This window comes from Xenopus tropicalis, chromosome 10 (genome assembly GCF_000004195.4).
Source record: "Xenopus tropicalis strain Nigerian chromosome 10, UCB_Xtro_10.0, whole genome shotgun sequence".
Lineage (NCBI taxonomy): Eukaryota > Metazoa > Chordata > Amphibia > Anura > Pipidae > Xenopus > Xenopus tropicalis.
The window spans coordinates 10,336,576-10,463,682 of NC_030686.2; the positions used below are offsets into that span (position 1 = coordinate 10,336,576).

The 127,107-nt window shown below is 44.7% G+C and overlaps 4 protein-coding genes across 6 annotated transcripts in view; 2 read left to right on the forward strand and 2 right to left on the reverse strand.

Moving 5' to 3' along the window:
- Nucleotides 1–19,117: 19,117 nt before the first annotated feature.
- Nucleotides 19,118–27,318, reverse strand: 42Sp43 (P43 5S RNA-binding protein). 2 transcript variants are annotated; one of them, XM_012971757.3, is made up of 9 exons: nt 27,214–27,318; nt 25,371–25,471; nt 23,427–23,520; nt 22,772–22,860; nt 22,520–22,593; nt 22,361–22,441; nt 22,046–22,275; nt 21,498–21,551; nt 19,118–19,638 (listed from the first exon to the last, which is right to left on the reverse strand). In XM_012971757.3, exons 1-9 carry the CDS (start codon nt 27,241–27,243, stop codon nt 19,390–19,392), a joined length of 1,002 nt encoding a protein of 333 aa, XP_012827211.1. In that variant the 5' UTR covers nt 27,244–27,318; the 3' UTR covers nt 19,118–19,389. The 2 variants fall into 2 exon arrangements, with proteins under 2 accessions (XP_012827211.1, NP_001016094.1); NM_001016094.2 differs by lacking the exon at nt 27,214–27,318 and adding an exon at nt 26,676–26,811 and having other exon boundaries at nt 19,121–19,638.
- A 3,359-nt stretch (nt 27,319–30,677) lies between these two features.
- On the reverse strand, nt 30,678–37,234 carry rpl19 (ribosomal protein L19). Its single transcript, NM_001005122.2, is given in 6 exon segments — nt 30,678–30,876; nt 31,938–32,048; nt 32,714–32,834; nt 33,869–33,991; nt 34,080–34,186; nt 37,206–37,234. Coding segments are annotated over 6 exon segments (594 nt in total). The 5' UTR covers nt 37,211–37,234; the 3' UTR covers nt 30,678–30,749.
- A 9,120-nt stretch (nt 37,235–46,354) lies between these two features.
- On the forward strand, nt 46,355–83,575 carry cacnb1 (calcium channel, voltage-dependent, beta 1 subunit). Its single transcript, NM_001127958.1, is given in 15 exon segments — nt 46,355–46,475; nt 47,571–47,657; nt 67,702–67,821; nt 69,085–69,207; nt 69,454–69,590; nt 70,397–70,470; nt 72,112–72,131; nt 72,682–72,762; nt 73,348–73,406; nt 74,131–74,240; nt 75,329–75,480; nt 76,085–76,180; nt 76,450–76,635; nt 81,023–82,168; nt 82,498–83,575. Coding segments are annotated over 14 exon segments (1,752 nt in total). The 5' UTR covers nt 46,355–46,388; the 3' UTR covers nt 81,443–82,168; nt 82,498–83,575.
- A 35,088-nt stretch (nt 83,576–118,663) lies between these two features.
- arl5c (ADP ribosylation factor like GTPase 5C) overlaps nt 118,664–127,107 on the forward strand; it is a 9,070-nt gene continuing 626 nt past the window's right edge. The window contains 7 exon segments of one of the 2 annotated variants that reach the window (NM_001044444.1): nt 118,728–118,809; nt 121,690–121,750; nt 122,073–122,220; nt 123,202–123,285; nt 123,381–123,532; nt 126,021–126,653; nt 126,766–127,107. The exon segment at nt 126,766–127,107 is cut by the window's right edge and continues 626 nt beyond it. In NM_001044444.1, the coding sequence (NP_001037909.1) occupies nt 118,764–118,809; nt 121,690–121,750; nt 122,073–122,220; nt 123,202–123,285; nt 123,381–123,532; nt 126,021–126,069 (540 nt within the window). In that variant the 5' untranslated portion in view covers nt 118,728–118,763 and the 3' untranslated portion in view covers nt 126,070–126,653; nt 126,766–127,107. 2 annotated transcript variants of the gene reach the window in all.

Genomic DNA, 127,107 nt, shown 5'->3' on the forward strand with positions numbered 1-127,107 from the left:
TATAGTGGATATACCAATAGACTAAGGCTATATGTGTGCGCCTTCACCATTACTTGCCGACATACAGGTTGTTATACAGGTGATCACAGGTATATTTCCAATAATCAGTATAACTGACATATCAGCACCATATCCATCCCATGTACAGCAATGCTTAGCAATTCTCTATATAAGTGTCCATGCCTTAAATGAAACGCCAGCTGTTCCAAACCAACCCTCTGCCAATCATGGCTGTGCCAGGATTCATGCCAGGGCAAGTAGCCCTACCATTCCCTCCTATTATTAAGGGGGAAGTTCACCTTTAAATGTATTTTCTGTGTGAGAGACCATCCTGCTTTGGGTTACTGCTTATGGCGACCAAGCTAAGCAGACTAAAAGTGGCCACACACGTGGCGATCTGACGATCCTTCGTGCGACCATCGCACGAAAGATCGCCAGATCCGCCACTAACCTTCAGGGCTGAAACAATAGGACAGCAGATTTTGGTCAGGCGCTTTCTATGGTGCCCGATCAAAATCTTTTAACTGGCCCGATCTTGCCATACACGCACCAAATATCGTACAAAACGAGGTTTTATACAATATTATCGGTGTGTGTATGGCCAGCTTAAGCTCTGGTTTGGAAAGATTGCAAGATTTTTGTGATGTTAAAGACAGGAAAGAAAATGGGTGAACGTCCCCTTTATGGCTGATGTATGTATGTATGTCTGTGTGTGTGTATTTCCCACTGAACATGTGTATGTGCGCTCATGCATGACCATCAGCCTCAGCGCAGACATGACCTATGCTCACATGCCCGGCTGGCTGTGATTGGTTGGAAGCAGGTGCCGCTGTGTAATGACAGTGATCACTTACAGTTTTCTCCCTTATTGTAGTGAGATCATACTCTGCCCTATGGATGATCTTGTGCATTTCTTATTTATTCCTCATTTATTCTTTATCCCCTCTTCTTTTCAACCCCACTTTCTTCCATGAATTGTCCCCTCCCATCCCTGCCTCTCCCCCCTTTGCATGTTTTACTGCCCCTCATTATTTCCCCTCCTCTCTCCCTCATTCCGCTCTCTGTCCGCTCTGTTGCTCCCATTCATTCCGCTCCATTTCTCAGTTTTCTCCTCAGGGCTCGTTCTGCTTTATAAGGCCACATTTTATCTTGCCACCACTGCACGGTATATAGCAGCAGCGAGTATCTGTAGCTTGGGCCGGCTGTCCTGCTTTCCCATAGCGGCCATGCTTTCCCATATCTTGTATAGAAATGAATCTGTGCCCTGGGGGAGGGAGGGACGCTTCAGGCCTACTCTGTGCTGCTGTGACAGGCTGCATGGCAGTGTTAGATCTAACTTCCGACACAGCCATTATTGTTACCCACACAGCAATAATTACCCCAGTAGGAGCAATATTCTGTTATGTAAACTGATTCAAACATTAAAGTGTTAATTACCCCTCTTGCCTGAGTCTGAGATTTTATCAGGAACATGCTGAAACTGCTCAAAGACATCGCGCTATTCCTTGCCAATAAATGGTTATTAAATAATATGGATAAAAATATCAAAAGGTCTCGGTGGCACAGGCTGCGGGTTCAACAAAAAGTCTGCAACATAGAACCGGTAGCACAGTAAGGGAGTCGATATAAGCAGAGAAAGTACCGGTAGCACAGTAAGGGAGTCGATATAAGCAGAGAAAGTACCGGTGGCACAGTAAGGGAGTCGATATAAGCAGAGAAAGTACCGGTGGCACAGTAAGGGAGGCGATATAAGTAGAGAAAGTACCGGTGGCACAGTAAGGGAGGCGATATAAGTAGAGAAAGTACCGGTAGCACAGTAAGGGAGTCGATATAAGCAGAGAAAGTACCGGTAGCACAGTAAGGGAGTCGATATAAGCAGAGAAAGTACCGGTGGCACAGTAAGGGAGTCGATATAAGCAGAGAAAGTACCGGTGGCACAGTAAGGGAGGCGATATAAGTAGAGAAAGTACCGGTGGCACAGTAAGGGAGGCGATATAAGTAGAGAAAGTACCGGTGGCACAGTAAGGGAGTCGATATAAGCAGAGAAAGTACTGGTGGCACAGTAAGGGAGTCGATATAAGCAGAGAAAGTACTGGTGGCACAGTCGATATAAGTAGAGAAAGTACCGGTGGCACAGTAAGGGAGTCGTTATAAGTAGAGAAAGGACCGGTGGCACAGTAAGGGAGTCGATATAAGCAGAGAAAGTACCGGTGGAACAGTAAGGGAGTCGTTATAAGTAGAGAAAGGACCAGTGGCACAGTAAGGGAGTCGATATAAGTAGAGAAAGGACCGGTGGAACAGTAAGGGAGTCGATATAAGATAAGTAGAGAAAGTACCGAAGGCACAGTAAGGGAGTCGATATAAGATAAGCAGAGAAAGTACCGGTGGCACAGTAAGGGAGTCGTTCTAAGTAGAGAAAGGACCGGTGGCACAGTAAGGGAGTCGATATAAGTAGAGAAAGGACCGGTGGAACAGTAAGGGAGTCGATATAAGATAAGTAGAGAAAGTACCGGTGGCACAGTAAGGGAGTCGTTCTAAGTAGAGAAAGGACCGGTGGCACAGTAAGGGAGTCGATATAAGTAGAGAAAGGACCGGTGGAACAGTAAGGGAGTCGATATAAGATAAGTAGAGAAAGTACCGGTGGCACAGTAAGGGAGTTGATATAAGCAGAGAAAGTACCGGTGGCACAGTAAGGGAGTCAATATAAGCAGAGAAAGTACCGGTGGCACAGTAAGGGAGTCGATATAAGTAGAGCAAGTACCGGTGGCACAGTAAGGGAGTCGATATAAGATAAGTAGAGAAAGTACCGGTGGCACAGTAAGGGAGTCGATATAAGTAGAGAAAGGACCGGTGGCACAGTAAGGGAGTCGATATAAGTAGAGAAAGGACCGGTGGAACAGTAAGGGAGTCGATATAAGATAAGTAGAGAAAGTACCGGTGGCACAGTAAGGGAGTCGTTCTAAGTAGAGAAAGGACCGGTGGCACAGTAAGGGAGTCGATATAAGTGGAGAAAGGACCGGTGGAACAGTAAGGGAGTCGATATAAGATAAGTAGAGAAAGTACCGGTGGCACAGTAAGGGAGTTGATATAAGCAGAGAAAGTACCGGTGGCACAGTAAGGGAGTCAATATAAGCAGAGAAAGTACCGGTGGCACAGTAAGGGAGTCGATATAAGTAGAGCAAGTACCGGTGGCACAGTAAGGGAGTTGATATAAGCAGAAAAAGGACCGGTGGAACAGTAAGGGAGTCGATATAAGATAAGTAGAGAAAGTACCGGTGGCACAGTAAGGGAGTCGATATAAGTAGAGAAAGGACCGGTGGAACAGTAAGGGAGTCGATATAAGATAAGTAGAGAAAGTACCGGTGGCACAGTAAGGGAGTTGATATAAGCAGAGAAAGGACCGGTGGAACAGTAAGGGAGTCGATATAAGCAGAGAAAGTACCGGTGGCACAGTAAGGGAGTCGATATAAGTAGAGCAAGTACCGGTGGCACAGTAAGGGAGTCGATATAAGATAAGTAGAGAAAGTACCGGTGGCACAGTAAGGGAGTCGTTCTAAGTAGAGAAAGGACAGGTGGCACAGTAAGGGAGTCGATATAAGTAGAGAAAGGACCGGTGGAACAGTAAGGGAGTCGATATAAGATAAGTAGAGAAAGTACCGGTGGCACAGTAAGGGAGTCGTTCTAAGTAGAGAAAGGACCGGTGGCACAGTAAGGGAGTCGATATAAGTAGAGAAAGGACCGGTGGAACAGTAAGGGAGTCGATATAAGATAAGTAGAGAAAGTACCGGTGGCACAGTAAGGGAGTTGATATAAGCAGAGAAAGTACCGGTGGCACAGTAAGGGAGTCAATATAAGCAGAGAAAGTACCGGTGGCACAGTAAGGGAGTCGATATAAGTAGAGCAAGTACCGGTGGCACAGTAAGGGAGTCGATATAAGTAGAGAAAGGACCGGTGGAACAGTAAGGGAGTCGATATAAGTAGAGAAAGTACCGGTGGCACAGTAAGGGAGTCGTTCTAAGTAGAGAAAGGACCGGTGGCACAGTAAGGGAGTCGATATAAGTAGAGAAAGGACCGGTGGAACAGTAAGGGAGTCGATATAAGATAAGTAGAGAAAGTACCGGTGGCACAGTAAGGGAGTTGATATAAGCAGAGAAAGTACCGGTGGCACAGTAAGGGAGTCGATATAAGATAAGTAGAGAAAGTACCGGTGGCACAGTAAGGGAGTCGTTCTAAGTAGAGAAAGGACCGGTGGCACAGTAAGGGAGTCGATATAAGTAGAGAAAGGACCGGTGGAACAGTAAGGGAGTCGATATAAGATAAGTAGAGAAAGTACCGGTGGCACAGTAAGGGAGTCGTTCTAAGTAGAGAAAGGACCGGTGGCACAGTAAGGGAGTCGATATAAGTAGAGAAAGGACCGGTGGAACAGTAAGGGAGTCGATATAAGATAAGTAGAGAAAGTACCGGTGGCACAGTAAGGGAGTCGTTCTAAGTAGAGAAAGGACCGGTGGCACAGTAAGGGAGTCGATATAAGTAGAGAAAGGACCGGTGGAACAGTAAGGGAGTCGATATAAGATAAGTAGAGAAAGTACCGGTGGCACAGTAAGGGAGTTGATATAAGCAGAGAAAGTACCGGTGGCACAGTAAGGGAGTCAATATAAGCAGAGAAAGTACCGGTGGCACAGTAAGGGAGTCGATATAAGTAGAGCAAGTACCGGTGGCACAGTAAGGGAGTCGATATAAGATAAGTAGAGAAAGTACCGGTGGCACAGTAAGGGAGTCGATATAAGTAGAGCAAGTACCGGTGGCACAGTAAGGGAGTCGATATAAGTAGAGAAAGGACCGGTGGCACAGGAAGGGAGTCGATATAAGTAGAGAAAGTACCGGTGGCACAGTAAGGGAGTTGATATAAGCAGAGAAAGTACCGGTGGCACAGTAAGGGAGTCGATATAAGCAGAGAAAGTACCGGTGGCACAGTAAGGGAGTCGTTCTAAGTAGAGAAAGGACCGGTGGCACAGGAAGGGAGTCGATATAAGTAGAGAAAGTACCGGTGGCACAGTAAGGGAGTCGATATAAGTAGAGCAAGTACTGGTGGCACAGTAAGGGAGTCGATATAAGTAGAGCAAGTACCGGTGGCACAGTAAGGGAGTCGATATAAGCAGAGAAAGGACCGGTGGCACAGTAAGGGAGTCGATATAAGTAGAGAAAGGACCGGTGGCACAGTAAGGGAGTCGATATAAGCAGAGAAAGGACCGGTGGCACAGTAAGGGAGTCGATATAAGTAGAGAAAGGACCGGTGGCACAGTAAGGGATTCGATATAAGTAGAGAAAGGACCGGTGGCACAGTAAGGAAGTCGATATAAGTAGAGAAAGGACCGGTGGCACAGTAAGGGAGTCGATATAAGTAGAGAAAGGACCGGTGGCACAGTATGGGAGTCGATATAAGTAGAGAAAGGACCGGTGGCACAGTAAGGGAGTCGATATAAGCAGAGAAAGGACCGGTGGCCACAGTAAGGGAGTCGATATAAGTAGAGAAAGGACCGGTGGCACAGTAAGGGAGTCGATATAAGTAGAGAAAGTACCGGTGGCACAGTAAGGGATTCGATATAAGTAGAGAAAGGACCGGTGGCACAGTAGGAAGTATAAGTAGAGAAAGGACCGTGGCACAGTAAGGAGTCGATATAAGTAGAGAAAGGACCGGTGGCACAGTAAGGGAGTCGATATAAGTAGAGAAAGGACCGGTGGCACAGTAGGGAGTCGATATAAGTAGAGAAAGGACCGGTGGCACAGTAAGGGAGTCGATATAAGTAGAGAAAGTACCGGTGGCACAGTAAGGGAGTCGATATAAGTAGAGAAAGGACCGGTGGCACAGTAAGGGAGTCGATATAAGTAGAGAAAGGACCGGTGGCACAGTAAGGGAGTCGATATAAGTAGAGAAAGGACCGGTGGCACAGTAAGGGAGTCGATATAAGTAGAGAAAGGACCGGTGGCACAGTAAGGGAGTCGATATAAGTAGAGAAAGGACCGGTGGCACAGTAAGGGAGTCGATATAAGTAGAGAAAGTACCGGTGGCACAGTAAGGGAGTCGATATAAGTAGAGAAAGTACCGGTGGCACAGTAAGGGAGTCGATATAAGTAGAGAAAGTACCGGTGGCACAGTAAGGGAGTCGATATAAGTAGAGAAAGTACCGGTGGCACAGTAAGGGAGTCGATATAAGTAGAGAAAGTACCGGTGGCACAGTAAGGGAGTCGATATAAGTAGAGAAAGTACCGGTGGCACAGTAAGGGAGTCGATATAAGTAGAGAAAGTACCGGTAGCACAGTAAGGGAGTCGATATAAGTAGAGAAAGTACCGGTGGCACAGTAAGGGAGTCGATATAAGTAGAGAAAGTACCGGTGGCACAGTAAGGGAGTCGATATAAGATAAGCAGAGAAAGTACTGGTGGCACAGTAAGGGAGTCGATATAAGATAAGTAGAGAAAGTACCGGTGGCACAGTAAGGGAGTCGATATAAGATAAGTAGAGAAAGTACTGGTGGCACAGTAAGGGAGTCGATATAAGATAAGTAGAGAAAGTACCAGTGGCACAGTAAGGGAGTCGATATAAGTAGAGAAAGTACCAGTGGCACAGTAAGGGAGTCGATATAAGTAGAGAAAGTACCGGTGGCACAGTAAGGGAGTCGATATAAGATAAGCAGAGAAAGTACTGGTGGCACAGTAAGGGAGTCGATATAAGATAAGTAGAGAAAGTACCAGTGGCACAGTAAGGGAGTCGATATAAGTAGAGAAAGTACCAGTGGCACAGTAAGGGAGTCGATATAAGTAGAGAAAGTACCAGTGGCACAGTAAGGGAGTCGATATAAGATAAGCAGAGAAAGTACCAGTGGCACAGTAAGGGAGTCGATATAAGTAGAGAAAGTACCAGTGGCACAGTAAGGGAGTCGATATAAGTAGAGAAAGTACCGGTGGCACAGTAAGGGAGTCGATATAAGCAGAGAAAGTACCGGTAGCACAGTAAGGGAGTCGATATAAGTAGAGAAAGTACCGGTGGCACAGTAAGGGAGTCAGAGAGACAGTCTGGCTGGTGTATAGTGATGAGACATGGAACAGCAGAGAGATGGCACATAAGAAGAGAGAGGTGGTGAGACAATATAAGGGAGAGTGAGAGTATGAGTATATTTCGGAGGCATAGGAAAGCATTGCTGATATATTCTCATTAAGGAGTGGGAGAGGAGCATAGGCTTAACCAGGCACAATAATGCTGACATCCCCGCAAACTCACCCTGCCAGAGACAGAGGTGGGGAGAGATTCTTCATTACATAACCAGACCTCATCCATTAATCCCCATCATTTCCCTGAGTGCATTTGCCAATCTCAATCAGCTAAATTGGGGCTTTTAAAAGAATGAGAAGAGCGAGACATCCCCCCGCAGCCCTCCCATCCCCATCACCTGGTTATAAACGGCCCCACGAGGTGTGGGCTTTATTCCGAATGCTATAACCAGAGATCAATGTATAATTAGAAAGATTTCATATACGCCCAGTTAGCGCTGATCCTTCCGCTCCATTAACCCCTCTCCTGCTGGGAGAGAGCAGTGGTTGGAAGAGCACAGAGCAATGACCAGCTCAAGTATCATCATTACCTCAATAACCTCTTATTATTATCCATTGTCAGGCTTGACACAGGGGGTCAAGAGCGAAATGCAACCGGCAGCTGCAACAACTGCGGGGAAACTCACTTGTCAGTCATTGCTCTGGTTTTTGATGCCCTGCCATAGTGGGAGATTATCTGGTTTCCCAAACTGGAAAAATGAAGCTTTGCCTTCACAGAGCACTGATTTAAACGGATGTAATTCATCATATATGGGTTAAATCTGGTATCAAGATATTCCTTGCCAACCATCTTATGGTTTATGCTTTATCCCAAAATAACCCAGTGGGGTAAAACTTATAAAATTGGCCTCTGACTGTATCCCAGTGACCATCAGACTAGAGAGCTAAATATTGCTATTGTATATTATTGGGAAAAATTGCCTAAAAAGATTATCCTGCATCATCCTCTCGAGCTGACCATTTCCCCACTCCGATTGCTTGAACCCACTGTGCACAATCTGTATCCTTTCCAAAGGCAAAAGTGCCAACATCTGTGTCTCTATCTACTCCCCATTGGGTCGCGCTTCCCACTCTCCTGAGTGCTCCAGTCTCTGATCATTCTGTGGCCAAACCCCAGTACCACAATCAAGCCATACAGTATGCATTAGCCTTTAAAACAGGGTGCTTGGCATTCCTTAGGGCTGTGACAGACCGGGAGATTACCGTATATGCTCGAGTATAAGCCGATCCGAATATAAGCCGAGGTACCTAATTTTACCTAAGAAAACTGGAAAAACTTATTGACTCGAGTATAAGCCGACTCCCCCAGTTACATGGGAGTAGGAGAAACAATAGGTTACCTCAAAGCAGTTCTAATGTGTAGCACTTGCTCCTTCTGAAAGCTCAGAGCATACTGTGGCATCTCTTAATGGTACAACGATGCGTCGCTTACGATGCCGCGCTCACGCATATAATATATACAGACTGTTATAACTCTACAACATAGCGGGACAGCCCAATACAAAAGAGAAATGAACTACTACTCCCACATCCCCACACTAACAGCAGTCCAAGGGTGCTGGGAGTCACTAGCATATGTATAAGGCCTACCCCCCCTTTAGTTTGTGTATTGCGCCCCCCCTGCCTGTGCTCTACACACTGCCTGCTCTGTCTGCACAGGCAACAGGTCGCTCTCCCACGCTCGTCTTTCTTACAAGGGACTCCCAGGCCAGTGGCCCCTGCCTGCTCCCTCCCCCACTAAGTATAGTCCTACTGAGCCCCGGACATAATTGTACAACTGCAAAAACAGTGCCATGGAGAGGCATTGGCAGCGGGCACCTGTCTCTCTGTATACCCGGGCAACCAGCACACTTACTTTGTCTGTAGCGCAGCTGTGGGAGAGCAGCAGACTTTGCCCCAGGATCCGGTCCACCTAGTTTTGATAGCTACCCATATCTTTGGTGAATGCGAACGGCATTGTAAGTGACGCATCGCTGCTTACGATATCGCGCGCATTCACCGGCACGCACGAGCGAAGCGATTTACCGTATATATGCTAGTATATGCGCGAGTATAAGCCGAGGGTTACTTTTTCAGCTCATTTTTTGGGCTGAAAAACTCGGCTTATACTCGAGTATATACGGTAGTTGACGCGCGACAAATCTTCCTTGTCGCGGGCGACTAATCTCCCTGAAATGCCATCCCACCAGCTAGAATGTAAATCGCCAGTGGGATGGCATACGCAGCGACTAATCTCCCCGTCTGTCACAGCTGCTAAAAGTTTTTTTGTTAATCCTGTTACAAGCAGGTGTTTTGGACAATAAATAAACAATTTACAAAACTTAACCACTCTAGGCAAAAAGGGGAATATTTACATTTGGCAAAATGTGATTGTAAAAGTGGCCATACACGGGCCAGTTTTAGCTGCCGATATCAGTCCCTTAGACCAATTCGGCAGCTAATCGGCCCGTGTAGGGGCACTACTGAAGGGCCTGCCTGAAATCGGCCAGATACCGATCAGGCAGGTTAAAAAATTTAGTCAGATCAGGGACTGCTTCGGCTCGTTAATGCGGCCCCCGAACCAACTTTGCCTATACCCGTCGTTATAATAAAACGCCCGAATTTGCCTGGATTCTCCCGATATCGCCCACCCGTAGGTGGGGGATATCGGGAGAAGAGCCGCTCGCTTGGCAACATTGCCAAGCAAACGGATCCGAAGGTGTATGGCCACCTTTGCAGAAACTTTGCAGAAACTTCTAGATTCCCATCAAGAGAACCACTGAGAAGATATATCACTGATCAAGACAAGCCCTGCTGGTGAGGTAATACTGCAATCTACTTTGTGGTTGCACAGCTATGTCCCAAATCATGACAACAATTTTACATTCCCAAGTATCAAAAGACCCACCAAGAAGATACATCACTGATTAAGATGTCCCATTGGTGCAGTAATACTGAAGTGTTTAAATTCTAGCTTATGGTTGCACAGCCTTGTCCCAAATTATGGCAAAAGTTCTACGTTCCCATCAAGAAGATACATCACTGATTAAGACGCCCCATTAGTGCCGTAATACAGAAATGTTTAAACCCTGGCTTATGGGTGCACAGCCTTGTCTCAAATTACTGTAGGACTTGTAGATTTCCATCAAGAGACCCACCAAGCAGATAAGTCACTGATTAAGACAAGTCCAATTGAAATAATACTAAGGTGTTTAAATCCTGGCTTGCACTTGCATAGCTTGTCCTAAATCATGCCAAAAGTTCTACGTTCCCATCAATAGACCCACCAAGAAGATACATCACTGATTAAGATGCCCCATTAGTGCTGTAATGCAGAAATGTTTAAACCCTGGCTTATGGGTGCACAGCCTTGTCTCAAATTACTGTAGGACTTGTAGATTTCCATCAAGAGACCCACCTAGTAGATAAGTCACTGATTAAGACTAGCGAAATAATACTAAAGTGTTTAAATCCTGGCACTTGCATAGCTTGTCCCAAATCATGGCAAAAGTTCTACATTCGCCTCAAGAGACCCACCAAGTAGATAAGTCACTGATTAAGACAAGTGAAATAATACTAAAGTGTAGCTTGTCCCAAATAATGGCAAAAGTTCTACATTCGCCTCAAGAGACCCACCAAGCAGATAAGTCACTGATTAAGACTAGAGAAATAAAACTAAAGTGTTTAAATCCTGGCACTTTCATAGCTTGTCCCAAATCATGGCAAAAGTTCTACATTCGCCTCAAGAGACCCACCAAGTAGATATGTCACAGATTTAGTCCAGTCCCATTAATGCAGTAACACAGAAATGGTTAAATCCTGGCTTGTGGTTGCACAGCCTTTTCTCAAATCATTACAGAACTTCTATAAAGAGACCCACCAAGCACCTAAGTCACTGATTTAGACCAATCACATTACTGTAGTGATACAGACATGTTTAAATCCTGGCTTGTGGTTGCACAGCCTTTTCTCAAATCATTTCAGGACTTATAAATTCCCATCAATGACCCCACTCAGAGGAGAAGCCACTGATTAAGCCCAGCACACAGTGACACAGAAATCCATTCTACTTTGACACCTCCCATCCCTGTAGGCTAGATCATGTTTGGCATGTCCCATGGAAGCAAATGATTTGCAGGGAAAATATCTTGATTAATGCAGACATTGACAAGTCTCTTTCAACTATTTACCTACCATTGTCTTTGGGCTCCTACATGTGAACTCTTTCCCTTGAGATGCCACCAAGCTAATTGCCAGACAGGAGTAGAAATCAATCAGTGCAGAAGGTCAGCGGGAAGAGAGGAGCACTGCTAAATGAGAACATTTGGTAATTAGTTAGAGCAGACAGGCATTTCTATGACAGATGTTATTAATGAGTGTGATACACAGAACATCTACAGTAAATATTAGTTACTCCACTGGCTGAACCCCCTAAAGTTCCATCTCTGGGCCTCAAAGCAGCTGCTCATTTTGGAATTCCTGACCTGGAGACATGTTTTGGAGGCATAAAGACCAGGTGTCATGTCAAACAGAGCCTCCTGTAGGCTGCCAGTCCATAAAGGGTCTACCAAATAGCCAATCACAGCCCTTATTTGTCACCCTAGGAACTTTTATTATGCTTGTATTGCTCCCCAACTTTTTATATACTTCAATATTGCTCACGGGTAAAAAAGGTTGGGGAGCCCTGCTCCATGGTGTACCCCCTGCCACTGCTCCAGCACAACCACCCCCCCCACACACAGCTTGGGAACCACTGCTCTATACTAAGGGGCACAATCATGAAATCACGAGTTCGAATCCCGAAATCGGATTGGATACGATAATTTCTGAAGATCGCAAATATCACAAAAATGCCTATGAAAAAATCGTATTAGTCATGATAATATCGTATTGACGATCCGAAATTTTCGTACCGAACGATTGTAAACAGCGGGAAAACCTTTCCAACTTTGATCCTTCTGTGCATGATTTTGTAAGTCTCCCATAGGACTCAATGGCACTCTGCAGCTCCAACCCGGCCCAAGGAAAGTCTCCCATAGGGCTCAATGGCACTCTGCAGCTCCAACCCGGCCCAAGGAAAGTCTCCCATAGGGCTCAATGGCACTCTGCAGCTCCAACCCGGCCCAAGGAAAGTCTCCCATAGGGCTCAATGGCACTCTGCAGCTCCAACCCGGCCCAAGGAAAGTCTCCCATAGGGCTCAATGGCACTCTGCAGCTCCAACCCGGCCCAAGGAAAGTCTCCCATAAGGCTCAATGGCACTCTGCAGCTCCAACCTGGCCCAAGGAAAGCCTCCCATAGGGCTCAATGGCACTCTGCAGCTCCAACCCGGCCCAAGGAAAGCCTCCCATAGGGCTCAATGGCACTCTGCAGCTCCAACCCGGCCCAAGGAGAGTCTCCCATAGGGCTCAATGGCACTCTGCAGCTCCAACCCGGCCCAAGGAGAGTCTCCCATAGGGCTCAATGGCACTCTGCAGCTCCAACCCGGCCCAAGGAGAGTCTCCCATAGGGCTCAATGGCACTCTGCAGCTCCAACCCGGCCCAAGGAGAGTCTCCCATAGGGCTCAATGGCACTCTGCAGCTCCAACCCGGCCCAAGGAGAGTCTCCCATAGGGCTCAATGGCACTCTGCAGCTCCAACCCGGCCCAAGGAAAGCCTCCCATAGGGCTCAATGGCACTCTGCAGCTCCAACCCGGCCCAAGGAAAGCCTCCCATAGGGCTCAATGGCACTCTGCAGCTCCAACCCGGCCCAAGGAAAGCCTCCCATAGGGCTCAATGGCACTCTGCAGCTCCAACCCGGCCCAAGGAAAGCCTCCCATAGAGCTCAATGGCACTCTGCAGCTCCAACCCGGCCCAATGAAAGTCTCCCATAGGGCTCAATGGCACTCTGCAGCTCCAACCCGGCCCAAGGAAAGCCTCCCATAGGGCTCAATGGCACTCTGCAGCTCCAACCCGGCCCAAGGAAAGCCTCCCATAGGGCTCAATGGCACTCTGCAGCTCCAACCCGGCCCAAGGAAAGCCTCCCATAGGGCTCAATGGCACTCTGCAGCTCCAACCCGGCCCAAGGAAAGTCTCCCATAGGACTCAATGGCACTCTGCAGCTCCAACCCGGCCCAAGGAAAGTCTCCCATAGGGCTCAATGGCACTCTGCAGCTCCAACCCGGCCCAAGGAAAGTCTCCCATAGGACTCAATGGCACTCTGTAGCTCCAACCCGGCCCAAGGAAAGTCTCCCATAGGACTCAATGGCACTCTGTAGCTCCAACCCGGCCCAAGGAAAGTCTCCCATAGGGCTCAATGGCACTCTGCAGCTCCAACCCGGCCCAAGGAAAGTCTCCCATAGGGCTCAATGGCACTCTGCAGCTCCAACCCGGCCCAAGGAAAGTCTCCCATAGGGCTCAATGGCACTCTGCAGCTCCAACCCGGCCCAAGGAAAGTCTCCCATAGGGCTCAATGGCACTCTGCAGCTCCAACCCGGCCCAAGGAAAGCCTCCCATAGGGCTCAATGGCACTCTGCAGCTCCAACCCGGCCCAAGGAAAGCCTCCCATAGGGCTCAATGGCACTCTGCAGCTCCAACCCGGCCCAAGGAAAGCCTCCCATAGGGCTCAATGGCACTCTGCAGCTCCAACCCGGCCCAAGGAAAGCCTCCCATAGGGCTCAATGGCACCCTGCAGCTCCAACCCGGCCCAAGGAAAGCCTCCCATAGGGCTCAATGGCACTCTGCAGCTCCAACCCGGCCCAAGGAAAGCCTCCCATAGGGCTCAATGGCACTCTGCAGCTCCAACCCGGCCCAAGGAAAGTCTCCCATAGGGCTCAATGGCACTCTGCAGCTCCAACCCGGCCCAAGGAAAGTCTCCCATAGGGCTCAATGGCACTCTGCAGCTCCAACCCGGCCCAAGGAAAGCCTCCCATAGGGCTCAATGGCACTCTGCAGCTCCAACCCGGCCCAAGGAAAGCCTCCCATAGGGCTCAATGGCACTCTGCAGCTCCAACCCGGCCCAAGGAAAGTCACCATACCGAAGCTTGAATGGATCCGAAACTTTGAATGGCACTCTGCAGCTCCAACCCGGCCCAAGGAAAGTCTCCCATAGGGCTCAATGGCACTCTGCAGCTCCAACCCGGCCCAAGGAAAGTCTCCCATAGGGCTCAATGGCACTCTGCAGCTCCAACCCGGCCCAAGGAAAGCCTCCCATAGGGCTCAATGGCACTCTGCAGCTCCAACCCGGCCCAAGGAAAGTCTCCCATAGGACTCAATGGCACTCTGCAGCTCCAACCCGGCCCAAGGAAAGTCTCCCATAGGGCTCAATGGCACTCTGCAGCTCCAACCCGGCCCAAGGAAAGTCTCCCATAGGGCTCAATGGCACTCTGCAGCTCCAACCCGGCCCAAGGAAAGTCTCCCATAGGGCTCAATGGCACTCTGCAGCTCCAACCCGGCCCAAGGAAAGCCTCCCATAGGGCTCAATGGCACTCTGCAGCTCCAACCTGGCCCAAGGAAAGTCTCCCATAGGGCTCAATGGCACTCTGCAGCTCCAACCCGGCCCAAGGAAAGCCTCCCATAGGGCTCAATGGCACTCTGCAGCTCCAACCTGGCCCAAGGAAAGTCACCATACCGAAGCTTGAATGGATCCGAAACTTTCGTACTCGGCGCGACAATACGATTTTGTCGCACAAATTTTGTCGCAATGTACGAAAAAGTTGCAGAAATACGCTCGGAGCATTCTTGTATTAATAAATGTCCCCCTAAGAGTTGTTCATATTGTTTGGTCTACTGTTCCCACCACTGATTCATTGCCTTCTGCCCATTCGACTTTTTGACATTTGAGTAAAAGAGGGTATAACTGGACCTGGTCCTGCCAGTGTAAAGATCAGATTTAACCAACTGACCAATAATCCATATATATATATATATCACTATTTGGTTTTTGCCATGCTAGTGAATTGCTCTATATCAGGATATTTACTTGCTTAGGGCTGAGGTTCCTGTGCTGCTTATGAGAGCTTATTAGCTCCGATCTGAAAACAAAGCAGAGGCTATAAATCCAACAGGGGGTTACAATGACAGGGAGAAGGTCAGGCATTAATGCGGGACTATATGCAGATACTTGCTGATCAGCATAAATCTCATCATATACAGGGAAATGGCATTAGTGCACACACACGGGCCTCATTGCAGCCAAAGCGCAGCCAATGGAAACAGTATCCAAAATGAATATGTTATCTGCATGCAGATATAGAGCAGACGTGCAGCGCACTATAATATGGCCAATAGCGGGGAACATAGAAGACTGTAATTGGGAGCCAAACACTAACCAGCAGGTAACCAGATACCAACCGAGGGCACGTGAGAGGCTGGCACTGGCCATAAAGGAGATGCTGAGAAAAGGCACAGAGGCTCCTAGAAAATATGACAAAATTACCAAGACTTGGGACTGCACAATATTAAAGGGGAACTCCACCCAAACACAAATTAAGCTTTTGAAAAGTAAACATAATTTCAAGCAATTATACAGTATACATCAATTAATAAATACGCAGCCTTTTCATGATGTTTAATGTAATAATCTGGTTTGGAACAGTTCCCTAAGCCCCGCCCCCTGTTCCCTAAGCCCCACCCCCTGTTCCCCTGCTGATCTGGCTGACTACTTTGTGACTCAAATAAACTGTAACAGTAGTCGCCTGTCCCTCAGCCTGCCTTCAGCCTGCCTCCTCCCAATCCCACAATTCCCTGCTGCACACGTGATGTCAATAAGGAAAGGAACATCCCAGTGCAATGCATTGTGGGTTATGTAGTTCCTGCATGCTGTCTGTAAGCTGGGGAGAAGTTTTTACAATTTGTAACATCAATGTTTTAGTCCCTCCTCCCCTGCCAGGATTACAAATGATGCAGAAAGAGAAGAACAGTTTTGCAGCTGGATTTCAGCATATAAAAATGGTATTTATTCCTACTGTTTGAAGGAACAGATTACAGGGATAGGGATATTAGGGGGTTTCTGTGTTGTGTGGGGCTCTTTAACAAATTTTAGCTCAGAAGCCGGAGTGCCTCTTTAACAAGCAAACATGGCGTAGACAAGGGCCCAGAGAGGGGACACAAATACCAAGCTAAGGGGAACCTTAAAGACAGGGGTTAGAGAAACGTTGAACCCTAAGGAAAACGAGCAGCAAAGCCAGACACATGGTATTAGGTGAGTTCCAAACCCAGAAGCGGAGTGTAGAGACAATGGGATAAAAGGAGGTTCCAACACAAAGGGCAGGTAGAACCCCCCGTGCAAATGATAATGAGGCCCAATGGCAGGATACTGACAGTGCCAGGGGCAGTTAGACATCGCTCCTTAAACTCTGCCTCTGCTCAAGCTTGTGCCCAACTCTAGATACTAATCCCTCAGGCAGTGACAGGAGGCAGCACAGCTTGGGCAATTGGCACACAACGGGCATCGTGCTCAGCTGACTCACTCTGACTGCCAGCCAGAGAAACATGGGAAATGCCAGCACAGAGGGTCCATCGTATGACTCTGCTCACATCAGGCAAGCCCACCCTCGGATACACTCACCCCATAGGGGATATACACTGCCCACACTACCCCAGGAGCAAATCCCACAGCGAGCAGCCCTTTCCCTGACACACAGATGTCTCTCTTGTTTTCAGCATGAATGGTCTCATTCTGACGTGTGAAATAAAACAAATTAGGGTCATTGGGGCTTATAACCATACATCAATTATGCTGTAAAGCAGTGTTTTTCAACCTTTTTTGGGCAAAGGCACACTTGTTTCATGAAAAAAATCACGAGGCACACCACCATTAGAAAATGTTAAAAAATTTAACTCTGTGCCCAGCAGCAGTGCCCCCCTAGTACACTGGTGCCCAGCAGCAGTGCCCCCCTAGTACATTGGTGCCAAGAGCAGTGCCCCCCTAGTACACTGGTGCCAAGAGCAGTGCCCCCCTAGTACATTGGTGCCCAGCAGCAGTGCCCCCCTAGTACACTGGTGCCAAGAGCAGTGCCCCCCTAGTACATTGGTGCCCAGCAGCAGTGCCCCCCTAGTACACTGGTGCCCAGCAGCAGTGCCCCCCTAGTACATTGGTGCCAAGAGCAGTGCCCCCCTAGTACACTGGTGCCCAGCAGCAGTGCCCCCCTAGTACATTGGTGCCAAGAGCAGTGCCCCCCTAGTACATTGGTTCCAAGAGCAGTGCCCCCCTAGTACATTGGTTCCAAGAGCAGTGCCCCCCTAGTACATTGGTGCCCAGCAGCAGTGCCCCCCTAGTACATTGGTGCCAAGAGCAGTGCCCCCCTAGTACACTGGTGCCCAGCAGCAGTGCCCCCCTAGTACATTGGTGCCAAGAGCAGTGCCCCCCTAGTACATTGGTGCCCAGCAGCAGTGCCCCCCAGTACATTGGTGCCAAGAACCAGCCCCCCTAGTACATTGGTGCCCAGCAGCAGTGCCCCCATAAGTCAGTGTGCCCCGTGGCCCCCCCTAATACATTGGTGCCCAGCAGCATTTTACTCTTCGGCGGCTTCAGCAGCATCTTCCCCTCACACGCGCCGCCTCTGCACTTCTGCCTACACGCGACCGCACACAGGCCCTTTTATAACGTTGCGCCCCGTGCGTACTGACGTCACCCGTACACACGGGGCGCAACCAATGACAGGGCCCGGATTTTTTTTTAAAGTAAAAATTGCTGCCCTGCCTACGGCACACCAGGCAACATCGGAACAGCGGTTGAAAAACGCTGCTGTAAAGGATGTAAAATCATTTTCTTGCTTTCATTTTCAACGTGTCAGGAAAAAAAGAAGAGGGCTGGTCTGATGTTCTGCTGGTTGGGATATGAGAAAACATATCTGAAGGTTTTGATGTTTTGCCTAAAGGGAACATAAGAACAACCCTCTTCCTTTTATTTAGTGTTACATGGAGCAGAATTCCCCTATGTAGCTTACTTATCCCAAGGCCAACACTAGTATTAATACCCCAGGAGCTCAGCACCAAAACGTTGCATATTATTGATATACTAAAGGGAATAAAGCTTCAGCTAGTTGGGTCTCTCCCTAAATACTGAATCCCACAGGCAGTTATAGCATGGGGATTGTGATTTGAATCATTCAGACCTGATCTGTACTCCTCTAGTTCTCTGTGGTTCTGCTTGCTTTTCTCTTTATGAGCAGTACGGTTTTGGATTCTATTGTAAACTGAACCTCTTTAAGATTACTATGGCACCCAAAGCAAAGCTGAAAGCATCAAATGCAACAGGGCCACAGTGAGTTACAGGCAAAGGTCTAACGCATACAATAACAGAGGGGAGGGGATTCTGGCAAATGCCAGAGGGGCTGCTGTAAGGTGCCATAGGCACTCACTATTTGGCATTCAAGTACCCAGAGGCCCAAACAGCCCCCCCAGCCCAATAAATAGTGAGTCTGTGGCACCTTACAGTCCCCCTGGCATTCCCAGTACCCAGAGGCCCAAACAGCCCCCCCAGCCCAATAAATAGTGACTGTGTGTGGCACCTTACAGCCCCCCTGGCATTCCCAGTACCCAGAGGCACAAACAGCCCCCCCAGCCCAATAAATAGTGACTGTCTGTGGAACCTTACAGCAGCCCCCCTGGCATTTGCCTGAACCCACAGATTGCCAGTCTGGGGACATGAGATAAATATAAGGAGACATGGTTGTATTTTTGCATGGGGTCAGTTAGTCCCTCTTGCACAGATTAGAATGCTGGCATTGATGTTCTGTACCCCCACCAGACAGATTATTCTGCTGTTTTTATGAATTTATACTTGTCGGCTCTCTCTATAGTCTACAGAGACGGAGGCGCAGTCATTTCACATGGGCACCTTGTTTGATCACACAACAAGACATGCTCCAGTTATGTATAGCTTAGCAGAAAAAAGTGCTGGCGCATTATAAATAAGTCATAGCCGCTCATTAAAACCAGCCAGGCTTATTTTTATATTTACACTTTAATCCCTATAGGTGCATTCTGCCCTAAACATTATGTAGCAGCCCCCCCTAGTGGCACATTGTGAGTACAGCAGTCAAACAAGTGCTGATGCTTTTTAATTTATTTCTGAAATCAGGATTTACAGCTTGTAAAACAGGGGCATCATATTCCACTTTATTCAGCGATTGCACCGGGCTGAGCTCCCAGAGCAAAAACATTGCACATCTTTGCCAAATTAGCTCTACTGCTATAAATAAAAGTAAGGCCCCTTTTTAAAAAACAAAAACATTTAAGCTTAAATGTAACCAATAACTTTTTGGTTAAGCCTTCAGCGGTCTAAAAGTGCTTGTGCCTCAGTATTCTATGGCTGGAGGCTTAGGCTGCTTTTTCAGCTCTGGCACGGCCCTGGGGCAGCTGGAACAGGCCGCTAAGGTTGACCTCTGGTTCCGCGGGCTCCCGGAGTTGGCGCTCATTAAACAGACCAGACAGGTTGGTCTCCAGGCGGGTCTTGTAATGGAAGAGAAGTTTCTGGCTAAAGAGGTTGGTCAAATCCTCTTCTACTACAGGCGTAGGGCAACGGGCTCCCCGCCCACGGAATTTTGGGGGGCGACGTCCAAGTTTCAACTAGGAAAGGAGAAAAGGCAAACAGGTGTCATTAAGCAACAACCAATTCCTTGAAAGCATTAAGCCTTGTCTAGCGTTTGCCTTGATTGCCAAATACTGTGATCACCACCCAGTTATGGGGTCTTTTAGGCACAAGCAAGAAAGGGCTGAAATCCTAGTTTGCTCAGCAATAAGTGCACATTGCTCAGCCAACAGCCAATCAGATCACTCATTTATTAGCTAGTCATTAAAGGGGACCTGTCACCCTACCCCAAGAAATAATTTCAAGTCCTTTTTTTTTTATCATGTTAGTTAAGCAAAATACACTATGAATTTCTTTTTTTTTCCTCCCTTCAGGCTTCAGTAAGCTGGCACCATTTTGGGTACACTGTATCACCCCAAAATGCATTTGCCATCAAGGAAGTGCCGAATAGAAAGTTAGAAAGTAATTGTAATTAAAATCTAAGCTGTCAATCATATATTGCCTGCCCTGCCTCCATGCCTACGGTGGGGCAGGCAATATATGATTGACAGCTCAGATTTTTAAATACATTTATTACAGGTATGGATGATTTAAGAATTTGGGTTTCAGGTTTTATTTATTTATTTATTTTTGTAAAGACTTTATTATACAGCTTTTTATGTGTGGGCGACAGGTCCCCTTTAAGAGTCACCAATGTTTAAGGAAACGGGAACAGACCGGGCCGGCAGGAAAAAAAAAAAAAAAAAAAAACCCAAGTTCAGTGGGCCTGGCCGACCCAGACTGAATCCCCACCAGCAATATTGTTGCTCCCCTGCTGCCTTCCCTGCCCTGATGGCAGCAAATTAAAGATAGGAAGGGGGATAGCATCGGGCGAGCAGCAGGGGCCCCTGGGGTAGCAACTCTGGTGGGCCTTGCACACCCCAGTCCGATGCTGAAGGAAATAGGTTGCTATAGTTACCTGCAGGGATGCAAGCTTGCACCTCTATACAGATATGGGACCTGTTATCCAGAATGCTCAGGATAAGGGATCTTTCAGTAATTTAGATCTCCATAACTTAAGGCTGCTAAAAATCATTTAAATATTGAATAAACCCAATAGGGCTGTTCTGCCCCCAATAAGGGGTAATTATATCTTAGTTGGGATCAAGTACAGCTACTGTTTTATTATTACAGAGAAAAGGGAATCATTTAACCATGAAATAAACCCAATAGGACTGTTCTGCCCCCAATAAGGGGTAATTATATCTTAGTTGGGATCAAGTACAGGTACTGTTTTATTATTACAGAGAAAAGGGAATCATTTAACCATGAAATAAACCCAATAGGGCTGTTCTGCCCCCAATAAGGGGTAATTATATCTTAGTTGGGATCAAGTACAGGTACTGTTTTATTATTACAGAGAAAAGGGAATCATTTAACCATGAAATAAACCCAATAGGGCTGTTCTGCCCCAATAAGGAGTAATTATATCTTAGTTGGGATCAAGTACAGGTACTGTTTTATTATTACAGACAAAAGGGAATCATTTAACCATTAAATAAACCCAATAGGACTGTTCTGCCCCAATAAGGGGTAATTATATATTAGTTGGGATCAAGTACAGGTACTGTTTTATAATTACAGAGAAAAGGGAATCATTTTTAAAAATTAGAATTATTTGCTAATAATGGAGTCTATGGGAAATGCAATTAAGAACCTATGGTAGAAAATTGCGCTCTTGTGTTCATAGAAATAGGTGAATATGATCAGTTTATGTCCAATCAGGGGCCAAATTCACAGGAAACAGTCAACAGTGAGCGCTCCGGTAGCCAACTCTGCCCAGTCTCTGTGCTGGTGAAAGTCTAGCATAGAAAGCAAAGATGGTATAAGTTATCTGGTTGCAATAGACAGCCCCTACCTTTAACTTCTTCCTTTCAGGATCATGAACCACAAGATGGCGAAGCAGGCTCTCCTGGAATGAGAAACATTTAAAAGGATAAGTAAACCTTTAAAAAAAAGTGATTCAAAAATTGATTTGAAGCACGTTTGCAATTAACTTTTTAAATTCCAACATAAAGGGTTTAAGTACGGTTACTATAAATGGATTGTTACAACAGCACCACCTGCTGGTGGTTTTCTGAACATGTAGTGTAGGAAGTTGTCAGAAGGAAGAGAGGGCTGGTCTGATGTTCTTCTGGTTAGGAAAGACCCAAGAATTTCTGAGGTTTCTAATATCTTTCCTAACCAGAAGAACATCAGATCAGCCCTCTGATTTACGTATCCTTTACTTTGAATTAGGCACAACAAAACACCTCCTTGGTCTGGAAATAAGACAAAACCTATACAACTGGACCCAAGGCCTACCACTAATTCTGTTTTGCTATTCCAGCTCTATGCCAAGTGTGGCCTGGCCACTGTAGGAGTGCCAGTTCTGCCCAGTTAGCCCAAGTCTCTCCATACAATTACCCTCATGGCAAAGCTGCGGTTGCACCCAGCATGGTAGCACCGGTGGGTCTGTAGGCACAGATGGACCTTGCGCACGTGGTGCGTCAGATTGAACACCGTATTGAAGGTTTTATCACAGTCCTGCCGTGGACACGGTAGCTTGAGTGGCTTCTTATCATGGGTGGCTTTGTGCCTACGCAAGGCACTGGCCTTCTTGAATGGCTTCTTACATGTGGCACACTGGAGCTCCACTGCAGAAGGAATAAAGAGGGTTACCGTTACCCACCAAAGGGGGCAGTGGCAATGCATTGCATACAAATGAATGGCTGAAGTTACATGGGTGCTTCTCAAGGTGCGTCTGGAGGGCAGTCCAAGTCGGGGAAATGGTTTGGCAGCCTTCGTGAGAACAACGGTACCCTAGGATACAAAGAGGCAGAAGCTGAGGCATAACATCAACTGATGAACACACACCGGTTAATAATGCTGGCAACTCACCGCCATGTCGCCTCTGGTGGGCTTTGAGCTCGGTCGCAGACGTCGACTTCCATCCACACCCAGGGAGGTCACAGCTGTCGGGAATAGGAGAAAAAAAAAGGGGCCATTTAGCCTAAAAGGTTCAACATAATATGCTCGATAAGCTTTACTTACATAAAGACCACCACTGTGGTTCATGTGGTATTTTAGCTTATGTTATGGGAATGGATAGCAGCAGGAGAAACTTTGGCCAATACTTGGGCAAATACTTACACAGACAGCGACTCCTTACTGTGCTCCGACAGGTGGATTCTCAGCGCACTTTTCTTCCGGAAGCTTCTTTTGCACCCCGACACCGAGCACTGAATGAGAGAAGCATAGGAGGGGTGGTTGTTGCTGAACTATTATTGCACGGAGGACATATATATTTATTTGAAAGGTCAGGAAGGGGTTTTTGCCTTCCTCTGGATCAACTGGCAGTTAGGCAAGTTATATATAGGCATTATGGTTGAACGTGATGGACGTGTGTTTTTTTTCAACCCAACTTACTATGTTACTATGTATAGCAAAATCTGCCATCTGAGAAACAGCATGATCAGTAAAATCACACACTTTATGCCCATGTTATTAGGGAGGATAGAAACCATTAATCACATGGTATAGGGAGAGAACCAGTATGGGATGATTGGTTTCTAACACTCCTGTGTGTCTGGGAGAGTAATATGGGTCCTACAGTAACTGCTCCAGTTAAAGTTATAGCACTGGAATGTTACTACTCCAGTATTAATATGTGTTGATGAGGCAGATGTTGCTCTATGGGGGTTATCAGTCTGCATGTGGGATGGGACTGAGCCGCCATTTAATTTGCCAGACTGGGCTGTAGGAGTTGCCAAGCCCCATTACACTGCACAACAAGCCGTAAGCTCACCTTAAGGGGCAGGGCATCCCCGTGTTTATACAGAGTGTGGCTCTTCAGGCTTTTCTTGATGTTGAACGCCATCTTGCAGCCAGCAGCGGAACAGCTAGAAGCAAAGGGCATAATGAGGGACAGAACTGGGAGTCAAAATAGGCCCTGGCATTCCCAGTACCCAGAGGCCCAAACAGCCCCCCCCCAGCCCAATAATTAGTGACTGTCTGTGGCACCTTACAGCCCCCCTGGCATTCCCAGTACCCAGAGGCACAAACAGCCCCCCCAGCCCAATAAATAGTGACTGTCTGTGGCACCTTACAGCCCCCCTGGCATTCCCAGTACCCAGAGGCACAAACAGCCCCCCCAGCCCAATAAATAGTGACTGTCTGTGGCACCTTACAGCCCCCCTGGCATTCCCAGCACCCAGAGGCCCAAACAGCACCCCCAGCCCAATAAATAGTGACTGCCTATGGCACCTTACAGCCCCCCTGGCATTCCCAGTACCCAGAGGCACAAACAGCCCCCCCCCAGCCCAATAAATAGTGACTGTCTGTGGCACCTTACAGCCCCCCTGGCATTCCCAGTACCCAGAGGCACAAACAGCCCCCCCCCAGCCCAATAAATAGTGACTGCCTATGGCACCTTACAGCCCCCCCTGGCATTCCCAGTACCCAGAGGCCCAAACAGCCCCCCAGCCCAATAAATAGTGACTGCCTATGGCATCTTACAGCAGCACCTCTGGCGTTTGCCGGAATCCACAGATTGCCAGTCCGAGCCCGATAGAGGTTTCTAAACCTTAGTATTTCCTCTAGTTTTTGTAATGTCATAAGGGTAATGGCTAGAGGAGGTATCTACAGGCCACTTCCCAACATATTCCCCACCATGGCACACACGGCATTTTGACTGCCCTCAGCCCTCTCGGGGAGCCAGAGCAGACAACATGGTCTCTGCAGCTCTTAGCTCTCCCTATTTCAGTAGGCACTCCGGCACTGCAAGGAGGGGATCCACTGGGAGAAGGGATAATTCAGGTACAACATCTACCTGCCACTATTACCAATATGCCCATTGCACCCATTTTAAAACTGCTTACACTATAGCAACCCCGACATCTATCAAGTGCTTAATGCAGTTACCGGCTATGCCAGTATAAAATGTACCCAGTGTACCTGCCACAAGCACTGTGCCCAATGGAGCAAAGTTATTCTTTAAATATACCCCTGCACCAATAGCCAGTCAGTAGGGGTAGATTACCAACACTGATTGGTGTCAATCTCAAGCACCAAGACGTGAGGGAATTTGTAACCTTAAAATCAGGTCCCCCCAATCCTCGTTATTACAGTCCAGTTTTTCTGCCCTATTATAATAAAGTATATTATGTTCAAGATTTTTTTTTCTAAAGCCACTTCTTGGGTCCCCAAGAAAACCCGATTGGACAGCTGCAGGTAAGCACTTACAGGATGAGTAATTTTTTATTTTTTTTGTGAATGTAGAATTAGGGGCTATTCAAAGCACATTTGCAGTTTACCTTTTCCAAATTAAAGGATAATGTACTGTCGATATGAATAAATACAACAGCACCACCTGCTGGTCAGCTCTGAACATGATCTAATCAAGGAAGTGGTCAGGAGAAAGAAAGAGGGCTGATCTGATGATGTTCTGGTTAGGAAAGATGTGAGAAATGTTCTGAAATTTCTAACCAGAAAAACATATCAGGTCCGGACTGGCAATCTGTGGGTTCAGGCAAATGCCAGAGGGGCTACTGTAAGGTGCCATAGGCACTCACTATATTTACTGGGCCTGTTGGAGGCTGTTTGGGCCTCTGTATACTTGAAATGCCAAGGTCTATTTTGAAGCCCACTCCAGATCTGGCCCTCCTCCTTTCTCCCGGCAGAAAACTGACCAGCAGGCGGCGCTGTTGTGACAAACCCAATTGATAGGGCTGGGGTTACAGATCATACACACCTGTATTTCTTCAGTATCAGATGGCACTTTATGTGCTTCTGGATTTGCCTTTTTCGGGCAAACACTTTGCCGCAGTCTTTTTTGCTACATTTCCATGGCTTCTGTATAAGGGATACACGTGCAGGGGTGGGTAAGATATTGTGCTACCTGTACACAGTACTGAACTTTTAATTAAAAAGAATTTTACTCGGGAGTCATTACATCTATAAATGAAATGCAAATTGCCCACCAACCTTACTACTATATCACTCCAATCAACAGACGTACAAGACAAGGAAATGAAGGGGAAGCCCACCTTAAAATGAACACTGTACCAAGTCATTCTGGAACCCTTTATAGTTGCCCCTAGTCAGGGAGGAGTCATAATGGCTTATGTCCATTGGCTTTAAGGTAAACTTCTCCTTAAAAAAAGTCTTAGCAATGCACTAGCCAAAAAGAAGGGCCAGTAGCCATGTATTTAGCTGGTTGATGGTGATGATGGGACATTCATAAAATATAGCTCTAACATGGCTCTCCTGCCTCTTACCAGTGGGGAGGGGGGTCACTGACCCTAACAGCCAAAAACTATCACTCCATGATGAGGCTACAGTTTAATTGTTGCATCTCTTCCCATTCATGTCCCTCTCCCCATTCATTTTCCAGCTTCCCATTCAAACTGCTGCCTGGTTGCCAGGGTAAATGAGACCCTAGTAACCATATAACTACTGAAATGCCAGACCAGAGAGCTGCTAAACAAAAAGCTCAAATTTTAACAATCCACAAAAAGAAGACAAAGGGCAAGTTGTTGGGATATTACAGTCCACATTATACCAAGAGCTAATTTAAAGATGAACCAAACCTTTAACCTATAGGCCCCTTCCCTGGAAACACTACATAACAGGCAGAAACCCCAGAGAAGTCCTACTCAGTGTACAGCATTTATTAAAAGACACAAATAATGACTACCCACATTTTCCCAGAATTCCAATGCGTGGGGGGTTGAGTGTTCCATGTTTTACTGCTACAGTTTAATGGTATTAGTCTCCCCCAACTCAGTAGGAACCACAATACAGGGGTAGGTTTAAGTCCTGAGGAGTAAACCTATTCCAAATACATCTACAGTCATTTAGGGGGAATACTAACCTTGAACAAGTTATTCTAAGCAGCTTTTCAGTTGGTCTCTCTCTAGCCTGCACCTTTGGTTGTGAGGGTCAGTGACCCCCAGCAAGCAGCCTCCCCAATATAAAGTTTTAAAAAAAAAAAAAAGAGTATATCTACCCCCTGGGTCTTATGAAATGGCTGCAAATATAGATTTTCCTCTCTTACCTGTCCACTGTGCCCAGCCATATGGTCCCGGAGCTTCCCCTCCTTTCTGTAGGTGGCCATACACCCCGCCGCTGGGCAGCGGAACGCCTGCAACTTGCCTGGTATAGTTTGCCCAACATTCTTCATCTTCCAAAAACCCCCTACTTACACCCCCAGGGGCCTGGGCCACTGATCCTGGTTATATACCCTCCCCCCTGTAACAGCTGAGCCACATCACTTCCATCAGCCCCATATTGAGTAGTAAATAGGCTTCAGGCCGGAGGCTACAGCATAAATACCTATATTTTACTGACACGTTTCCCATTAAACTTAAGGCAAAAATATTTGCTCTGCCTCCGGGCAGCCAATTAATTGTAACAGAGACTGTAATGTGTTTAATGCAAACGGGCCTACTTACTTCTCAGGGTCACTGTGCGCTCATTAGAGAACCCTAGCATAACGAGGATCAGGCTGTCTGTGCAAATATTACAATAGTATGTGCCACAGAGGGGCTAGATTTCTCCCCTGGGTTCCCTTATCATGCTTTTATAAGCCGCACCTGTTTGTTCCACAAATCCACAGTGTTCATTCAGATGCCTGCCGCAGACTGTACTGGATTCTGTGCAACATGCATCTCAACTAATTGCTGCTTAATCATTCAATATGTGGTTTTAATAGGTAGCCAGTAATGGCACAGCCCTTATCTCTCCATGTGAAGGTTCTTGGCCATCAGCAAATCTGACAGTGATTGGCCTATTCCTGGCAACTTTGCAACTGTTTTTTATTTACTTTTTTTAGTTTTTTAATTATTTGTCTTTTTCCTATGCCTTTTCCCAGCTTTCAAATGGGGGTCACTGACCCTGGCAGCCAAAAACTTCAACTCTGTGAGGCTACAGTTTTATTTTTACTTTGTATTACAGTTATGGGATCTCTTATCCGGAAACCCATTATCCAGAAAGCTCTGAATTATGGAAAGGCCATCTCCCATAGACTCCATTATAAGCAAATAATTCTAATTTTTAAAAATGATGATTTCCTTTTTCTCTGTAATAATAAAACAGTACCTGTACTTGATCCCAACTAAGATATAATTACCCCTTATTGGGGGCAGAACAGCCCTATTGGGTTTATTTCATGGTTAAATGATTCCCTTTTCTCTGTAATAATAAAACAGTACCTGTACTTGATCCCAACTAAGATATAATTACCCCTTATTGGGGCAGAACAGCCCTATTGGGTTTATTTAATGGTTAAATGATTCCCTTTTCTCTGTAATAATAAAACAGTACCTGTACTTGATCCCAACTAAGATATAATTACCCCTTATTGGGGCAGAACAGCTCTATTGGGTTTATTTAATGGTTAAATGATTCCCTTTTCTCTGTAATAATAAAACAGTACCTGTACTTGATCCCAACTAAGATATAATTACCCCTTATTGGGGGCAGAACAGCCCTATTGGGTTTATTTCATGGTTAAATGATTCCCTTTTCTCTGTAATAATAAAACAGTACCTGTACTTGATCCCAACTAAGATATAATTACCCCTTATTGGGGGCAGAACAATCCTATTGGGTTTAATGTTTTATTGATTTTTTTAGTAGACAAGGTATAGAGATCCAAATTACAGAAAGACCCCTTATCCGGAATACCCTTGGTCCCGAGCATTCTGGATAATGGGTCCTATACCTGTACTTTGTATTACTTATCTTTTAAAACAGTCCCTCTCCTGTTCATATTACCATCTATCTTTTAAACCATTTCTCAGTCACTAGGGTAAATAAGACCCTAGCAACCATATAGCTGATGAAATTCCAAACTGGAGAGCATTTGAACAACCAGCTAGATAACTAAAAACCCATAAGAAATAAGTAAAATGAAAACCAGTTGCAAATTGTCAATATCAATGACTGCATCCTCTTTAATTGCAAAGTAGCCAATCAGAACGCTGTAGTTCTATCTCGCCCAACAGTAAATAGGGGTCAGTGTTTCATATAGAGGATGCCACACAGACTAAATCTCAGGGTACACACTACCACCAAGGACAATAATAAAATCTTTTTTTTTGTGATAGGGACCCTACATTGCAAATTCCACTGGTGAAGGAACTGATACATTATGTGAGCAATAAGCCGATGTAATTAAGGAAAATTACACAAATGCCTAGTTTTAAAGGGGGTTGTTCACTTTTAAATTAACTTTTAGTATGACATAGACATCAGCTTTTTGTTCAGCAGCTATCTGGTTGCTAGGGTCTTCTATACCTTAGCAACTAGAAGTTTAAATGAGATTGGGGTTTAAATAGGACTGGGACAGAAAAGGAAGATAATGAACAAAAAGTAACAGTAGCAATAAAATTGTAGCCTTACAGAGCAATCGTTTTTTTTTCCCTTTTGGGGTCAGTGACCTGTTTAAAAACTGAAAAGAACTAAAAATCTATAAAAAAATGAAGACCAATTGCAAAGTTGCCAGAATTAGGACATTGTATAACATACAGTTCTTAATGAACTACCCCTTTAAAGTGTCCCACTACATAGCTTTATGGAATGCCTTATTAAAGGTGGTTGTTGGTTATGTTGCTTGGGAAAGTAGCAGACTAAAGAAGTTTTCAAGCAGCCATGCATCGGAACTAGTCAGGTTGAGATGCCACATATAGAAAGTGTCACAAACCAATGGGTTTTGCAGCACAAGTTGCATCTGTTTATACTGTTAGTATCAATTGGATGATCATGTAGTGAGTGAGCTGTACCTTCTGGGCACTTATATACTATGCTCACTGCAGTACAGCCAACCAGGGAGAAGTTTCAATAGAAGACTGGTATAGGAATAGGAGAGGCGCTGAATAGAAGTAGTAAAAAAATTGTAGCCTCACAGAGCAATTTTTTGGGGGGATGCCAGGGTCAGTGACCCCCATGTGAAAGGTGGCAATAGTCCGAAGAGGAAGGCAAATAGTTCAATAACTACAAAGAATAAATAAGGACTACAAACTCATGTGTTCCCTTGTGCTAGAATGCAGGAGCCATTGCAGGGGGAATAAAAAGCTCAGCTGTAAAGATATAAGGCAACTACTAGCCAGCCATCTTTGAATAGATTAGAAATGCAGTTACTTGTGTTGTACAATAACCCCCTACTAGGCAATATACCAAGGTTTGGACAGGCATTGACCAGTGAGGCTGATTTATAAACACTGGGCAAATTTGCACCTGGGCTGTAACTTAGAAGTCTGCTTTAACGGTTATACCTGCAGTGGCTGAAAAAATGTAATCACTGATTGGTTCCTATAGGTTGCTACCCATGTGTAAGTTTGCCCAGTGTTTAAACAGGCCCCACTGCCTCTTACCCCCGTATGTAAAAAAAAAAAAAAAAAAAAAAAAAAAAAAGGCACTAATTTTGCCCAAAAGCAGTAACCCACAGCAACCAATACGTTGGCTTTTAAACAGGTGACCAGTAAATGCTACATGCCGATTGGCAACTATGGGCAAACCTAAAACCCTGGGCAAACATAGTGTCTATTATGTAACCCCCCCCCCCCCAAACTGTTATGTATTGTACATTGTTCCCTTTGTAGAAAAAGTATTGGTATATAGTCGACAGCCTCCTACCAACATGGCCAATGTGCAAAGCACATTCTTTACCATTTCTGCAGCAGATACCACTATGTAACAATAGGAAAACAGAATTGTTCTGCACACTCAAGGAATCGGAATCTGTCATGGGGAAAGAAACAAACCAGCCTAAATCTACCTGACATAGGGCAAATGTAACATGGTAGGAGGGTGTGTTGACAGAATAGTACTGCTACTTTTATGTCCACAGTAAGGCATGAATTGGGTATGAGAATATGAAAGTACTAGTTACAGCATAAACTAGGCAACTGGCATTAAACTGGGGCGCTAGTAGGGAAAAGCTTAACAGTTCCCTCCCAGGAATGAATGCAGAAAGTTTGCCTTGCTATATCAGCTGCAGATGTACAGAAATATGTATGTAGTTGCAATGTTACATATAAGCCAAGGAACAGATCCACGGTGTTGGTGAGTTTTTATTGAGTTTGCACAAAGCAGCACTCTATATACACAAATGGCAGGGCCGTGGGATTTATTTCTTTCCAGACTCCTCTTCCTTAGAAAGTGTTTTAATGATTTCTTCCTTTTTGGCTTGCAGTCTCTCCTCGCGGCGCTTCCTTGCCTCCTTTGTCTTAGACCTGCGAGCCTCAGCCTGATCACTGGAGGGGAGACATTAGATTAGTGTGAGAAATAGCACCGTCAGGTTAGAAGCACTATGAAATACAGTGGCTAATGGGAGCCACTTAAACAATGTAGGTGACCGGTTACATTATCCATGCCCAGTAATATTAGATGTAACAGTGGATTTTATCGCAGGTAATTCTAAAGACTGGCGAAACCAAGCAATGAAGTTGTGGACGGATACAGTGTGTTGCTTATAAGCAGCAATAGTCAAAAAACCTTCTTTTCTGCATCCTATTCTGAACTTCTATTCTATTCTTATGACTGGTATGTACACAGGCACACATCAGGTTTTTAGATGTATGTTTAAGTAATCTGTGCGTTGACTAGCAATGAATAGATGAACCGATCCCCCTGCTCCAGACTGCAGGTTATCACAGGTAACAGGTCAACTCTGAACACAATGAAAACAGTCCTTGCTCAGATTTCATAGCATTCAGTGTAATCTCCATTCCCACTGGTACCAACTTATTGGGAATCATGAGGTAACCCATGTGTTGCCATACATAGAACCAAACCACAATAGTGCTACTGTGGCAGAAAAATGTGGGGGCATTCCTTCACTTCAAAAGGATAAGTTTTTTTTTGTTTGTTTGTTTTTTTCTTAAATCCCCTAAAATGACTCTAAACAGCCCCAAGAATTAACATACCTTTCTCCCTACATGCAGATTTTTTTGTCTAGCCTGAAGCACTACTCTTTCCGATTATGAAAACCTCAATGCGGTGCCTACTGGGCATGCACACTGCTTCCAATTAAAATCATGGTATGGGCAGTAAGCACCTCTTTAAAAGGTCTTAATAGTCAGAAAGTGTTTAGAAAGCAAAAGCAGGGTGGATCTCCACACTAGACAAAATCAGTAAGAGCTGCAATATCTAGCTGTAATAGAGAAAACAAAATGTAGTGATGTAGAAAAAGATGTAGGTTATTCTGGGGGTTGCACGGAGTAATTTTAGAGATTTAACCTTTTTTTGTTAAACTTATCTTTTAACCGAATATTAGAGCCAGTTCACAAAGTGCTAGCATGTGTTCAATACTCACGCCAAAAGCTTCTTGCGAGCTTTGTCAGCCTTTAGTTTGTGGATGTGCTCCATCAGGATACGCTTATTCTTGAACACGTTTCCCTTTACTTTCAGATACAGGCTGTGGTACCTACAAAGGCAGAACATACAAATGTTTATGGAGTGTAGCCATGGAACTCCAAGTTAGACTCCCACAGCAAACTGAATATGCATTTTTTTATGTAGAAATCTGTTCTCTCATAGTAACAGGAGAAAGGAGTGCCCCAACACTGCTTAAAGGTGTAGTTCATCCTTGAATTACATTTTAGTATAATGTATAGATTGATATACTGAGACTTTGTCAGTTTAGATTTTTGTTCAGCAGCTTTCCAGTTTGGTATTTCAGCAGCTATCTGGTTGCTGGATTATTTATTCTCTCGGTGGTTTTAATGGGAAAATGGAATATGAACAGGCAAACTACTAAATAGGAATGCAAGTAATAAAATGTAGCAATAGCAACAAAACTGTAGCCTTACGGAGCAATAGTTGCTGCTGGGGTCAGTGACCCGTTTGAAAGCTGGAATTAGGCAGAAGAGAAAGGCAAATAATTAAAAATACCATAAATAATAATGACCAATTGCAAAGTTGCAAAGAATAAGGCATTTTATAACATACTAAACATTAACTCAAATGAAACCATCCCACCAATGAATATGTCTTGCACAATAATCAGCACAACTGATATCTGCATGTCTGACTTCATAAAACTTTGATTTCATGTTAATGACATTTAGACATTAGCTCCGCTATACATACATGTGCCTGTCAATCTTCTTAGATTCACGGTAACGGCGAAGCAAGCGGCGCAAGATCCTCATTCTCCTCATCCAAGCAAGCTTCTCTGGCATACGTGCATTGGCAGTACCCTTTCTCTTACCTAGTAAAGAAAAAAAAAAAACTCAGCAAGAAAAATTCTGAATGGGAATTCTGTATATAAAGAGACATTTTCAAAACCACTGCTCTATGGGAAAGCTGGCACAGGAAGTAGTATCAGCCAATAAAAGCCCGCTGCCAGTAATATGCGCGACATCATAAGAAAGCATAAAAGCAACTGTAGTGTTTATAAGGGGTCACTGACCCCCCAGCACAGGGTCTGTGCAGAAGTGAAGGATCAACAGAGGGATGATTCGGAGTTTAATTTTTGTTAATTTTGTATTTGGCAAAGATTGTTCTATTAATGTGAACGGATTTGTGCATTCAGTACAAAGCAGAGTCTAATTTAGCAGTTATACCTGTATTCCTACCTATAAGACCCTTCAACCACCCCTAAACAGTATGAATGGAGAAAAGCAGTTCTTTCAACAGAAGTTACTTATTCTTTGGGTGAATGCATTGTTCTCAAATTATACTGAATTTTTAAATATTTTATGTAACCATTTAGTGTTAAGGGGAACTAGGATTTAAAAAAAAAATTTAAGTGTCCAAAATGTGAGAAGAGCAGAAGCCTAATGCTATGGACAGAAGCAGTTTCAATATACTTTATTCTCTTAGAAGATATTCTTAAACATGGTACAGGTATGGGACCAGTTATCCAGAATGCTCCATAATTCCATAATTCGAATCTCCTACCGTAAGCCTACTAAGAAAATTATTTTAACAGTATTTAAAACCAATAGTATTGTTTTGGCTCTAATACGCATTCATTATATCTTAGCTGGAATCAAGTACAAGGTACTGTTTTATTATTACAGCGAAAAAGGATATCATTTTTAAAAATGTGATGTGATTTAATTAAAATGGAGTCTATGGAGTCTGTCTTTCCGTAATTCTGAACTTTCTGGATAATGGGTTTCCAGATAAGGGGTCTGATACCTGTACTGTACCTTTCATTACAACTCCAGCCAAATAAATAAATGGTAGTAGACTACTGCTAAAGAGCCACCAACAGTACCATGCCTGCTAGGGACTTACCAATGCCCATATGTCTTCCCTTCCTACGGGCAAGGGTGTTCTTCCTGCACCGGGCACGGGAGTGGACAGTCACAGGCTTGCGGATGATCAAGCCATCCTTAACCAGTTTCCTGATCTGCTGACCTATTAAAGAAAATAAAATTAAGTCCAATATGAAAAACACAATGCCTGCAGGCAATGCAGATAAAAAAAAAAAAAAAAAAAAACTTACGAGAGTTGGCATTGGCAATCTCATTGGTTTCATTTGGATCCAGCCATACTTTTTTCTTGCCACAGCGCAGCACGCTGGAGGCGAGCCTCTTCTGAAGTCTGAGCATGCTGCAGAGAAACCAGATTATTCACATATTAGATGGTGTTATTACAGCAGACGTCTAACATCAATACCCAGTAGGGGCTATGTTTACATGTAATTCTGCTCACTGTAGAGAATTGAGCTTACAGCTGCATTTCTGCTAAAATTCACCTGATCTGCAACAACTACACCGGCAGGGTATATGGGCTCAAGTCAATGGAGAGGCAACACCAAGTGCTTTGCCACCTAACTGCCAATTTTTACAGATCAGCTTATTACAGGTGACAGGAAAGTTTTAATAGGTCCCTGTTCTACATCTACTTGACTTCTTTTCAACAAATGTCCCATGGGGTTAGTGGGCTAACTAAATTCATGGGCAACCACCACCCAGGTGTGCATTTCAACAAGTTTTGCATTTTCATGGAGATTTTCCTTACATATAACAGAAAGCTTTGAAAGCAGATATACAAATAACACGACCTAAGTGGGTATTTATTGTGGCACAATGCTACACCAACTCTGCAGAGAAAAGATAAGCTGCCCATAAAACAAGTCGAGGCTTGTCTAGATAAACCCTGCCATAAAGTGTCATTGCCCATAAACAAATACTATGCTAAAGTAATAGCGAGTAAAATAACTCACTAAAATACAACTCAGTCCTACAACTTTCCCCTTAACTCTGCAGTCCACTAGCATTAGAGATCCAAACGATTCCACTTTAATAAGAGTTGATTGTGACAGCACTCCAAATAGGATAAAGAGCTGACAGTGAGGCCCAACTGTCAATTAGCTTCACCAAGGCCATGCTTTCCTTTCACCCAATATAGTTTAGAGTTTCCATGAATCAACGCTTCTTCGCCGGGTTGCAATCAGGCGAATCAGGCGAACTGAAAAACTGATATCCAGAGAAAGCCATGCTAGTAGATACGGGCTAAGGGTGAAGACACACGGAGCTACTAGTAGCAGCTACTTGTTGTGGCTACTAAAACAGACAATGCTGATCATTTACTGATAAGTGCCTCTACATGTGTTTTAGCAGGAGCAATTCTCAGTATTGTCTATGGAAAGGGAATTTCTGGCGTTTAGTAGCTGCTACTAGAAGCTCAGTGTGTCTTCACCCCTAAAACAATCGTAAAACACAATACAGCTACAACTGTGATCAATAGACCTAGTGAGGGGCCTGTGGTTGATTCCTGTGTCAGCCCCTAAATACAAAGCCCTATAGAACTTTCTGACACTGTCATTTAAAAAGATTTTGGTTACATTGTGAGAGACAAAATCCACATGGTCAGTTCTGTTTGGGCTGAGATTAAGGGTATGGTCATAACTACATTGTAGACATCATATAAGGTAATGGAGGGCACCTGACACTGCAGGGCTTTGCTGCAATTAGTGTTTATTAGTGTGTTCCACTGTGGGCTGATATACCGTTTAATACCGAATACCAGTGTTTTTGGTTTTTTTTTAAAACTATATTCATTTTTCAGATACCGCAATACCGGGGTGTCGAGTACTCACCCGTACGGAACGGTCTCATGCGCCTCCTTGCGTGCACGCACGCGTCCCGTTGTCTGCGTCAAAGCGCACGTACATGTCAAAGCGTGCACGTCCAGGGGGGGGGGGTATTTAAAGCTATCAAACGCCTCCTCCTATGCTATGTTGTCTGCGGCCTTGCCTGGGAAACTAAGCCTGCCTGATTTACCTTACGACTTTCTGTTGCCGATCCTTCGCTTGCCTGACTCTGATTTTCAATACTGCAGTAATTATTCTCTAATTTATTAGGAAATGGGGTTAACACCTAATCATGCATGGAAAAAAAAATACCGTGACACCGAAATCATTTTGAAAAATACCGTGATAGAAATTTTTGGTCATACCGCCCAGCTCTACTATTAAACACTAATTGCAGCAAAGCCCTGCAGTGTCAGGTGTCCTCCATTACCTTATATGATGTCTACATGCAATTAGTGCTACAACAGGAACACAGGAGTGATAGCCTGCTTGAATGAGGTAGCTGAACTGGAATACTGGACTTGGAAAGACTTTGGTCATAACTACATTAGTAGCCCGTATGTGAATGCAGATCGTGGTAATTAAAGAAGGGGGGGGGGATCTCCACCAAAATATTATTGGCAAAGGAAATGTCTTTCTAAACATTTCAATTTATATTAAAGTAAATAACTTGGAAAATGTGACTATCCGCCCCAGTTCCTTATACTCCCGAGCACTGTTGGTTCCGACTCCTGAAGAAATCCAGCAGAAGCCAATTGATTATAAGACCAGGAGGATAACAGACTACCGATAGGAGTCAGAATCAGAGAATAGTGAAAGGACAGACTACCGATAGATTGTTTCAAGAGTCAGAATCAGAAAATAGTGAAAGGACAGACTACCGATAGATTGTTTCAAGAGTCAGAAAATAGTGAAAGGACAGACTACCGATAGATTGTTTCAAGAGTCAGAATCAGAGAATAGTGAAAAGACAGACTACTGATAGATTGTTTATATATTGTTTCAAGAGTCAGAATCAGAGAATAGTGAAAGGACAGAGACTACTTTTAATAGAAATTCATGTTATAAGTAACTTTAAAACCAATGAAAATGTGTAAATCTATTTTTAAAAGTGGCTTAGAATGACATTGTCTTTTATTAGACAAAAGACAGAGGTTGGGTTTAGTTTCCCTTTAATATAACATGGCAGAATGCCACATGGAACAAATAGGCAGTGAGTACAAGCTTATTTATACACAATAACGTACAGCCCATGTATAATAGGGAGCAGGCAGCTCCATGCTTATGTGGGACCAATATATATAAGGGAAGGCAGGGTACATAGGAGTATAAGTATTTCTAAGCGTATGTGAGCGATAGCCGCCTGTCATGGGCCCTGTGTGCCCCCATTACGGTTAAGACACCCCACACCGACCCATAATGGCCGCCATGTGACCGTCATCCCTTTATGTACTGCCAAAGGCTCTCTAGTCCTAAGCAGGAGTCAGTAGGAGCTTATTCCACCCATTTTCCCAAGGCCCCTAAGCCGCTCACCTCATGGCGGCCGCTCTGCTTCAGCTCGGAAAGGAAAGGAAGAAGTCTGGCAGCTACCATTATCAGGAGGGGTAATTCCACTGCAAAACGGGGGCGTCAATTACAGCAGTCGAGCAAGACTGCGTTCTTTAGGTAGATATAGTCACCCTAAACGAATAAATTATCAAAAGTATCGGGCACATAAACCAAACGATAAAGCAGATTTTTGTCAGCCAGAAGGAAAACTTGAAAAAGTAACCCCCGGGTAGCGATAATGGTCTCGTCCAGACAAGAAGCGCATGCGCGGGGAGGTCTTTCAGACTACGAACCACGTGGGTTGGGCTATATAGGCGCTGTAAAATGGCGGCTTTACTGGGGTCTGAGACCGGGGGGAGGGGCTTGTGTTTAAAGAGGGCGGGTTCGCGTGTAGCGAAGGCACAGAGGGCAAAGTGAAAGGGGTTAGCGATTTGAGGGTAGGAAAGAACGCCGGAAAGTTGCAGCGCTAAACATTGGGGGGTTTGCAGGGGATGAGAAAGAAATGGGAAAAGAAGAACCCGGCCGCTGGAAAAGCACATAGAGATCTCTGGCAGAATGTTCATCCCCGGGAATTGTATGGGCGGCTGGGGAGCGTATGGGGGGCCCTCTAAGTAGTAATATCTATCTTGCAGTATTAGCTTCCACTGCTAGGCAACTGCTGCTGGGAGAGAATAGATTCACCTGGCGCTAAGCAGCACAGAAAATAGCACCCAGCAGCGGCAGGAACATGGTATCGTCTGTTGCTAGGCAACTGCTGGAGGAGCACTGTCACCCAGTTTCTTGAAGCTAATGTGCACAGTGTCGTCCAGTAACAAAATACACAGAATTGTCTAGAACTAGGCAGCTGCTGCTGATGGAGCACTGTGGTATCTAGTACCCAGCATAGAATACTAGGCAGCTGCTGCTGGTGGAGCTCTGTGGTATCTAGTACCCAGCATAGAATACTAGGCAGCTGCTGCTGGTGGAGCTCTGTGGTATCTAGTACCCAGCATAGAATACTAGGCAGCTGCTGCTGGTGGAGCTCTGTGGTATCTAGTACCCAGCATAGAATACTAGGCAGCTGCTGCTGGTGGAGCTCTGTGGTATCTAGTACCCAGCATAGAATACTAGGCAGCTGCTGCTGATGGAGCACTGCGGTATCTAGTACCCAGCATAGAATACTAGGCAGCTGCTGGTGGAGCACTGCGGTATCTAGTACCCAGCATAGAATACTAGGCAGCTGCTGGTGGAGCACTGCGGTATCTAGTACCCAGCATAGAATACTAGGCAGCTGCTGGTGGAGCACTGCAGTATCTAGTACCCAGCATAGAATACTAGGCAGCTGCTGCTGGAGCACTGTGGTATCTAGTACCCAGCATAGAATATTAGGCAGCTGCTGCTGATGGAGCACTGTGGTATCTAGTACCCAGCATAGAATACTAGGCAGCTGCTGCTGATGGAGCACTGTGGTATCTAGTACCCAGCATAGAATACTAGGCTGCTGCTGATGGAGCACTGTGGTATCTAGTACCCAGCATAGAATACTACGCAGCTGCTGGTGGAGCACTGCTGTATCTAGTACCCAGCATAGAATACTAGGCAGCTGCTGCTGATGGAGCACTGTGGTATCTAGTACCCAGCATAGAATACTAGGCAGCTGCTGATGGAGCACTGTGGTATCTAGTACCCAGCATAGAATACTACGCAGCTGCTGGTGGAGCACTGCTGTATCTAGTACCCAGCATAGAATACTAGGCAGCTGCTGCTGATGGAGCACTGTGGTATCTAGTACCCAGCATAGAATACTAGGCTGCTGCTGGTGGGGCACTGCGGTATCTAGTACCCAGCATAGAATACTACGCAGCTGCTGCTGGTGGAGCACTGTGGTATCTAGTACCCAGTATAGAACACTAGGCAGCTGCTGCTGCTGGAGCACTGTGGTATCTAGTACCCAGCATAGAATACTAGGCAGCTGCTGGTGGGGCACTGCGGTATCTAGTACCCAGCATAGAATACTAGGCTGCTGCTGGTGGAGCACTGCGGTATCTAGTACCCAGCATAGAATACTACGCAGCTGCTGCTGGTGGAGCACTGTGGTATCTAGTACCCAGCATAGAATACTAGGCTGCTGCTGCTGGAGCACTGTGGTATCTAGTACCCAGCATAGAATACTAGGCAGCTGCTGCTGATGAAGCACTGTGGTATCTAGTACCCAGCATAGAATACTAGGCTGCTGCTGGTGGGGCACTGCAGTATCTAGTACCCAGCATAGAATACTACGCAGCTGCTGCTGGTGGAGCACTGCTGTATCTAGTACCCAGCATAGAATACTACGCAGCTGCTGGTGGAGCACTGCTGTATCTAGTACCCAGCATAGAATACTAGGCAGCTGCTGGTGGAGCACTGCGGTATCTAGTACCCAGCATAGAATACTAGGCAGCTGCTGGTGGAGCACTGCGGTGTCTAGTACCCAGCATAGAATACTAGGCAGCTGCTGGTGGAGCTCTGCGGTATCTAGTACCCAGCATAGAATACTAGGCAGCTGCTGCTGGAGCACTCTGGTATCTAGTACCCAGCATAGAATACTAGGCAGCTGCTGCTGCTGGAGCACTGTGGTATCTAGTACCCAGCATAGAATACTAGGCTGCTGCTGGTGGGGCACTGCGGTATCTAGTACCCAGCATAGAATACTACGCAGCTGCTGCTGGTGGAGCACTGTGGTATCTAGTACCCAGCATAGAATACTACGCAGCTGCTGGTGGAGCACTGCTGTATCTAGTACCCAGCATAGAATACTAGGCAGCTGCTGGTGGAGCACTGCGGTATCTAGTACCCAGCATAGAATACTAGGCAGCTGCTGGTGGAGCACTGCGGTGTCTAGTACCCAGCATAGAATACTAGGCAGCTGCTGGTGGAGCACTGCGGTATCTAGTACCCAGCATAGAATACTAGGCTGCTGCTGGTGGAGCTCTGCAGTATCTAGTACCCAGCATAGAATACTAGGCAGCTGCTGCTGGAGCACTGTGGTATATAGTACCCAGCATAGAATACTAGGCAGCTGCTGCTGGAGCACTGTGGTATCTAGTACCCAGCATAGAATACTAGGCAGCTGCTGCTGGAGCACTGCGGTATCTAGTACCCAGCATAGAATGCTAGGCAGCTGCTGCTGGAGCACTGCGGTATCTAGTACCCAGCATAGAATACTAGGCAGCTGCTGCTGGAGCACTGTGGTATCTAGTACCCAGCATAGAATACTAGGCAGCTGCTGGTGGAGCACTGTGGTATCTAGTACCCAGCATAGAATACTAGGCAGCTGCTGGTGGAGCACTGCGGTATCTAGTACCCAGCATAGAATACTAGGCAGCTGCTGCTGGAGCACTGTGGTATCTAGTAGCCAGCATAGAATACTAGGCAGCTGCTGCTGGAGCACTGCGGTATCTAGTACCCAGCATAGAATGCTAGGCAGCTGCTGCTGGAGCACTGTGGTATCTAGTACCCAGCATAGAATACTAGGCAGCTGCTGCTGGAGCACTGTGGTATCTAGTACCCAGCATAGAATACTAGGCAGCTGCTGGTGGAGCACTGTGGTATCTAGTACCCAGCATAGAATACTAGGCAGCTGCTGGTGGAGCACTGCGGTATCTAGTACCCAGCATAGAATACTAGGCAGCTGCTGCTGATGGAGCACTGTGGTATCTAGTACCCAGCATAGAATACTAGGCTGCTGCTGGTGGAGCTCTGTGGTATCTAGTACCCAGCATAGAATACTAGGCGGCTGCTGCTGATGGAGCACTGTGGTATCTAGTACCCAGCATAGAATACTAGGCTGCTGCTGGTGGAGCTCTGCGGTATCTAGTACCCAGCATAGAATACTAGGCAGCTGCTGCTGATGGAGCACTGTGGTATCTAGTACCCAGCATAGAATACTAGGCAGCTGCTGCTGGAGCACTGTGGTATCTAGTACCCAGCATAGAATACTAGGCAGCTGCTGTTGATGGAGCACTGTGGTATCTAGTACCCAGCATAGAATACTAGGCTGCTGCTGGTGGAGCTCTGCGGTATCTAGTACCCAGCATAGAATACTAGGCAGCTGCTGCTGGAGCACTGTGGTATCTAGTACCCAGCATAGAATACTAGGCAGCTGCTGCTGGAGCACTGTGGTATCTAGTACCCAGCATAGAATACTACGCAGCTGCTGGTGGAGCACTGCGGTATCTAGTACCCACCATAGAATACTAGGCAGCTGCTGGTGGAGCACTGTGGTATCTAGTACCCACCATAGAATACTAGGCAGCTGCTGGTGGAGCACTGCGGTGTCTAGTACCCAGCATAGAATACTGGGCAGCTGCTGGTGGAGCACTGTGGTATCTAGTATCCAGTATAGAATACTACGCAGCTGCTGGTGGTGGAGCACTGTGGTATCTAGTACCCAGTATAGAATACTAGACAGCTGCTGCTGGTGGAGCACTGTGGTATCTAGAACCCAGCATAGAATACTAGGCAGCTGCTGGTGGAGCACTGCAGTATCTAGTACCCACCATAGAATACTAGGCAGCTGCTGGTGGAGCACTGTGGTATCTAGTACCTAGCATAGAATACTAGGCAGCTGCTGGTGGAGCACTGCGGTGTCTAGTACCCAGCATAGAATACTGGGCAGCTGCTGGTGGAGCACTGTGGTATCTAGTACCCAGTATAGAATACTAGGCAGCTGCTGGTGGTGGAGCACTGTGGTGTTTAGTACCCAGTATAGAATACTAGGCAGCTGCTGGTAGAGCACTGGTATGTAGTACCCAGCACAGCGTTGTTTAGAGCTAGGCAGCTGCTGGTGGAGCACTGTGGTATGTAGTACCTAGCATAGAGTATTGGGCAGCAGCTGTTGGAGCACTGTGGTATTGCTATAGTATTGTGAGTGTTGCTATAGTATCAGCAGGAGGTGCACAGTGTCTTCTACTAGTCAGCTGCTACAGGAGCCCATCTTATACTGGGAGTATATGGGGGAGCATAGTATAATTTCATACTGGGCACCTGCTGGGGGCAGCATTGTGTCATGTATACAGGGTTCCTAATGGAGAGCTGTGTAGTCTGTACTAGGCCATTTGGGTTATCAAGCAATTATACATACACTGCTCTAGTACCCAGCAGCTGCTGGAGTGGCACAGAGTCATCTAATTGTAGGTGGCTGCTGGGAGAAGCTTAAAGGAGACATATCCTATAAAAATTATGAATGTACCAGTGAATTATACTCTTCTAGATATAGAAGGATTGTGCTTAAAAAAAGTTGTGTTTCTGACTGATTTATTGAGAAATTCCACTAAAACCCCACTAGTCCCGCCCATCTGTTCCACTTCCTGCTGGCTGAATTCTCTGGATATGCAGGGGAGGTGGCGGCTATAGGAATCAATCTGCGGCTAGGCTGACCTGATAGGGAACTGAAGCCTGTCTTTGCTTGTGTGAGTGCAAGGCTGTGATTGGCTCTCCCCCTCCTACTGTGCTTCTAGCAGGGACCTTTAGGACACGCCCACCCTTCATTTCAAACAGGGACAGAGAAGTGATAGGATCTATAGGGAGCCCCAATAAAGGGGCCATTTTTACAGACAGGATTAATGTTTAGCCCAAAGGGAAACCAACACCACGTATTATTCATAATTGCCTACAGGGTTAGGGTTTTTCCAATTTATCCAATATGTCTCCTTTAAATGATGTATCCAAGGCTGCTGGTGGAGCGCTGTGTATTCCATTCCCTGTCATTTGAGTAGGCATGCAGTGATACATACTGGGCCTGCTGTGGGAGCACTGGCTGCTATGTACTGGGATGCTGGGGGAGAGCAATGACATTAAGTGCTGCAGCAGCTTGTTAGGGAAATGCAGTGTATCCATGCCAGGCTGGAGGAGGCAGCTTCATGACTCAAGTCCATTGGAAAACAGTAGTCATTATCTACTAACTGTAGATATTAGTATCACAATAGCCTTGGATACTATGCTTGTTCAAGAACTCATCCAGGCCCCTCTTATAGGCATTAAGAGAATCTGCAGTAGTGGGTGCCTTTTCCTGTGTGGTTCCTCAGATCACTTATGTTGTATCTGGACAGTCGTATTGGGATTCCTTGTGCTGTTTATGGCCCATCAGGGATCAGTGTAAACAAATATTGAATGATGACAGCACAATCGCCATGGTTTTTTTGTCCACAATGTAAAAGGGGAAACACAGTGGTCATTTCTGGTGTTCAGAATGCAAGTAGCGTCTGCACCCAATTCTTTAGGCACAAGTGTGCTTTGGCTATTTGCACTTGGCGCAAAGGGGCCACGTCCTGGGCATAAGGTTCCCCTGTGTGAATAGGTGCAGCATCATTTAGATTGGAACACAGGAAGGTCTGAGCGACGCAGAGCGCAACTGTTCAGAAGTGCAAGGAGCGTGTTTTGACACAAGTTCTAATGGCGTTCACTACCTCAAAGCTGCCAAATGCATTTACAAGTGAAAAAGATGAACAATGTTTTCATAAAGAAACTCACCACAGAATGCACAGATCTGGGCCTGACCTCTAATTCAGAAAACTGTTGCATTTTCAAAACACTCATAAAGCTTCTTAAACACATTAGAGTTGGCCTTGGTAAGATAAGATAAGATATAGTCAGGTTTTGTTTGGAGGAGTTATAAGATCACAAAAGCAGTGGCTCTCAAAGTATGGAGTACTCACAAGAGGGGTTGGGCTTGAGGGTTAGTTCAAATGAGGTTTGGGGAGCATGAATATTTGGTCTCATAGGTATATCTATGATCGGTTAGGTTGAGATTAGAGGTAAAACCAGTGTCAGATACCAATGGGTCCAATCAGGACCGTTGCCCCATTGATAAAAGGGAGCCCAACATAGAAAGAGGGATGAGGCATGGGCAGGTCAGGGATGGGACCTTGGGTGGGGGGGGGGGGGGTGTTGAGGCTAATATAAAACTGATTTTCTCTATCTGTAATTGCGAGCTAAGGGGAACCCTAAATAAACCCCCATATGTAATAAAAGGCATAACGCTTGCCCAGGTACAGTAAATCATAGCAACCAATAAGATATTTGCTTTTAAATAGGTGCAGTCGTAGTACTTACTAATTGGTTGCTATGGGTTACTAGGTCAGTGGCAAACTTTGCACATTTTGTTAAACATTTGACTGCCAAGGGGGGCTTGAACACTACAAAATTTTAGTGGTATACCCACTGTATTTTACACATGGCACTATTTACCCTGGTTGGCCATGATGTATGATTTACAGAATTCTTTAAAAGGCTACAGGTTAGAGAGCACTAATATAAAGCCAATGGCCTACAGCATTTTGTCCACTTTCACACACACTGAGCTTAGAGTAACTGTTCAGGATTGCAGTAGTCAAAATGCCACACCTGGCACCACACCACACCTAACAGCAGCTATCAGCCTTACTAACCCAAGGGTCCTGAGTTTGATTCCAAGTAGGGTCTCCCTGAGTTTTCTTTAAGTATTCCTGTGTCCTCAGCCACTCCAAATACATACAGGCAGGTTTGTTGGCTCCTAATGAAACTAACTCTAGTGCATGTGTGCTAGGGACCTTAGATTGTAAGCTCTTCTGGGAAATGAGGATCAGTGTCTTTAAAACATTGTAAACATATATACACTACAATGGCAACCTATTTCTAAAGAAGATGAAATCTGTGGGAGGGATAATAAAGGGTATGTTCAATTTTAAATTCATTGTTAGTATGATGTAGGGCAGCGATCCCCAACCAGTGATTCGGGGGCAACATGTTACTCACCAACCCCTTGGATGTTGCTCTCAGTGCCCCAAAACCAGGGAGTTATTTTTGAATTCCTGACTTGGGGGCAAGTTTTGGTTGAATAAAAACAAGATTTCCTACCAAATAAAGCCCCTGTAAGCTGATAGTGTTCATAGAGGCTGCCTAATAGCCAATCACAGCCCTTATTTGGCACCTCCATGAACTTTTCTGATGCCTGTGTTGCTCTCCAAGTCTTTTTACGTTTGACTGTGGCTCACAAGTAAGAAAGGTTGGGGAGCCCTGATGTAGAGAGTGCTATTTTGAGATAAATTGCAATTTGGTCTTGTTTTGATTTATTTAGCTTTTTTGATCAGCAACTCTCCAATTTGGAATTTCAGGAGCTATTGGGTTCTATGGTCAAATTTAACCTAGCAACCAGGCAGTGGTTTGAAAGTGAGACAGGAATATAAATAGAGGAGTGCCTAAATAGAAATATAAGTAATAAAAAGTAACAATAAAAATGTAGCCTCACAGAGCAATTGTTTTTTTCTACTACCAGGGGCAGTGACGCCCCATTTAAAATAGTTGGAAAGAGTCAAAAGAGAATAATTCAAAATAAAAATGAAGACCAATTAAAAAGTTCCTAAGACTAGGCCATTTTCTAACATACTAAAAGTTAACTTGAATGTGAACCACTGCTTTAAGCTTCTTTACGTTTTCTCTGCTATCCTTTTGGGTCCTACAAATAGCAGACCTTAACAATGATAATCCTCTCTCTTTATGCACACAGCAAGTAACAAGCAAACCTCCTGGCTTTTTATATTCTTTTTATAATAATACCCTGTGCTGTGTATGGAGATGCTCCGTAGGCATATAGGTACGAGTGCTGATGTGGAAACTTATTGCATTAGTGCCGATCAGTCAGTGCTGTAGCCTGTTTGTGTGCTAGGATGCATCAGGGAGATCTGCTGTGGGTAGTGTTGCTAGGAAGAAGTCAGTTGTCTGCCATCATTGTTCCTACCTCCTGCTGCCCCCTCCTTTCCCATCTCTTCCAGCTATCTGCCTGCCTGCCCCCCTCTCTCTCTCACTCTCTCCAATGCACTGCTCTCTTCTCATCTTATACCCTCTAGATTCCCGTGCCATGTTCCTTTTCTATGTTCTCCCCTGGCACATATGGTACTGAGCCTGACTCCCAGTCCGTTAAATCACCTCTTGTGTCTCTGACTTGCTCCACCTCTTTACTCCTCACTCTCCTCCTCTCTGTACCTCTCCCATCCTCCTGTCTCTCTCCATCCCTTTCCCTGCCCCTTGCCTCCTGTCTCTCTTCTCCCCTCCCCAGTTCTGCCCTTCTCCCCCTCCTTATTTCCTCCTCTCTCTCCTGGCTCCCTTGCAGTCCTGGATCTGGATGTCATGAGTGCAGTGTGATTTGGGGAATATGTGGGGGGAGACACACCAATGGTCCAGCAGAACAGGATGGCCAGGACCCCGTCCAGCTCCACACAGGAGATCCAGATGGATGTGTTAGAGGGGCACAGCCTACAGGTGAGACATATACATGGGGGGGGGGTGCATACATTGATGGCTGGCTATGCTAATACACAGAGAGATTATTATTATATTTGTGATAATTGAAAGATCAGGCTATATGTATCTGTATAATAAAACAGTCCAATATAGATAGATAGATAGATAGATAGATAGACACACACAGGACCTGTATAGGTTGAGAACATAGACACAAATGGAGGCGCGAGGGAGAAAGCTGCAGGTTAACTGTGACACAGAGACAGACTTGCAGTGAAAGGGAGACAGTCACAAAGGATAGTGAGAGTGTCGAGAGGCACAGCTGCATGGAAAAGAAAGACAGAGAGAGCTATAGGGGAATAAGATGGGAAATAGAAGGCTAGATGGGCAGGAAGCGGCAGGGGCAAATGCAAAAGGAAACAGCTGGTTGGGAGCAGGGAAACACAGCCCGGGGTGCAAGTTACTAATATGTAGCCTTTATGTCTAGCAATCACTGTGCCTCGGGTCTGCCCATTCCATCTTCCCAGTCATGGATACAGGGGGTATCTGCTGGATATTCCTATTGTTTCCTCCACACTTAAACTAAGTACCACATAGAAATGGCAGAAATCTCTATGAGGTTATTTAAGTTAATGGTGTGTAACACAGGGGCATTGCTAATGGTTCAGGGCCACCTCTATACCACACCCAAACATCTATGTCCACAAAGACTTTTAATTCTACCTCTTCACCCAGGTAATTCTATGCCTGCACAGACTGTCACTTCATATCACCCTGTGTTTTGCTTCTGAGGAGAAAAAAGATTTATTTCTCTGGGGTTAGGGGTCCCCTCAGTGCCCCATGACCGGGTTACAGCCCCTGTAGCTGCGCCCCTCATGTAGAGGGAAATAAGGAATTATAAGGGGAACAATTGTTACAGGGAGGGATTACACGGTGCAGTAAGATGTGTATGTACCTGACGTAGGAAATTGCTTTGTGGGTCAGAAGGGTAAAGTTATAGGACGTATAATAATAGAAAACATATGTTGACTGTTCTATTCTCCTTTATGCCTCCCTTTTCTTTTTTCTGTTCCCCCCATTCCTAACCCCTCCCTTCACTTCTTTATTTCCCAGGCCAAATATGCCAAGAGGAAAAGTCGTTTTAAGCGTTCAGATGGCAGCACCAGCTCTGATACCACCTCCAACAGCTTTGTGAGGCAGGTGAGAGTCATGCTCAGTGCTGTTCTGTGCTACAGGCCTGGCGTGTGTGTGTGTGTGAGGAAGAGCACACAGGCCTCGTTAGGCCCCGGTCCTGGTTACCGTGGCAACCAGAGCCAGGGAAGAGATGCTCCTACGTCAGGAAATGGAAATGACAAACGCTAATTAACTGCCTGCAAGGGAGGGAGATTGGAGAGTGCAAAGAATGAGAGAGAAGATAGATAAAAGGGGGGGGGGGTTGAGGCAAGAAAGAGGAGAGTGAATACAAGTTGGAAAAAAAACAAAGACGGTGTTACAGCTTCTTCCATGTATATTTATAGCACATACATGACATGATATACACGTATGTCAGGCTGCTCTATATGACTGTGCTGGTGCCTTACTGAATGGTATTGTATGTGTTCAGACCTGGACTGTGATTCAAAATAGGCCCTGGCATTTCAAGTACACTGAGGCCGAAACAGCCCCCCAGCAGCCCAATAAATAGTGACTGTCTGTGGCATCTTACAGCAGCCCCTCTGGCATTTGCCTGAACCCACAGATTGCCAGTCTGGGCCTGTATGTGTTAGGGTAACTTCTGTAATGAGTGCCAGCAGCCCAAGCCTTAAGGGAAAAAATGATACCAGACACAGGCATGTGTACATATGGAAGTATATTTATTATTTTATACATGGGTTGTCACACCTGCTGCTTGCACACCAAATATTTTACGGTGTAGTAGTGTGTTTGTGTGAGAGAGCAAAATGTTGTACTGTATGTATATCTTATTTTGTGGGCACAGGGGTAGGTTACCATTACTGCTGATTTTCCATATATCACTGTGTAAGGTTTTGTACCCAGGAAGTTGTACAGTGTACATATGTCATGGTGTAGAAGTGTGTTTCATAACAAGGTTATACTTCCAGTCGGATATTCTGTGCTTATCAAATAGTTGGGTGCAAGCCCGGACTGGGAGTTAAACAGGCCCTGGCATTTCAGGTACAATGAGGCTCAAACAGCCCCCCAGCAGCCCAATAAATAGTGACTGTCTATGGCATCTTACAGCAGCCTCTCTGGCATTTGCCAGAACCCACAGTCTGGGCCTGGTTGTGAGTACATTGTATAGAGGATATCACTGCCATTGACTGGATGTGGGTGCATGGTGCACAATTTTGCTACTGCTGCTGTTTGTGATATATGTGTAGTCTAATAGTGAGTAGGAGAGACTGTCACCAATGTGTTTGGGCTATACATACTACATAGGGCAGGAAGGTGCTATGTGCTGCTTCTATTGTTGCAGCAATATGTGACTTGGGGGCAGTGTTGATGAGTGTGTGTATGGACGGATGGGGTGTCTTTAGTGGTGATGGGGCCCATGGAAAAACAGAGTCCCCAGGCTTTGCAGAGCCTCTGCAGTCAGACTAATTGCACCCCCAGATAGAGCTCTAGATAATTCTGCTGCTGGTTGACATGTGTGGATATTATGGTGTATGTGGCAGAGTGGCAGAGTGGCAGAAGGTTGAACAAAAATAACTTCTCTTGCCGAGTGAAATAATGGTGCTTCTATGTCTGACAACTGCTGAATCCAAATGTAACTGGTTGGTCAGGAAATCTGCAATGTAAACTGTATAGGGCTGCTGTGTGAGGGAAGTGGTACAGCAGCCCAGAATGGCAGCACCCACTCACAATTGACAACACGGTGTCATGATGGTGAAAATGATCCAGTCCTGGATTTTTCTCAGCCAAAATTCCTAATCCCACTAAATAGTAACATAAAATAAGGTCTCAAAAGTTAGTATGGTTATCATGCAGCTGCAGGTATATGTTGCCGATATTGCATGGTTCCATAAGGTGTGTGCATAGAGGTGACAGCTATCCCCGCTGCTAGTGTTACCTTGTTAATACATCATGATTTCCATGTAGAGCACTACTATTGATTGTGTTATCATATACAATGGTGTAGAAGTGTGTTGGTGGAAGGAAGGTTGCTGTGGGGTGGGGGAGAGGTGATCACTGCTTCTAGTTGGGCTGTGTACATACATCAAGGTTTTGTGGTGGGGGAGGGGGGTAGTAGTCACAGCTGGTAGAATGTATTCATATATCATGGTGCACTAGTGTGTGTGTGGGGGTTAGAAGGCTGTCACACAGTCCCAGCTGTTGTGTGTGTAGTGTGTGTGGGGGGGTCTGCCATTGCTTCCGCTTCTGTACATATGCTATGTGGGGTATACATATATATAATGGTGTTTGGGTGTGTATGATAGGTAGTTTGTGTTTTGTGAGTTTGTGAAATGTGAGGAGTTGGTTACTTCTTGATTGGACTGCACACATATATCCTGGTCTGGTATGTGGCTTTGTTTGTTTCACCCAGGCCCAGACTGGCAATCTGTGGGTTCTGGCAAATGCCAGAGGGGCTGCTGTAAGATGCCATAGGCAGTCACTATTTATTGGGCTGGGGGGGCTGTTTGTGCCTCTGGGTACTGGGAATGCCAGGGGGGCTGTAAGGTGCCACAGACAGTCACTATTTATTGGGCTGCTGGGGGGCTGTTTGGGCCTCTGGGTACTGGGAATGCCAGGGGGGCTGTAAGGTGCCACAGGCAGTCACTATTTATTGGGCTGGGGGGCTGTTTGGGCCTCTGGGTACTGGGAATGCCAGGGCCTATTTTGTATCCCAGTCCAGAACTGATAATTCTCCACTATGAAGGAGGGAAGGATAGATACAGGCCCGGACTGGCAATCTGTGGGTTCTGGCAAATGCCAGAGGGGCTGCTGTAAGATGCCATAGACAGTCACTATTTATTGGGCTGGGGGGGGGCTGTTTGTGCCTCTGGGTACTGGGAATGCCAGGGGGGCTGTAAGGTGCCATAGGCAATCACTATTTATTGGGCTGCTGAGGGGCCAGAGAGGCAGCCCCTTTGCCAGAACCCACAGCTTGCCAGTCCCGGCCTGTCAGGACACATCATGCTACAAGTGCAGATCTGTAGCTGATACTAATAAGTTGCTATACATTTATGCCCATGGCACACCAGATGTTTGGTCTGCCATATCTAACCCAGAAGATAAACCTGTCACCACTCCGGCTACCAGCATTGAAGTGAATGGCAATCACCTGTCATCAACGTTTGAGGGACTTTGGGCTGATATCAGTGACAGGTTTTTGCAATTTAAGTGTTTTCTCTGGCACTTCTGCAGCAGTGCAAATACTCCAGCAGAGTGTCCCATGGGTTTAGGGCCAAATCTACCATATAGTCACCTTGGGCCTGTGCCTTGGCAGTAGCTTTAGGGAGGCAGTAGCTTTGTTGCGAGGCGACTAATTTCCGCATATGTCACCTCCCTTACGGCTCTGGCACACGGGGAGATTAGTCGCCCGCGAAAAGGGAAGTTTCCTCCCAAGGCAACTTCCGCGGTTTCATTGAAATCTCAGCGCCATGTATGCCATCCCACCGGCGATTTACATTTTCGCCGGTGGGGTGGCAATTCGGGGAGATTAGTCACTCGCGAAAAGGGAGATTTGTCACGGGCCAGAGCCCTTAGGGTGAAGACACACTGAGCTACTAGTAGCAGCTATTTTTTGACAGCTACTAAACTCCAGAAATACCCTGCCATAGACATAGACATGGCAGGATATTTTCTGGCGTTTAGTATCTGTGACAAGTAGCTACTAGTAGCAGCTACTTGTCACAGCTACTAAAATAGACAATGCTGATGATTTACTGATAATTGTCTCTATGTGTGTTTTAGCAGAGGCAACTCTCACTATTGTCAATGGCATTTATGTTCTGGCATTTAGTAGCCGTGAAAAGTAGCTGCTACAAGTAGCCCCATGTGTCTTCGCCCCAAGAGGTTACGTACTGAAATCCACTTTGTGTGCCTGCACCCGTTGCGATGCAATGGCCTCCAGGTGTAAGCACATCCATTAGATTTTCGAAGCGTAGGGGCAAATTCTCGGATTGCATTTATCCATGTGGCAGGAGCCATAGAGGCCCAGAAACCAATTACAGAAAGATCCCTTATCCAGAAACCCCAGGTCCTGAGCATTCTAGATAATAGGTCCCATAACTGTACTATTCATTTAGTCTATGAGATCTTATATCAGGAAATCTGATATCCATAAATACCAGTATATCCAGCTGCTACTTAGACTACTTGAGAATTGTAGTTCAAGCAGTAGGGTCCATTCTCTTGTTTACTGCCAGTTTTAGTCATTCCCCAGCATGGCATGCCTGATCCCTTGTATTTGAGTATATTAGATCCCCTTTCCTGAGCCTTTCTTTGTTATTTTTCCCCTTAACATGCCCTTTAATTAAACAGAGGCATATGTAGCTTACAGTAAGCAATGGATTTTTTCAATATGTCTACATTTATATGTATGAGTAATGGCTACCATCTTTCCTGCCATAGCAGAGGTATTCTCAATACTCATTAAAAGAGCAATGTATTTATAACCACTACTGCAGTTTATGGAGCACTTCTCAGCTGAAGCCAGTATTATATTGGCTTCTCACATATCTGCATACATGTAAATATATGTAAATAATGCTCTGTATGCACATTTAACTTATGGCCCCTGTCTCTACTGCCTAGGCTGACTGAGATACAATGTTTCTCAAACTTAATTAAATAGGTAGCTTTTGGCAGAGAGCCCAGAAATCTTAACACGCTACACCTGCACTTAGATACAATTGTAACTAATAAGCTAAACAGGTCTTGTGGGGGAACGGAGACTGGCAGCTTAAAGGGTAATTTTACCCTTTTTAGCAAAACTTTAATAACACATAAAATGACCCCAAAACGCCCAGCAATGTATTCAAACTTTACATAACCTGCCTAATTTAGTAAAATAGGAGTGGGATTTAGGGGGTGTGGTCCCAAAACGGGCGTGGTTAAAACATTTTTACTGCTTCCCCAAGTCCCCAGAAGGAAACATGTTATATGCCAGTGCCCTGATTCTTAACCTTTGGGCCCCAGATGTTATAGGACTCCCAGCGAGGTTGCCAAATGATATGCCCACCTAAGGTGGGCGATATTGGGCTACTTCAAGGCCCTTGGGCCAAATGATCAAATCAAAACGGCAGCTATATGGGCCATCAATGAGCCAATGCAGTCCCCGATCCAATGGGAAAATCAAACCTGCCCCATTGACATCTGGCCAATGGTCGGGTAGGCCCATCAGGGGTGCCCATACATGGGCAGATAAGCTGCTAAATCAGTTTGAGGGACCCAAATTGGCAGCTGAAATCTGCCCGTGTAAGGCCACCTTAAGCCAGGGAGAACTCAGGACAGTAGGAGCAGAGGTTATCATTAAATTATGTATTTATTCTTTGGGGAATTATGCACCCCCCCCCCCATTTGCACCCTAGGCACATTCCTCTTCTGCCTACCCCTAGTTCCAGCTCCACCCATTGAACAGTTAAGTATATCAGCCGGCTTGCAACATTATTTCAGAGAGATTGCTAAGAGTGTAAACAGCCAAACAAATATTGCTTTCAAAGGCAATTACACTTATAAACAACTTTAAAACCACTGAAAATAGTTTTTTCTCTGGATGACCTATGGAATTAGAGGTGGCATTTAACTGTACCAGTGTTAATAAAGGGGTGATTTATGTTAAAGAACTACTATATGCCATAGCCCTAGACTGGGGAAGGGGCACGGGTGTGTGGAATCTGTCTCTTACTCCAGGCAGTAAATGTAGATTGCAAGCTCTATGGAGATGTACACACTAGTGATAATTATAATTAACAGTGAGAACAAAGATAACAATAAATAATATATTGATATTTTCAGCTCTGGTTAACACCAATTAATTATCACTGCCTTCTCTGTGCTCCTCCCTGTTGATTAAGCTCCGGAGAAGAATGCTAAAATGTCTACTTGTGTAGCCATATTCTTTCTATAATTCTTGTTCTCCCATCATTTCTTTACCTCTTCCACATCTAGAGCACACATGCCCCCTTTCCTACTGAGTTGGTGCAGTGCTCTAGTAATCCTGTGCCTTTATATATGTGGTGCGTGCTGCCCAGCGCTGAGCTTAGACTTCTCTGCATTGTCTGCTTCCAACAGGGGAAATGGTTTTGATAAGTAAACACATCCTCTAAGCCTCCATTTCTTTGTATGAAACCACATCCGAACAGCTGTACTCGGATAAAGGTCAAGATATTTCCATTTTCATTACTAAATTATTGCTAAATTGATTTTTAAAATGAGGAACGATGTTGATGTCTCTGATGTGTCTGGGTCTGATTTAGACTGAGGAGACATATTCATTATGCTGCAAAAAGTTTGTATACTGGGGGGGAGCCAGAGGGTAGTTTGGATGATAGTCTTCATAAGCAGAGAATAACAAAGTTTTAGGAAGGTTCAGGCACCACCATATATACTGTAAATGCATAGTTATAAGCTGTCCTATAGGAAGTTGAGCTATGGAAGCCTCTCAAACAAAAAATCAATCTCCTCCCCTGCTGATAATGATGGGTTAGTACAGGGATCCCCAACCTTTTATACCTGTGAGCCACATTCAAATGGAAAAAGTGTTGGGGAGCAGCACAAGCATGGAAAACGTTCCTGGGGGTGCAAATAAGAGCTATAATTGGCTATTTGGTAGCCCCTATGTGGACTTGCAGCCTATAGAAGGCTCTGTTTGACTTTACACTGGGTTTTATGCAATCAACACTTGCCTCTAAGCCAGGAATTCAAAAATAAGCCCCTGCTTTGAGGCCACTGGGAGCAACATCCAAGGGGTTGGGGAGCAACATGTTGCCCCTGAGCCACTGGTTGGGGATCACTGGACCGTTAGTAGATAGTGAGTGGTCTCAATACTGATGTTGTTAAGTTAGAGGGATGTGGACTGGGGGAAATAAACTACTTACTTGGCATTTTAGTATGGATACTACGTAACATTACAGGGAGGTGAATTTTGTGGATACTGACTGTGTATTAGGAAGATACTGGGGGTAAGGGGAGGTGAGTGGTATAGATACTAAGGCTGGTGGATAATTATTATTGGAAGGTGAGTGGTATGGATACTGACAGTATTAGGAATATATAAGTGGTATGATATAGGGCAGTGCAGGGGCATAACTACAGAGGAAGCAGATCCTGTGGTTGCAGAGGTGGCCAGGAGTGTAGAGGGTCCAGTAAGACCCCAATTAAAGAGCAATTTCAAATACATTTTGGCAGAATAGTATGTGGTATGGGTACTGTAGGTTGAGCAGTATTACTAGAAGGTGAGGGTGAGAATTGTTAGAATAACAATTGTTAGAATTGTTAAATGATAATAAGCCATTGGGGTAAGTGGTATAGATGATGACAAAAGCCTAGAAGTCGTTGATATGTAGTGAAGATACTAAAATTGGTGTGTTAGGCAGAGGATAACGGTCACGGGGCTCTGGTGAGCATAATGTATCTGGTATGTTACTAAGGGGTTAAATAATATAACACAAGAAAAGGAAATCCACAATAAACACCCAAGTGAAGCAAACAAAAATGAATTCCGAAGACATTTGCAAAACAGAAATTCTGTCCCAGAAGGCACGAAACACATAAGCTTTCTGTTTTGAAATACATTTTTGTTTGCTTTACTTGAGTCTGTATTGTGGATTTCTTTAGAGATTCTTCAGCCTGGATCCTCCAAATCCCACAATTCCTTGCACATGTCATGTATATAATTAAAGCATCGCAGTGCAATGCATTGTGGGTTATGTCGTTTCGCCATGCTGTCTGTAGTCCGTCCACCCCTTTCAGCTAGATTTCAGCATATAAAAATGGCATTTATTTATTCTTTTTGAAGGAACAAATTACAGTGATAGGGATATTAGGGGTTTCTGTGTTTTGTGGGGCTCCGAAGCCAGAGTTCCCCTTTAATTATACAGCATATTATTTCTGCTCTGCTGTGATTGGTCCATAAGGCACAGTGCAAGCAATGTACCAGTGATGTCTGCCATATTACTCAGTGCCTGCGCCTTGGGTGTGTAAGACAAGAGTGACCACCCTGATGCTGGTGAATTTGGAGGCTTTAGGTTTCGGTGTGTTATGTGTCCCAATTCCTGTGAGTCAGAAAGGGAGAGGTTCATGACCTGATGTCTATATAAAATGAAGGGATGAGGGTTATGTGTTCCCAGTGTGTACTGTCTATCACTCTAGCACCCTCCCCATGCTCCCAGTTCAGCCATGTCCCTTTCCAGCCCCTATGTTAGCCCCTCACTCATGTTTGTGTCCCTTCCTATCCCTCAAATATAGCTAAATATACCCTCCCAGGTTGCAAAGGCTGCAGGATTCCTGTAACCTGAGCCTTACGCTCCACAGAGACCTCTCCGAGGAGGGGAGCAGAATGTCTGCTCCAGAGCCTCTGACTGAGGCTGCCTCCATCCCGAAGCCCCCACCCAGAGTCCAGCGACTTGTCTTGGTAAGACCTGCCTGACCCCTTCCCTTTGCTCCACTGTTTCTATATTTCAGCCTTTTCTCTTTATTTTGCTATGTAGTGCTTTCCTTGTACTAAGTCCCTTTCCCTTCTCTATCCATGCCTGTTCTCAGTCCCAGAGGGAGGTCTTACTGTTGTGATTCCTTGTGTTTCTAGTTACTTGTTGGGTTATATTTAGAGTTTCCCTTTTTATTCCTGCTCTGTGCAATCAGCAGCGTGTGTGGGAATGGAGGATAGTGCGGGGTAATCACAGGCTGGCTTCACATCTATTAAATAATACAAGGAGAAGCGGCGGGATACCAGCATAGCCACTCACAGCAGTTTATAGGTAGGACCCACAAAACTGAATAGTTGTGCAGCTGGTACCGATTCCAGGGCTGTCACAGAACAGAAATCTGCCTCCTTAATCCAATGCGCCCAGAATAACACGTTTAGCTGAGTCGTAGGTAGCAGATATATTACATGTGAAAACCAGATCTGTGTCAGGAGAAAGCATTTTGCCCCTGAGGATGAGCTGGGGGGGGGGGGGTAATCCCTCTTGGTAAAGTTATTAAGGGGGCAATTTTTAGCTTCAGTTCTTACCTGTGTTGTGTTTGAGAAGAAATACCGTCAATTTCTATATATATATCCATGTATATAATTATAGTTTCCTAGGTTATTTATGTACGTGTGTGTTATTGTGTTCTGCGTGGTTGTGCTGTTATACTGTTCTGATTTCTGTAGTTAGTATATATATATATATATATATATATATATATATGTGCTGCTTTGCCATGCAATAATACTAGACTGTCTTCGTATGAAAATTGTGTGGTTTTTAGGACGTGTAAAGTTATACTGAACACAACTCTCCTTTCACACGTCCGCAACATGTAAAACTAATTACAGCTAAACAGGGGGCCGCAAATATGGTGCTTACAACAACCCCAGAAGACTAAATGGAGCTCACTCGGTTGTATATGGTTGTGTGCTATGTAATGTGTTCCCTTTGTCCTGTGTTTAATTGTGCCATTGCGGAAGTACATGGTTTACACTCAGGACACTCTGCATTCACCATTATCAACATATATAGGACATTAGGATATTCTGTGAATTAAGCTACCAAGCAATACCCTCCCCTTTTAGCATATATACAGTGAATAAAGTACCCCCAGTTGTAAAATATAGGGATGTTATAAGTCACCAAGGAGTTCCATGACCATATAAAAGTACGAGGCCGAAGGCAATTGCATTTATAAAGGTCATGGAACTTCATGGCGACTTCTAATATGCTTATAGTTTACAATGGGGGGGTACATTATTTATTATACAGGTATTGATCCCAACTAAGATATAGTTACCCCTTATTGGGGGCAGAACAGCCCTATTGGGTTTATTTCATGGTTAAATGATTCCCTTTTCTCTGTAATAATAAAACAGTACCTGTACTTGATCCCAACTAAGATATAATTACCCCTTATTGGGGGCAGAACAGCCCTATTGGGTTTATTTAATGGTTAAATGATTCCCTTTTCTCTGTAATAATAAAACAGTACCTGTACTTGATCCCAACTAAGATATAATTACCCCTTATTGGGGGCAGAACAGCCCTATTGGGTTTATTTCATGGTTAAATGATTCCCTTTTCTCTGTAATAATAAAACAGTACCTGTACTTGATCCCAACTAAGATATAATTACCCCTTATTGGGGGCAGAACAGCCCTATTGGGTTTATTTCATGGTTAAATGATTCCCTTTTCTCTGTAATAATAAAACAGTACCTGTACTTGATCCCAACTAAGATATAATTACCCCTTATTGGGGGCAGAACAGCCCTATTGGGTTTATTTCATGGTTAAATGATTCCCTTTTCACTGTAATAATAAAACAGTACCTGTACTTGATCCCAACTAAGATATAATTGCCCCTTATTGGGGGCAGAACAGTCCTATTGGGTTTATTTCATGTTTAAATTATTCCCTTTTTTCTGTAATAATAAAACAGTACCTGTACTTGATCCCAACTAAGATATAATTACCCCTTATTGGGGGCAGAACAGTCCTATTGAGTTTATTTCATGTTTAAATTATTCCCTTTTTTCTGTAATAATAAAACAGTACCTGTACTTGATCCCAACTAAGATATAGTTACCCCTTATTGGGGGCAGAACAGCCCTATTGGGTTTATTTAATGGTTAAATGATTCCCTTTTCTCTGTAATAATAAAACAGTACCTGTACTTGATCCCAACTAAGATATAATTACCCCTTATTGGGGGCAGAACAGCCCTATTGGGTTTATTTCATGGTTAAATGATTCCCTTTTCTCTGTAATAATAAAACAGTACCTGTACTTGATCCCAACTAAGATATAATTACCCCTTATTGGGGGCAGAACAGCCCTATTGGGTTTATTTCATGGTTAAATGATTCCCTTTTCTCTGTAATAATAAAACAGTACCTGTACTTGATCCCAACTAAGATATAAATACCCCTTATTGGGGGCAGAACAGCCCTATTGGGTTTATTTCATGGTTAAATGATTCCCTTTTCACTGTAATAATAAAACAGTACCTGTACTTGATCCCAACTAAGATATAATTGCCCCTTATTGGGGGCAGAACAGTCCTATTGGGTTTATTTCATGTTTAAATTATTCCCTTTTTTCTGTAATAATAAAACAGTACCTGTACTTGATCCCAACTAAGATATAATTACTCCTTATTGGGGGCAAAACAATCCTATTAGGTTTATTTAATGGTTAAATGATTCCCTTTTCTCTGTAATAATAAAACAGTACCTGTACTTGATCCCAACTAAGATATAATTACCCCTTATTGGGGGCAGAACAGCCCTATTGGGTTTATTTAATGGTTAAATGATTCCCTTTTCTCTGTAATAATAAAACAGTACCTGTACTTGATCCCAACTAAGATATAATTACCCCTTATTGGGGGCAGAACAGCCCTATTGGGTTTATTTAATGGTTAAATGATTCCCTTTTCTCTGTAATAATAAAACAGTACCTGTACTTGATCCCAACTAAGATATAATTACCCCTTATTGGGGGCAAAACAATCCTATTGGGTTTATTCAATGTTTAAATGATTTTTTAGTAGCCTTTAGGTATGGAGATCAACGGAAAGATTTCTTATCCAGAAACCCACAGGTCCGAGTATAATAGGCCCAATACCTGTAATACACAATTTGCATTCATGTGACAGCAATTACATTACTGAGCACTGATTGCTTTATAAGGAAATAAAGTACAAGATATTCATTCTTGTGTATTATATATATTTATGTACACAATGTACAACAGACCCCCCCCATTTTACATTCACCAGGGGCCAACATCAAAACAGTGTAAATTCCAGGAAAACATAAAATCCAGAAAAACACACTTGTCAGTTCCAGGAAAATGTGATATATGGGAGGGAGGCTATACTGTATGTATATTGTATTATATATAGAGTGTGTTTATTATACAGTATAATATATGAGTATGGCTGTACCATATGTGTTCTGCATGACTGTGTGTGGCCATGCTGCTTAATACTCATTTACCAGATAAGTAGGAGTGGTGACCAGACAATAAGTCATAAAATAATCTTTGGGGTGGTATTTAAGGGTGGTTGTTATAACAAGGGTATTTTGGCTTAATGAGGCCTAATATAGCAGCAGTTCCTAGCATGCCTGTTATTCATAGCAATCTCTTCAGCATGTATTTAAACTGATGGCCGTTACTGCATTAAAAATAGTGATCGCCAGTCGAGCACATGTTAAAGGGAATGTATAGTCAGGAAAACGTGAGCTGCTTTTGCTATTATAGAACAAAACAACCTAGCTTTAAATATACATTAATTATTTTTTCTCTAGTCCTCTTGCTACAAGGGCCAGAGGCTCTTCTGTTCAGTGAGCAGAGCGGCAGCCATTGGAAAATGAGTAGGCGTTTCTGTTACTGCCAAACTTGTTAACCTTAGAAACGCCTACTCACTTCCCATTGGCTGCAGGCCCTTCTAGCAAGAGAATAAGGGCGCCCTCATGTTTCATCTTAACATGACTTATAAAGCAACTTTATTTATACACTTGTGCCAAAACTGTGGGGAAAAAAGGCTCTTTAAGCGAGGAGAAGATACTAAAGCAGTGATATGATAATGGAGTCACCCTGAATGTCAGTTGTGCGACTGAATGCTTAATTCAACAATGTTTCCTATAATTCTATCCTTGTTATGAGCTAAGGAAGGCTTTGCCCTTAATAATAATACTAGTATGACAACTGTGATGCCAGGATATGGCAAAGCCACAGAACTCCAGTATTTGGTTTTACTGGTTTAATTAAACAGTATAATGCATAACAACACAGCAAACACTCCACAGGTAGACAGCCAATAGCTTTCCAACAATGGATGAAATGTCCCACACTTAAAGATTAGTAACAGAATGTCCAGCAACACAGGGGTTAAACATGCCCCCAAAAATACAACCCAGTACTTCCTGGCCAGCAGAGCAAACAGTCCTGGTACATCTTCCTCCAAGGGTGTAGCAGCTCCCCAATTCCAGCAGTGATCCACTCTGCAGGCAATTTAGATCCTCAGTGGTTCTGCTGGGGTCAGTTGCTTGGACCTTCCCTGATCCAGTAGCCAATAATCCGGTCAGACGTAGCACCGCAGCCACTATGCCCAACACCCAGTACCAACTAACTGCCCCAGCCCCTCTATAGCCAGATTGAAAAGTCCTGGGGGTTGAGATTCCACCCCCTTTGTTACTTATCCCATTGTTCCATTGGCTGGACATGTACTTCAACTGCCCAGGGTGGGGCATTAGTACTGCCTCCCATTGTTCAAGCAGGCCTGTGTATGTGACCTGCAGCATGTCCCCAGTTAACCCATTTCCTCCTGGCACTTCAATCCACTGCAAAAGAGAGTTAATGCTGGAGATCTTTACTTAGGTCTCCACAACAACCATCGCTGTGGGGCTCATTTATAAACACCGGGCAAATTTGCTCCTGGACAATAACCCACAGCAACCAATCAGGGGTTAGCTTTTTTAGACAGCTGCAGGTAGAACAGTAAAGTCGAACATTTGATAGGTTGCCATGGGTTACTGCCCTGGTGCAAATTTGCCCAGAGTTTATAAATGACCCTTTGTGTCTTCTCTGTTCGTCTGTGTGAGTTCCTTTTGGACGTTCCCATACTCCAAAAACAGTCTCTACACCAGGGGTGGGCAAACTTTTTGGCTCAGGGGCCACATTGACTTTTAAAATTTGACAGATGGGCCGGGCCAGCGTTACGTCGTTTGCGCTCGTCAGTCCCCAGTCGCCAAGTCTCGTGTGATGAGACTTGCGGAGTGGACGGGCCAGATTAAAAAGACCAGTGGGCCGGATGTGGCCCGCAGGCCGTAGTTTGCCCACCCCTGCTCGGTGTGGCATAAACGTTGCCACCAGGGCCAGAACCAGGGTTGGCAGAAGAGCACGTGCCAAGGGTACAACAGAAGATTCCCTTCTTCTAAGTCCTGAAGAAGGGAATCAAGAGAAGTCCACTTCCCGTTAAAGGGGTCCTTCCATACAGACAGGGAAGATAAGGGTTGCCACGTGGCTGGTATTGTACTGGTGGGTAAATATGGTGCTTGAAGCCAATGTTATTAACAGAGAAGAGGTAAAGAAAAAAATAATAGGAAGACCGGACCGGTAATTTTTTTTCAGGTGGCAACACTAAGGACACAATGTCTGCCTAAACATGGAGGGTAATTGCACCATCAGTAAAACTACATGAATTTAATGATTATTAAATATTAAAAGAAAGTTTGATATCATAAAGCATTTTTAAGGAATTTTCTTCCCATGAGCAATAAAATGTTATCGTTTGCAAGATACAAAATTGTTCCGTATAACATTCCTTTAAATAGAAAGTGTGAAGACAGCAGTTACTGGGTGCTTAGAACACTCGTTCTCTGCATATTTGCACTTATTCGTGAGTGAGAGGTGTTATATAACTTGGTTCAGCCAGCGTGTTCCACAGTATTAAAGCAGGGTCTGTTCAAACAGTATTACGGATAAGGGCTTGTATAAAAAGCAAAGAGGCCCTGCTAAGTACTAACTTGCTGCTAGACCCAAAAAGTGAATTGATCTAAACTTACTAATGCACCTTGAGTGAGCACTTTTGCCATTTAACCTTGATTTTGTATTTTAGCAGTTTCTAACCCTTGTATTTTAGACCTAAACCCTTGTATTAGCAGTCTAAAACTGCTAGGGTTGCCACCTTTTTTTGCTGTTAATACCGGCCAATAGGTTGGTGGTCAGCAGTGACCTCACTTGGGATGGGGAAACGGGCAGGCTAGGCAGGGGAATGGGCAAATGGGCAGGTGAATGGGGTTAATGGGCGGGGTAGAGGCTGGCCTCTATATACAGTAAAAGGGGGTGATCTGCCGCGGAAAGAGTCAGGGAAGGATTATAGGTAGGGTTGCCACCTTTACAAATTTAACAGCATTTATATTGCTGGTAATTTTGTAATACCACATTTTTGGGGTTTAAATCCCCTTCAAAAGACAAAGATAGGTTAATTCGGTGGGGGGGGGAGTGGCAAAGTTTTAGGCACCCCCTACCCAGTGAAATGTGAATGGTTTGGTTGTTTGATACAGATGAATCAAGGTGCCTGAGGAAAGAGTATGGAACCCTTCACCACAGTTGGAGAAAAGCTGTACAGGACCTTTTATCCTGACCTTAAGGGGATGGTGCACCTTTAAGTTAACTTTTAATACTTTATAGCAGTGCTGTCCAACTGGCGGCCCGCGACCCCCCTCTGTGTGGCCCCCCACCTGTCTGGCTGCTTTGATGGCTTACCTTTGTGTAAGCTTTAAATGGTATCAGTACTGAGATTAACTGCCCCCCCTGCATGGTTCTCACCTCAGATTCAGGCTGTAATCAGGCTGTATTGTTTAAATATGTAATCCCCTGTGTTGGTCACACCTTTTAATCTCTGCATTGTTCACCTCCTGCAGTGTTCACACCTCAGGCTCAGGCTGTAATCACTCACATTGTTCCCCTGTTCACACCTCAGGAGCAGTAGAAACCCACAAATAATCCCTGCATACTACGAAAAGAACATATACTGAGGTGGTACTTCAATTAAAAAGTTTTTTAATATATAGTTATTGTGCAGACTGTAGGAGCAGTGCCAGCATTGTGTCACAGTAGGCTGCATGTGTGTGCCATACACACAGGCATCATAGGGCAAGCAGAGTATGGCACACACAGGCAGGGTAGGGAAGGCAGAGTATGGCACACACAGACAGAGTATGGCACACACAGGCCAAGTATGGCACAAACCAGCCAAGAATGGCAAACACAGTGAAAGTATGGCACACGCAGCTAGGGTAGGGCAGGCAGAGTGTGGCACAAATCAGCCAAGAATGGCACACACAGTGAAAGTATGGCACGCAGGGTAGGGCAGGCAGAGTATGGCACACACAGGCAGGGTAGGGAAGGCAGAGTATGGCACACGCAGGCAGGGTAGGGCAGGCAGAGTATGGCAGGTTTTTGCTGTACTATAACCATTAATATAGGTATGGTCATGTGATAACATGGGTGTGGTTTCAAGTGGGTGCGGTTTCAAAAAGGGGAGTGGTCAAAACTGGCTTCCATTATCGGCCCTCCACCACGTAGGTCGGAAAAATTCCGGCCCTCGGTACAACAGAAGTTGGACAGCACTGCTTTATAGAATGCCCTATTGCTAACAAATTTGCAGTTGGTCTTCATAATTTTTTTTTTGTATCATTTTTTTTAGATGATTTGCCTTCCTCTTTTTCATCTTTCCAGCTTCCAAATGGGGGTCACTGACCCTGGCAACTATAAGGGCTCTGGCACATGGGGAGATTAGTCGCCCACGACAAATCTCCCTTGTCACGGGCGACTAATCTCCCCGATCTACCATCCCACCGGCGAACATGTAAGTCGCCGGTGGGATGGTACACGCTGCGCAGGCGATTTCAGCAAATCGCTGAAGTTGCCTCGCGAGGCATTTTTGGCGATTTGCCAAAATCGCGCCACTGTGTGTGCCATCCCACCGGCGACTTACATTTTCGCCGGTGGGATGGCAAATGATGGCAACTCTGGGAGATTAGTCGCCCGCGAACAGGGAGATTTGTCGCGGGCGACTAATCTCCCCGTGTGCCAGAGCCCTAAAAGTATTGCTCTGTGAGGCTCCAATTTAATTGTTATTGTTACTTTGTATTCCTTATCTTTCTATCCAAGCCCCCTCCGATTCATATTCCAGTCTCTTATTCAAAACACTGCCTGATTGCTAAGGTAAACAAGGCCCTAGCAACCAGATAGCTGCTGAGATTTCAAACTGGAGAGCTGCTGATAAAAAAGCTTAATAACTAAAAAAAAAAATAAAACTGCAAATTGTCCCACATTATCATTGTCTACATCATACTAAAAGTTGATTCAAAGGTGAACAGCCCCTTCAAGCCTACTAATATATAGATTAAAGATTAAATAAGCCCAATAGGATTGCTAAAGAAAGATGGGTGCTGACACTGAAAAGTTCTAAGTCAATGAGTGGCAAAGCGCATAATGGAGATAATTACTACGGGAATCATCTAATTGTTCACTGGAAAAGGGGAGCGCAATATAAATAAAATAGAATTTACAATAGAAATCAATGTTCTGAACCAACAAGCTTGGCAAAAGCCAGGCTCCTTCTCTTATACTGACACTGGCTTCCTGGCAGGGCGAGTGAGCGCTCAATGGATTTCCATTAAATCCAAGTACGGTTACAAGTTATTGATTTTTTATATCTTAGTTTCATCCATAAGGAGATTTATATGGACTCTTTGCAGTGGAGTTGGCTGGGTTGTAGTCTGTTACTGGTTGCATTGGTTTATTAATGGAGAATGAGACTGTACAATGCTGTAAAAAGAAACCCACATCCACTAAGGCCATTTATACCAGCAATTTTATCAGTGCAGTACCTAGGTAAGGGGTAGGTAATTGTACTACTTAAATCAGCTATTTATACTACAGGTATAGGATGAAGGCCATCTCCCATAGAGTCTGTTTGAATCAAATCATTTAGATCTTTAAAAATGATTTCCTTTTTCCTTTATAATAATAATACAATACTTTGTACTTGATGCCAACTAAGATAAATGAATCCTTATTGGGGGCAACACAATTCTTTTGGGTTTAATTATGGGGTCATGTAATAAGAGACTTTTAACTTTGCCCATTTACTGTTTAAAAGCATCTTATTGGTTGCTATGGGTTACTGCTCCTGTGCAAACTTAGTGCCTTTTATTACATATGGGGTTTAAAATTTCAAGGTTTTCTTTAGTAGACTTAAGGTATGGAGATCCAAATTACAGAAAGAACCCTGGTAAGATCTGGAAAAGCCCACATCCCTGGATTCTAGATAACAGGTCCCATACCTGATTTATCTAATTATTAAATTTAGCAGACATGGTTTTCTTTGGTAAGTAATCTGGGTTGGAAAGTGTCAGGCTCAGCCACCTGGTCACAGACATGGTTAAAACTGTTAGTTTACCAGTTAAGGGCTGGGGTACACGGGGAGATTAGTCGCCACATGACAAATCTCTGTTGTCGTGGGCGACTAATCTCCCCGCAATGCCATCCCATTCGCGGCGCTGTGATTTGCCCCGTGTCGATCTCCCAGTGTACCCCTGCCCTAAGGGGAAGAGCGAGCCTATCACCAAACTCTTACATTACGAATAGGAGGGACTCTTGAAAGCCACTTTGCCAGTGACCAAATCCATGAGACCAGCAGGCAGCACAGATTTAACAAAACAATTTTGTAGGTATTATAATAAAAAATGAAATACTTGTGCCAGGTCTAGTAAACCATAACTAGCAGGTCGTATTTACTGGTCACCTTTTTAAAAGCAAACATTGTTAGTAACAACTAAAGGTGGCCATGCACGGGCCAATTGTAGCTGCCAATATCGGTCCCTTAGACCGATTCGGCAGCTTATTGGCCCGTGTAGGGGCACAAACGACGGGCCTGCCCGACATCTGGGCTGAAATCGGATAGATATCGAACAGGCAGGTTAAAAAATTTAGTCAAATCGGGGACTACATCAGCTTGTTGATGTGGTTCCCGAACCGACTGCACCTATTACCGGTGTTCGAAATGACCAAATTAACCCGATATCGCCCACCCGTAGGTGCAGATATCGGGAGAAGATCCGCTTGCTTAGCGACCTTGCCAAGCGAGCAGATCTTAACTTGTATGGCCACCTTAATTCTCAGTTTAGTGTGTTGATTAGATGCGGGTGCTTCCATGACATGTACACAATATGTGCAGGCTTCCTTCCTAGAGATTCACAGCATTGTGAGAGTGACTGTCGGCACCTGAGCTGTTGAAAAGCCATATAGTCTGTAAGAGTCAGCTCAGAATTATTGCAGCTTTGCCTACGGCAGAATAACCTTGTCAGTGCCAGTAAGCCTGCACAGGAGAGCGATAATTATATTATTGTGACGGTAGAGGAAGTGGAAATATGTGCAGCTGCTCAAGGCAGAGGCCTAGTGATAGCCAGGACCTGAGGTGGCCTGCTGAGGGGGAGAAACCTGGTACTGAGGAAGTGGTTTAGGCCTCATGTTTGTAGCAGTGAGCAATGGGACGGACTAGATGCTAAACATGGAGAAAAGCAGGGAGGGTGAAGTGCTGGCGGTGTGGGAAGTAGTGGGGATGGTGAAGATGGAGGGTGTGGTTTAGTGTGGAAGGGATGGTTTGTTGTTGGTGACAGACACATGTTCTCATCAATCACAGAGTCACCTCACTATTCTCTATCTAGTGCTCTGGGGCTGTATCTGGCTCTCACAGCTGACACCTGTCCCCAACCCTGAGTCAGACTGTCACATATCTGTGACCTCAGTGTGGGCTTGGCTTCTGGGAAGGAAGGCCGGCGGGGGGGATCCAACAGTTGGAATCTGATGCTAGTTAATAGTGGGAGATAGGAGAAAGGAAGATTGTGTGAGTGTGCAGTGAATTGTGTTATTGTGTACCTGTCGGTATGCGTGTGGAATCACACACTGTGTGAATATTTGTACGCGTGTATTAACAGTGGCTCGGTGCACACAAGCATTACATTGCTGCTGTATGGGTTAGTGTGTATGTGAGTAATGGTGAGTGTATATGTATGGGTAATAGCGCACGACTACAGCATTTCTTTTAGATATGTGAGCCTATATATATCTATATAAAAATATATATCAAGTTTGGGCCAGGCAGCATTTGCAGACTGGGAGAAGGCAGTTCATAGGGAGGAAGGAAACAGCTGCAGCCTAAAGCTGAGTTGAGAGGAACAGAAATGTACTTGTATGGCCTGGAATATGAGGTGAGTGTCAGTCTCCCAGCATTTGAAAAGCATTTATAAGAATCACTGGGGGGTTCTTTTGTCTCTTTTCTACCATATTTTTCCTCCTTTTAATTTTTTACCCTTCATCAGTTTTGGTGCAGCTTTTTCCCAATACTCCTTGCCTTTCTTCCAACACTCTTTTTATACCGGTTTGCTTCCCTGTCCCTCGTCTGACACATTCCAAGCCTGGGATTCTCAGCTCCTACAACACCTGCTTCCTGTATGCCAGATACCTTAACCACTTGTTTGATTCTGTGACCAAGTTGTGGCCCTAAGTACATTGCTGTCTCACCCCCAGGGTTCTGCGGAGTCATACACCAGTCGCCCGTCAGACTCAGATGTGTCTCTTGAGGAAGATCGGGAAGCCTTGAGGAAGGAGGCAGAGCGACATGCTTTGGCACAGCTGGAAAAAGCAAAGGTAACAGGGGGAGCCATAAGAATGGAATAGAGTTGAGATGCCTCTGTTTTGTAAAGCTTCAGGTCTGTGCACAGGGTTGGCATTCAAGGAGTTGTTTCACTGAGGATCAAGACACTTGTATGAAAAAATGATTTGTATAACACTGACTGGATGATCCTGACTGATATGTCAGCCGGCGCATGGTGTATTGGCAGATGAGAAAGTGGAGAGAAGATGCAGCCCATTTTCACTTCCTGTCCCTGTGGTACCATAGAAAGGTGGCCATACAGTGTTTGGCCATCATGCATTATCTGTTCAGCCTGTGGGCCAATCATTTGGATACTGCTCAGGAATGGCCCATGTATGGCCAGCTAGGCCTCCTCAGTCTCCTGTGACTCTTTGTACCTTTGGCATAGAAGCTCTCAATTTTGATTTGTCTATGTATAGGCCATACCCTGATCACCCAGTTTTTCCTTTTCCGTAATCTATTTCATTCTTTACAACTAACTGAATAGTGCCTGGAAATGCCCCTGCTACATACCATTGACTTCTCAGAGCAGTACATATGCTTTTCATCCTGGAAATGCCCTAGTAAGGCACATAGGATGTTGAGTGCCACGGTAATAAGGTGGAAAAATAAAAACAGCAGAGGTCAAAGCAACCCCTATCTGCCACATACGCCTTACCATAGAAATGTAATGCACTGCATACGGCAGACATGCCAGTGACAGGCACCATTCATCAAAAAAGCCCAATTTATGTGTTTCATATGTTTAAAGCCAGATCTGCTTTAGCCAGTGCATTTTCTATATACCTCAGTTGTAGTTAAAAATGCCCCATGTCTCGCTGGCCATGAGGCGGGCAGCATTCTAATGTAGACCTGTTTTAAAAATGCATTTGATGTACACAGCAACAACTACTTTTGTTTGCTCATTAAGTGGCTTTGGAGCAGGGAAATGGGTGCAGGAACATCACAGGAGAGGACATCACAGTGCAATGCATTGTGGGTTATGTAGTTCCTGCATGCTGTCTGTAAGCTGTGGAGAAGTTCTTACAATTTGTAACGTCACTGTTTTAGTCCCTCCTCTCCTGCCAGGATGGTTCAGACAAAACTGTTTTGCAGCTGGATTTCAGCATATAAAAATTGTATTTATTCATACTTTTTGATGGAATAGATTGCAGTATATTAGTATATTATAGTATATTAGTATATTATTAACTGCACTTTCTAGCAGCCAGTATATGTTCCCATAAACTAAAATATCATGTTGTAATCCCAAACAGACAAAACCTGTGGCCTTTGCAGTTCGGACAAATGTGGGATATAGCCCATCCCCCGGGGATGATGCCCCTGTGCAGGGAATGTGCATCAACTTTGATCCCAAAGACTTCCTTCACATCAAGGAGGTAAGAACAAAATGGGGAACAGCAAGAAAGGGGCGCAGTATGAAATAACTGAGGGACCATGAAGAACATCAGCTCTCCAAACTATATTTATGGCTCCAAATGCCAAAAGCTGCCAATGGCATCTTTGCACTGCATTATACTGTTGTTATTCTCTCTGTCTACCATTTATTTTTTTATCTAAAATTTTTCCTCATCCTGTTCTTTATCTTTTTTTTACTTGGTCTTATTTTTCTTACTAATCCGCAGAAATATAACAATGATTGGTGGATTGGGCGTGCTGTGCGAGAAGGCTGTGAAGTTGGATTTATCCCTAGTCCTGTTAAGTTAGAGCACATGAGACTTCTTCAGGAACAGAAGATGCGACAGAGCCGACTAAGCTCCAGGTAGCCCTCTCTCTCCTGTATCTGTAGTCTAGAGCCAATCAGAGGGCCTCTACAATGTGTGAAGGTTTCCCATACTGGTCACACTAATACTCTATAGGTGGTCATACATAGGCCGATTTCAGCTGCTGATATAGCTCCTTTAGCTCGTGTACGGCCACCATCGACTGGACTTCCCGACTGATATATGGCCTGAAATTGGCCAGATCTCGGTCGGGCAGGTTTGATTTTTTGCGGATCATAGACCACATCGACTCGTTGATATCCCCTATGCAGCGCCTTCTCTTGATATCACCCACCTGTAGGTGCGCATATCAGGAGAAGATCCACCCGCTTGGCAACCTCACCAAATGAGCAGATCTTACAGTCTATGGCCATCTTATGAGTCCTGTCATAATTGAATCTGATATATAAGGTTCTGAACCGCTGCTTGTTGCCCTCCAACACTCTTAGTCCCCTCAAATTTAGTAATTTAAAAGGAGACACCGCAGGGATCTTTTTTTGCCCACTAAAGCACTGCAGCCCCTTCAGAATGGCCAAACATAGGGGCCCAACAATCACTAGTAAATTATATTTATGTAAAAGTCATTGTAGATTGCTGCCTACAGGATCACAGAGCCCATCTATGTCACACACCAAAACATTAATGGGATTGTCACCCAGCTCACCTCCTAATCAGAGCAAAGAGCATAAGTTCTCTGTGAAAAGAGTTTATGGGACATTAATACTCTCAATTATTTTTGAATGATTGTATTTAACTTTCTGTTTCTTCCTTCGCTTTCCCTAACTTCATTTTCCCTCTTTTACAGTAAATCCATTGGTAATTCCAACAGTTTAGGTGATGTGGTTAGTGGGACCCGCAGACCTACACCCCCAGCTACAGGTGAGACCCTCTCCTGCTCCAATCTACCATTCATTTATACAACTATCAAGTGCAGGTTCCTCCACCCTGTGTTTTAGCAGAGAAAATGGCTAGGGTAGGCGGGCCGGGCAGGATCAGTTTGGCCCTTGCAGGATAGACAGAAAAGGCATCATGCCTGCAAGAGAACAGGAAAGACTGAGTGGTAGAACAGATGATGAAGGAGATTATAGTGCAGGAGATGCAAATCCATGGCAGGCTGTTCAGTTAGACACTATATACCCCATCAGACTCCGATAACAGAAGGTTTGTCCCCTGTCATTTTCCTTGCACAGCCTGACAACTTTATTTCCATTCACTGCTTTATTTTCTCTCCACTTTACTTCAACAATTTTTTCTTCCATATTTTCTTTATGTAGTTCTTCCAGTTCTCCCCACTCCAATGCCTCCCTTCTTCCATCGTGTTTAGTATTTCCTATGTAGTCAAACATGATCTTATTTTATATTACCCTCTCATCTTTCCATTTTAACTCACCATATCTTTTACCTATCTCACTGTAACCTCATGTATTTCCTTTTTATACATTGTCTCATGTCCCTATGCTTTCCCACTCATTTTCTTACTGTACCCCCCGCTTCTTACCACTCACACTTGCTTTTTTTTCTTGGACATTCCCTTCCTATTCAGGTCCCCTGGAATCCCCTTTAGTTTACGATATAGATCACGTTGATTTAGAGTACGAGGAAACAGAAGCTCAAGCAGCTCAGCGCTCCCCCCTCAACAGCACAGGGAGCGTAACCACCCCTCCATCCACTACCAAACGGGTCCCTTTCTTTAAGAAGGTAACCCCCAGTCGCCATATCGTGCCACTAACCCTGCTTCTCCTGCAAGGATTGATATTTGCCCTAAGAGCTTACACTCTGTGCTGTGGAAATAATAACTGGAAATTTGAGTTTCAGTGAGCCTAGCAGATGCTTGCATTTCTATACATGCATGTATGTGTGTATAAATCTCCAATCTGTGTGAGTGTGGCAGCAAGAGAGTGTGCCTATGTGTGAGTTCCAGTTCTATGGACATATAGGTGTATGAGCAAGTGGAAGGCAGTGTGAATATAAGAATATTGACACACAGATGATATGCCTGCTTGTGTTTATGAGAGTGAATAAACCTAGTGTGTCTAAACAGAAGCAGGTGCATACTGACTCTATAGAACATGTACTTTGCATGTAGTTGAATATGTAGATACAGGAACATGCATGTTTCTGTACAGACGCATGCTCTTGTTCATACATATCTCAGAGAGTATACAAAATAACATGCATGGTTTTATTTTTACCTCTTCTCTTTGCTTTCTTATTCCTTCCTCCCTTGTTTCATCCACCTCCCGCCATCCATTCTGTTACTCATTTCCTCCCACTCACACCTTCCCGATCCTCACTCATCTCTTCTTCATTACTTTTTTGCCTTATACCCTTTCCACTATTTCTCTTCTCCTTCTCACTTACACCTCCTGTAAATTCCCTCTCCCCCTTCCCTATGTCTCCATTTTCTCCCCCCCTCACTGCGGTTATCCCTTCTTCAATCCACCCACATCCTCATCTATCCTCTATGTCTCTCTACACCTGTCACATTCCTCTCTCCCATTTCTTCTCACACTGGCATAGCTAAGCAGAGGCAGAAGTCAGTAAGTAATTACTTGTTTACTCGTTGTATCTGCATTATTTCTTCTATCTATCTTTCTTCTATCTATCTAGTCTTTATTTGTCCATGGAGGGTTTATGGCAGGGCAGAAAGCCCTGTCTGCATCAGAGAGACCCCTTGTCAATAATATATTTTATTAATAATAATTGTTCTGTATGCTTCGGGGGGCGGCTCCAGTTATTGCTCAGGAAACCCTGAATTTATGAATTATTTTCTTTTCAAATGATAGCGCCCAGGCTTTCATCATTGCCAGGGGGTCTCTCTGTAACCATGGCCCTCTTATCTCTTTAGCTGTCACTTTCAGTCTGTGACATTCTTTTGGGTACTGTGCCTTTCAGTAAATAATGCATGCCATGCTGTCTCTGAACTTCTGCTGTGGGTGCAGTGAGGTGTTGTGGTGTTGGCTGTAAATGCATATACCATATAACGATAATAATACGTATACAGAGCAATATGCGTGGGAGGTTCTTTCAAACCCTGGAACACTCCATGTGAGTAAACAGAGGTGAGATAATTCATCTTTTCTTTTACAGACAGAGCACATCCCCCCTTATGATGTTGTTCCATCCATGAGGCCGATCATTCTAGTGGGACCATCTTTAAAGGGTTATGAGGTGACCGTGTACCCCCAAACCTATTCGCCACTTGACTAGATAGTCTTTCAGATTTCCTTCTCTCCGCATTACTCACTTTTCTGTTTCCTGCTGTGTATCCATCATGCAGTCAGTCATACTTTGGGCTTTCCTGCCTCCCCCTTTACTTAAGCTGGCCATATTGGTACTGATACTGTTATAGATATAGGGTTTCATGTGATTTTCTGGATGTGTATTTCCAAGAAACAATTGGAACAGATGACTTCATCAAGGTTTGAACGTTTCAGCTGGCTTGGCTCAAACAGACAATATGATAATGATAGTGGAAAAAAAGGATGTTGTTCCCAACTGGTTCCAGACTGGCTTCTTTAAATGCACTGGCCATTTGCACACTGGACTTTGTTTTTTACTGAACAATAGGTTATATGATATTATATGAATTTTTTTCATACTTGTCTTTGCCTTCCCTTCTCCATCCAATCCACTTCTCTGTTTCCCTCTCTTGTCAGTCATACCTCAGTGTCTTTTATTTTCTCTCATCCCTGTAGCACCAGTTTGCCAGACCTCTCCTTCTTTCTTTCTAAAGCCTCTTTTCCTCTCCTGCAGGTCACAGATATGATGCAGAAAGCTTTGTTTGATTTCTTGAAGCACCGATTTGATGGGAGGTACAAATTTTGTCATTTTACATACTTGCAAGTGTGATTTTGAATCTAGATCTTCTGAGGTTTAACAACCCTTAAGGTTCCCCACACATATACCTTGGGTGCCTTCTATGTATATACATATAAGTAGTAGAGATGCTGTGGCCTTCAGGTTATATACCTCATTATCCCCAGATACTAAGGGTTTTATTAGTAACCTCCACAGCTAGAGGTTAGAACTGGATTAGCAATCTGTGGGTTCTGAAATGCCAGGGCCTATTTTGACTCCAAGTCCAGAACTGATAATTCTCCACTATGAAAGAGGGAAGGATAGATACAGGCCCAGACTGGCAATCTGTGGGTTCTGGCAAATGCCAGAGGGGCTGCTGTAAGATGCCATAGGCAGTCACTATTTATTGGGCTGGGGGGCTGTTTGTGCCTCTGGGTACTGGGAATGCCAGGGGGGCTGTAAGGTGCCACAGACAGTCACTATTTATTGGGCTGGGGGGCTGTTTGTGCCTCTGGGTACTGGGAATGCCAGGGGGGCTGTAAGATGCCATAGACAGTCACTATTTATTGGGCTGCTGGGGGGCTGTTTGGGCCTTTGTGCCAGGGTCTATTTTGAATCCCAGTTCTAACCAGCTGCCATTCAGCCACTTAAGGCAAAAAAAGTTGTTTGTAGGGAAGTATAAATATGTTTTTGCTTTGCCATTTATGTCATTTTGATGATTATTTGTCTTTCATCCAGGATTTCCATTACTCGGGTCACTGCTGATATTTCTTTGGCCAAACGTTCAGTCCTGAACAACCCAAGCAAACATAATATTATGGAGCGGTCCAACACACGCTCCAGTCTTGGTAAGACCCCAGGGAATGTTGGGTCTAGCCCCTGAATCAGCAATAGAGAGTAATAAGGGATACAGTCTAGGCATAATAAGCAAATGAAATGTGAGGTCCAGCCTGAATATAATCACAGTGGCCATTTGAGCCTGGGTATAATTGTAGAGGGCAACTGAGAAAGCAGGATCCAGATTGAATTGGTATAATTACAGCAGCCAACTGAGAGGCCAATGGAGACTTTGGATCCCGGCGAGGTATAATAACAGAGGGCAATTGATTTAGAGGTTTAACCCGACCAATAGCATTACTACTTGTATAGAATTTACCGGCCTGGACGGTAAATCTTTATGCCTCTGTTTTTATTTCATAAAAATATAGGAAGGTTGGTGTTAATCCCACCAACCAGTAAATGTTGCATGTATTCATTCTGCAGTATATAAGTAATGCAAACTCCTAAAACATTAGCCTTTACTGGAATATGGTATTGTTGCAAAGACTCCATATACCAATACAAGTAGAGAACTCAGGTTCTTGATATGCAAAAATACATTGGACCAGACTGCCTCCTTAAGGTGGCCATACACGCACCGATATTATCGTACGAAACCTCGTTTCGTACGATAATCGGTGCGTGTATGGCATGTCAGCGAGCCGACCGATATCGCAGGAAGCTGCTGATATCGGTCGACTCGCCGATCGGCCAGGTTAGAAAATTTTGATCGGGCGCCATAGAAGGCGCCTGACCAAAATTCTCCCTTCAGAGCTGAATCGGCAGAAGGAGGTAGAAATCCTATTGTTTCTACCTCCTTACCTGCCAATTCAGCCCTGAATGGTGTGTGGCGGATCTGACGATGTTTCGTGCGACCGACGGTCGTACGAGACATCGTGAGATCGCCACGTGTATGGCCAGCTTTAGACTTCCTTAGATCCCGAGACAGTCTATGCAGGAAATGCAGATGAGAGACACCTAGATGCTGTGTTTACAGATTGTCCACTGCCTAGGCAAGCCCATCAGCTCTCAAAATAAGAGGTGTTTTAAAGTTATATAGATAATAAAATGCTTCTCTTTCCTTTGTTTATAACATCCTATCAATTCTTTGGCACAGCTGAGGTACAGAGTGAGATTGAGCGCATCTTTGAACTGGCTCGAACCCTGCAGCTAGTTGCCTTGGATGCTGACACCATCAACCACCCAGCTCAGCTTGCTAAGACCTCCTTGGCACCCATTATTGTCTACATTAAGATCACTTCTCCAAAGGTGGGTGGTTTAAGAGGACTGTGAGGTGCAGAAAAGTAATATGACTGAATGTAATTAGTTGTTGCATCCACAGTAATGCTCATTACAGCAAGATGTTCAGGCTTTATATAGAGCAATCTTATGGCCTTGTAAAGGGGAATACCACCCAAACACAAATTGAGCTTTTTGAAAATAGAAAACATAATTTCAAGCACTCCACCAAATGTCTATAAGCATTAGAGAAGTTGTTACAATCTGTAATATCAATGTTTTAGTCCCTCCTCCCCTGCCAGGATATCAAATGATGCAGAAAGAAAAGAACTGTTTTGCAGCGGGATTTATGGTATTTATTCATACTTTTTGAAGGAACAGATTACAGTGATAGGTATATTAGGGGTTCCTGTGTTTTGTTGGGTTCTTTAACAAATTGTTTGAGTTCCCCTAAACATCCAAATCTTATGTATGTTTTCAACTTCTAATTGTTCCTTCTTCCTTCTTTTTTCCTCTCACTAATCAAAATATTTTACAGTTATTCTCTCTGCCTCTTCTAACTTCACCCTGCTGTCTCTCTTTATTTCTTCACGGTGCCACTCTCTATTTCCCTGTGTCTGCTCCAATGTTACAGGTATTACACCGGCTGATAAAATCCAGAGGAAAGTCCCAAGCTAAGCATCTGAATGTACAGATGGTGGCAGCTGATAAATTGGCACAGTGCCCCCCGGTGAGTCACTGGAATCCTGAAAGTCATATCCCTCAGCTGGCAAACTCTCAGCTTCACTGTGATAGGATCTCCTCTTTGTTATCAGAGTAGCATGCAAAGTGAATTACCTTTCAAACAACACCTATTGTACATTACATTTCAATCACAGTGTGTTGTTATTTAAGGCTGAGGTCTCAGCAATGTTCCTTGTGATTGTGCAAGGTGGTCTCAGGCTGGTGGGTGTATCTGAGCAAGAAATGAATTATGCATATACGTATCTATCTCCGCAGGAAATGTTTGACATCATCCTGGATGAGAACCAATTGGAGGATGCATGTGAACACCTGGCAGAGTACCTGGAAGCCTACTGGAAGGCCACCCATCCACCCAGCATCAACCCACCCAACCCACTGCTTAACCGTACCCTTGCCACTGCAGCCCTGGCATCCAGCCCCGCGCCTGTCTCCAACCTCCAGGTGCAAGTGCTCACCTCGCTTAAGAGAAACCTGGGCTTTTGGGGGGGCCGTGGGGAGCCAGGAGCTGCTCCTCGGGTTGAGGAGCACTCATTGTAACCTGGGCTAATAGTAATCTGCAGAGGATTATAGTGGGGATCTCTCAGTTGAGAGCACATAGAGAGTCACTCCAGTATCACCTTCAGCAGATTTTTGAATGAAATATTGTAAAAAAAATGAAATAGGGAAGGATGTTAATGGAGTGACAGTCAGTAGGAGTGCTGTGACATGTTCTTCCTCTTGGTGGCATGACCACATCTTTCTGTTTATGCTGCTATATCTAACAGGTTATCTCTTGGTGATTTGCTTAAATCTTTCAGAGCCACCATCAGAAACCCACCTTTTTCACTGGGCCCTACGCAAAGCTAACATTTGGGCCCCCCTCTGCTATACCAGGCAGCACTAAATATTTGTTTTCAGGGCCTAAGTTTTACCCTCCTTTTAAATGTTCAAGCTCTCCATATCTAGTTTACCCAAGACATACCATGTCTCTTTGCATCTCATTGAGAACCATGCCATCATGTCTCCAACATTCTGTTCTTTATTATTTCTGTCCCACTTACATTCACCCAGTGGGCTACACTTGCCAATTGATTCTTACCAGTTTGGTCAGGAGACTCTCAACAAACTACTTACCAGTCTCTTTAGGTTGGTCTGTACCCCAGAAATATAGTTATATATCATCATTTCCAGTATGTGAGGGCAACCCAAAATATCGGTATAATTTGTTTCTCCAACCATCTTAATACAGATTTTCAGATGGATGGAAGTCTACCAATAATAAAATGAATGCTTGTTAAAGCATGAGGAGACAAGTTTAAAATATGTATTCTTCCCCCAAAATACCATTATTTAATATTTAGAGATACTGTATTTATAGCTAAGCATTTTTATGGAAGCACAAAGCAAGAAAAACAGCATATACACACAAAGAAACACTGTGCCAAATGGTCATGCTGTGGGTTGGAGTTAATTGTTTTACTTCCCACCTACCAGGAAGCTATGGTTGCAAAACAGAGCTACCTTCCCTATACCCAACAGCTATATGCCATCTTTATTCTTTCACCTTACTGTCAGTTTATGGCTGCTGAGAAGATCTATTGATGATGCTGTGTGAACCTTCACCATGAAAAGCCTTAAAGTCAGGATGTGCAACATAGTCCTGTATTTTCTATAGTTCCAACCTATTAGAATGTATAACTACACTGAGGTTTTGTGAAAGATTTGCATTTTTGTTCTTCCTGGTTTTAAAAAACAGGGGTCTGCTCTTTCTGGGAAAAGGGTTACACCGAAGTAATGTGATTAAATATAATACGACCATTTCGCCCAGGGATAAGAAAGCACTCCAACATTAACTGGGGCACAAACAGTTGCCTGTGCCTGGTTTACAGTAATTATTGCATTTATCTTGGGCAGCTATGGAACAGTGCCACCATTTCTATGCCCTGTCTCTACAAACAGTGGTGCAGACTTTCACCAGTGCAGTAACCCACAGACATAATGAGCAGCTGAAGGAGAACTAAAACAAAGCAAAAAGAAGTAGGCTATAAATGCTACGTATTATGTTTTGGGGCAGGTCTGGACTGAGATTTATAACAGGCCCTGGCTTTTCAAGTACCCAGAGGCCCAACAGCCCCCCCAGCAGCCCAATAAATAGTGACCCTCTATGGCATCTTACAGCAGCCCCTCTGGCATTTGCCAGAACCCAAAGATTGCCAGTCCGGGCCTGTTTGGGGCTTCTATACCAGCCCAAGGAGAGCACAACCCTTTACCCCTGAAGATATGTGCTGAAGATTCCCATAGTATAGTAGCTCCCCATCTTCTATTCTGCTGCTTCATAGCCCAAGCTTTCGGCTGCTGCCAATTGAGCATAGGGACCGATGCACAATATACTGTATATATAGAACATAAATATCACAATACAAGGCTAATTAGTGATTAATTCCGATTCACAGTACATGGCAGTTCAGAAACCAGTGCAGTTTGCACCAGAATTTAATAATCAGTCCTGTGGAATCAGCTTCTGTGACACAAGAACCTAATTTTCTGCTTAATGATGTAAGACAACTCCAAAGCTTAGCTGCCTAACAGCTGCCTAGAGCTCACTGAGCATGTGTAGTGCCACTGACTACAAAATAAAATCCAAAATGGGCAGCTCCTGTTGACAACTTTTTATGGCCTGGATCATTACTATTATAGAGCTGCTGAGCCTCTCTACTGATATAGTTCAGTATATAAAATACAGCATTTGTAGCCATATTCTTTTAGGCTTTAGTTCTTCTCTAACTTTTATAGGTGCACTGCAGCTGAAATAATGAATAGAAATATCCGCCTGGTTGCTGTCGGTTACTGCAGTGGTACCTGTGATTAAATAACAGTTTTCCCAGAAATGGTGTAACCCCTATTAGAATATGTAGGAAGAAGGGCACATGATGTTTGATAGATATAGTAAGCAGAGCAGGAGATAAAGAGAAAATGTTTAAATAGAGTGAGTAACCGTAAGGCAATATAATGATATACTATTTACTGTCATACAAGCTGGCACAGACTCGGTGTGGTGGCTGAGTAAGATCGACAGGCTTATATTTATATTTATTTATAAAGTGTTTCATCATGGAAAAAAAATCAGTGTGTTTTCTTTTGTTTTCACGTGTGGTGGGTACAAACGTTTAGGTTCACTCTCCATTATTCTCATGCTCTGTTTAACCTCTTTCTATCTGACAACTGTATCAGCCTCTGACCCCATAACTGTTCTTGTATTCACTCCGACTAATGTTCAGCACATCCCATTAAACCTCTTGTTATTCCATGTACCATATCTCCCACAATATATACACCATGCCACCATTGTACATTCTTCTGTTAGACGTAACTTCACCTAGTTTGTAACCCCATAAGTTTTCCAATTGTTCAGTGTAACCACATAACATCTCCTAATATTTTATGAAGCCTAATAACTTGTTCTGCTGTCTCTTGAAATCCCCATAACCTCCTCTACTCTAATGTGTAACACCATAATTTGTCCAACTGTTCCATGGAATCGTTATAACTTCTCCTTCTGTTATGTGTAGCCCTTTAATATCTTATTCTATTCCATAAAATCCCCATAACTTCTCCTAGTGTTCTGTGCAGTCTCCATAATTCCTTCTGCTTTTCCGTGGAATCTCTATAACTTCTCCTAGTGTTCCATGCAGTCTCTATAATTTCTCCTGCTGTTCCTTGGAATCTCCATAACTTCTCCTAGTGTTCCGTGCAGTCTCCATAATTCCTTCTGCTTTTCCGTGGAATCTCTATAACTTCTCCTAGTGTTCCATGCAGTCTCCATAATTTCTTCTGCTGTTCCATGGAATCTCCATAACTTCTCCTAGTGTTCCATGCAGTCTCTATAATTTCTTCTGCTGTTCCATGGAATCTCCATAACTTCTCCTAGTGTTCCATGCAGTCTCCATAATTTCTTCTGCTGTTCCATGGAATCTCCATAACTTCTCCTAGTGTTCCGTGCAGTCTCCATAATTCCTTCTGCTTTTCCGTGGAATCTCTATAACTTCTCCTAGTGTTCCATGCAGTCTCTATAATTTCTTCTGCTGTTCCTTGGAATCTCCATAACTTCTCCTAGTGTTCCATGCAGTCTCCATAATTTCTTCTGCTGTTCCATGGAATCTCCATAACTTCTCCTAGTGTTCCATGCAGTCTCTATAATTTCTCCTGCTGTTCCTTGGAATCTCCATAACTTCTCCTAGTGTTCCATGCAGTCTCCATAATTTCTTCAGCTGTTCCATGGAAGCTCCATAACTTCTCCTAGTGTTCCATGCAGTCTCCATAATTTCTTCAGCTGTTCCATGGAAGCTCCATAACTTCTCCTAGTGTTCCATGCAGTCTCCATAATTTCTCCTGCTGTTCCATGGAAGCTCCATAACTTCACCTAGTGTTCCATGCAGTCTCCATCATTTCTAGTACTGTTCCATGGAATCTCCATAACTTCTCCTTAAAGATTGATATTACACCTACAACTCCTGTTCTTTCACCTACCAACTCATCCAATTATTTAACACCTTTTGCATTTTTCTGAGCCTGATTTTTTTACCATATTTTTTCCCAGAATTCAGGTGTATCTGCCTGTTAGTAGATGGTGCACACAAGCTGCAATACACCCTATATTAATTGTTTAATAGCTCTGCTATGTAACTCCATGAAAGTATTATCTTAATGCCTTTTTAATCCTTTCCTGGCTGGGCAGTGTAAGGCAGTGTAGTTGAATATTTGCTTGAAATGTTCTAACCTACTTTTATGTGTGCATGCTTTTAACCCTTCTGCTCCTGTTTCTGCATGCTTTGTCTGTCTTACTAACCAGGGTTCCTACTTGGTACACGGGGAGCTGAGGCCGGATGGAGCAGATCAGATGGGTATGTACGAGGGGCAACTTCGGAGAGGTCAGATGGGCTCTCGCATCCTTTCCCGACATGACACGCTGGAGTCGGAGACACAGGGCAGTCGGGACTCTGCCTACACAGAGCCAGGTGATTCCTGCATGGACATAGAGACTGACCCTTATGAGGATCCAGAGCCTAAGAGCCAAGGAGGAGAGACCAGGAGGCTCCAGCGTCAAGGGTCTTGGGAGGAGCTGGGTCCGGATCAAGAGAACCTACTGCAGAGGAGAAGGAGGGAATCTCCAAGGCCGCAAGGGAAAGGCAGGGAGCAGTACTGGCATGAAGGGGATGGCAGGAACAGGGGGCAGCTGGACAGCTGGGGTAGAGATGTATGTATTCGTTAGGCCTGGGCATAAGGGAACCACACAACTCAAACACACACTTCCCTTAGCATTCGACTGTATTACCCTAGCCTCTTCTGCCTACTGTACAGTTCTGTTTCACTCCTCATTCTCGGCATCTTGCATTACATTTACTCCAGAAGCATTGCCATCTGTAACACCCCCAATGCCCTACTGCCACCACCCGTTCCTTTTTACACCTCAGGGCTCTTACATGTAGCCACTGGACTTTCCTCTGGTTCTCTTTAACCATCACTGCCCTGTGATCTACGGACATTCCTACTGCCCTGTGACTCTCTCTCTCTCTCACTCTTTGCACTATCAATGCTACCCACTGTCTCTTTGCACCAACACTGCCCTTTTGCAATCTAACTGCACTGACACTGCCCTATGACACTCTGCACTGACTTGTATTCATTCCCTGCCCTTTGTGCATTTCCCACTTCTCTGGGATCAACTCACAGCACTAACAGTGCCCAGTGACCCAGTTACTGTACCATGTCTACAGACCTACTGATTGTACGACATTGCCTTCTCATCGCCCACTATCCTTATCCTAGCCCACTTCAAGCCTGGACTGGCAATCTGTGGGGTCTGGCAAATGGGGCTGCTGAAAGATGCTATAGACAGTCACTATTTATTGGGCTGGGGGGGTCTGTTTGTGCCTCTGGGTACTGGGAATGCCAGGGGGGCTGTAAGGTGCCACAGACAGTCACTATTTATTGGGCTGGGGGGGCTGTTTGGGCCTCTGGGTACTGGGAATGCCAGAGGGGCTGCTGTAAGATGCCATAGACAGTCACTATTTATTGGGCTGGGGGGGGGCTGTTTGGGCCTCTGGGTACTGGGAATGCCAGGGGGGCTGTAAGGTGCCACAGACAGTCACTTTTTATTGGGCTGGGGGGGCTGTTTGTGCCTCTGGGTACTGGGAATGCCAGGGGGGCTGTAAGGTGCCATAGACAGTCACTATTTATTGGGCTGGGGGGCTGTTTGGGCCTCTGGGTACTGGGAATGCCAGAGGGGCTGTAAGGTGCCATAGACAGTCACTATTTATTGGGCTGGGGGGGCTGTTTGTGCCTCTGGGTACTGGGAATGCCAGAGGGGCTGTAAGGTGCCATAGACAGTCACTATTTATTGGGCTGGGGGGCTGTTTGGGCCAATGTGTACTTGGAATGCCAGGGCCTATTTTGATTTCCAGTCCAGGCCTGGGCCACTCTCGTAGTCTCACTTCCCCAACACACATTGCACTATCAACCCAGCAATTGCACAACGCTGTCCTCATGAGAACCCAGTGTCTTGTAGTACCCTCTTTGCACTACCCCAGTCTCAGCTCCCTGATTTAGAGAGGAGGAAGAAGCCCTTCCAAGCCAGTAGCAACCCCCACGTTCCAAGCTCCTCCTGCACCCCTTATAGAAACGAGTACCAGGTCTCCGGCAGCCTGACCTGTTGGGGGTTTCGGAGAGACCCCACCACCCCACTCAACAATGTGCCATAAACTGACTTGCTGGAGAGAAGAATGCATACCACGAATGTATTACACACTTTGTGCCAGAAGGGACAGCCTCTCTTAGAGCTGACGAATTACCCACATATCTGGAAACATTGCCCCCCCCCCCCCCGTGACTAGCCGGGCGGAAGGAGTTAACAGATGCCTGATGTATACACGTGCCTGCATATGTTGATCATTTTTTTTGCCTGCGGTTCCTTTCATAATAATGATTCCTGCTTGGTTTGTGTTCCTAATTTGTACCGACCAAAGGGTTTTGGCATTGAGTATTCCCAGCACAAGCTTTTTCCAAAGGGACGAAGATTGTCGTTTTTTCATTGTGAGTTACTTTTTTGGTTTTTTTTTTGGTTTTTTTTTTGGACTTGTTTGTAGTAGAATCTTCAGAGGCCCATTCTCCGCTCATATTGGTTCAGGCCCAGAACTTCCGAGGGATACAGTGAGATATATACATATATAGGTGCCGAAAGTGTATTCATCCCTTCCTCAGATATCTCTTGATCTAGTTTATGTGAATATATATATTTATAAACATGAATTCAATGTATGCATTGTATAAACAAGCCTCTTAAATGATTTATACATACATTTACACGTATTTATACAGTCCTAATTAAAACCTGGTAAGATACTTATATATGTATATATACATGACTGCCTACCGTGGGATAAGCAGGGTGCGATTTGTACGCCGTAATGACTGGATCAATACTGATATTAAAGGATATGTAAACCCTCAAAACAAATCAGTGTGATGCAGCTTAGAGCGCCCTTTTGCAACCTACATTATTATTATTTTTATAGGTTTTAAGATATTAGCAGTTTATGATGGATTTTTAAAGAACAGCGCCACCTGCTGTTGATTTTGGACAACTAGATACAGTTGTTCACCTTTGAGTTAACTTTAAGTATGATATAGAGAGTAATAGCCTATGACAATTGCAATTGGTCTTCATTTTTTATTGTTTGTAGTTTTTTTAATTATTTCAGCTTTTGTTTAGCAGCTCTCCGGTTTGGAGGTTGAGCAGCTACTTGGTTGCTAGGATTCAAATTGCCTTAGTAACCACGGTGTGGTTTGACGGATGTATGAATAGGGGAGGACCTTAATAGAAAAATAAGTAATTAGGGATGCACCCACTTTTTTGGGTTTGGCTGAACCCCCGAACTCACTCTGAAGGATTCAGCTGAATCCCGAACTGAATCCGAATCCTAAATAATTGGGATCGGAAGGGGTTTAAAATCTTTTTCACCTGACTATTTAACCCTTTCCGAATGCTAATCAGCATAGGCCAATTAGGATTCGGTTCGGCCGAAACCGAATCCTTAAAAAAAAGCCAGGACTCGGCCGAATCCCGAACCGAATCCGGGATTCGGTGCATCCCTATAAGTAATATAAAGTAACAATAATGATTAAACTGTAGCTTTACAGAGCAATAGGTTTTGGTTACCAGGGTCAGTGACCCCCATTTGAAAGCTGCAAAGAGTTGGAAGAAGAAGGCAAATAATTCAAAAACTATAAAAAATAAATAATAAAGACCAATTGAAAAGTTGCTTAGAATTGGCCTTTCTAAAATATACTAAAGGTAAACCACCCCTCCAATGACAAAAGGAAAGTCTTTGCTTGAAAAATTAAGTTAGTGAGCAGAAAAGATTCATTTAAAGTTCCTCTGGGCAGTTCTAAGCCGAGCAACATCTTCATTATTATCATTATTATTATTAACACCTATGGATGCATTAAACATACAGACAGCAGAAACAAGAGCTAAAGAAGGTCCAGCCTTATCCGAAAAGTACATTTTCAGCCGAAAAGAACAACAGATGGAGCCATTTTAAAAAATTCATTAAATTAGCACTTGAAAAACTGCTAATGTCTTAAAAACTAAAAAAAAAATGTAAATTGCAAAAGTGCTCAGAAGAACAATCTGGACAAATTTTCATTCATTGGTTTAGAGGGTTTACATTTCCTTCACCAGTAAGACAGTAGTCTAGTTTTGGTTCTGCTGGGCCACTAGTGTGCAACTGGGTCCTACAAGTGAAATGTGCCCCCCCCCCCCCCCCAAGATAACCAATAGCTGCTCAACAGAGAAAAGTTATCAGATATATTTTTGGGCTGGTAAGTAGTGCAACATCAGGGCAGTTTCCTCTTCTTATGAAATTTTCTCCCATCTGTCAACCCAGTTGGCGGAAATGACCAGCAGGTGGCGCTTTTTGTTTGTTTTTAGTTTAAAAACCACGAATATTTTTGAAATCTCCAGTAATTTGTTTAAAGTACGTGGTTCTAAGCATTTGGATTCGGCTTGGCCAGAAGTGTGGATTCGGCTGGATCCTGCTGAAAAAGGCCGAAACTTGGGCGAATCCCAAACTGAATCTTGGATTGGGGGCATCCTGGGTTTAAAGGGGTTTATTGCCAACTGCAAAAGTGCTCAGAAAAGCAGTGGGAGCAATTTTACATTAGCTTCAGTGGGAAGGTATACTTACCTTTAAAGGAAAAGGAAAGGCTAGTAAAGAGTTAATCTCAAGCTGCAGGCATACTTACAGTTCTCTCAATAGTGCCCTTACGTCTCCCCATGTTTCTCCCGTTCAAATGATCAGAAGCCAAACAGGAAGAACAAAAAAAAGAAAGTTCCCATAATGCCTCTCTCCTGCACCAAGACCAAGACCAGTGTACATGCTCAGTTAGTTAGACTATGGGGCTGATTTACTAATCCACGAATCCAAATCCCGAATGGGAAAAAATCGGATTGGAAACGAACATTTTGCGACTTTTTCGTAATTTTTGCGATTTTTTTCGTCACTGTCGCGACTTTTTCGTAGCCGTTACGACTTGTGCGAATTGTCGCGACTTTTGCATAGCCATTATGACTTTCGTGAATTGTCGCGACTTTTTCATAGCCATTATGACTTTTGTGAATTGTCGCGACTTTTGCATAACCATTATGACTTTCGTGAATTGTCGCGACTTTTGCATAGCCATTATGACTTTTGTGAATTGTCGCAACTTTTGCATAGCCATTATGACTTTTGTGAATTGTCGCAACTTTTGCATAGCCATTATGACTTTTGTGAATTGTTGCGACTTTTGCATAACCATTATGACTTTCGTGAATTGTCGCGACTTTTGCATAGCCATTATGACTTTTGTGAATTGTCGCAACTTTTGCATAGCCATTATGACTTTTGTGAATTGTCGCGACTTTTGCATAGCCATTATGACTTTTGTGAATTGTCGCAACTTTTGCATAGCCATTATGACTTTTGTGAATTGTTGCGACTTTTGCATAGCCATTATGACTTTCGCGAATTGCCGCGACTTTTTTGTATTGAGCGCTCAAAAAATTCGCGACAATCTGCGAAAAAGTCGCAAAATACCGATCATTACGAAAAAAACGCATTCGGACGCTTTTCGGACGTTCGTGAATTAGTAAATGTGCCCCTATGAGTCAGCTTTCTGCTGATTGGCTCAGATCCACATTCCAAAGGGGGGGGAGGGAGTTCTTAGCATTCTTGAGGGAGGGGGGAGCAGGAGAGAGCTGTGTGTCTCTGGCAGAGGAAAACAGACACAACAAATCTTTTGACAGAGGACTCAGTGCAGCGTTTTTTGTGAGTGCTTATGGCTGTATTTACATAGACCTTTCTGGTAAAGCTCACAGAAAGATTTCAGGCATTTTACTGCCATTTTTTTATCAAACCAAACACAGGGCCCCTATGAGCATTGCCCAAAAGCACTTATCAGGTGATTGTTTCCCAAGGGGCCAGTGAAGAGAAAAACCCCCCACATTTTTTGGGTTAATGAGCAAATTGCTAAAATGGCTGTGCCTAAAGCTGAAATAGCTCATGTGGCTGATTAATGAGAAAGGTATCCTGCAAAGCAGCAGCTCAATTAATATAATAATTAACTTAATATCCATTTGTAACTATAAATGACCCCCCCATGTTTATTTATGGATTTATTGGCAGATAGGGTGGGGAACACCACGTGTGGCTCGGCCAAGGCTACTGGAGGTTGCTGACATTGCCGCAGCCCTGGGATGAACATGGGGTGTAGCTAGAATGAGTAAGGTAATGGTATATTGGTAGGTGCAAACAGATATGTAGGGGAATTGTACAGGGTTACTTAGTGCCACCGTGCCTCTTTGCTCATTGGTTAAACAGTGGCATAACTAGGCCACCCCATAAATAAATCTTTTGCAGGTCCAGAGTTCCCCTTCAGCGGCCCCTTCCACTCTCGGGCGAGTGCTGTATGGTAGTTTTGCCACTGACTAGAGTTGCTAATGTTGGCCTTAGCCTCCCCCCTTTCTGGTCTATAGCGCCACCTAGTGGATTCTCTGAAACAGGGGTTTTAAAACCTTTGGTGATGGGGCCAAAATGAAAAGACTAGTAATTCCATTTACAGTTTGTATTAATTCACCACTCAGCTACAAATAAACTATCACGGCAACCGATGCTTTATATTATATGAGAGGCTTTTATTCTATAGGTCTTGACCCCTGTGCAAGAACTAAAACCATTGTATTCTGTGCAGCTTATCTGTTATCTGCTATGTAAGTGTGTGCCCTGTAGCCCTATTGCAGCTGTCCCCGTGGCTAAGCAGAAGCGCATTTGTATAAACCATAGTAGTGCTTCTGATGCACAGTATTCAGCAGGGCAGGGTAACAGTATATTCTATTTACATCCCATACAAATGCTTTCAGTATCACTGGCCCTTTAAGAGCGACAGACTCGACGTTCGTTTTTTTTTTTTTTATTGTGAAAAATAAAACACAATATTTGTCATTTACTGAGACAAACCCATGACAAATCTGAAAGCAAAAATACACCATCTAAAACCTTTTTAAAACACATAGAAATCACTAGTAGGCTGGAAGATCTTTTTTTGCTTTGTGGTTTTAGAGGTTTTCTGGGGGTTTGACTTCGGGGGGGGGGGGGGGTCACAGTATCCACGGTCTTTCCTGACTGACATTCGTAGAAATGAGTTTAGTCATGTTTTCTAAATGGGCCTCCCCGTATCTCCATTTACTTACTGCTGTCTATGGTGGGAGAAAATGTTACTTTAACTGAGGGGACCATGGGAGTCCAAAATATAGATTTGCTGTATTAGGGAATCAGTAGGCCTGGACTGGGAGTCAAAATAGGCAATTTAAGTACACAGAGGCCCAAACAGCCCCCCCAGCTGCCCAATAAATAGTAACAGTCAGGCCCCAAAGCTGCAAATATTTGGCTGATTCCCAGGCCCAGACTGGCAATCTGTTGGTTCCGGCAAATGCCAGAGAAGTTGCTGTAAGGTGCCATAGACCAGAGGAACTGAGGAACTGTATTAAAGGGTTGCGGCATTAGGAAGGTTGAGAACCACTGCCATAGACAGTCACTATTTATTGGGCTGGGGGGGCTGTTTGTGCCTCTGGGTACTGGGAATGCCAGGGGGGCTGTAAGGTGCCATAGACAGTCACTATTTATTGGGCTGGGGGGGCTGTTTGTGCCTCTGGGTACTGGGAATGCCAGGGGGGCTGTAAGGTGCCATAGACAGTCACTATTTATTGGGCTGGGGGGGCTGTTTGTGCCTCTGGGTACTGGGAATGCCAGGGGGGCTGTAAGGTGCCACAGACACTCAGTATTTATTGGGCTGGGGGGCTGTTTGTGCCTCTGGGTACTGGGAATGCCAGGGGGGCTGCTGTAAGGTGCCATAGACAGTCACTATTTATTGGGCTGGGGGGGCTGTTTGTGCCTCTGGGTACTGGGAATGCCAGGGGGGCTGTAAGATGCCACAGACAGTCACTATTTATTGGGCTGGGGGGGGCTGTTTGTGCCTCTGGGTACTGGGAATGCCAGGGGGGCAGTAAGGTGCCATAGACAGTCACTATTTATTGGGCTGGTGGGGGGCTGTTTGTGCCTCTGGGTACTGGGAATGCCAGGGGGGCAGTAAGGTGCCATAGACAGTCACTATTTATTGGGCTGGTGGGGGGCTGTTTGTGCCTCTGGGTACTGGGAATGTCAGGGGGGCTGTAAGGTGCCATAGGCAGTCACTATTTATTGGGCTGCTGGGGGGCTGTTTGTGCCTCTGGGTACTGGGAATGCCAGGGGGGCTGTAAGGTGCCATAGACAGTCACTATTTATTGGGCTGGGGGCTGTTTGTGCCTCTGGGTACTGGGAATGCCAGGGGGGCTGTAAGGTGCCATAGACAGTCACTATTTATTGGGCTAGGGGGGCTGTTTGTGCCCCTGGTACTGGGAATGCCAGGGGGGCTGTAAGGTGCCATAGGCAGTCACTATTTATTGGGCTGCTGGGGGGGCTGTTTGGGCCTCTGCGTGTGGCTTGAAATGCCAGGGCCTATTTTGACTCCCAGTCTGGGCCTGGTCACTGTCTATGGCATCTTACATCTTACATTTGCCAGAATCCACAGATTGCCAGTCCGGCCCTGGGAATCAGCCAAATATTTGCAGCCTAGGGGATGAACAGCAACTCTCATACAAACTACTGCTATAAGGAGCGGGCATGTTGTGTGTCCCCTGCAGAGCTGCAGCCCTATGATTTCCTGTGTAAATCTCTATATATAGTTACTTATATAGGTATGCGTGTGTGTGCATTGTATACATACATCCGTTTTGTTGTGTGCCAAAAAATAGCATTTTGGATTTCCTTCTATATTCTCTCTTACTCCTCAAGTCAGGCAGGGAGACAGGGTGGGACTAGTCCAGCGCATAAACCCCAGTGGGACCTTGTGGACCTGCCAACCCAGACCCACTTCCTGCTCCGAGCCAGGAACTTTGGGCACTTCTCCCCCACCCATGATAGTGGCCACAAGAAAGAGGATTATTATTATTATTGTTTGATTATATTTATAATCAAAGTTCCACTATACGTTCATTACACATTTTCAAAGGTTTAGATTCATCTGTAAATGTAACTGCTATAGAAAAGCAGCCTCTGTCCTTTCTTACTCTCCGTCATGGTGGTTCTGACTGTGTAGCAGAAGTCGGCCCAGTGTGCAAAGTTAACCGGCTACAAGAGACAGAACCAGCAGTGTTGGGTGGAGTTTCTCTTTAATATAAAATGGCAAAATGCAATGGGCAGAGCATAATAACGGCACATCTTTATACAGAGAGGCTAGCGCTGTGGTGATGGTTTCTATTACTACTTGCCTAACACTAGAGGGCGCTCAACCTCGGATGCAAAAGTTCTTCCTTTGTTGTTAAACCTCAAATGAACTTTTAGTATGACATAGACATTTATATTTTAACACAATCTGTGATTGTTTTTTTTATTTTTTGTGTATTTTCAGTTATTAAGCTTTTTTGTTCAGCAGCTCTCCAGTTTGGAATTTGAGCTGCTATCTGGTTGCTAGGGACTTGTTTAACTTATCAACGGAACAGAAGTTTAAATGAGAGGCTGGAGTACAAATAGGAGTGGGACTGAATAGAAAGATAAAAAATAAAAAGTAACAATAAAATTATAGCCTCACAGTAATAGCTTTTTTGGGGGGCTTTTTGGGTCAGTGATCCCTGTTTGAAGGCTGGAACAATGTGGAAGAGAAAGGTGAATAATTGTGAATCTATAGAAAATAATGAAGACCAATTGCAAAGTTGCTAGGAATAGGACATTTTATAACATACCTTATCCAAAAGCATTACTCAAGGCACATTTGTAGTTTTACTTAAAGGGGAACTCCACCCAAAACACAATTTAAGCTTTTTGAACAGTAAACATAATTGCAATATACATTAATTAAACAATATGCAGCCTTTTCCTGATGTTTAATGTAATAATCTGGTTTGGAACAGTTCCCTAAGCCCCGCCCCCTGTTCCCTAAGCCCCGCCCCCTTTTCCCCTGCTGGTCTGGCTGACTACTTTGTGACTCAGATAAACTGTAACAGTAGTCGCCTGTCCCCCAGCCTGCCTTCAGCCTGCCTCCTCCCAATCCCACAATTCCCTGCTGCACACGTGATGTCAATAAGGAAAGGAACATCCCAGTGCAATGCATTGTGGGTTATGTAGTTCCTGCATGCTGTCTGTAAGCTGTGGGGAAGTTGTTACAATTTGTAACATCAATGTTTTAGTCCCTCCTCCCCTGCCAGGATTACAACTGATACAGAAAGAGAAGAACTGTTTTGCAGCTGGATTTCAGCATATAAAAATGGTATTTATTCCTACTGTTTGAAGGAACAGATTACAGGGATAGGGATATTAGGGGTTTCTGTGCTGTGTGGGGCTCTTTAACACATTTTGGTTCAGAAGCTGGAGTTCCCCTTTAAGCAGAGGCTTAAGAGCTCCCCTAGTGGCCACTATATATGTATAAAAGTAACTAAAGGATGCCTCTGATGAGGTTATGAGTATGGTAGCTCCCATTAATATAAAAATAATCATACACAGGGCAATGACACTTTATGATACAGATGCTGGGGGGGGGGGGGTGAGGGACCCACATTTGTTCCCCAAAGCTTTTGGATGACAGCTAAAGGGACAAGCAGTGTAATTTGGGGGGGCGCAGAAGCTTATTGGTTGTAGTGCAATAGCCAGCAGCCTCTAGTTCTGGATATAGGGTTCCAGAGAGTCCCTCCCAATACACTATATCCCCATTGGGCTGCAGAACAGGCCGAAAGCTTCCAGTGCCAAGTCCCACTAAGTACATACAACAGACGATGCCCCAGACCCCATTGTACAATCCAGGCTGCCCCATGCATGGCATATTAGCCCCACAATATTATGTGCTGCCGCCGGCTGGATCTGCTCTTTAACCCCTTTATTGCTAAAAATAAAATACACTGGCCTTGTAAAAGGGTTTAATACTGCCTCCAAGGGCCACGGAGTTCTCGTATGAGTTTCTTGCCCTTTACTTTGGAAATTGCTTTATCTTTTAATTGTGATTCATGAGAATAAAATACATTTTCTGATACCTGAAAATCTGGACTCTTTTCCTTGCCGAGCTGGAGAGGGGGATGGAAAGGGTGGCCGAATGCCGGGATCAATATGGCTGTAGCTGGCATTAAAGGAACAGTAGCACAATAAATAAAAGTTTATCGATATATTATGTACTATTGCCCTGCACTGGTGAAAGTTGTGTGTTTGCTACAGAAACCCTACTGTAGTTTATATAAACAAAGCTGCTGTGTAGCCCCGGGGGCAGCCAATCAAACTGAAGCAAGGAAAAAAAGCGCAGGTTACATAGCAGATAACATATACACTCTGTAGAATACAATGGTAATGCAGTCTGGGCCCTCCTGTCGCCCAGGCTCCCCCACGGCCAGGGGTCTGTATAGGTAGTTACGCCACCTATGTTGGCTGCAACCGGCCAATAGGGCAGACATTTGTTAAAGAATTTGGTGCACACCATTACTTTCAGTGAATAAATGGCTGTGATTTTGTTCTGCGCCAGATGCATCAACCAAGCCAACCTTGTCTTTATCTTGCTCCAAGCCACTTACATCAGATCTTGTGACCCTGGCCTTAACATTTTCTGGATTTCTTATCTGCACCACTGGGCTACTTCATTGTCTTAAGACCTTTGTGGTTTGTGCATGAAAATGTCTTTCAAACAGAGTGTTTGTGGCTTGGTTCCCCACAGTGTGAATGATTAACTTCTCCTTACACAAAACTCTAATGTGCGTGCCTTTGAAGTGCTCAGACTGAAAACCCTGATGTCACAACGTCATCTACTTTTCTGTTCAGTCATAAGAACTAAGCTTGAATCAGCATCATTTTGGGTCAGGAGCCTAAAGGTCCCCATACACGGGCCGATAGTAGCTACCAATATGGGTCCCTTGGACCGATTCTGCAGATAATCGGCCCGTGTAGGGGCACTACCGACAGCCTGCCCGACATCTGGCCTGAAATCGGCCAGATGTTGATCGGGCAGGTAAGAAAATCTAGTCGGATCGTGGACCACATCGGCTCGTTGATGCGGTCCCCGGACCGACTTTTCCTATACCTGCCGTTATAATTCGATCGTTTGGCCCCAGGGCCCGCAGGTGATTAATCTCCCTGAAATGCATTCCCATCGGCAGTAAAGTGAATGGGAAGGCATACGTGGTGCTTCGTTTTCTGAAGTCATTTTTCTGCAAGAGGAAACTTGGCGACTTTGGAAAACGAAGCACCGCATGCAGTATGCCTTCCCACCTGCGATTTACTTTATTGCCGATAGGAAGCCATTTTGGGGAGATAAGTCACCCGCGGTAGCCAAGATTTAACCACTGGTGACTAATCTCCCTGTGGGCCATGACACCCAGGGCACCCAAGGCAAGTGCTCTTCGATAGCCCCCGATGGAGGTGACAAGTGTGGGGCTTGTCACTATTAAGTGCAACAAAGCTCTCCACTCCCTCAGCCAGCTGCCGACCAGAAGTATGTGCCTAAAGGTGGCCATACATGTAGCAACTTCAATCTTTCTTGACGAGTTGACCGATATCCGCAGCCTTTTGCGATATCGGTTGCCTTGTCGAGCCGCCACACACACACCGAATATCGTACGAAAAGAGGTTTCGTACTATAATACCGGTGCGTAAAAGGCCAGCTTAATGCTCCACTCACACTTGCCCCCTAGGCAAATGCCTCTTCTGCCTACCCCTAGTTCCGACCAAGATATAAGGCCTTATCTGTGAAGTCAAACGCAGCATGCAAAGCGCAAAAAAGGCTGCAGTCTGTATCTGGGCGTCTGCAAATGGCCGCAGGCCTCTGTGCTCTGTTCTGGAGTGCAGCCGCAGAGACCTGTTGCACGGCCTCTGGATCCAGGGCTGACTGCCTTTGGGCAGGATCCAACAGAGGTGGTTGGGGGGAGGCACGTAGGCATTCCTTTGCCCACCCCTACCGGCAGGGCACACAGCCCATATTGGGCCCCTGTCCTTATGACTTGCCTTAAGGCTGGCAGTAAGGGCACGGCTTTGCTGCGTGTCCCGGTGTTGCACTAAGCATTGAATTTTTCCATGAAAGAGGCACAAGTGCTCCGAGAATGAGCATTAAGGCGCCCACTCTTGTGCCCCTAAGTGGTTTCACATTTGTGTCCGGGGGTTGTAAACAATCCCTATAGTCTCAGCAAGTTACTGAGTGCTTTGCAATAATTTATAACAAACAGGGGTCTACAATAACCAAACAAGGGTTAAAGAGTAAAAAGTGGGAAAAATAGAGGGTTTTGTTCACAAACGCTTACAATCTAAAGCTAAAGCTAGATTGCAGATGCCATTTAGAGTCATTCTGCTACATCTGGGCTTCTCTGTGCTTCTCAAAGCACCATACTGGGTCTTACACAGGACCAATATACAGTAATTGGCCCAACTTCCCTAAGCTATAATGGGCACTGTATTTTAAGAACAGAACACTGTCCAGAAATGAATATATTACATAAAAGCTGCCTCAGGGGTCCCGCTAACAAACACCAGCACTTCTGGCTCACAAGCACCACATCCTCTTTTGCTTTTACACTGACGATGTGGAAACTTTAAATTAGTTTAATGGGCTGCTAAGATTTTCTGTAGAAGCAGCTGCCAAGATAATACACAAAAGATCAGCGATTAAGTAAATAAATAAGGTGCTGACATGAAGCCAAAGGATGTTTTGTACTTGGCAGTTCCAAGAAACCCCTGCTTGTACGCTGGAATGACATCAGTGACTCTCACCAGGGAGAGCTGGGTAACATGCACACAGGAAGTGACACTTGCAAGGGGAAGTGTCAGCCATTTTTATGGTTGGCACGATTGAGTATATTGAACATGTTCTTCTGTCATTGGAAACGGCCAAAGGACACCCAGCTGCATCAGAAAATGGATTGCCCTGATAAAGACAAATGACACTTGTACCCCAATATGTGCGGTAACCCATAGGAACCCTATGTTTGTTTTTAAACAAGTGACAAGTAAATGCTTCCCACTGATTGGTTGCTATAGGTGATTAGGCTTTTTTTCATCTCTTATTACATTAACCCATTATGCTAAAACTATAAGCACCCATCCATAAGGGGAAGCACACACTGGCAGCCTCAGGATTCAGTATGGGATTCAGATAATGCCAGGGTCGGACTGGGGGGGGCAGGGCCAACCAAGGCTACTGCCTCAGGGTCCCCTGCACCCCCCCATGGGCCCTTGCTGCAGTCTTCACATCCCCTGCAGGGGCCCCCACCACCCGACCAATCCCCTCTCTCCCCTGTGGGAGTCAGACTCTGGATAAGTTCATCTAAACCAGATCAAGTTATTCAGATTATGCCATTTAAATTGTGCATTTTTGGGGAAATTCAGTGTCAGACTGGGCTGGTAAGCTCCACTGACCCATGCCTACCCCCTATCCCCTAATTACAGCTCAAAGGTAAAGGAGAATGGAGGTACATAGTATGCGGCACACAAGGGAGGGGGTGATTGGGCAGACGCCAGAAGGAAGGCCCTTGCGTATGCAAGGAGTTATGTTGTAAAGTTGTGTTTCCGGTGGGCCCTATGGATGGGCATATTAGTGTTAGGATGCAGGTCAGTATTGGGACAAAACTTCTGCCAAGAATACAGCCCAATCCAAAAAAATAATGGATTGCACATTCCAAGAAGCTTCAGCAGCATAAGAATGCAATATAGTTGTTACATGGTACAATGTATTTTCCACATTCCAATAATATAAAAAATATACATAAAATAAATGTACTCAGTAGTGACATACCTTCCAGGAACAGAACCCACGTGATTCTATTTGGCCACACCCCACTTTTAATACCAGGCTCGGCCTTACAAGTATTCTACCAGCTTGGCGAGCGGAAACCAGGCAGGGTGGCAACCCTATGTCACACTGACGTATTCAGGCTTGTACACACAAGTTGCAGGGCACTATGTTTAGTGGAAGAATGTAAAAAGAAGTGCTGCATTCTGGTTAAACATGCTGCTTTGCATCCATTTTAGTACAATGTCATATGATTTACCAATATGGATGCAAGTTAGCATCAGCTTTGGTAAATGGTGCAAGTTTTTGGCTGCCTAGCTGCAAGGCACTGTGGGAACTCTAGAACTATAATCTCCTCTATACAGTAACCCAGGATATAGTATTACACCCACTCCATTACCAGCCTATTTGTGACTACTATTACATGCAATTGTGGCCAATTAAAGGGGAACTCCAGCTTCCAAACCAACATTTGTTAAAGAGACCCAAACAACAGAAAAACCCCTAATATCCCTATCACTGTAATCTGTTTCTTCAAACAGTAGGAATAAATACCATTTTATATGCTGAAATCCAGCTGCAAAACTGTTCTTCTCTTTCTGCATCATTTAAAATCATAAATGAGCAAAAGAATGAATGGATAAATTTTACGCGTCTCAGGATTAGAGATTATACATGACTGGGACTCTTTTAGGATTAGAGATTATACATGACTGGGACTCTCTCAGGATTAGAGATTATACATGACTGGGACTCTCTCAGGATTAGAGATTATACATGACTGGGACTGTCTCAGGGTTAGAGATTATACGTGACTGGGACTGTCTCAGGATTAGAGATTATACATGACTGGGACTGTCTCAGAATTAGAGATTATACATGACTGGGACTGTCTCAGGATTAGAGATTATACATGACTGGGACTCTTTTAGGATTAGAGATTATACATGACTGGGACTCTCTCAGGATTAGAGATTATACATGACTGGGACTCTCTCAGGATTAGAGATTATACATGACTGGGACTGTCTCAGGGTTAGAGATTATACGTGACTGGGACTGTCTCAGGATTAGAGATTATACATGACTGGGACTGTCTCAGAATTAGAGATTATACATGACTGGGACTGTCTCAGGATTAGAGATTATACATGACTGGGACTCTCTCAGGATTAGAGATTATACATGACTGGGACTCTCTCAGGATTAGAGATTATACATGACTGGGACTGTCTCAGGATTAGAGATTATACGTGACTGGGACTCGCTCAGGATTAGAGATTATACATGACTGGGACTGTCTCAGGATTAGAGATTATACATGACTGGGACTCTCTCAGGATTAGAGATTATACATGACTGGGACTGTCTCAGGATTAGAGATTATACATGACTGGGACTCTCTCAGGATTAGAGATTATACATGACTGGGACTGTCTCAGGGTTAGAGATTATACGTGACTGGGACTGTCTCAGGATTAGAGATTATACATGACTGGGACTGTCTCAGAATTAGAGATTATACATGACTGGGACTGTCTCAGGATTAGAGATTATACATGACTGGGACTCTTTTAGGATTAGAGATTATACATGACTGGGACTCTCTCAGGATTAGAGATTATACATGACTGGGACTCTCTCAGGATTAGAGATTATACATGACTGGGACTGTCTCAGGGTTAGAGATTATACGTGACTGGGACTGTCTCAGGATTAGAGATTATACATGACTGGGACTCTCTCAGAATTAGAGATTATACATGACTGGGACTGTCTCAGGATTAGAGATTATACATGACTGGGACTGTCTCAGGATTAGAGATTATACATGACTGGGACTGTCTCAGGATTAGAGATTATACATGACTGGGACTGTCTCAGGATTAGAGATTATACATGACTGGGACTCTTTTAGGATTAGAGATTATACATGACTGGGACTCTCTCAGGATTAGAGATTATACATGACTGGGACTGTCTCAGGATTAGAGATTATACATGACTGGGACTGTCTCAGGGTTAGAGATTATACATGACTGGGACTGTCTCAGGATTAGAGATTATACATGACTGGGACTGTCTCAGGATTAGAGATTATACATGACTGGGACTGTCTCAGGATTAGAGATTATACATGACTGGGACTGTCTCAGGATTAGAGATTATACATGACTGGGACTGTCTCAGGATTAGAGATTATACATGACTGGGACTCTCTCAGGATTAGTGACTGGGACTGTCTCAGGATTAGAGATTATATATGACTGGGACTGTCTCAGGATTAGAGATTATACATGACTGGGACTGTCTCAGGATTAGAGATTATACATGACTGGGACTCTCTCAGGATTAGTGACTGGGACTGTCTCAGGATTAGAGATTATATATGACTGGGACTGTCTCAGGATTAGAGATTATACATGACTGGGACTGTCTCAGGATTAATATAATTTTATATACTCCAATGCTTCCAGCAAATGTGTCACCACAGTAGAAATATTCATTAGTATTTTTTGCTCATTTCAAATTGTTTGTTCTTAAAGTGACACACACGCGCAGCGAGATGAGAGGAAATGTCCAAGACATTTGCAAGAAAAGCAAAAATGTTGACTGAAACTTTCCTCTTTCTCTTATTTCACAATAGTGATGTTAAAAATAAACAGAGAGAGTGTTTTGCAATCACGGAGAGTGTTGGGCCCTTAGCCACAGTCTGTATTCACAGCCAATTCACGTGTCAACTGCTCTGGCACAATAGGAATTTTCCATGGACCATGAGCCCTATTGTTTATGGCAATTTCTAATGCTAGAAGTCTGTCGTGGGCCTTTAAGGGCCATGGCTCATGGAGAGATCAGTCACCAAAGGTTAATATCGGCAACTGCGGTTGACTATTCCCCCCAAAATGCCTTTCCAATGGCAATAAATTGAATTGCTGGCGGGAAGGCCTATGCATTGCTTTGTTTTCCTCCTGCAGGAAACTTTGTGCAACTTTGTATGTATGCCTTTCCTCCGGCGGGAAGTAATTTGGGGAGATTAGTCGCTTGAGGTGGCTGAGATTTAACTGTGGGCGACTAGTCTCCCCATGGGCCATGGGCCCTAATGATGGAATTCCTAAATGCACCCAGATAATATGTTAGGGTTTAATCCCAGGAGAAGGTTGACGGTAGATGCAAATTTAAAGCTTTGGCACAGTCCAATCACAATGTGATCATGTGACTGCTGCAGTATTGTGGGCCAATCCTGAGAGCTGCAGGTCCTGTAGCCTAAATTATGGGTCTAATAAGCTTCAGGCAGTCAAATTATAGATAATCTTATTACTATCTATTGCACTGTCTGGTTGCAGATCAGAGAGTCATCTATTTTATTGTATGGCCAGTGGTTAAGTGGAGGTGCCACCCCAACATTTAAGCCCCACCCACATTTTTGACTACCCACTTCTAAAGTACTGCATACCTCCCAACTGTCCTGATTTTTGCGGGACAGTCCCGATTTTAACAGCTCAGTCTGCAGTCCCTGATTATTATTGAAAAGTCCCTTATTTCCCTTTGATCTCCTGCACTGAACGCCAAAAAAGATACAAAGTTTCTCAAACTTAATTAGATAAGTAGCTTTTGGCAGAGCCCAGAATACTCACCCCCAGCACTGAGATACAATTGTAACTAACAAGCTAAACAGGTTCCTTGGGGGAATAGAGACTCACATCTTGAAGGGCAATTTCACCTTCATTAGCAAAATTGTAATGACACATAAAACAAGTCCCCCAAACCCCCAGAAATGTGTTCAAATTTTACATAAGCTGACAAATTTTGTAAAATGGGAGTGGTATTTTAGGGGTGTGGTCACAAAAACAGGCATGGTCAAAAAAAATGTTGTTCCTACTTCATCCCATGGCAAGTGAGAGAGATGCTAGTCCGGTTTCTTCTTGTGTTATATGGCAAATCTCACCTCAGACACCTTGGGGCTGTTCCTAGCTGTAATTTAACTGCAATTCGTAACCAATAAAGCTACTGTTATATAACAGCTCCTTGGCCTCTCCATGTGAGCAGCGTTCACTTGTCACTTGCCTGGAAATGTGGATTTTGACCTCAGTCCAAATGCTCAGCTCAGCATTACAATATACAGTTGTATTATGTGAGTACATTTGGCTGAACATGGGACTTATGAAACAGCAGTTCAGACATACTTTATGACAGTGATTCCAGCCAGCTGTATAATATGTAGAATATGAGTCACATTAGGATCATTGTGCCTGGGAGAATTATGTCACACACAGAGAATAGTAACTGGGACTACCTGTAAGATACCTTTAATTGTTTCCTATTACAGGATACTCGACTATATGTCTAATCATTTAAACATGAAATAAACCCAATAGGGCTGTTCTGCCCCCAATAAGGGGTAATTATATCTTAGTTGGGATCAAGTACAGGTACTGTTTTATTATTACAGAGAAAAGGGAATCATTTAAACATGAAATAAACCCAATAGGGCTGTTCTGCCCCAATAAGGGGTAATTATATCTTAGTTGGGATCAAGTACAGGTACTGTTTTATTATTACAGAGAAAAGGGAATCATTTAACCATTAAATAAACCCAATAGGACTGTTCTGCCCCAATAAGGGGTAATGATATCTTAGTTGGGATCAAGTACAGGTACTGTTTTATTATTACAGAGAAAAGGGAATCATTTAACCATGAAATAAACCCAATAGGGCTGTTCTGCCCCCAATAAGGGGTAATTATATCTTAGTTGGGATCAAGTACAGGTACTGTTTTATTATTACAGAGAAAAGGGAATCATTTAACCATGAAATAAACCCAATAGGGCTGTTCTGCCCCCAATAAGGGGTAATTATATCTTAGTTGGGATCAAGTACAGGTACTGTTTTATTATTACAGAGAAAAGGGGAATCATTTAACCATGAAATAAACCCAATAGGGCTGTTCTGCCCCAATAAGGGGTAATTATATCTTAGTTGGGATCAAGTACAGGTACTGTTTTATTATTACAGAGAAAAGGGAATCATTTAACCATTAAATAAACCCAATAGGGCTGTTCTGCCCCAATAAGGGGTAATTATATCTTAGTTGGGATCAAGTACAGGTACTGTTTTATTATTACAGAGAAAAGGGAATCATTTAACCATTAAATAAACCCAATAGGACTGTTCTGCCCCCAATAAGGGGTAATTATATCTTAGTTGGGATCAAGTACAGGTACTGTTTTAATGTTACAGAGAAAAGGAAATCATTTTTAAAAATTAGAATTATTTAACAGGTTTCATAGGCCATTAACATTTCCTATCCCTTAATAAATCTATAAAACATCAATAAAATGTGCCTGGAAGCCTTTTGTGGGTGTACATGATTGGTTCACTCCTTACCCAAACAAAAAGTACACATGTCTAGGAAACGGCACATTCTGTTACGAGTGGTGTTGTTATCGCAACCTTTGCACAACTGGATTCTCAGAACTGGTTTAACAGCTCCACAAGCAGCTGCGAGCAGTGCAAGTGAGCCTGGGAATATCAATCCTCTGAGCTCTAGAAAGAAAGACAGGGGCTTTCTTATAAGGCCCTGGGGCTTTCCAAATTGTTTTCAATAATGTATTTTTTATTGTTATGTGGATTCTGCAAAACTTGTGCTCTTTTCTAGTTCAACTATGACAGTATAGAAATGCAAGTATGCAGGGCAGGACTTGTGGCAAGGTCACAAAGGCCCGGGGCCTAGGGAGGCAGTACTTAAGGGGTGGCATGCCAGCTAGCTAGGGTTGTCACCTCTGCTGGCTTTTTTCGGTGGTCGGTGACATTACTGGGGCGAGGAAGAGGTGGGGCCGTGACATCATGGGGGCGGGGAAGAGGAGAGGTCAGTGATGTCACTGGATGGGGCTATGATGCGACGATTGGCAATTGGCTGATCGCCGCGTCAATCTCAGTGAGTCCTGCCTGGTTTTCAGAATTTGGAAAACCAGGCAGCAGATTTTGACCCAGATAGCCCTTCCAAAACCGAGCTGTCGGGGTCAAAACCAGACAGGTGGCATCCCTACACCCAGCTGCCTGTAAATTGGGTTCAGAGCAAGCGGTGCACCATCCCCCAATGTCCCCTGCTGCCTTCACCCCCATGCAGAGGTCCCCAACATCCTCCAAACTCCTCCCCAAAGCGCTCAAAAATTAAACTTACCTGCGGTGCGTCAGGGGAGGGAGACTGCGAATTGCGGGAGCACCCCGGGGCAGGCTGCCGGGGCCCACTGGGTTTTTTTCCTGGTACCCCGGCGGCCCAGTCTGACGCTGCTTTTGCCCCTAATTCCTCCAGACTTTTCTTGGGATGTGATAAAGATGTAAAGCAATGAGCACTTTTGCTCCCAGTGTAGCACCCAGCAATGTACCAGAGCTCTATAATGTTTTCTACAAGAAAATCCCATATTTCTGGTACTTGGTTAAAAAAGAAAACGCACCAATACTGTGAACATAAATTTGACGTTACTAAAAAACTTAGTGGAATTTAGGTCAAATGTTAGAAAGAAAACCTGCCCCGAAAATAAACACAAAATACAATTATTTAGTGACAAACAGACAATACCCAGTACGTGGGACATTCCTAGGGATACAATACTGCATCGCTGTCAGTTATAGTTACCAAGGGTATAAATCCCCACACAGCTCTGCAATGTACCCAATGTATGTACACTAGTAAATCTGACTATTTTATGGCCATTGAAAGGAAGTGATGCTTTTCCCGTATGTGACTAAAGTGACTTGTGCTAAAAATATCTCCATGTATGTTCAAAATTATATATAGAATAATGCACCCTTGGTGTAGAATATAAGGATATTATACGTATTCCTGCAGAAGTTTTAGATACATCTTTATATTTTCACAAAAATCCTTATATTTTAATTTGGGGGACATTCATTCTTACAATACACTAATTTCAGTGATTCGTGTAAAACAAGTAACATCACTCTGCATCAGTTATATCAAGGCCATCCATAAGCACCACGTACAGGTAATAGGTATAGATAATAATATACCCCCTGTTGTAAATCATAAGGATATTAGAAGTCACTAAGGAGTTCCGTGACCATATAAATCACAATGCTTATATACAGGTCGGACTGGGACCCCAGGGGCCCACCAGAAAACCATTCACCCTAGGCCCACTCTCCAAACTATTTTTCCTCCTTTCCTCACCAACCTCTTTATTCTCCCAGTCTCTTTTATTTACACACTAACATCTATTCTTCCATCTATTTCTCCTCTTTGTTCCCATTCAGAAATAGGGAATGACCATGAAACAGGCCAAATGGTCAGGAGCAGGAGGGCCCACTGACACCTGGGCCCACCGGGAGTTTTCCTGGTATCCTGCTGGGCCAGTCCGACACTCATTTTCAGTAAGTCACATGACACATGTGACATCACAATGTATATGACTTCACACATACATAGATATATATTATAGGTGATTCATTGAGTTTCTTTGCGGCATTGTGTAATACAGGTATAACCCGCTTTTACTATGTATGTGTACATCTTTTATTTTCTTTCTCTTTCAAATGACAGTTTTACTTCCCTTAAAGGAACAGTAACACCAAAAAATGAAAGTGTATAAAAGTAACTAAAATATAATGTGCTGCTGCCCTGCACTGGTAAAAGTTGTGTGTTTACTTCAGAAAGTCTACTATAATTTATATAAATAAGCTGCTATGTAGCCATGGAGGCAGCCATTCAAAAGAGAAAAGGCACAGGCACATAGCAGATAACAGATAAAACACTATTGTATTCTACAGAACTTATCTGTTATCTGCTATGTAACCTGCGCCTTTTCTCCTTTTTTCCAGCTTGAATGGCTGCCCCCATGGCTACACAGCAGCTTATTATATAAATTATAGTAGTGTTACTGTAGCAAACACACCAGTTTTACCAGTGCAGGGCAACAGTGCATTATATTTTTATTACTTTAAAGCTCTTTCATTTTTTAGTGTTACTGTTCCTTTAAGAATCACCCATCAGTTGACCTTGCCGAGCACCTAGGTTGTATACTACATGACGCCAGAGGTGACCAACTCATAGAACACAACAGCAGCAATTGTTGTTACTGTAAATAGTTTCCGTTCCATTCAGTCACATGTCCTACAGGAAACACTATATGCTGAAATATTGAGATGTTTTGGCGGCTATGACCTTCAGAAGGCAATCACTCCTTTAAAAAGTCTACATAGGCAACAAGGTGGAGTGACGTAATTAATGACTAAACGGGGTTAATTTACTGACTAATGATCAGATGTTTCCATAACCCCTCCTACAACACGAGCATTGCCTTCTGACTACTGAAAAGCCCTGTAATGGTTTATTTTGCTTGCAGTCTATGCAGTGCTGGAGTGTGTGCCTGTGTGTGGGTTATTTTCCCTTTAAATAAAAACTAAAGTCAAGGATCAATAGGTTGCGAGTTGTACCAGGGTCGGACTGGGCCGCTGGGAAACCGGGAAAAATCCCGGTGGGCCCTTGCTCTAGTGGGCCTCGATGGCCCAGACCCGACCGTTGCTGGCGCTCCCCCTGCCCGACCGCTCCTCCCCCGACGCATTAAACTTACATGCACTCAAGGGAGGACGTTGGGTGGGGGACCCTGCGGGGGGTTAGGGCGCCCCTGTGGAGGGGGTTAGGAGATGTGGGCGGAGGGGGCACCTGCAGGGCCCCTGGGGCGGGAGCCCCGGTGGGCCCTGCCCCCCCCCAGTCTGACCCTGGGTTGTACACACAGTAGGCAGAAAAAGTGAGCAGCACAGAACACAGAGCTACTTTAAAGGAAAACTATACCCCCTGAAAAATGTAGGTCTCTATAAAAATATATTGAATACAATAGTTTATATGTAAAACTCTGCTTCATCTATATAAACCATTTTCATACAAATATACTTTTTTAGTAGTATGTGCCATTGGGTAATCCTAAATAGAAAACTGCCATTTTAAGTACTAAGGGCCGCCCCCTGGGATCACATGATGCACAGTGCATGCAAACAAACCAAGGCACACATATATGCTAGGGCCCATCAGCCAATGAATGGACAGAGTTCTGCCTGTTACTCCCACACTACTTCCTGTTACAGTTAGAGCTGCATTATTTCCAGTAGCCCAATGACCCGTAGTAAAACGTAGGGAAGCAGGGGCATGACAGACGCGTTGGACAGACTTAGCCACTCCCAGTTACAGGTGATTGGTTGGTTTGTAAGGGGTATAAAATGCGGGTAACTGTTCCCGCTTCTCACTCCATTTTAGTCAGCAGAGTAAAACGCCCACCCTCCCTCCCTATAGAGGTGGAGGTAGCGGAGTGTCGTTGGCGGGGTGATTAAGTTGGGGGAAAGCAATGGTTGGGTTAGGAGGGGAGTTTTATAGTTAAGTGGGGCTGGCATGCTTGGAACCTCAGGGGTAAGAAAGTGGATTAGGAGGTGAGTTTTGTTGGGTAGTTGGTTCCGGGCCAGAAGGGCAGCTGGCAGCGCCAGTTGCGCTGCGCAGTTATTGGATTGTTACAGTGTTTGGCTATTTAAAAGTTGATTTGTTTGTTATACAAACATTTGTGTTATGTTTGAGATGTTGTTTCACATTTGTTATTTATGTTATGTTTTAAATTAAAACTTCACTTGTTGTTAATAAATTTTCTGCGGCCATTTTTATCCCAAGAATTGGTGTCTGTGTGTTTATTGGGGATGGTAAGTAAAGAGGTAAAAGGGGGTTGTTGGTTGGGAGAAGGGCGGGTCAAGTTCCAACGTTACTCATGTCATGTCAGCTGATCTCTGAGGGAGCACACAGGCCAGCACAAAATGGTGGCTCAAGGGAAAAGATGTAAAAAGGGCAATATTTACTGATATATATATTCCAGTTTGGAAAGATTCAGATTCATATTAAGTATTCATTCTGGGGGTATAGTTCCTTTCACACCCTATTGTGTATAGGTGGAACCTGCAAACCTTCATTTGCTGAATCACAACTTCCACAATCCTCAGGCAGCTGACAAAGGGAATTTATCTTTATATTTCCCATAGCTGTTGAAATCAGCCAGCCCAGTTACAGATAAAAGGAAACACATTATGTGTTGTCATCGGGGAAAATGAAAGAGGAACCAATTAATATTCCCAGAAAGGAATTTCTTGAATTGAGTCATACACAGGCTTGTTATGTGCAACTGTATAAATATGATTTATTTCCTGGTAATTATATAACACCAACACATATCCGCAGCACTTTACAGAGACTATACAGCATTCACACCAGTCCCTGCCCCAGTGAGCTTACAATCTAAGGTCACTATCACATTCCCATCAGTCCCTGCCCCAGTGAGCTTACAATCTAAGGTCCCTATCACATTCCCATCAATCCCTGCCCCAGTGAGCTTACAATCTAAGGTCACTATCACATTCCCATCAGTCCCTGCCCCAGTGAGCTTACAATCTAAGGTCCCTATCACATTCCCATCAGTCCCTGCCCCAGTGAGCTTACAATCTAAGGTCCCTATCACATTCCCATCAGCCCCTGCCCCAGTAAGCTTACAATCTAAGGTCCTTATCACATTCCCATCAGTCCCTGCCCCAGTGAGCTTACAATCTAAGGTCCCTATCCCATTCCCATCAGCCCCTGCCCCAGTGAGCTTACAATCTAAGGTCCCTATCACATTCCCATCAGCCCCTGCCCCAGTGAGCTTACAATCTAAGGTCCCTATCACATTCCCATCAGCCCCTGCCCCAGAGAGCTTACAATCTAAGATCCCTATCACATTCAGCCACACTGCAGTCAGCTTAGTCAGAAGCCATTTAACCGTCCTGCATGTTTTTGGAGTATGAAAGGAATCCCACGCAGATACAGGGAGAACATAGAAACTCCTTGCAGACAGAGCCCTGACCGGGTTTGAACTCAGGACCCAGCACTGCAAGGTAGAAGCGCTACTCACTGAGTCACCGAGCTCACAAAGATTGCAGAAATCTCCTGTTTGTCCAGTTTTTAAACAAAAGATCTACCAGCTCTGCACTATCCCACACTGCTCGCTGTTTACTTGGCGGGTCACAGCTTTTTTTCTCCTGTGGAGCTGACAAGCCAGTAAGGGACAGATTTATCTAAGTGTGAAATCAGAGCTCACCTCAGTAAAACCCACTGCTTTCTATTTATTCCTATGGGATTTTTAGGGGGATATTTACTAAATGGTAAACGCTACAGGTGCCCATACACCTTCGGATCCGCTAGCTTGGCGTTGTCGCCAAGTGAGTGGATCTTCTCCCAATATCCCTCACCTAGGGGTGGGCGATATCGGGCGAACCCAGGCTAATTCGGTAGTTTGGCCCTGGGGACAAATGATCGAATTAAAATGATGGGTATAGCAGAAGTCGGATCGGGGACTGCATCAACGAGCCGATGCGGTCCCCGATCCAACTAATTTTTTAAACCTGCCCAATTGATATCTGGCAGATTTCAGGCCAGATGTCGGTCGGGCAGGCCCGTCGTTTGTGCCCCAACACGGGCCGATAAGCTGCTGAATCTGTATAAGGGCCCAATATCAGCAGCTACAATCGGCCCGTGTATATTGGATACCATATGCGGGCACATAAGCTGCCCACTCTGTCTGAAGGGGCCAAATTTGCAACCTAAATCTGCCCGTGTATGGCCAGCTTTAGTGGTACAGCAGAGCAGCTCCCCCCTGGTTCCCCAAGGTGCCCAATACAATAACTGGGGTAAAAGGCTAAAGGGGAAAGGGCTTATTAACAGTTAAAGATACTCGTTATCACTATAGAAGCATGACTGTTACAATGTTTATATATATGTGTAAGCTTATGATAACTAAGGTGGGGGCGGTATGAGGAAATTGATATCTTGGAGCCTGAACAACTCGGAATTAGTGTATTGCAGCAGTCTGAAGGACCAAAACAGTTAAAAAGGGGCATTTGCCCAGGGCCCACCAGGGTAGGGGCCCCACTAGCACTTTTGATCTCGGATAACTTTTGGCAGAAGCAACCTGCAGAGATGGTAGGCCCTCATTTTATTCTACAGTTTGGTTATTTTAATTTATTTGCCCTTTTTGTTGTGGCATCACCAATTTGTCATTTCACCCTGAGGGTGAAGACACACGGAGCTACTAGTAGCAGCTACTTGTCACAGCTACTTAAATAGACAATGCTGGTCATTTACTGATAATTGTCTCTACATAGGGTTGATTCACTAAAGTGAGTTAAAACGTGCGCTATTTATAGCATGCGTTAAAAATGTTATCGCGTCGAATTTTTCAAGTTTTAACGCACGATTCACTAAAAGTATATTTGCGTTAATTTAGACACGGTGCTGTGTGCGTTATTTAAGTCGCGAAGACTATTTTCGCGCGGTATTCGAAGCAACGCGCCTTAATTTAAGCGCGCCATATAAGCCATACACACCGTTACGCTCGTAAAACTACTTTTTTTTAAAATGACCATTTCCCTGCAAACTGGAGGCTGCATCACTCTGGGGCCAACACAGACTGAAAAGTCCATATTTTATTGCCAAAAGCTCATTAACTGTACTTTTCTATAATTACCGCCTGCTACAAGTAGGTGTTAATTTTCGCATAGAGTAATGCGATATTTAGCGCGTCTAAGTGTTTGTGAATCATGCGTAAGTATTATTTCTGCGCGCTAATTAAACGCAATTGGGTAAAAGGAACGCATGCGGTTGCACGCTTATTAACGCACGCAATAATACACGATAATACTTTAGTGAATCGCGTGGGTTTTTTTGAGTCAAAACGCAAAAAAGCATGCGATATGCGTTATTGCACTTTAGTGAATCAACCCTCATGTGTTTTAGCAGAGGCAGTTCTCAATATTCGCTATGGCAGGGGATTTTCTGGTGTTCAGTAGATGTGACAAGCAGCTGCTACTAAGTAGCTCTGTGTGTCTTCACTCTAAAGTAGCACTGGGGTCAGTTAACTTCTGGCCAATTTGTTTATTTTTGGAGTGTGGGAGAAAACCAGGGTGCCCAACCTTTTTTACCCATGAGAAACATTTAGGTCGAAGACACACGCAACGATTAGTCGCCGTGACTAATCCACGGAGCGAAATTCGCAAGCGATTAGTCGCAGCAACTGCAATTATACTTTATGGCGGGCAGTCGCCATGATTAGTCACCGTGTCACAGCGCCTAATTGCCCTTAAGTATATAAAAAAGCTGAGAAGCAATGCAAGCATGGAAAAAGTTCTAAGGGGGTGACCAATAAGGGCTGTAAATTGTTTATTGTATAGCCCAATGTGGACTGACAGACTACAGGAGGCTCTGTTTGGCAGTACACATGGTCTTTATGCAACTAAAACTTGCCCCAAAGTCAGAAATTCAAAAGTAAACCTGCTTTGAGGTCACTGGGAGCAACACTCCAGCCCGTTGGTTGGTGAGCAACATATTGCTTGCGAGCCACTGGTTGGGGATCACTGCCTAAAGGTCCCCATACACGGGCCGATTATAGCTGCCGATATGGGTCCCTTGGACCGATTCGGCAGCTAATCGGGCCGTGTATGGGCAAAACCGAGCGGCCTGGCGAACCGATATCTGGCCTGAAATTGGCCAGATCTCGATCGGCCAAGTTAGAAAATCCAGTCGGATCGGGGACCGCATCGGCTTGTTGATGCGGTCCCGAACCGACTGCCCCATGGCCACAAATGTAATCCGATCGTTTCGCCCTCAAACGATCGGATTATTTTTTTTTTAAGCTACTTGCGACATCGCCAAACGAGCGGATCTTTTAGTGTATGGGCACCTTTACATAGAGTGCTGAGGTCAATATTGACACAAGGAGCCCAGCACCACACTGAGCCGCTGTGCTATGGCATATTATGCCACTACATGCAGGCCCGGATTTGTGGAAAGGCCACAAAGGCCCGGGCCTAGGGCGGCAAAAATTGGGGGGCGGCATGCCGCCCCGCCGCACCAAAATATTAAAGTTTTTTGCGCATACGGAGCAATGAGGACCTCTCCCCCCACTGCTCCGTATGTGATTGAAAAGGCCCGCGCATGCGCGGGGGGGAGGTTCGCGGTTCGCGCATGCGCAGGGGGGCGCGACAGAGAGGGGACGGCCTCGGGGCGCCCGGCAAACAAATCTGGCCCTGACTACATGAAAAAAGTAGAGATAATATTCTCTTATATAACTGAGTAATACATTTACATACAAGTACACACTTGGACTATAAGCATAGTGACCCTTTCACACAGACCGGTACCTCACCGCAGGTTACTCTCCATCTGACAAAGGTCATTATACATCTGATTGCTCTCCTCTTTGACAAAAGTCAACCTTCCAGACTATGAAAGAAACAATCTGGATTCTGACTAGCTCACCTAAATACCAAATCAGCATTCCGCATGAATGCGTATTGTGCCGCTGTGTTTGGCCTGCTGCTAGCCATTGTCTGCATTGTTTGCTGGAGCACAGAAGGCTGAAAAAAACTTCCTGTGGTTCTAGAATCCCACCTACACCAAACTGATCACATACTGGGGGGAAAATTAGGAACATGATTATCCCAAAAAGTATATACACCTGAAAACAAGGTATAATGCTGCATAAATTAGATTAGAACGCCAAAAATGATTTATATAATATTTAAAATTGATTTAACCGCATGTTCTAGTTGCATAATAAAATAGAATTTATCTTACCTTGCCACAGGATTGGTCCTGCTTGCATCCTGCCATTTTATTAGCCAGATCTATTCAAATAACATAATAAAAACCGGGTGCAGGCAGTTGTAGCAATTGTGGATTTCTCCTGAATAGTTCATACATGCAAAAGGCCTATTCCTTGTGGAGTCTGAGTTAAAAATTAATTTCACTTCTAGTAATAGGTGTAATAAACACAAAAAGAAAGGGTGTAAGCTTAACAATGTGCATATAAAGTTGCATTCTTTCTCTTACTGCAATTAACTGATCAAATGCAATGGCTAATTGGCTGCTAAGGATTACGGCAGTAAAACTACTCCAGTTTGGCAATTATCCCCTTTCTATGTTGTACCTAACCTCTAACCTCAGAATGTCATTTAATCCTCAAGGGGTGAAGACACACAGAGCTACTAGTAGCAGCTACTTGTCACGGCTACTAAAAAAGACAATGCTGATCATTTACTGATAACTCTCTCTACGTGTTTTTTTAGCAGAGGCAATTCTCAGTATTGTCTATGGCAGGGGATTTTCTTGAGTCTAGTAGCCTTGAAAATGTTGCTGCTACTAGTAGCCCAGTGTGTCTTCACCCTAAGGGCTCTGGTACACGGGGAGATTAGTCGCCCGCGGCAAAAACTCCCTGCTCGCGGGCGACTAATCTCCCCGAGTTGCCTTGACCCTGCCATCCCACCGGCGAACATGTAAGTCGCCGGCGGGATGGCAGACGCGGCGGCGCGATTTTGCGCAAATCGCCGAAAAAGTCGCGCAAAATCGCCCCGCCGCGTCTGTCATCCCGCCGGCGACTTACATGTTCGCCGGTGGGATGGCAGGGGGAAGGCAACTCGGGAGCAGGGAGTTTTGCCGCGGGCGACTAATCTCCCCGTGTACCAGAGCCCTAAAGGGGCATAACTAGAAATTACTGGGCCACAAAGCAACATTTTGGTGCCCACCTATGCATATCAAAGAAGGCAGCTTGAGCCCCATTCAAGCCCCAACAAAGATGATCAGATTAGAATGTGCAGTCCGCATACTGTAATTACCTATCAGCCAGGATCCCTGCCAGGCTCACTACACCCCACAGCTTCCAGTGGCTACAGTATCTGCACTCTATTGTTATACATTACTCATCATATGCAGGTTGTAAATTGTTTTTTGTTGTTTGGGTCAAATTCATGTGAAAAGAAAGCTAAACATTCAGTGCAGAAGAATGTCTGAAACCTAAAATTACTTTTGTCATTTGTAGGTATTTTAGTAGAAGTGCAAAAAGGATTTGGACATAAAGCGCTATTTGTGTGTCATAATAAAAACAGATGCCTCCAGGGTTCCTTTACAGGACCAGTGGGCCTAGGGCAAAGCTGTGATAGGTGGGCCTTAAGATATGTGCATTAGGGCTTACCTTAAACATACGGAACATATGGGAAAAGAGAAAGGAATAGTCTGTGCTTACTGAAGTAGGCATGAGGTCAAGGTCCCCCACCCTAGAACAGCAGCCATGGAAGCAGGGAAATTGAAATGACAAATACCGGATTTGTATTACAAAGATCCCATAGGAATATTTGTACTAATGGAAAGTTAAAGCAAACAAAATCCAGCTGATTACAAGGAGGGATCTGCCATTTCTGGGGGATTCTTCAGTAAAAAGTTATAGCGGATGACAGGTGTGAATGGGGCTCTAAGTCTTGGTGTGTCCTGGGCAAATGCCCATTAAAATGGCCCTGGATGCCCCATGTAACAGATGTATGGCACTATTCACGTCTGTATAAAAATGTAAATTTAAGTAAAAATAAGGTACCACGGGCATACTAAAGATTTAGCTTTTCATTTGAAGAGATGAGCTAAAGAGATAAAAAAGCTGCCTAGTGGCTTACAGCTGAGTACATATAGACTGATAAAGTCAGTTTTTGACCCAGTTGCCCATGTATTTGCTGAACTGGACTAATCAGTCTATTTGAGCCCAACTATAGGTAGATGAGGGGTCCACAATGGCCAGATAGAGTAACATGGCTGCTCTACAACAACACACCTTTATTTGTGCTTCGGTTAAAAGAAAACTTGATGTCCAATTATCAGGACCGGCAATGTTTGACCATTTTTACTAGCATAAAAAACTAAGCCAAAGCTTTTGTTTTGTGCATTTTATTTGCAGGCCTGTTGGTTGCTAGTTAATAGAAGGCAGTGGAATGTGTACATCAATGACCATCAGCAATGGATGGCTACGGATCACTGTCGGTACCTTTGGTATGCCTTGCAAGTTTATTACCTGACAAGAGTGACAAATGGTAGCTGGCAGTTATTCCCGGGGATGTGCACTGGTATTGTCATTCACAAATCCCACCTCATTAAGCTGATTTCCCGGCTTTCACACTGGCTAGCATTCCAGCAGTGACAAAAGTCAAGAGAAGTCTCCTAAATGGTGACAAACTGCAATGTACAGAAAGAGGGGCAGTGTGGCAGTGCCCTGTATCTTCCGTGATAAAAATCAGTGGTAAAAAAGGTTAAATCACAATACAATCAAACTGATATTTAACAATCATGTCTTTAAAGCTACGCGCATGCAGGTTACTGGAAAAGGAATGGTCATAAAATACTTCTGCAGTAATACTACACTTGTGTTCTGTTGTCTGTTGGGTGTAAGCAGGTGTGGACTGGGATTCAAAATAGGCCCTGGCATTTCAAGAACACAGAGGCACAAACAGCCCCCCAGCAGCCCAATAAATAGTGACTGTCTATGGCACCTTACAGCCCCCCTGGCATTCCCAGTACCCAGAGGCACAAACAGCCCCCCAGCCCAATAAATAGTGACTGTCTGTGGCACCTTACAGCCCCCTTGGCATTCCCAGTACCCAGAGGCACAAACAGCCCCCCCCAGCCCAATAAATAGTGACTGTCTGTGGCACCTTACAGCCCCCCTGGCATTCCCAGTAACCAGAGGCACAAACAGCCCCCCAGCAGCCCAATAAATAGTGACTGTCTGTGGCACCTTACAGCCCCCCTGGCATTCCCAGTACCCAGAGGCACAAACAGCCCCCCCCAGCCCAATAAATAGTGACTGTCTGTGGCACCTTACAGCCCCCCTGGCATTCCCAGTACCCAGAGGCACAAACAGCCCCCCCCAGCCCAATAAATAGTGACTGTCTGTGGCACCTTACAGCCCCCCTGGCATTCCCAGTAACCAGAGGCACAAACAGCCCCCCAGCAGCCCAATAAATAGTGACTGTCTGTGGCACCTTACAGCCCCCCTGGCATTCCCAGTACCCAGAGGCACAAACAGCCCCCCAGCCCAATAAATAGTGACTGTCTGTGGCACCTTACAGCCCCCCTGGCATTCCCAGTACCCAGAGGCACAAACAGCCCCCCCAGCCCAATAAATAGTGACTGTCTGTGGCACCTTACAGCGCCCCTGGCATTCCCAGTACCCAGAGGCACAAACAGCCCCCCAGCCCAATAAATAGTGACTGTTTGTGGCACCTTACAGCCCCCCTGGCATTCCCAGTACCCAGAGGCACAAACAGCCCCCCAGCCCAATAAATAGTGACTGTTTGTGGCACCTTACAGCAGCCCTGGCATTCCCAGTACCCAGAGGCACAAACAGCCCCCCCAGCCCAATAAATAGTGACTGCCTATGGCACCTTACAGCCCCCCTGGCATTCCCAGTACCCAGAGGCACAAACAGCCCCCCAGCAGCCCAATAAATAGTGACTGTCTGTGGCACCTTACAGCCCCCCTGGCATTCCCAGTACCCAGAGGCACAAACAGCCCCCCCCAGCCCAATAAATAGTGACTGTCTGTGGCACCTTACAGCCCCCCTGGCATTCCCAGTACCCAGAGGCACAAACAGCCCCCCCAGCCCAATAAATAGTGACTACCTATGGCACCTTACAGCCCCCCTGGCATTCCCAGTACCCAGAGGCACAAACAGCCCCCCCAGCCCAATAAATAGTGACTGTCTGTGGCACCTTACAGCCCCCCCTGGCATTCCCAGTACCCAGAGGCACAAACAGCCCCCCCCAGCCCAATAAATAGTGACTGTCTGTGGCACCTTACAGCCCCCCTGGCATTCCCAGTACCCAGAGGCCAAAACAGCCCCCCAGCAGCCCAATAAATAGTGACTGTATATGGCATCTTACAGCAGCCCCTAAGATTATTATTATTATTATTGTTGTCGTTGTTATGATTATCTTGACAGCTGCCTCTAAGTGATTGGTGATGTACAGTATGTTTATACTGCTATTTAATGGTAGGTAGGTTCCCTATAATGCTACTACTGTTCAGTTAAACGGTTTAGTGCCAGTATCTCCAATTGTGTGCCTTTTTTTAATACTATCCAGTAAAATACTGGGCTATTGGACACCAAAGACACAGTCGACCCTACTTGCTTGCTACATTGTCTGATTTTGGAATTGGTTGCTTGCAGATTTTGGCAAGAAAGACAAAGCAATAAGCCGCCTGGGATGTAATTTGGTCTGTACTGGGGGCTAGTCTGCCATGTATACCCCCATAAATCTTCTGCCTCCCCACATAGCTTGCACCTAATAGAAGTGTACTCTGAGACCTTATGCAGCACTATGCAAGAGGTGGCAAAAAAGTCTGCTGATAACTAAAGGTCCAAACTTCATTATTTTCTAATCCAGGTCTGAGAAGTGAATAAGCGGCTGGCAAAATAGCCTGAAGCACCCCTGACTCCTGCTATTTTAAAGGGTATTATGAGGCCTACACAAATGCTGCAGATGGCCTTTAACGGATATGAGTACAATATAGCTACAGTATATACCAGTGAAGTAATAATACAGAGTGACATGTGACTTTGTGCATATCAACTACATAGGATTACAACATTATTGGAATATTTTGCAGGCATAAAGAAATCCATTTACAAAGGTTTTACAGTGGAGATCTGTTCCCTTAATACACATGTGTGTTTAGTATACCAGGCTTGTGATGGACATACACTCTGCCTCATGTTTAAATGAAAAATGACTGTTTTTGTTACAGAATTGTGAAATTGAAAGCACTTTCACATCCTTGATAATTCAAAGCAATTGTCGGGGGAGAAGGTAGTTAATCAAATTCTTAGTCACTATTAAAAACCCTTGTACTCCTGCTTATCAGTAACCCTTAGCAGCAGGCAACAACTGAGGAGCAGTAGGGGCTTTTTATGCAGAGGTCAGTATCATTTCAGGGAAAAGGAGGGGGAGGCAGCAAGCAGGAAAAAAACCCCAAAACAATTACATGTGGATCTTCACTAACTTGTTTTCATTTTTACCAGGATTTAAAGGTAATTTTAGTCATTTTGGTGTTTTATCGGGTTCTGTTCCTAATGAGATTCTTTAATAAGTCAAATTTTATGGACAGACTATCTCAACCAGACGTTTTGGGAGTAGTATGGATTTAACTCACCTCACCCGATGATCTGCAGTTACAGCCCAGTGACCCAATAATAGTGATTGGGTATGGGTCAGTAATTTGCACCCAAATCCTTTGATTACCCTGCCACTGAAATGCATAGAAGTCACACCTGAAATCCTCAGAAGCAGCCAGATAAGAAACTTGATGATGAGGCATATTCTGGGTCAGACAGGGGTGGCACCAGATACATTCCATGTTGGCCTCTGTTGGAAAATGAACAAACAAAAGTGCAAAATGGTAAAATGGCTGCATAATTGTGCATTCTTGATACTGTTGACAAAGGTAATTTGTTCCCACAACTTACAGCTTGCACTAAAGGTGGCCATACACAGGCCGATTGTAGCTGCCGATATCGGTCCCTTAGACCGATTTGGCAGCTTATCAGCCTGTGTATGGGCACAAACGGCGAGCCGGCTCGTTGATGCGGTCCCCGAACCGACTGCACCCATTACCGGCGTTCTAATTTGATTGTTTGGCCCCAGGTCAAAATGACCGAATTAGCCAAAATTCACCCGTAGGTGGGGATATCGGGAGAAGATCTTAACGTGTTTACCCACCTTTAGTGTCAGTAGTTTGGCTCTGATGAACTGGGTGCAAGTGCAAAGTGCAGGAAATAATGGGTGCAAGGTGACATTGATATTAGCAACTCCCAGATTTCCCTTAGCAGGTTGCACCTACACACAGAGCTGTATTTTCTATACAAGCCCATACATGAGGTGCAGACTTGGGTGCCACGTTGCAAATAGAAAAATATGACTTAAAAAAATCCAGCAGCCAGAAACTCGCATCTAAATCTGGTGGTGTAGCTAATTGGGGTACTATTCTTCTTTGTGCAGGCTGTACTGCGGCCAGAGTTGCTGTGCCTTGGGCACCCACGGTCTCAAGTACAGGCCTAACACACAAGACTTGACTTGTGTCTAGTAATTGATGCCACATGCTGAAACCCCTAAGTGCTGCCATTTGCACCCAAAGGGCTAAAGTCGAGGGGATATTTTCATCAGATTTTGTGGGTTAGATTTTATCGTTACACAACAGCACATGATTTTGTAGGATACTACAAAATCTGATCTCCATAGGCTGTAATGTAAAGCCAGATCAGATAAAGTCAGAAGGTGTGTTTTGTTACATCCGACAGTCAGTAAATTTTAATGACAAAAAAAGTCTGTCAGACACCATCACATTTGCCAGATAAAAACACAGCATGCAGCGTTCCCTTCCCACAGGCGAGTTGTGTGAGATGGCAAATCCTTCATGTAGTTTATACATTATATTTTACTATCTGTGCCATTATATTTTGACCAATGCAACTATCCGACTTGTAGGATGCGTTCAGGGTCGAACTGGGGGGTGAAGGGCCCTGCAGGTGCCCCTGCCGGCTGCGTCCCCAAACCCCCCCCCGCAGGGGCCCCCCAACACCCCCTCGCAGGGTCCCCCACCCAACGTCCTCCCCCAAGCGCGTAAATTTAACGCGTCAGGGGAGGAGCAGTCGGGCAGGGGGAGCGCTAGCAAGGGTCAGGTCTTGACCGCCGGGGCCCACCGGGATTTTTCCTAGTGTCCCGGCGGCCCAGTCCGAACCTGGATGCATTTTGTCTATCCAACACTATCCTACAGTTTAGCCCAAATGTAGTAAGAAATATGTTTGTGTGACTTTACCACAGTCATTGCCACACAATGGTCACACTAAAAACTAAAACTTATCATGTCCAGGGAGTGTTTAATACAGGTGTAGGATCCTTTATCTGGAAACCCGTTATCCAGAAAGCTCAGAATTATGGAAAGCCTGTCTCCCATAGACTCCATTTTAATCAAATAATACAGAATTTTAAAACTGATTCCCTTTTCTCTGTAATAATAAAACAGTACCTGTACTTGATCCCAACTAAGATATAATTACCCCTTATTGGGGGCAGAACAGCCCTATTTGGTTTATTTCATGGTTAAATGATTCCCTTTTCTCTGTAATAATAAAACAGTACCTGTACTTGATCCCAACTAAGATATAATTACCCCTTATTGGGGCAGAACAGCCCTATTGGGTTTATTTCATGGTTAAATGATTCCCTTTTCTCTGTAGTAATAAAACAGTACCTGTACTTATCCCAACTAAGATATAATTACCCCTTATTGGGGCAGAACAGCCCTATTGGGTTTATTTCATGGTTAAATGATTCCCTTTTCTCTGTAATAATAAAACAGTACCTGTACTTGATCCCAACTAAGATATAATTACCCCTTATTGGGGGCAGAACAGCCCTATTTGGTTTATTTAATGGTTAAATGATTCCCTTTTCTCTGTAATAATAAAACAGTACCTGTACTTGATCCCAACTAAGATATAATTACCCCTTATTGGGGGCAGAACAGCCCTATTGGGTTTATTTCATGGTTAAATGATTCCCTTTTCTCTGTAATAATAAAAAAGTACCTGGACTTGATCCCAACTAAGATATAATTACCCCTTATTGGGGCAGAACAGCCCTATTGGGTTTATTTCATGTTTTATTGATCTTTAAGTAGACTTAAGGTATGGAGATCCAAATTACGGAAATACCCCTTGTCCGGAATACCCGGGCATTCTGGATAATGGGTCCTATACCTGTACAAACAATTATGGGGGTATTGCTAATCACATAGAATAAAATGATCAGGATGATACAGGTTTCTAGACCTGGTAAAACACTGCGCCTTTCATTACACTGTACGTTATCGTATTTTATTAACCATGAAAACGTTGATATGAAAACCCTAAGGCATTATTTACATTTTACTACTCGGGGAATAATATTCCCACGGAATCCACAAAATAACGTGACACAAGCAACCTCCTTATATAAGTCATTTAATCAGCAATTTGTGAGGTGAAACCGACACTTCGTGGAAACTCCCTCGCAATTCACAGAGCCGGCCTTTCCGTACGTAACGCACCGCCTCGACGCATACTGAATGGGCGGGGCTTGCTTCCCTACTACTAACAAGCCGTTGACGTCAGAGGGGACTATCCCCGGAACACCCGGCAGAATACTTGGGGGGCGGGGCCTGCGTGACGTCACGGGCAAGTTAAATGGCTTAGCCAGTAAGTGGGTTTGTATAAGCGCAACGTATCGGCGATCTGTTTGGATTACTTCGTGGAATCGCCTGCTCGCCGATCATGGGGAATATTTTTACGAGAATCATGAGTATTTTTGGCAACCAGGGTAAGTCCAAGTGCTCCCCCCACCTCTGTTTGGAGCCCCCCCCCCCCCCTATATTCCTATTACTGAGGAGATTTAATGGAATGTAGCTCTCTGATTGTTACTGATCAGTCAACAGCATCTTCTGGGGACACCCTGTAACTCCTAGGAGCATGCTGGGAGTTGTAGTACTGATGGAGGGAGAGAGCCCCCTTACTGTTCTCCTTCCCTTGCTCTCCCTTGTTTTCCTCTCCTTCTATACCCCCCCCATCTCCATTTCTTTGGCTGCCCTCTCCCTCCTAACTGCCCACTTCCCTTCTCCCAGCTGTGTGCCCTTCCCTGCTGCTCCTGGGGCCCTGAGGCACAGTCCCATGTTGCTGCAGGCTATTGTTCTGCACAGCTGGGTGTGAATCTCAGTGCTTGGTGCTTGTGTAGGGGGGGGGGGGGGGACACAGGCTTCTTCCCTGGGATATTCCATATGGAGGCCAAGATCCTTCTCCATTCCCCCCCCAGCCCTGACTGTTTATAGACATATTTCACATTCCTTTATTCCCACATCTATTTAAACCCACACAGTGAGTTAGGGATGCAGTGGGAAGGGATTTCTGGATCCAGTAAACATTACTCTATTTAGTTCAGGTATTATTTTTATTTTCACCGTCTATCGGCCCCCTAGGAGTGCAGCTAATTCTGCTGGGGGGCTGCGCACCTAGTGTGATATGTACAGCCTGTCTTATACCTGTTATTCTTCCAATTGCCACAACCCCCCCTCCCCTCCCCTCCTGGTGGTGCCAGGGCTAATATCCTTCCTGGGACCCCAGGGGCCCACTAGAAAACCTTAGCCCATAGGCCCGCTCTCCAAACTATTTTTCCTCCTTTCCCCACCCAACCTCTTTATTCTCCCAGTCTCTTTTATTTACATGCTAACATCTACCCTTCCATCTATTTCTCCACTTTGTTCCCATTCAGAAATAGGGAATGACCATGAAACCGGCCAAATGGTCAGGAGCAGGAGGGCCCACTTACACCTGGGCCCCGGGAGTTTTCCTGGGATCCTGCTGGGCCAGTCCCACACTGTTCCTGCCCTATACTAACACTGACCCTGACTATTTGCAGGTCCTTTAAGATGGGGGGGGGGCTGTGACTGCAATGTGGCTGCTTTATGCAATTACCAGTTGCAATACTCTTAGTGGTTGCATTCAGGACATTTGGGTGCTGGGTGCTGGCCAAGTTACTGGGGTTCCTGCAGGGTTTCAAGGAGTCTGTCTTGCCCAGAATCTTTCTTGTTCTTTTTATTATTAGTGTTGCATACTATTTAATGTTAATGGAGTAGTTTGCCTTTAAGTTAACTTTTAGTGTGTTATCGAATGTCCTTTACTTTGCAACTTATTAAATGGTTTTTATAGTTGTTGAATTATTTTATTATTTTTGTTAGTCATCATTAATTGTTTTACTGTTCAGCTCCTCTTCTATTTTACTTTCCAGTCTTTTTTTTTTTTTTTAACCACTGCTCTGTTGCTAGAGTAAATTGGATCGTAGCAACCAAATAGCTACTGAAATTCCAAACAACTGGGCAAAAAAAACTGAATAATTCAGGAGCTATATAAAATAAAAACCGTTCAGAGACGCCCCCAATGCTGCATTAGAGTGCAAGCTCTATGGGGTCCCTAAACCCCTTCAGAGACCCCCCCCCCCCACTGCTGCATTAGAGTGCAAGCTCAATGGGGTCCCCACACCCGTTCAGGGCCCCCCCCTAATGCTGCATTAGAGTGCAAGCTCAATGGGGTCCCCACACCCGTTCAGAGACTGTCCAATGCTGCATTAGAGTGCAAGCTCAATGGGGTCCCCACACCCACTCAGAGCCCCCCCCCAATGCTGCATTAGAGTGCAAGCTCAATGGGGTCCCCACACCCACTCAGAGCCCCCCCCTCAATACTGCTTTAGAGTGCAAGCTCAATGGGGTCCCCACACCCGTTCAGGCCCCCCCCCAATGCTGCATTAGAGTGCAAGCTCAATGGGGTCCCCACACCCGTTCAGGCCCCCCCCCCCAATGCTGCATTAGAGAGCAAGCTCAATGGGGTCCCCACACCCGTTCAGAGACTCCCCAATGCTGCATTAGAGTGCAAGCTCAATGGGGTCCCCAAACCCACTCAGAGCCCCCCCCAATGCTGCATTAGAGTGCAAGCTCAATGGGGTCCCCACACCCACTCAGAGCCCCCTCAATGCTGCATTAGAGTGCAAGCTCAATGGGGTCCCCACACCCACTCAGAGCCCCCCCTCAATGCTGCATTAGAGTGCAAGCTCAATGGGGTCTCCACACCCGTTCAGGGCTCCCCCCCCAATGCTGCATTAGAGTGCAAGCTCAGTGGGGTCCCCACACTCGCTCAAGGGTCCCTGCTGCCCTCCATGCACCTAGACTTACTTTGGCGAAGGGAAGGCAGTGCAAAAGCGACAGTACTGGGGTCAGTGGGGCCCACCAGGTTTTTTCCTAGTTTCCCTCCAGCCCTGCCTATAATTGGCTGCCTTCTGGTGATCACACTTTAGGGGTAAAACCATTGATAAAGTGTTAGGCTGATATATAATTTGATTTTATAATTAGGGGGAAAAGACCTGTAAGTTATTTTGTGCTATGGATAAAACGCTGCATTAGAGTGTCAGCTCAATGGGCTTTAGAAGGTATTTAGCAGTAGATGCAAAACAAGTGCAGTTGCAGCAGCTGACAGGTGGGTTCGGTTGATATTCACCACTTCAAAGGCCAATGGAGGCAGCGTAGTTCTCACTCAGCCCAATCTCATTCACACATCATATTTCCTGTTTATTGTCTTGTACTGCTCTGTTGCTGCTGTTGGTGCTACTCACACTGCAGTCTTGACACTCTCTCTCTCTCTCTCTTTTATTTTACAGAACACAAGGTTATTATTGTGGGACTGGACAATGCCGGGAAAACCACCATCCTTTATCAATTGTAAGTATTCCTGACCCACCCCCGACAGATGGCCTGGGAAGCAGTTGATGGGGGGGGGGGGGTGTTGTCTTTTAAAAAGACAAAGGCACTGTTTGTTTTGTATGGATAAGTGTTACAAAGTAGGTCAGTGGGTTTATGATTGTAACTTGAATTTTGGGGGTCTCAAAAATATTTCTATAACCATTCCATATCATTAGCAGGAAAAGTTTAGTTGTAGAGCTGATGGGCCGGGCCAATAGCTTAGTTATGGGGGGGGTCATTGTTGGGGAGTGTAGTGTCATGCTGTGCCGTGCCTAAATGTGCACTTTCCTCTCCCCTGCAGCCTCATGAACGAAGTTGTGCACACAGCCCCGACCATTGGAAGCAACGTGGAGGAGATCATTTCGAGGAACACGCACTTTTTAATGTGGGATATCGGGGGGCAGGAAACTCTAAGAGCCACTTGGAACAGTTACTACTCCAATACAGAGGTGAGGAGCAAGAACCACTGGGAATGTATACAATTACATGTTAGTATGATGTAGAGAGTGATTTGCAATTGGTCTTCATTTTTTATCTTTGTGTTCAGCAGCTCTCCTCTCTGGTTGCTAGGGTTTAAATGACCCTAGCAACCAGGCAGTGGTTCGGAATATGAATAGGAGAGGGTTTATATGATTAGTAGTAAAAAGTAACAATAACCATACAATTCCAGCTGCCGGGGTCAGTGACAACCATTTGAAAGCTGGAAAGGGACTGAAGAATAAAGCAAATAATCCAACAGCTATACAACATAAAAAAATGAAGACCAGTTGAAAAGTTGCTAAGGATTGACCATTTTCCATACTAAAAGTTTACTTAAACGGGACATAAACACTAACGTAAAAATTTTACGGAATGAAATAAAATGTAATTGGAAGCAAACCTTTCCATAAACGTTTTCAGTGTAATAAGTTAGTAAGTTAGTAAGCGGTATCTGTCTGTCCCATTCAGTACTGCTGGTTGTGACTCTTGAAACATTGTAGCCTTGCATGCTTCTTCACGGCTGGTTTCTGCACCGTTTAAAAGTCAGAACCACTATTGCAGAGAATATAAAATGACTATGTAGGAGCCTTTCCAGGCCTTATCCACCCCCCCCCCCCCCTATACTTGCCCACCTTGACATGCTGGGTAGTTGGAGACATCTGGAGGGATGCAATTGGCACTAATAATTGTTTTGAAGCCATTGCTGAACAGTAACTCCCAGAATGCCCAGCAAACAATTTGCCTAGGGGCCATCCCTCAGGTGGAGCCATTGGCTATTGGTAAAAGAAATCACAAGCAGCTAATACACCCTGTGATTTATAGAGAAGGCTTTGCATCCTGCCAGTGATAGGCAACAGAAACCTATTAGCGACGGCTAATGAAATTATACATGGCAGAATTGTGGGCACAAGCAAGTTCTGACTTTGACTTCCCTTGTATGTCTCTTTCAGTTTGTGATCTTGGTAATAGACAGCACTGATCGTGAGCGGCTGCCCGAGACCCGGGAGGAGCTATACAAGATGCTGGCACATGAGGTAAGCTCTTCTCCTTGTTTGATACTGCCCACAATGCCCTTCACTCTCTCCCAGGGCGACATTCTCACCCCAACCTGTATGTGTTTGTGCCACAGGAGCTAAAAGATGCAGCAATATTAATTTTCGCCAACAAGCAAGATGTGAAGGACTCCATGACAGCATCAGAAATCTCATCTTCCCTGGCACTTGGTGCCATCAGAGACCGTGCCTGGCATATCCAGGGTTGCTGTGCCCTGACAGGAGAAGGGTAGGTTACCCAGTCTTGCTTACTCATGTAGAAATCTTCTGTCTGATAGACACTGTGCAGGGTTGGAGGGAAGTGACTCTCAGCCTGTGGGGTTGGCCACATAGGGGCAATGGCGGGGGCTCAGCCGGAAGGCGGTGAGGGAAAATGGCCTTTGCTCTAATAGATAAACCTGAAAGCCCAGCATCAAGGTCAGTGAGGGTAAGATTGGGGGGTGAATATGTATTTGCCCTCTTAAGGTGGCCATACACGGGCCGATTCTAGGTGCCGATATCGGGCACTAACGACAGGTCTGCCCGACCAACATCTGGCCTAAAATCGGGCAGATCTCGATCGGGCAGGTTTGAAAATTAATCGGATCAGGGACCGCATTGGCTCGTTGATGCGGTCCCCAAACAAACGGACACCTATACCCGTCGTTCTAATTCGACGAATTGGGCCGATATCGCCCACCTGTAGATGGGGATATCGGGAGAAGATAGCATGTATGGCCACCTTCAGAAACTATGGCTAAATGACCGATACACTGATATGTTCATATGAGATAATAAACCCTGTAAGGATATTAGAAGTCACACAGAAGTGCTGTGGTTTATCAAGGTTCAGACTTCAAGTGACTGTTAGTATCCTTCATAAGTTTAAAGGGGAGGCACGGGTGTCTTTTTGTAGAAATAGGAGCCTATTAAGGTGGCCATACACTGGCCCATGTATGGGGCTAATACAAGTAGTAGACTCGCACATGAAAGTCTATTTGGTACAGAAAACATTCAGAAATTTTTTATAGTTCCAAAAGGACAGAGGTAACTGAGTGCTCCGTGGTCCTCAAACTCCTCCCATGGAACCCATTTTGCTCATCAGAGGAGGTTGGGGGCCACAGACAGGCCTGACTGACCGATATCCGGTAGGTTTCCTGCTGGGGACGGCCACATCGTCACATTGATTTGGGCCTCGTCCAACAGGTCTATAGCCCAGTCTGGCACAGCATATGCCCACTTTTTACAGCCTTTACCAGCGAGCAGATCTGGCAGTGTACGGCCGGCTTTCCTTAGGCTTTCCTTAGGCTTTCCTTAGGCTTTCCTTAGGCTTTCCTTAGGCTTTCCTTAGGCTTTCCTTAGGCTTTCCTTAGGCTTTCCTTAGGCTTGCCTTAGGCTTGCCTTAGGCTTGCCTTAGGCTTTACTTAGGCTTGCCTTAGGCTTTACTTAGGCTTTACTTAGGCTTGCCTTAGGCTTGCCTTAGGCTTGCCTTAGGCTTGCCTTAGGCTTTACCTAGGCTTGCCTTAGGCTTTACTTAGGCTTTACTTAGGCTTGCCTTAGGCTTGCCTTAAGGCTCAGGTTTTTATTCGAATTGTAGTATCCTGGGGTCCCTTAGTGTATGAGCAGCGCCCATTTAGCAGCTTGGCATATCGTTACAACCTTTTTTGGCAAAAGAACCTGGAGTTGTAGTATAAAGTTTAAAAAGTACATTAGATATCGGAGGTCCCCTGATTGGCATATGTGCTCCCCTTGAACCTGATCATTAAAAGCTAAGTAAACATTTTAAAATAAGTCTATACAAAACTGATGAGAATGCTATTCTAAGCACTTTTGCAATTTACTGTTCAGCTTTCTTTCTCCTGGCAGTTTCCTCGACTGGATGACAGTCAGAAACTGACCCACAGGTGGCGCTGTTTTGCTTAGAATAGCATTCTCATCAGTTTTACATTCACTTATTTTAAAGGCTATCTCCTGCTTTAAAGGAAGAGGAGTGAATTGGCAGCCGCCACGTCTGGCCCTTTCCTTTTCCCTGGCAACAATTACTGACCAGAAACTCAGTCAGAGCTGAATAGAGTCAAGTGGCTGCCAACCTCATTGTGCTACTCCCCCCTGAAGTACAGGGGAAGTGCGGGTGGTGCAGCCCAGAAGCATGGGGTTTATGAAGTATAGAGAGCGTTAGTTCCACTTTAACAGCTAGAAGTGTCAACATCAGACACCAGTCTCCTTTATACACAGCCAGTGGGGAAATGGTTAAAAATAAAATGTTTCCTCAGCTGTAGCATTAAAGGGGAACTCCGACTTCCAAACCAATATTTATTAAAGAGCCCCAGACAACACAGAAACCCCTAATATCCCTATCCCTGTAATCTGTTCCTTCAAACAGTAGGAATAAATACCATTTTTATATGCTGAAATCCAGCTGCAAAACTGTTCTTCTCTTTCTGCATCATTTTCAACACTGGCAGGGGAGGAGGGACTAAAACACTGATGTTACAGATTGTAACAACTTCCCCACAGCTTACAGACAGCATGCAGGAACTACATAACCCACAATGCATTGCACTGGGATGTACCTTTCCTTATTGGCATCACGTGTGCAGCAGGGAATTGTGGGATTGGGAGGAGGCAGGCTGAGGGACAGGCGCTACTGTTACAGTTTATCTGAATCACAAAGTAGTCAGCCAGATATCCTTCCGCTCGGGCGTTTATAGTAAATATTGCTTCTCTCTTCTCTCCAGGTTACCGGCAGGACTTGATTGGTTAAAATCTCGAGTGACGGCCAACTGACTGCCCAGGAAAGGATCTTTATTTATTTCATCAGTGTTGGACACTTTTTTTTTTTTACCCATGTATTATTTTTAACATCTCAGACTTTAATACGGAGGATCTATTTTTTTTGTTTCCTTGCTGTTCATTTGCAGAATATGCAGTTTCTGCCTCAAGCGAGCGGGGTGGGTGGGGCCTATTTACACGCTGGAAAGAACTGACACTGCTTTTTTTCAAATCAAGCAATGGGTCTTGTATCCGCCCCGTCATCTCTGTTCCAGATAATACTTTCCACTGACTCAAGTGATATTCTGACTGCTCCGTGGGGGGGGAGGAGAGTGCGTTTTAGCTCCCGAGAGCGCAGACTAACAGCGAGCAAGTTATGGTTACTGCTTTGCCTCTGTCCCCACATCAAGATCAGCATTAATGGCCTCTGTCTACTTAACGGAACACTAATACGAAGGAAATCCTAATGGGTCGGGGTATCAATGTGAGCTTCCAATTGTTACTAGAAATGAAGATTATAAAGGGGATGTGAGTAATATAATAGGTAGCTATTATATTTATGCTCATTTCACTAAGTAGAAGGGCATAATTTGTGTATTCCTATAACATTCTTTGCTGTGTCTTTAGGGAACATTGCATATAGTTGCTTTAATAGATATAGGTGGGAGATGCCATGTTGCTTGCCTCCGGCAAGCAACATGGCATCTCCCACCTATATCTATTAATGCAACTATGTAGATAAGGGATGTTCTATGCATACAGAAGGCTATACCTTTATACTTCATGATCAGTCTCTGGATATATCATTGTTTATTTTATTACACTTGTGATACTGTACATCATCTTCCTCATCCGTGAAGGGAAGTGGAAAAAAAAGAAGCAGAAGAACCTCCCCAAAATGTGCAAAAAAAAAAAATCTAATTTTTGCCAAAGTACATGTTCATTTTTATACATGTTAATGAATTTTGTAGCAAGTTTTTTTGATGCAAGAACAACACTTGGTTATATTAACTTCCCCTTTAAACCGTCACACAGCTCCTTTAGATCTATGCA

What these genes read in the sequence shown, in the direction of transcription:
- 42Sp43 (NM_001016094.2), bottom strand. Translation starts at nt 26,801, where the DNA reads ATGAAGAATGTTGGGCAAACTATACCAGGCAAGTTGCAGGCGTTCCGC. An exon ending in CTGATACTGAAGAAATACAG is followed by an intron (nt 23,521 to 25,370) that starts GTGTGTATGATC and finishes CTTTGCTTCTAG; the next exon opens with CTGTTCCGCTGCTGGCTGCA. An exon ending in CTGAAAGGAAGAAGTTAAAG is followed by an intron (nt 19,639 to 21,497) that starts GTAGGGGCTGTC and finishes CTCCTTTCCTAG; the next exon opens with TTGAAACTTGGACGTCGCCC.